The sequence below is a fragment of the Corticium candelabrum genome, chromosome 1 (assembly GCF_963422355.1).
Source record: "Corticium candelabrum chromosome 1, ooCorCand1.1, whole genome shotgun sequence".
In the NCBI taxonomy this organism is placed as follows: Eukaryota; Metazoa; Porifera; class Homoscleromorpha; order Homosclerophorida; family Plakinidae; genus Corticium; species Corticium candelabrum.
In genome coordinates, this window is record NC_085085.1 from 9824119 (window position 1) to 9961806 (window position 137688).

Genomic DNA, 137688 nt, shown 5'->3' on the forward strand with positions numbered 1-137688 from the left:
ACGTGTGAAAGTGTATATGCTACCATTGGCTTCTGACCAACCTCAACAACAGATGAGGTTCCCATAGGCCTACAAATGGGTACAGTGTTATCATACCTACTGTATACCATAGTACACAACCCCTACAAGAGTTATATCAATAGGTTCACTAACGTAAATTATCATAGACAATTACCATATTGACGAGTATAAAAGCACATGCACCTATATGTGAAATCGGGCTTTTTCAGGAATAAGACAAGTTGATAGAGATAGAACCACAAGTGCTTCCAGTAAAAAACTGAAATTCATCTGATTGAGTGTTGCATCTAGAATTATGTTCAGACTATTGAAGCCTACTACTCTAAGTAGCTTTTTGTCCAAAATACTGCCATAATCACTACGTGATCACGCCTACGTCCCCATCATCGCTGTCATTGTCATCAATATCATCATCATTGTCATCGTGGTTTTTGTTTCCGTTATCATCGACGCCACTGAAACTGTGCTCTTTTTCAGATATGGAAACCTTCTAGAAGCTGACGTAATCAAAGTGTGCGTAAACAAAAAGTGTCCTGTTGTTGACAGACTGCAATCGATGATGCCATGCCCTCAAAGAAGTTTGCTATAGCATCTTTGTCTATAGATTTCCAACAGCCATCTACCCACTCTGCTCCCTGGAGATAGCTGGCCAACACACCTCATAAACAAGCACATGCACTAGTACCCCGAGGTACAGGCACACTAGTTCATAACACTCACAGATAGGTGCAGGCGCTTTTCTCCACAGTAATACAGTATGTTATGTTGGCTTGATTACAGTAGTCTAATGTATTAAATATGTAATACAGTCGGATGTCAGTTATCTGAACACTTTGACCCAATCCTGTTCATAACTTTGAGTAATTTGGATAATGATGTTAACTCTCCTAGCATGAAAAACACTTGTGTCGCTGGGGCTCTGAGGTTGCCCATGCACACTCATCCAGTCCAAATACATGTATATTAAACAGCAATTGCACAAAAAACCTGACAGCACTTTATATGGTAACTAATACATGCCACGTCCTTCGTACAGGCAAGATACTGCAGCGTTCTGACATAAGACACAGTCACGTCACGTGCAATCTTTGTGTTGCGAGGTCCGGATGTGCTGAATGAATTCAAATCTTGCTCTTCGTGCTTTTTCAATAGAAATCGACACTCCCCATGTAGAAAATGTGTAGGTTGGATTCGGTGCAAATGCTATCAGAATTTGGAGAAAAACAAAGTGCTAGAAGAGTAGCTTCAATTGGCAAAAAATATTCGATTGCTTGAAGCTTTGCGAAGGACGACAATACGTAGTCTACACAGGACTGGTGTGGGCATGTGTTCGAATGAACTGGAATGTGTAGCATTTGCATCATCGAGAAATTTTACGCGGGGGCTCAACCCTGTGTAACATTTTTGAAATTTTTTTCTACAAACTTTCCCCTTCAAGTGCTGAGTGTGCGTGCCGATTTCGGTTACGAACGGACCGAACACGCACACACACACACACACACACACACACACACACACACACACCACACGCACACGTGCACACACACACACACACACACACACACACACAATTTAAGCTTTATAGAGTCCCTTATCTAGTTTCAGATACCGTCTAGATTCGGATGCGAGATCTTGGTCCAACGCAATTGTCTAAGTACAAAATAAGGCAACGTAGAGTCGTTAGGTCACTATTCTTGATCCATGACAATCAATGGATTTGGCTCGTTCTAGCAAGAATGAGACTCGACTAAACCTCTACCATGCCCTACCTCTAGACGCGGACAAATATCTCTTGTTTCAGATAGCCTCTTGTGTAGAGCTACCAAAGCACAGACACAAACCGAATCTATTTTGTTGCAGTAGCCTAATGTCTCATCTTCCAAACAATCATATGGACAGTGTCGTCGTGTTTCGTGCATAGTCGTGGTAGTCGTCAGAGTTAAGTGAAGTCACGACTTCTAGTTTCGGACGCCCAGAACACTCTAGATCGCCATTTTCCAAGCAAATTTAGACACTCTATAAAGACTTTAAGCATAGAATCTCGACGTCTAGTGCTATCTAGTGCTACAATCAACTCTTAAGACATGTTTCTACCTACTTCTAGCCAATTTCTCATTACTCTCTGTAGCGTAGAGATCATACGGTGCCGTTTCAACATCTAGGGAACAAATTTCCCTATGTAGCAGTATCTTACTGGCCTGCAACGCAATCTAAAGTAAAACGGTTCGACTTGAACAGTCAAAAGTCAAAATGAGTATTCCCCTCTGCTAATGGCTATCCAATTCCTTTGCTCATGAGATGGTCGAATTAATTCGTTCCACTCTTCATACAGCAGTTACCATAAAGCAAGTGTTCCCGGCCTCTCTTTTGCTTCAGTAACAAACAGAGGAAGCATGTGGCTGGTCTAGATTCATACCTAGTCTCGGATTTCCAAACCAATGTAGCACCAAGTATAAAATCGACCTAGACCAGCCGCATGTTAGCCCTGTTTGTTACTGATGCAAAAGAGAGGTCAGGAACGCTTGTTTATAGGAAATGCCCGTATGAAAAGTAGAACAAATTAATCCTACAATCTCATGAGAAAAGGAAATTTAATTATTATTAGATATCCAATAGCAGAGGGGAATACTCAACTTTTGACTGTGCACGTCGAACCTTTTCACTCTAGATTGCGTAGCAAGCCAGTAAGATCTTAAAGTTGCTTTTAGCATTATACGTCAGGATTCTGCTCAAAATCTTTACAGAGTGTCTAAATTTGCTCGGAAAATGATGATCTAGCGTGTTCCTGGCATCCAAAACTACAACGCGAGACCTTACTCAACTCTGATGACTACCAAGGTGGACACGAAATGCGGCAACGCTGCCCATACGACTGTTTGGAAGATGAGACATTAGGCTACTGCAACAAATAGATTCGGTTTGTGTCTGTGCTTTGGTAGCTCTACACGAGAGGCCATTAGAAACGTTCTCGCTAGAACAAGCCAAATCCATGTAATAGATCAAGAATAGTTACTGTACCTAACGTCTCTACGTTGCCCTATATTAAATACAATTGCATTGGACCAAGATCTCGCGTCCAAATCTAGACGGTATCCAAAACTAGATACAGGACTCTACATACTAGACAAGCTCCAATGCCCGGCTTCGCCCGGGGGACAACACATGCCAGGTGCTTTTCCTTTCCACTTCATAGCGCCGCAGTTGACACACACGTTTGTCATAGAGTTAATACAACACGGAAGTGGAGGAGAGACAGGTCGCCTTTATAGGTAGAGACTATAGCAGAAAGTATCTAAAAATGCTTTTGATGGTATCATAGGTGATGTTGGCCGTGAATGATTGCAGTGAATAAAAATGTCGCGTATACACTTGCCATCGTATAGCACTCCCGGATATTGCGCTGTCCGAAATGAAGTCACGTGCAGTTAGACGAATCCATCAGAGCAGAATTGGAAGTCACATGCAGTACTCACCCAGATAATCCGTTCCCCGTATCTAACGAAGTCACGACTCGTACCGACTCTCGTCATTACGACAGTCCCGCTGAACGTCGTCCCTTCAAAGACGTTGCTGGCGTTTCGGGGAACAGGTGCATCAAACACAACAGCTCCGTATCTAACGAAGTCACGACTCGTACCGATTCTCGTCATTTCGACAGTCCCGTTGAACGTCGTCTCTTCGAAGACATTGCTGGTGTTTCGGGGAACAGGTGCATCAAACACGGCAGCTCTTCGACGGTCGTAAACTGGCAAATGACTGTGGGCGTAGTTTTTCAAGACCCGGATATCAGCAAAAATATCTTCCCTTTTCCCGGTGTTGCCTGCAATAAACGACACACTCAGCCCGTACCGTCCACTGTCGGGAACGGGCAGTCTGAATTCGGCGGAGATTCAATTCGCCGTTCCGGAGATATTCGCACGCGAGTGCAATTGGCGGGAAATGTCGGCGTCGTGGAAGAGGTCAGGACGACGACCACGGTATCACTTTCGACATTAATAAATTCGGCATGCACGAGCCAAATTCGGCCGAGATCGGACTCGCCATCTTTGAGAAACGCTCCAACAGACGAACACACACACACACACACACACACACACACACACATATATATATATATATATATATATGTAGATAGATAGATAGACAGATAATGAAGTAGGTTACTATATATTATGTCACAAAATTTTAGCTTGTTGCTCACGCGCATAACGGTTTACAGCGTGTACATTTAGAGGGTATCCAAAGACTCCAGAGTTTCAAACTTTAGATAACTGACATCCACAACTTGACTATTATTGATAGTAATTAACAAAAATTCCCTAAACCAAGTCTTCCTCCTTTGCACGCATTCTTTATCTTAAACATTGATTCGTCTGTACTTAGCTAACTAAGAGCGTGTTTACACCGGGGCTAATCATGATTAGTGTAACGCCATTCTAATGCCGTAAAGAGTAGTATTACAACTGCATTAGTGGCATTAGTGGTTACACGTAACTCTGGCATGTGAGGTAGTATATAAGAAGAGCATGCCTCCGATGTTTCTGATATGGTGTTGTACGTTTAAACGTACAAACGCAGCAACAACATGGCGACGTATACAAAAGCACAGACAGATGTCTACTACTAAGTGCATGCCTGTACATGTGACAACTTGCTGCCCATCTCTGAAGGAGCTGCCAGAAAGAGCAAAATAAATGTTTCCTCTTCATAAGCTAAAGCAATGGATTCGTCAAAACAATTCACAAAAATTCTTGTAGGATATGACGGAAGAAAACTGTAAAGGCTAATTAGCAAGGGCCCACGTGACTCACTAATCATAGTTAGCTGTGTAAACGCGCTTGCATTAATGTTGGCCTAATCATAGTTAGCCTAATCATAGTTAGCCTAATCATAGTTAGCCTAATCATAGTTAGTCCAGATGTCGGTGTGAACACGCTCTAGTAGGCAAGGATGTATACAGTTGCAACCACACCCACGCATACCCAATAAAAATTAACACTTACAACAGCCAACAGCAAACGGCAACCAACACGAGCATTACGATAACAACTCTATAAATAAAGAAAATCAGTACACGATTCGTCACGGTGAACTTCGTATTTGATTGTCTTACTCCGTGTTGGGGTCCGTCTTGTACCATCTAAATTTGTTACACATATACACTAAAAGCGGACCGCCGATTCCAAAACAGAGCCAAAATATCGTCACAACAGCGACTGCAACGCTGGCAGACATGTCGTAATCTGATGCTGATCACGAGACCTATGAAGTTAGTTGAAATCAATATCTAGAATGGCGACGGTGGGAACGAGGTCAACGAGCGATGGAAATAATCAAACTGCTGGCAGGGCAGAAGACATGTTTGAAAGATACAGGTTTGCTATCAGTAGTTTGTGAATGTAGATATACAGATGGTTCATGTTGTTCGTTGACTGCAGACTGTCCGCTGATTGGCGTTTATTGCCGCTGATTGTCTACTTTCCTGTCGGTGTCGTTCTTTTGGTTCTCCGTTTGTTTCTTTCTATGCAGCTATTTATTATTGCCACTATTCTTCCTAAGTCGTCACGAATCAGAAGGTTTGTGTTTGTTAGCTATTTTGATGATGGACTGTAGCTATCATGAATAGTTCTGTAGTGTTTTTTGCTATATTGTAAATTTTTTGGTATAAAGACATCAATCATTAATTAGTGATTTTCCGTATCAACGACAACTATTGCATTACCAAAAGCGGACCCTCTGAATACTATTCCAATCCTGTCTCAAGTTTGTAGCAATTTTTGTTTTTGAATTGTTAAGGAAATAACATAATATACATATATGTATTTCACTAAAAGCATTGTACCGACAATAAGAATACCAATATCCAGTCAATGGACAGTGTTTCACCAGTATCGTTTCACTTGCAAATAGCCTGTTGGCAGCAGACATGATAAGTGATCTAGGCCAGAGCCAGAGAGGGAGAGAGAGAGGAGAGTTGCGACAACCCAGATTTATGGGTGCCATTTTGTGTCCAGCCGACAGTAGTAACATTTCTGTATAAATTGTACGAACATCGACAAAGCTTGAAGTTAATGGAACTTATTACTATAGGTATGAACAACACTTTCCCTAATTTTAAGGGACTTTACACGTACGTAGAGTAGTTTTTGACAGCAGGTCTGTATAATCCTGATGACGATAGATAGGGTTAGAGCGCACTTTGTATTGCTGCATGCCCAAACGCAACAGCAAGGCATTCTGCAAGTAGTGACTAAACGAAACAACTATATCTTGTATTTCCCGGATAGTGCAATGTACAACTGGACACAAAATGGCACTCATAATCTCACATGACCAAATGGTCATGTCACAACTCTCTCTATATAGCTCTGATCTAGGCTAGACCAGAAACAGACTACTTAGTAAGGCTGAATTGCAGTCAAAAAATTCATTTTCTTGTTTCATTTTCTGACTTTTGCTTTAAGTGTAAATTACATTGTAACATCACAAAGTGGTCTGTGACTAAGGGTTATTTCTGGGACCACAAATTGGCACAAATTCATAATGGCTTTTTCTACTGAAGAAATGATGTTGCCGATGGCATGCCTCAGGCTTTTGGCGTGGTCTACCAGTTGTCCACTGGCTAGTGTGTAATGGTACCATAAAAATTTCTTGTTCCATTTGCTGTGAAAACATTGAGAAGGTGTGGCTGTGTCTGATTACATGATGTTTGGACATACACTCTTGCTTTTTGTGACCGAGTGATGTGTTTGTTTAGCAGCCATTAAAACAAGAATAACGGAGTCCTTTCTTTGGTTATCCTTTTTCTTCATGGTGCTGGATACTGACAGTTTGTTGCTGAGTTTTCATTGTAGCAACTTGCAATATTACACTCAATTAACAGTTCTACTTGGTTAATTTTAGATTACAAATCCTCTTGAGGCTGGTGTAATGTGTTAACACTGATGGTATTGTAATTCAATGCTTTATGTACCTTTTGATGCAGACATCCTTACTAGCATAATTTCAAGAAGAGTGGGCAACGATCAAACATGTGACTTTATTGAAATGTGGCATCATTATTGCCAGTTGCCAAATTTTCTGGATAGAACACTGTTCATCATCACTCAGCTATTGAAGTTTATTCAACAGACTGTTAGCATTGGGTTTGCATATGGTTATTTGTCGTTCTTGAATCAGTTATCTCACTTCTATTCTAACTCTACAGTCAAATGTCCTTATACAGTACCATGCACATTACACTGCTGTAGCTAATTAATTAATGTTTTACCTGGGAACTATTTTTGAATGATATTGTACAGAAACATAAAATGATGTTAACTAGTGATGATTAAAAGTTGCAATGTGAAGCAGCTATTGCAGTGGTTACTACAAGAATGAAGGAGCACGAAAGTGCTAAACCCTCTAAACCCTTGGCTGCTTAGCTCAGTTGTTCTCTACACCAGGTAGACTGTAAATATTTGTTTATAATTAGAGCTTAGCTGAGTACATCCCAACACTTACAGAACTGGCACCATCCGCTCTTGTGACAATTTAGCACGTGCTCTATCTAATATACTAAAGACCTTGATATGCAGAAGAATTCTTAGCCTCTCCTATGGGCTCGGTTTCAACGACTGGCTGCGCTATTGGGAAAAATACGGGAGTCGTTGCGATTTTCGTAAGTCTAAAGTGGTAGTGAACACAGAGTAGACTGACAGGTGCAGTTACAGTGCATTGCTAAAAATAATACCAGTTGTGACAATCTAACCCTTGCAGGTGTTGTTTGTCGCTTGATCATTGGTCTACGCTCTGTATTACTGTACCTAGTGTCCACACCTTGGGTAGTTACTATTTTAAGTGTTGTTATACGTGTATTGGTTGGTGAGAATAGTCTGACACTAAGTAGAACTTTTTAGGTGGGTCATAATTGTACCTTTATCACAGAAAGTTGTACTCTACTCTTTTCGAAGATTTGAAGTTGTTATGCAATGCGTACATTTTTGTTTTAGTTTTTGTGTTACAAGTGCAGTCTAATAGGTAGTATTAGATGATGCATAAGTAATTCTGTAAACAAACATTACAGTGGCCATTATCTGTTCTGATGAGAACAGCACTTTTATGTGACTTCTAAGTCTTTCTCTTTCTTATGTGTTGATAGTTTACACATCTTAGAACTTTGATATTTTTTGCAAAGATGCGTACAGAATAATTTCTCAGACAAAAAACTCATATGCAATCAAAGTTGCTTTGCCATTTTTTTAGTTGGGAAATTCGGTGATTTCTTCTATTATTCTTTGTCTTACTAGGATAACATTTTGTACAAACGTTTAATTTTAATGTTTTTAGGCTAGCACTTCGGGGATCATCTTTTGTCTTGGGGTTGTTTGTTACCGTTGAAGGACAAGAGAAACGGAATGATAATTGCAATGTAAGTAGTGTTTGTATTATGGTTTGCTTGTTTCTGTGCTTGCACACTGTCACAAGTAACTGCGTCCTTAGCACGTGCTCAGCCGGTCTTGCTGTCAACTCAAGTTGATCTAGTTCAAGAATGACTTGCTAGTCATAAATGCCGGTCAATGACTGAAATGTAACACAATACAATTTCCCGGATGTATATACTACATCCTTTTCCCCCCTCCCCCGAGTATGTGACTGATATTAACATTTAAGAGGTATGCAGTACAACACAATAGCGTAGTCTACTAAAAATTCAGTCTGTCTGATGCCTTTCTTCTTCTACTGGAACGGCTGGAGTCACTCTTTTGTTGGCACCTAGATTTGATGCTGCAGTTGGTTCCACGTGTGTCTCTAAGTCTTTTGGTTCTGTGCTAATCTCCGGCAATGGTACTATCGTGTCCTGTTCTATTTGTTTGTCAACTTCGTCTTGTTGTTCTGGTAAGTCTGGTGCTTCGGATTCTCCCAGCAATACCGGTATGTTACCATTGCTCTTGAACAGGGTTTATCTGGTGGATGTATTGGTTCCACTAGTAGGTCTTCTGGTTCACCTCTTTCATGTTTTTCTGATTGTAAGGTTTTCCGAATCTGATCCCAATGTCGTTTGACTACCCTCCCATCATTCAGTTTGATGATAGGGGGTCTGTTTGGTCTGAACTACTCCAGCTACTCAAGGACGACCTCTGTTGTAATTGCGCACGTAGATTCTCCATTGTAAAGGAAATCATACTATTGCGGTTACCCTTATAGAAATGTTTCGGTTGCCATTGTTTTTTGTGTACCGTTTGCTCCAAGTTGGGGTGTAATAAATCTAAATGTGACCGTAATTTGCGACCCATTAATAATTCTGCAGGCAATATTCCTGTTGTGGAATGCATTGTTATCTGATAGCTGAACAACACTTGTGTCAAGCGATATATGTCAATGTTCCTTGTTTTACTAGGGACAGTCTTTTCTTCAATACTTGTATTGCTCTTTCCACCAGCCCATTACTTGACGGATGATACTGTGCTCTTTAATGTGGTCTATTCTATTTGATTATACAATATCGGTAAACTCTTGACTGGTCAATACTGACCCATTGTATGATACCAGTTTTTTCAGGAATTCCATGATTTGAGAGAAGTTTTCTTAACTTTTCCACCTTAGTTTTCGTCGTCTTTGATTCTACACGTTCTACTTCAATCCACTTCAAGTGTGTGTCAATGAGTACAAGAAACATTTTTCCTAGCAAGGATCCAGCATAGTCTACGTGCACCCTCATCCACGGCTGATGGGGCCAAGACCGGAGATGCAATGGGTTTTTTGGTGCATTCGATGTTTCTTGACAACTAGGACAACTTTGGACCTTGCGTTCGATGTCCCCATTCAGTGCAGTCTACCAGATTATTGTTCTGGTTAAGCCTTTCACCCGTACCACACCAGGATGACCAGGATGTAATTCTTCCAAAACTTGTTGTTGCCCTTGTGGTGGTACAATCACCCTGTACCCCCATAATACGCATCCCTCTCCTATAGATAATTCACTTGCTCTTCGCCAGTAAAGAGTCAAAACTTCGATTAGTGGTTTATTGGCCAACCATGATTGACATAATGTTATACCCTAGACAGTATAGGGTCTTGTTCTGTCCATCTTCTGACCTCTTTTGCCAATACTGGTGACGATTCCAGTTGCTGTAAAAGTTGAATTGTCTCTGGTTGTTCTCCCTCAGTTGTCAACGATAGTTGTAAGGGTAATCAACTGCAGGCATCTGCATTATCAATGTCCCAGCCTGGTTTGTATCGCAACTTATAACTGGGATCATGGCCCATCGATGGATTCTAGCTGATGATGCCATTGGCAGAAGAGTTGTATTCCCCCCCCCAACAATCCTACCAGTGGTGTATGGTCTGAGACTAGCGCAAACTCTACCAAACAGATATTGGTGAAATCTTTGTAGATCAGAAATTACTGCCAGTGCTTCTCTTTCCACCTGTGCGTAGTTCCTCTCTGCTTTCGTCAATGTTCTTGATGCAAATGCTACCGGATGTTTTTTTTCCATCCTTCCCTCTTTGAGCCAATACAGCACCTAAACCGTACGACGAAGCATCACAGGTTACGATGGATTCTTGCTGTTAGTTGAAATGTGCTAACACTTTGGCTGACACTAACAGTTGTTTTGATTGGCGATAAGCTCGTTCTTGTTCAGATGACCAGTTCCACTTTACTCCTTTTCATAACAATCTATATAGTGGAGCTAGAACTGTTGACAAATTGAATTTGCCGTAATAAGATAGCAACCCTAGGTACGCTTCTATTTCTGTCACATTTTGTGGTCTGGGTGCTTCCATTATTGCCTGAATTCGTCCCTTGTCCGGATGTAACCCTGTCTTGTCAATGACATGTCCCAAACACACTACTTCAGATTGCATGAACCAGCATTTATTTGTCTTTATTCAGCCTTAGTCCAGCCTTTCCAACCTCATCAACGCCTTACCTAAGTTAGACAAATACTCTTGTTTGTTTCTTCCTGTTATTAATAATATGTCATCTAAGTAGACCACTACTCCTGGAAGTGCTTGCAACAGAGTTTCCATCGTTCTTTGAAAGATACCGGGAGCCGATGAAACACCAAAAAGTAGTCTATTATACTGATATAATCCTTGGTAGGTATTGATGACTACATACTTACGTGATTCTTCATCAAGTACAAGCTGTTGATACACCCTGCAGCTGATCATCCACAGGCATGAGCAGGTCCGTACACAATCTATGAACAGCTCAACGTCGGGTACAGTCCAAATTAGTACTCATTGAGATTACAGAAGGAACACACATATCTCTACTCGGCTGTAATTGCTTGCAATCCAAATGATACTTTTGGTGTAACGTGTTCCATTTATCGGTTCAACGCTCAAATAGAACTTGATGTTATTGGGACACGTTGCATTGCACCGCTTTACATCTCCTTGCACCTCATTGTGTCAACCCATTGACAGTTCGACTTAGTACAATGCGACTAGATGCTATGCAACGTAACACTCAGGCATTCACATTTTGTAATTGTACCTTAGGCCTCAGCTTTAATACGGGACATTGCAATTTGCTATGCGTGTATTTATTCATACTGTTTTGTACTCGTGTGCATCATTAAAGGTAGTTTGTTTTTGTCTCAAAGGAACACAGTCACAATTATGCGCATGCATGTCAACACTGTCTGCTCATATGGACTGCTTTAACCTCTTTCTAGATTCTGCTCGTAGATAGAACAGAACACAGAATGCATTGCATTTCCAAAAGATGAAACAATGGTGTCAGGCAAATCTCCTGATGGAGAAATTGAAGAAGATCTAGCCGATCCAGTAGGCTCTGTTGGACTCCATATTTTGATTCATATGTGATTGACTTTTGTATTGCAATGGGTGTGGTAGGAGGATGTGAGACATAGTTGCAGTGGGAAGTACGCTAGGGTGAGAAACAAAGGAAGAGGCTGCAAGATGTACAGTGTGAGGCTGTGTTCTTGCAGATCTGGAATGTGCAAGAACTGCAGATGGGTGCATTAATTAATTCCCTAGGAGGTTGTCCAGCCCTTTTCCATGCGCTCCCATGTCTCTAAACAAAATTAATGCAAACCATGCTTCACTGAAAGACAGGTGCTTGATAAATGTTTGGTCTCGTACTAGTTGAAAATGTGTCAAGTAAGATCCATACATGCTCACTGATAAGATATATATATATATACATATATATATATACCTCTTTCATAGATTTAGTCTAGGCTGTAGATATTAAGTGTCTATGTAGCTGATTCAGAAAACTCTTTTGATTCAAACTTTATTTATTTGGGAGAAACTTGAATTCACTATAATTTGGCATGGCGAATTCAACATGAGCCCGCTTACACGAGTTCGAGGGCAACCGTGGCTGTGTCCCTTTAAAGTCACTGACTGTTTGTTCTATATTATTGTTTTTTGATGTTGAAGGTTGTAGTATGTAATCATGTGTCAGTAATGGATCACTGTGCTCTTGAAACAGTATTACCAGCATATCAGGTATTGCAGTGTTTGCGGTATTTTTCAAATATGTGAATACAATTAATTGTCTAGTTAGGCCACAAGAATTAATTGTTTTGTTTGACAGGAAATTGGCTCTGAAATCCGTGCGTGCACACATTTTATTTTATTTTATTTTTATTTTTGCAATGAATAATATGAATATAAATGTCAAACATATGAGCTACCAGTGAACAGAGTCAGAAGTTTGCACCGGCCTAGGAACCGGTGGAGATGGGGGATTAAGCCCCTCGCTCGGTTTAGGAATTGAAATTTTCTGTGCTAGTGACTTTTGTGAATCTGTTTACGGTCTGACATGCGAGGTAATTTTTGCTTACTCGTGATGATATCCACTGTACAGCTTTTACCCCCACCCCCACCCCGCTTGTGAACATCTTCCTACACCACTGTTTTTGCATTGACAGAAGAGCTGAACAGTGCATGCCTCCACAGCAACACATCGTTGGTCGTTTCTGCTAGTACCCAGATGCAGTTCGGATGGCCAGATAATTTATGTATATGCATACACGTGTACGAGACATTTTTCTAGTTCCACGAGACCTATTAGAGCAATGGTGATTTGCTAATCCCTTTCACTGCTTTACATAAGTAGATTTGGCAGAAACAATACGTCCTTTGACTACTGTAGTTACTACAAGCGCAAGCGCAGTCAGAAAAAAATGGGAAAAAAATAGATTTGCAGTTAAAAATTGGTGTGCGTGCCCCTGTCAAACTACTAATTTTCTTCTTGTGGCCTTATTGTAATATTTGTAATTGCTATTACTGCATGGTAATTAGCTCTCAATCAATCCAAAGGGCTCAAAGCTGTTTCTGAATTGATAATTTGCAACTTGAACCAGACCTCGTTTCTTTAGTGTAACATCACTGCAGCACAGTCTGTTAGTTATTTGACGATATTCAAAGGCAGATATGTCACGAGGAAGCAGTTATGCTGCAGTCATCTTAGTGGACAGTTTAAAGAAATGTTGATTGAACGATGTCTTTAACTGATGAAGTGGATACGTTGTACCTGCTAATGCACAGGTATGTTCTAGTTGAAGTATCAGATTTGAGGACACTGACAGTATCTTGATTCTTGTAGTGCCTCTGAGTTTACCTGTGTGTCTTGCTGGCATAAGTCAGTTTATTGAATGTGTAGTTGAAAATATTGTAGTATGTGCTGACATTGTGTTTCATAAAGTAAACCCTGTTTCATAGAACATTGGTGTTGTAGTTGGATAGGGAACAAGTCTCCCAGAAGTTTATTATAGAGATGAAATTTGGAGTCAAACAGTTAATGTATTTGTTAGGGCACAAGAAGAAATAGGTTTTTTGGCAGAAAGAAGCTCATCGGAAGTTAGTGCACACGTATGCACACACACAGACACGCTCATTTTATTTTGAGTTGATATCAACAGGATATGGCATTGCATAAATGCTGCTATGCCAAAAAACTGTCCAATGCTTGTAGTGGCATACTGACCTATGCAAAGCTGAGAATAGATTTTTTGCATTTTACATAAACCTGTAGGCTTCATAGCATGAACTTTGATCTGCTTACACACTGAACACAGTGTGAATTGAAGAGTACTCATTAAAATGCAATTTAACACTACTAAACAGGTCTTTGTAGCAATAGTGAGAACAAAAATGTATAAATTGACTCGCCATGATCACGTCATGACAACACTAACCACAATGCTTAACCATCGGTGCCTGTATGAGCACTTATGCACATGGACTGCTTTCCGTTTGAAAACTGACATCATCATTGTCTTTGTTCAACGTCTAGGCAAGTCAAGACAATATAGAAAGAAAATCAGTGCATTAGTAAGAGTCGGTCCATATGGATTCTCTCATACATCTAATTTTTCTGTGGTTCCTGTAGAATGACTGATGTGACATTTAGGCTGTTTGACACAGCTTTAGTCGTACATGCTCAGTATTTTATATTATATATGAGTATAGACATAAATTAATGCTGCTTTTGTGAACTGTGTTTAATAAAGAGGTCATATATGTCATGAACAAAGTTTCGGCAATTTCTTTTTACGTAGAATTAAATATTAATAGTACTATATAACTACTATGACTAGACTTAGCATTGTTTGTGGCATGTTCAGGCAACACAGCTCAGTCAACAGACCACAGTCAGCTGGTTTTGGTCAGGAAAGACGTTTGGTGTCTCAGACAGGCATGAAGATGTGCTAGATCGAGTAACAGAGTACTGTCAGACAGAAGGTGATTTAGGATTACATTAATTGCAATAAGAATTCTGAATAGCACACGTTGCAACAGTGTCTGCCTGTCATCAGACAGACAGACAGGCAGACAGCTTTTATCTGTTTCTCTTTTTGAACTCTTGGATTATATTACTTCACTTAGTATTCTACTTCTAGTGTTATGCCATGTGTTTACATATATCTGTATTTTTAGTGCTCTTGGTAGCGTTGGACAGACAGACAGACAGACAGACAGATAAACATAATCATTAGCATTATTGGCTTTACTTGTTGGTGACCAGTTTGTGGTCACTGAACATCATAGTCGTAGTGATGATTTATGAAACAATTGATTTTGACAGATGAACAGACAGGTGGACAATAGACAAACAGACAGACAAACTGACTTGTTTGGTATAGCAATAGGCTATTCGCTACAGATTGAACATGTATTTTGAGTAAGGCTGTAACCGAGCAAAATGTGTATGGCAAAGACTTGTGGAATTGTATCAGCTGCATTTTTAGGGTCAACGCCTCTTCTCTTCTTTCCTGAGTCAACTATTACCAATGGGAGGGTTGGCATTCTGAAGTTTTCTTGTCAAGCCTTCAAAATTGGTGTCCCTATTCAACCAGTCAGCTGTTGCTTGTTGTTTATCTCTAGTTTTTTACTCTTTCTCATGTCTTGTTGGCTGTTCTTTAGGTTTCTGTAATGATACACAAGCCATCGTTTCTTCCTATTGCTGTGGTATGCTGGCAGTACCAATACACCAACGTGTTGCACTCAAGTTTGTGTATTGTAGTCTACAGTTGATTCATCTCGTCTTGCTGATTTTCTCTGGGGTCTTTTCTCACCTGTCTCAGTTTATCATATCAAGTGAGGCATCTAGAATCACTAGCAGACTTAATAAATATATAAATTATGTATCAGTTGGTGTAAGAAGGATTTTAGTGACTTTCTGGTAAGAGCTAAGAAATATGTAGTTAAAATGAGTTGAAAGTTACGATTTTTTTGACAACGTGCAGATATTTGTCATACTGTAATCTCACAGTGGTGATATATTACATCACATCTTGTGATCATTTCGAATTCGTATTGAGGGAGTCAACGGGTTTCTAAGAGATGACTTTGTAGTGCCATTCTACTTTGAGCTATACAGTCATTGCTGTCTGTCTGTACATGTCAATGTATGACTTTATGACTGAGAAATTGAGAGGCTAAGAAAAGCTAGAGACTGGATTGTTACCTAGATTGAAATTTTACGTGAATAAGTAACTTTAGCTGTAACTGCATGAAACAATCAGTCAATTAAGTAACCAATGTTTTATGCCATGCTGATAGGTTTGTTGTCCTGTAGTGCTTTATGTATTTCCTTGGTGCTGTAAGTCGTATGAGTAATTCCTAAAGGGGAAGTCCAACAAAAATGAACTCCACCTACTGCAAACGAATCAATTTGTTTAGTACAACCGCTACAGATATATCGAGGATATCGAATGTGAATGCAAAGATATGAAGATCTTTCTTCTTGCCGTCAGTGTTCCTCTCTAAAGTAAAATGGTGTCGATAGAGCTGTATTTCTGTCAGACTCTCAAGCAGAATTCCTCATTACTACGGCTTACCTAGAGAATGCGCTTTTGCTTGAGGATTTGTGTATCCATTTTCTTTGTAATATCCAAAGATAAACATTCAGCGTGTACTACAGAGGACGATCATATTTTCACATCTGGTCTGCTCACTTTTTTTCCTGCTGATTGGTAGGAGGTTACAATCCCAGATGTGAAAATAGGATCTATCTCTGTAGCAAGAAGGCAGATCTTTATAATATCGCCACATTCACATTCGGCATTCTTGATATATCTGCAGTCTTCCCTAAATGCATTGATTCATTTGCAGTGAGCGGAGCATAATCAACCAGGAAGGGGAGAGCCAGCGTGTGTGTGTTACACATCACAGAAACATTGCTCGTTCTTGGTTGCGAAAGCGAAGATAATGGAGTAGCTTATACCAATCGATTTGTCTTTGTCAGATCTACTCATACAAGTTAAGTTTATTTCTGTTGAACTTCCGTCTTAACGGTCACATACTTGGATGACATGCATGTTGGATCTGTTTAAATAGCTTAGTTTCATTAGGTGAATTAAAGATGATCTTATACACCTTGTTTGACCAACAATTTGCAGGCAGTTTAGTATTGAGACACTGCAAAACATTTGCAACGATCAGAACATTTGAATTTCTTGTCATGGTTGTAGGAACATTGTGGATTGATATCAGTATTATGTTGAGTTACTATGCAAACTTGACAAATCCATGAACTCATTATAATGTCTATGATTCAAGCTATGTATAGAGAAGTACTGCACAGAACATCTGCACTTGCCAAATGCTACAACACTTTACTACCACTGAATTGCAAATAATTACAATTGGACATACTTGAATCTACTTCAAAACGTTTCATTGCTTGCCACCATAAACTCAATCTCTTTACCTACCTTATCTGATAAGGTAAGCCTTTGATTTGGATTAGCAAAATAGATAAAGGCAGCTGCTCCTAGACTTCGATACCAATGAGAGCTTGCCTTTGTTAGGAATGGCAGGTTGTGTTGTCTGACATCGTACATGGCTTCCAAAACGGCAGTACGCATATACAAGTCATATTTCAGTATTACCACAAGCTGGCCAGCTTTAGGAATCTGCTTGCAGGCAGTTTCCAGCTTATGTAGCAGGATTTTAGATGGGTAGTTTACAATGAGGTAGCTATTGTACTGCTCTTGTTGATCAATGACCATCAGCAGTACTTAGCAAACTCATAATGTTTGTACACCTGTGTACACACCTTGCCAACTCTCTTCAGTTTGATTTATTAGAATTAAATGCAATGTTAATGACATGCATATGTTTACAAAGTGGAAGATGTCAGTTATAATAATTATCATGATCTGTTGTACGATAGAATATTACCTGTTATTGAGCCAGTAAGTGGTGACATTCCTGAAAACTTTGCTGAGAAGACACAAATAGTTTGGTGATTATTTGTGTAACTAATACAAATTTGTATCAAGCCTGCTTTAATTTTACAGGTAATAGCAGACTCTGTCCAACTCAAGGCAACTCAATTTCAGCTACGGGACAAGTTGGACATTATATCCCAAGTGCACGGTATGACAATGACAGCTGAAAATAGTAGTAGGCAGTGTTTCAACCTTTTTGTAAAAAATTGCACCGTAGGCTTGTTAAGCACAAGAAGTGATTCAAGACTAGTAGGAATGGTCAAACAAGTGAAAGAAGTTCTACCCCATGTTCCAAATGATGTCATTCAGAGGGACCTCCGTATGTTTTCTTGTCATATTATTGCCCTCACAACATGGCGGTGTTTGCTATATAGAGAGAACTCGATGCGTTGATACAACCATTTCAAATATAGTTGAAGGAACCATTCAGTTTAGTCCTGAAGCTGTTCCTTCATCTGCCCAGTCTCGCCTTCCTTCTTCACCAGTAAAAGCTATTGCATCGGACAGAAAAAAGCTGGGGTCTTTACAACCAAAACCTGCACCTTATCGTCCGCTTTCACTAAAGGAGAGGAAGAAGGCTTTTATTGAAGATGCACGCCGGTAAGTAATTACAGTAATTGGTAGCTATACTCACGTTTACAGTGTTTTGAAAAGTGACTGAAGTTTGTACATTTGCTATTGGTAATGCAACCTGCAGTTGTGCACCAGCCAATGAATATTATTGGGGATCACAAGACACAATTTGGTCACAAAAAAATCAAGCATGATTAAATCCAGCTAAGCCTTGAACTCGTCGTGTGCATTTGCATTTTAAATGGCATTTTGAAATAATACAACGTTTTAACATGTAAGACATTGAATTATGCATTTTTATAATGACACAGTAGTTAGCTTAAACACCAAGACATAATTGTCGACATGTGCTTTGTTAGCCAACTGCACAAGCCTCATCTAAGGTGGAGTGGGTTTCAAAAGAGAGACGTTGGGTATGACTTGAAATGCATTGGAGAATGACTTGAATTGTTCTGTTTCGATTGACCAAATGCATTCAGATCACTGGTGTTCAGATAAGTGACATACTAATGTGAGTAACAGTACCAACCAAATGCATTCAGATCACTGGTGTTCAGATAAGTGACATACTAATGTGAGTACCAACAAACAGCTTGTGTCAGGGATACTTCTTGGGACAAGATGATCAGAGGGAAAAACAAAGTTAATTATAGAGATCCTTCTACTAGACAAGAAAGCTGATGCACTTTATGACAGTATAAACTAAATGGCAAATCTATTGACGATGCAGTCTGTGTAGCCACAGTTCATATGTTATAGCATAATATTTTTCCATACTGAATTTCTATCTCACCTTACTTAGCAAAGATTTATTTATTGATGTGATCTCATACTATGCTGTACTCTGCAGGCGTTATTTGGAGAAGCACGGAGCATCACAAGACAGATAGCATACAAATAATGTATGAATTTTACTTGTGAGTGACTAGTAGTACAGTATTCGTTGTGGCTCTATTCCATTATCATTTACTAGAATAAGAAAGACGTTATCAAACATCTGGTCTGTCTGATTTCTCCTGCTCTTCTTTGCTTTGTGACACTTCCTGGATGACTCCCCTCTTGCGTTTGAATTTCATCAGGACTTTCTTCAGCCGTTTAAGGAATGCATCAACCTCATCTTTGGTCATTCCAATGGCAGCTGCTGCTGTTAAGTAGGGTGATGGATAATGATTGGAGTGAGCTCCCCAGTTAATGAATGTGTATGACCCAATTGTCCGACGTGATCCTGAGGCAACAACCCTGCCACACAGATACAACTGCCCACATAACCATATTGCTTCTTCAACAGGACAACAACGACAACACAATAATTAATACTAATGGAACAATATCATTGTAGATACTTACCATGTAGGTGTGTACTTTATACCATGGTCACGTAATGTGCGACCAGTCACAAGCACGTTTAGATGGTCTATATTATGATGTAATGCACAGCAAGTGTGTAATAAGTTACTTCCAGTTAATATCACACTCTCACTTATTGTCACGTGACCAAGGTATAAATAACTTATCGTATGATTAGTATGCTATACGGCTTTATATCAGCACTCAGAGCGGCCTTATAGCCCTAAGCTTTGCCTTGGGTGATAATACTGCCCCTTTGTGCTTGTAAATGCCATATAGCATGCTAATCATACGATAACCTATACTTATAATGTACTAGTACTACTATTTTTTAGAAATGAAATGAAACAGTTACACAAATGGGGTATTCTTGTGATCATCATTAATCATGCAAGAGCTATGCAAGGCTAGTTTCTACCACGGACAGTCATATATTGACTTGGTGGACAGATTCTCATCCACCTGAGACTCTAAAACATCAGCACCACTTCCATATAATGTCCTGAGCTGTCATTAATTGAAGAGCTATTTGTTGTGTAGCAAGCAGACAAAAAACAAGAACTTAACATATTGACCTATTGTTACAAACTGGAATGAGCACATGCACTGCACCGGTCATTACTGTAGCCCTAACGCATGCGCGCCTCAGGTTAATGAATTGCTTTCATGTCTACAACCACATAACAGCAAGCTCCTTGCTATTACTGTTGTGGTGTTATATTGCCTGAATCCTCGACATATGGTGTAGTGCTCAAGTCTCCTCCTATCAGTATTGCCCATTGTTTGATGTCACATTACTGGTAAGAAGCTCAACACAAAATTGTGTGTAGCAGAGTCCACCTACCTTGCGCCTGACACAAATCTTGTGAATAGCATACTGCCAAGCTCTGTAGTTTCTGTGGGATCCACCTCATCGGTGTCACCTGCAAGAGCCTTTGACTTCGTGGCTTCTCCAACTATAGTTTCTAAACTCAGTGCTAAGAAAGCAAAGAGAGAACAAGTCAACAATGGACAGCACACAAAGATATCAAATTGTTGCACGAGGTTGCTAACAATGTATGTATTATGTATCTACGAAAGTTGCAGTTATGATGGAACAGTGGTGATAAGAATAACCAGGATGTCAATAGATTTGACATATTTACACAATTAATTCCTGATCCTTTGGACTATGAAGTAATACCTAGTAAGATTGCATACTGCAAATGGTGACAAAATTTGACATTTTGAATGCAGAGACATGGTGCAAGCTCTGTCCTATTTGTCATTGGTAGAAGCTGTTGTGCTGGTGCTATGGCCCCCTGTATTATGATACTGAAGATATCATTGGCCCAACCAACATTTTCTAATTTTTGGCTTTACGTGTTAAAAATTAGCTGCAAAGTCTAGGTGCAAAAATAGGTCAACTTAAGATACATCACCTGGACCTTGCAGCATTCCAAAATTCATGAGTACACATAACTTGTTTGCAAGCATTACTTACCCAATGATATCGGATTGTTTTTCGTTTTCAGTAATTTCTCACCATGACTTTCAGCTACAGATGAGAGACCAGCTGATAGATATTCATACACCTCCTACCAATACTATTACATTCAGTACGACTTCATTGAGAAACAATAATCATTTCTATATTGACCTTCCTTTGGCTCAATAGTTTCCTGTAGCCGCTTGCTCCAAGTGAAAGTAATGTAATGAAAACATCAATAGATGGTGTAGCCGATGCTCTCCCTTCATATTCCGACAGTCAGAACTGAAGATCTTGGACAGAACATAATAACAAACCTGGATATGTCTGACTGATGTCATCAATAAAATGCTTTTCAAAACCCACGACAATGGCACCTCCTACAGGTACTAGAAAGTTCTTGTCTGTACTTTGTACAAAGGCGTCCAAGCGGCCTGTGCGGTGAGCCTTAAAATAAGACAACAAAACAGACTGAATTGAGTGCGTGCATATGCAAATAGAAATCGGTCATGTGTCTCGACCTCTTGAATGAGATGCATACATTTTGACGATTGTACTCCATAGGCATTGTTGACAATATGTGGTATGTCATACTTCTTGCATAAAGCAGCTAGCTCAACAAGTCTATACAACCAAAAAAACATTTAATTGATACAATTTTGAAGACAAGTCTTCAACAGAAAGTTTGCACACAGTAGCTTTCAAGTACAACCTAGCTTGAGTATTAATATTAGAGCATGCAGGGGCCGGGTAATACACTGTAATCACAGGTGTCTCATAAGGTGTTCCCAATTTCACTGCATGATTTCACATTTATTAAACTAGTATTATCACTGGAGTGCCCAAATTTGCACAAAATGTGTTTTACTATCACGTAATAAAGTGTACATTAACGCTTGATGATACATAGTGGCTAAACTCATGTAGATATGCACAGCAAGTGGTGTCCTCCACATATCAAACTGAGCATTCTCATTCTCTAAATTAGTCGTATCATTCCAAGTTGTAGTGATAATTGCAATTAGCCATGTCCATTCAATACAACAAGGAAGCAGTCAGAAATTCTTATCAAATGGTGTTTGGCACGGAACATCAATAAAAATACTAAAATACTGCTGACACCAACATTTTAAATCATAATCGGTCGAAATAAACATGGAATAATATATGCATCACTCTCGCATGTGTACAGCCAGAGTGGTAAACAAACGTAGTTGGCACTGGCAACTACAAGACAGTAGTTTGTTTGTAGAACGAGTTGTTGTTTACAGGTCTTCAAAGCACACTTTCTATGGTATAGTCTAACTGAAGCACTCTCCAAAATGAATTTGATTCATTCCGTTTAGACGTGTCATAGTACTACTGCAGTGTTGATCCATTTTCTAAGACATACCCACATCCTATCATGTGCTCATGTTGTTGGTATGCTGTAGTCACTAGTTGAGGCCTGGTATTTAATTAGAAATGCTAAAAGCCCAGAGTCACCTTGCAGTTAAATCATGCTGACAGCAATACATGACCAGGCAGCAAAGCAAGAAAGCAGTAGTTTCCATGGATCTCTTTGTCTCCTCAAATTCTAAGCACAGGGTACAGCCACGTACTATGTAGAAAGGTATACACAATTAATTGATATTTATACACTTAGTAGCTGACACGTTTAAGTATACATAATATTAATTACCTACAATTAATTTCCCATTACATTTTCAAACTGCTCTCCACTTGGATATGATTCTCCAAATTGAAACTGCATGGCTCTCAAGTAAATATGTAAATACGAGCATCCTGCACAGTAGCAAAATTCTTACCCTACTCGCCATGAATCTAAGTGTTGTCGCATGCTTTTCCTGAACAGTGATTTGATAACTTGATTTAGCAATATGTTATACAGATACTTTTATTGATACCGTTACAGTGGTAGTAGCAGTAGTGGATCTTACATATATAGGTATGCAGGTATAGAATTGTACATACGTAATATGTACAATTTTTCAAATACATCATTTGCAGTAAATGCTATACCAACTACAACTGGTCTGGCATATACAAGGAGTTTAATTAAATGCTCACCTCATTGAATCAGTTACTACTAGTTAGGACAAAAAGATTGAAAGCTAGGTAATACAGTACCTGTCTGCTGCACGAGGTGCAAAACAACTTGTAGTTGAGTGAAGACATAGTATAGACTCAGAGCCTAATTCCTGTATTTTCTCTTCCACAGCAGCCACATCCGTCCGAAGTTCATCTCCTTCCAACACATTCTCCACAACTACTGGCTCAAATCCTGGTGTAATATGAGGACAACACAAATCACATAAAAAGCATAGTCAATACACAAATTATTTACAAATAACAAATTATAAAATTAAGAATATATTTCTCGTAATTCTAAATTAATAATTACTCTTACAGCTAAATAAAACAATTCATCTAATGAACAATCAATATGTAGAATCAATATGCGTTCTGTACTACCTGAATTATCTCTTGGGGTTAACTGTTTCAACCATGGCCAGAAAAGGCGAATTATTAGAGAGGGGAACTATTCAAGAGAGTGGGATAATTTGAGGTAGTAAGGTATCATCTGTGTTAGTACATTAGCATAAGCTCACCTGCTGTTATCATGCTCTTGAAGCACGACTTCTGATCAATACGAGGCCAAATGATATACTTAGCTTTAGGTCGTTTGATTCTGAGAGTCAGAAACGTAAGGACAAGACTCATGCCAGTAGCTACGGGTAGTAGCACACAAGCTGCAGCAGATCTCACACCTTCAAACAACTCAGTTACCTTTCATCATAATCTCACATGCATACATTGTATTTGTATCAATAGTTATAACCTGCTAGTTTGATTGTGTCAAGTACCAAGCAGTTTGTTAGACGCATAAGAAGTGATGAACCAGCTGCTTTTGGCTGTATCGCTGTTATGTCTCCAGAACGACCAACACCATGACCTAGCCTGTAAGCATAGAACTGTGTTCAGTTCCAAAAAATGACAAAAGTGAAACAATCAACCATCCATCCAAATCTATGCTGACAAGTACACCTACAAAACTAATGCTTACGTATAACGAGCATTTATCAATTTATCAATTACTGTGGTTTTTAAAAAATGTCAATTACTGTTTATGCCGTGTCTCTACAGGCACTGAAATGATGCCAGTTATATCAGCATTGATCATATTTTGATTCACTGAGCAGACATTCTTCCATCATGAAGAGTACAAGTACCTAAATGTTTAGAGTGACAAAGCATAACATGTGTGAGAGTGTGGTTGAAGGTTGATATACATTCATAAGCTAGCACACTGTCTGTTAGCGGTGGCAGATTTCAGTTGACATCTAAATCAATCCACCTACCATTGCATACCACTACAAATGCAGGTGAGCTACTAACAAGTCAGAACTGCCAAATTCCTGAGTTTTGTGCAATGCAGTGAGTGAAATTTGGCGTAAATAACACTAGAAATAAAAGCACTTACAAAATCAACTCTGTTTACCTAAAATGACGACGTGCAACAAAATCACTTGCAATTCTTGCTTCCCTCTCTCCTGCACCAATGTTGCCTGCAACATAAACCAGAAAATTGAACACAAAAACAATCAGAAAGTAAAAATGTACATTAAATAATATAATGTACATAAAAAGTTTGATGGCACTTAATCAGTGTTTCCACTGGAAATCTTTGATTAGTAGCCACTTGGCTAAAGAAGTTTGTTTGTTTGTAGCCAAGCAGTTTATTTCAAAGCCAAGAAAAATTGCCCAAACATCAAACAGATAATGATTAATCTAAAAAAACAACAATTACAATTGATTCAAGTTTAACCTGGTCTGACAGACAGGCAACATTGATCAATGGTCACATCAAGTGTACTGCTAATCTGACACAAGTTGTGCTCAAAGAAACGTGACTTTGGATACTGTGGTAAGACTAAGTCCACAAACCAGACTTCAAGCGTTCAGTGGCATCCTTCTTGGCTAGTTATACCAAAATTTAAAAGTTCTGTCAAAATCAAAGTCTGGAAGTCTTGGCTATTCTGTGCTCACCATAATTGAGGTCATCATTCCCGTCCTCTTTCTCATGGTTTCTGCCATCAGTCTGATTCTGTTTTACTTCCGCACAGTCATCTTCAGAACCTCAGTTCTAGTCGAGTGCACCTGCTATGTGCAGAACATAGATAGAGCATGTGCAATAGATTGGTCTTGTAGTGAAACTCCAATGCATTGTGCTAATTGCCATTCTTGGCGGACCGTTAACGACTATGCTTGCAAGATCCATAGAAAGGCATACACCGAACACTGCAACAGTTTAGCCAAATTGGCGAGTAGGCATTACCATTTATCGCCAGCGACATCTGTTTGTAGCATTTGGCTATTTGGCGGTGGGCCAGCGGAAACACTGACTTAATTCATGACATTGCATATTAATGATCAAAAATGTATCAGTGTTCTCCCAAGAATCTCCCAGCATAGTAACCCACTATTCCTTAGTGGTCATAGTCAGTAAGTGGTACATACATATGTGAAATGGAGAACAAGCCGTCATGATGCTCTGTGTGATGTCTTCTTTCACGCTCTTTCAGTACAATGCTAACTGTCAAAGAGAACAAAGCTGCTCAGTCGGCAACAACATGCATCCAGGAGATGTCTTTGTAGTATATACATTGGATGAACTTGAATTGTGTTATATTTCAGTCATTGACCAGCATTTAGGACTAGCCAGTCATTCTTGAAATAGATCGACTTGAGTTAACAGCAAGACCGGCTAAGCTCGTGCTAAAGACATAGTTACTTGTAACATCTGGCGACGAGGATAACGGCAGTATTTGGACAAATAGCGAAGTTTGACGAATCAAAGGAGGAACGGCCACTTTATGCAGAAAAGTTAGAACAATACTTCGCAGCGAATGGCGTAGACGACGCTGATAGACAAAGAGCTATTCTATTAAGTGTGATTGGAACTCACACGTATCAAATTTTACGATTTTTAGTGGCCTAAAGAGAAGTCGGTCAACGAAATACTACTGGTGTTGACAGAACACTTCGACCCAAGCCATCAGTAATAGTACAACAATTTGGATTGAACAGTCGATCGCGTCAGCAAGGTGAGTCAATCGCTAAATTCACTGCAGAACTGCAGCGACTCAGTAAACATTGCGGAATTCGGCGCGGTGCTTAGTGATATGCTACAAGACAGACTAGTCGTAGGAATAATAAATGACCGTATACAGTGACAACTGTCGACAGAAAAAGAGCTGACATTCAAGAGGGCGTATGAATTAGCGATTACACAAGAAACAGCTGAAAAGAATACCACAGAGCTAAAGCAGAAGGAAGTAATGAACGCCTGGCAACCCAGAAGGAGAGTCCGTACACCAGTTACACAAGTAGCCTGTACACCAGTTACAGAAGCAAGGAGTACCCAAAGCAAGTCACAGACGGACTGACAAGATATCCTGTTGTTGCTATCGCTGTGGTAAACAGGGACACAAACAGTTCAAGTGCTGGTTCAAGGATGTCAAATTTTTTTGGTTGCGGCAAAATTGGACATGCAAAGGCTGTCTGTCGCACAGTGAGAAAAACGGCTCAGAAAGAGGACAGTGCTAGAGGTACAAACAAAATCGGCTATGAGGAGGCACAGTCAGCTACAAATGAGGATGAGGAGGTTGAGTGGATTAGTGACAATATTCACGCTTTTCACAAAGGAAAAATCCTATGAAGACAACGCTGACTGTACAAGAACAGCCACTCAAGATGGAAATAGACACGGGAGCGAGTGCCAGTATTGTGCGCAAAACAACATGGAAGTCAGTCCGGAAGGAAGGTGAAGCACCATTGAAAGACACCAGGAAGACACTGATGACATATACTGGGAACCGGTACCTGTATGTGTAGACACTCTGGATGGATGCCTACTGTCTCTTCCACTTGTAGTAGTGGCAGGCCCTGGCCAGAGTTTATTAGGAAGAGACTGGACTAGACAAGTACAAATTGATTAAGGAAGAGTTCATCTTTTGGAGGCACACCCTCACCAAGGAAATGTGGAAGACTTATTGTTGTTACACAGTGAAGTGTTCAGTGGAATGTTAGGCAGATTGAAAAGTGTGAAAGTGAAATTACCAGTGAAAGAAACGACGAGTCCCAAGTTTTACCGACCAAGACAAGTACCGTATGCTTTGAGAGAGAAGATAGAACAAGAATTGTTCGACCTCACAAAAGCCAGAATTATTGAGCCAATACACTATTGGAGTGGGTGGCCCCATAGTTCCAGTATTGAAAAACAATGAAAAGGTTAGAATCTGTGGAGAATATCGGTTGACAGTGAATCAAGTGTCAAAATGCGATACTTATCTGATTCCACGCATTGAAGACTTGTTTGCTCAAATAGCTGGAGGACAGCAGTCTAAAACCCTGGATTTGGATAGAGCATATCAACAGCTTGCACTTGATAAGGAATCACGTAAGTATGCCATCATCAATACTCACCAGGGATTATATCAGCATAATAGACTACTGTTTGGTGTTCCCTCAGCTCCCGGTATCTTTCAAAGAACAATGCAAACTCTGTTGCAAGCAATTCCAGAAGTAGTGGTCTACTTAGATGACATATTAATAACAGGAAGAAACAAACAAGAGCATTTGTCTAGCTTAGGTAAGGTGTTGACGAAATTGAAAGAGGCTGGACTACGGCTGAATAAAGACAAATGCCGGTTCATGCAATCTGAAGTAGTGTATTTGGGACATGTCATTACCAAGACAGGGTTACATCCGGACAAGGGACGAATTCAGGCAATAATGGCAGCATCCAGACCACAAAATGTGACAGAATTAAAGCGTACCTAGGATTGCTATCTTATTACGGCAAATTCAAAAGTTCTAGCTCCACTACATAGATTGCTACAAAAAGGAGTAAAGTGGAACTGGTCATGTGAATAAGAACGAGCTTATCGCCAATCAAAACAACAGTTAGTGTCAGCCAAAGTGTTAGAACATTTCGATCCACAGCAAGAGTCCGTCGTACCCTGTGATACTTCATCGTACGGTTTAGGTGCTGTATTGGCTCAGAGAGGAAAGGACGAAAAAGAACATCCAGTAGCATTTGCATCGAGAACATTGACGAAAGCGGAGAGGAATTATGCACAGGTGGAAAGAGAAGCAATGGCAGTAATTTTTGGTCTACAAAGATTTCACCAATACCTGTTTGGTAGAGAGTTTGTGCCACTCTCAGACCATACACCACTGGTAGAATTGTTGGAGGGAAACACAATTGAGGAAGAACAAGCAGAAACAATTAATTTTACAGCAACTGGAATCGTCACCAGTATTGGCAAAAGATGTTAGAAGATGAACAGAACAAGACCCCATACTGTCTAAGGTATAATATTATGTTCATCATGGTTGGTCCAATAAACCACTAATTGAAGTGCTGACTCCTTACTGGCAAAGAGCAAGTAAATTATCTATAGAAGAGGGATGCTTATTATGAGAGTACATGGTGATTGTACCACCACAAGGGTAACAACGAGTTTTGGAGGAGTAATGTGGTACGGATGAAAGGCTTAGCCGGAACAATAGTCTGGTGGCCAGGACTGGATGGGGACATTGAATACAAGGTCCTAGGTTGTTCTAGTTGTCTAGAAACAAGGAATGCACCACCAACAGCTCCATTGCATCCCTGGTCTTGGCCCCATCAGCTGTGGATGAGGGTGCACGTGGACTACGCTGAATCCTTGCCAGAAAAAATGTTTCTTGTATTCATTGACTCACACTCGAAGTGGATTGAAGTAGAACCTGTAGAATCAGCAACGATGAAAACTACAGTAAAAAAGTTAAAATATTCTCAACTCATGGAATTCCTGAAAACTGGTATCAGACAATGGGTCAGTATTCACTAGTCAAGAGTTTACTGAATTCGTAAAATCAAATGGAAAAGACCACATTAAAACAGCACTGTATCATCCGTCAAGTAATGGGCTGGAGGAAAGAGCAGTACAGGTATTGATGAAAGGACTGTCTTTAGCAAAACAAGAAACATTGACATATTGCTTGACACAAGTGTTGTTCAGCTACCGGGTTACATCGCATTCCACAACAGGAATATCACCTGCAGAAATATTAATGGGTTGCAAATTACGATCACGTTTAGATTTGTTACACTCCAACTTGGAGCAAACGGTACACAACAAAACAATGGCAACAGATACATTTCTACAAGGTTAACCGGAATAGTATGATAAACTCTACAACGGGGTGAGAGTCTATGTGTACAATTACAACAGAGGTCGTCCTTGGGTAGCTGGTGTAGTTCAGTCTACAACAGGCCCCCTATCATACACTATCAAACTGAATGGATGGGAGGATAGTCAAATGACACTTGGATCAGATTCGGAAAACCTTACAATCAGAAAGACATGAAAGGGAGGAACCAGAAGACATACTAGTGGAACCAATACATCTACCGAGTAAACCATGTTCAAGAGCAATGGTATCGGTATCGCCGGGAGAACCCGAACAGTGGGATGTCGCACCAGACTTACCAGAACAACAACAACATGGAGTTGGCAAACAAATAGAACAGGACGCGATGGTACCATCGCTGGAGATTAGCACAGAACCAGAAGACTTAGAGACACACATGGAACCAACAAGAGCATCAAATCTAGGTGTCGACAAAAAAAGTGACTCTAGTCTGCCGTTCCAGCAGCAGAAGAAAGTCACCAGACAGACCAAATTTTTACTAGATTAGACTATTGTGTGGTACATCATACATCTTAATTGTTAATATCAGTCACACAGTTGAGGGGGAGAAGGATGTAGTATATACATCCGGGAATTTGTATAGTGTTACATATCAGTCATTGACCGGCATTTAGGACTAGCAAGTCGGTCTTGAAATAGAGCAACTTGAGTTAACAGCAAGACCGACTGAGAGTGTGCTAAGAACGCAGTTACTTGTGACAGTCTTCCAACCCTGATTTCAAACAAGGATCACCCACGTATTTTAATATCTCAGCTCAAAATTCTTTTCAACCACAGTACATCATCAAAGCTGCACACTATGCAGGTGCAGCAGAAGTAGGTCGGATTGAAAAAGACAGCCATCATGGTGATTTTGTGAAAGCTACTGGTGGCATATCCCACCCACTGGTCTTTGAGACTTTTGGATTGTGGGCCAGCCATGGTCACCAAGAACATTGCTAGAAGACTTGCCTTTCAAGAAAATATGTCAATGAGCAAGGCTACCACTAACTTGCACAAATAGCTATCTGTTACATTATGGCTATACAATGCCAAGATGATTTTACATACATTGGCATTGGACTGTAGAGAGAGTGCTCTATTAGCCTTCTAGCATGTTCTGTGAGTTTTGATTAATTAAAAAAGAAGAATATATATATATATATATATATATATATATATAGAATTTGGTCTCAGTAGCCATTGTACACAGAAGTGCTGTTGTATGGGTAGCAGTAAAGGCTGATTCACACTGAGCACATAATGTAATGTAACGTATTTTATCCACATAGAACCATCTACGTAACATAATGTAACATGCCCTCTAGATAGCATTCACATTGATCTTCTCATATACGTTCAGCATCCCATACATGACGTCACGCATGGAAAATTTCATCACATTTAAGCAGAGGAAACTTTGTTTCTTGCTGCTTCTTCTTATTTCTCGGAGACAAAGGAGAAAAGTACACGAAACAAAATGTGGATTAGATAAAGTTTCCAGTGCAGGCAGGCTCTAGGGAAATACCACGCCCTATTCAATGAAATAACATGACCAACCACATCGTACAAACACGGCTACTAACGTACAAGGTCAATAAGCCACTCATCGGTATCCATCTTACAGCAGTAAAATGCGCATACTCAGAAGAGACACCCACACACTGCTCCATGATTGGACAATTGCTTGCGTCAACCGGGAAAAGTTGAATCCATCTCAGCATCTTACATTATGTTTCGAAAATCAATACAGTACGTTATGACAACAAATTTGTCAGTGTGAATGATCTTGCATAACGTAAAGTCACCTTACGTTACATTACGTTACATTAAGCGCTCAGTGTGAATCAGCCTTAAGGTCCTCACGTAGTGAACCCTAATTACATGGGTGTTTCAGCTAAATTAATTTATTGATATCAAACATTATGACACTATGCATTGTTGCTCTCCTTCTTTCAAATCTTGGAAAATGCAGTCATTGTAGAAATGTCCATGTTGGAAATAGAAAAATGTGTAAGCAGAAAAACAGCGAAAAAAGCTTCAACCTCATAGTACAAGTAACAGTAATACAAGAATCACTGAACTGGCAGCATAAGAATGAGTTGCCTTTTGTATATATTCAGTAAATCCTTTAAATTACCCAAATGTTGTTTCATCAATCCACTATAATTGTGCCAACAAAGGCATCTTGAAATAACCACCATTTCCAATGTCATGACTATGCAGTATTATTCCAAATTTTACAAAAAAATACATATTTTTTCTTAACTTACGTTAATTAACTTGAGATACTAATGTGCCTCTCTCCTAATTTATTTCTATGTTATTGACAAATTCACCCTCTGTGAAAGTAAGCAAAGTATATGTCACCACAACTGGCCTCTCAATAACCAAGCTGCTAAACAAGTCTCAGAAAAACCCATGTTTCCATAAATTCTATATGGCAGTGGATGTCAATCTACAAACATTTAGCCAGTTCTGAACAGCATACACCACCAGGAAGACAATGACTTCCTTGTCAACAGTCTTCAGATCATGCCACCTACTAGTAGATCACAACTACTAGAAACTCACCACTAATGATATGTCTCAGAAACACAGCAGTAGGTCCGGTTGGTCCAGTTTCAACTGGACCACTTTCAATATTTGTTATCTTTCAACAACGAACCATTCCCAGCAACTTCCGGAATAAGGCATTGAATAAATGAGTTTATTTAATCACTCTGAGACAGCCTCACATGAAGTGCCTGCAGCCCCATAGATTAGAAGCAAAAGCATACAGCTCGTAGAACTGTTCATTCTGGTTTTAGAAAAGCAGATAGTAAGTGGAACCAGGTGGTGTTGCTTCTGTCACCTCCTTCCAATTTCTCATCGCCTTATAAGCTTTTTGTTTCCTAAGAGACCCTTCTGGAAGTCTAACCCTGTACTGCATCGTACACTGCACAGACCCAATGCATGGTTTTATACCTGGCCGAACTTTCACTACGACGTCAATGATGCTCAGGACGTTGCAATCTGTCTATATTACTATGTAACACAAGAAAAGCTAATCTTATGTGTCTGTCGGCACATGCGAGTCTGTGCGTGCTTGCCAATTTTCAACCAAACCACTTCCAAACTGTCGACTAATGCCCTGTGTCTACTCTAAGGCACAAAAAGAACAAAATATACATCATTCTTGTTGTCAGTACCAGAAATTAACCAGAACTCTATCGACTAAGACTAGTTATTGTTATTATTAATATTCTACCAATACTAATAATAATAATAACAATAATTTTAATTTTAAATTATTATATAGTTATTATCATTTAGACTATCCCAATTAGTTAGCATTTATTCTACCTTGAAAGTTATTGCTGTCCATCATTGCTAATTCATAAAGGAAGCCTTCAATTGCAGCATCATCCCAACCATCTGGGGGCAACTTGCGCTGTTAAGAGCAAACGATGCTATACAATTGCAACGTAGTCGGTCAATTGTTTGCAAAAAAAGACAAATTGACGTGTAGACCTACATCTAGCCATCTAGAAAGTAGTCTACCTGTTCAAGAAGTTGCTTCACTTGATTCTCTCGTGAATTTCTAGCATCTCGCGCCTGCTTGATGTAAGGAGAGGGCACAATAGACTCTGCCATAGAGAGATTTGATGAGTTCATATCTAGCTAGCAAGGTGTCTCCACGAGATGAATTGTGAATACGGGACATTTACACATTGAATTCACAAAGGGTCGTAGAGATTTTGATAATAGTGATTTTGATGATGTCTGAAGCTGTACACGACGTAGCTGATAACTCTGAAGAATTCTTCTCGGCCGAGTCGGACACAGAAGTATCTGGAGAGCGTGAAGATAGCCAGCAACATGAACCAATGACGAAAGGGTCTGACAATGGTCGTGAAGTTGATAGAATCCAGAGTGTCAACGGTAGCAAGTCTGAGCCAAGTCATGCTGGTGTTCCTAATGAGGATTCTGGTGCAAACGTTGTACAAGAAGACTCAGAAAAAGATCTTTCAGCTGAAGAAATTCAGGTATATATGGTCATGAATTCGAAGGCAGCGACTGCGTTTAAATTGAGTTTATTAGGCCTAGGCTTGGTTCAACGCTTAGAACACTAAAACAATGCTTAGATTTGTGACAGTAGTGACTGTATTTAAGACTTGGAGCATGCGTAGTACAAGGTATGCTAAAGCGCGGAACAGCAACTTTAGTAGCTGTGTTGAGTTGCTTTACTAGAGACTATAATACAACTGAAAGCATTACATGGTGTCAGGATGGAACGACTCAAGCCACCACCAGAAATGTCATTTTGCAACTGCAACCTTGCAGAAGCATGGCACAAGTGGGAACAGCAATTCCGTTTCTACTTCCAGGCGTCTGAGTTAGACAAAATGCCACGTGGATGGCCATACTTCTTCATGTGGCTGGGCGTGAAGCCCAAGAGATCTACCAGACGTTCGTATTCCCACCACAGGAAGCAGAGCAACCTGATTCTAGACAGGATGTCAACGCTGTACTCCAGCAATTCAAGACATATTGCAACCCCAGGCAAGACCGTATACGAGAGACACAGATTCTGGTCTAGAGACTAGTTAGAAGGTGAGGCAGTTGATCAATGGGTTACCGGGCTGAAAGCAAAGGCGGCATTGTGCGAATTCGGTGACCAACATGATCTTCTAATATGTGATAAGATTGTATTTGGCATCCACAACGAACGCGTGAAAGAGAGATTATTACGAGAATCAGACTTTACTTTGCAGAAAGCGTTGGATATATGCAGAGCAGCAGAAGCAGCAAAAGAGCAGGTGCAAGACTTCCACCCACCTCGACAGTGGCCCTCCTACGGAAAGAAGTGTTCAGCATGTCACAAGACAAACCATCTGGCCAAAGTCTGTCTTAAACGGCCAGGCAAATTAGGCAGGTCGAATTTCAGGTCGACGATGCAGATGAAGCAGGCAGTGATGAGAATGAAGAGCTACTGATGTCACCTATATTCATAGGACATATCCGGGACACGGCAGAATGGATGGAACGCCTTGATCTGGAGTGTACGCAGATTAATTTCAAGCTGGACACCGGGGCCTAGGCAAACATCTTGCCTTTTAAGGTGTACAGAGTTCTCAAGACAAAATTGCAGCCCACCAGCAAGATTCTTACAAGAATTGGTGGTGGTCAAATCACACCCAAAGGCACAACTCAGGTCAGTTGTTTAGTCAGCAGAAACAAGGCGAGCTGCAGGAAGAGGGTCACATTTTATGTTATCCGACGACAACCTAGCCATGCTTGGAAGAGCAGCGTGCGAGGACTTGGATCTCATCAGGTGTGTGGACAATGTGGTGCCTGTGGATATACAAACCAGGTCACACCAGGCAGCAACTCATCGAGCAGAACAAGGATATGTTTAAAGGAATAGGAGATTATGACAAAGAGTGACATCCAGCTTCAAGCAGACGCTAGTCCGGTGGTACAGCATCTGCGAGTCATACCATATGCAAAGAGAACCAAAGTGCAACAGATGTTGGAAAAACTGCAGCAACAAGGTATATACAATACGTCGAGGGACTGACCGACTGGCTTCACAATCTTGTGATAACAGAAAAGAAGAATGGGAACATGAGGATCTGTCTGGATCCAAGACCCCTCAATAAAGCCATCAAAAGGGAGAGACACCGAATACCACCAATGGCAGATGTCCAAGCCCGACTGGCTGGCAAAGCAGTATTCACAGTTGTCAACATGAAGGATGCCTTCTGGCACATCAAATTGCCTAGCGAGTCAGCCACGATGTGTGCATTCAGCACCCCATGGGGTAGAAAGTGCTTCACAAGGATGCCGTTTGGACTGGCTTCAGCCATTGAAGTGGTGCAGGAAAGGAACGATTCTTTTATTGTACATTTGGGGACATCCCAAATATTCACGTGATTGCGGATGACTTGATTGGCAGGCAAGACGGAAGAGGAACATGACAAAGCCCTCGCTCAGGTGTTACAACGAGCAAGAGAAAAGAATGTGCAATTCAGTCCCCAGAAGCTACAGTACAAGGTTCGCCAATGAGTCACATTCTTATTTAACAGGGACAGCGACCGGATCTGGAAAAGATTGAAGCAATTGCGGGGATGCCAAAGCCCCAAGACAACAAGCTGTACAGCGATTGCTACGCATGATTAAGTTCTTGGCCCCCTATATTCCAACGGAGTCCGATATGACAGCTCCACTCAGAGATTTGATAAAGGACGGAAGCATGTGGAAATGTGATACACAGCATGATGTGGCCATCAACGACATAAAGCAGGCACTCACTAGTGAACCAGTGCTAGCATTCTATGATCCTGAGCAACTGGTCATAGTGCAAGCGGACGCGTCACAGAGTGGCTTAGGGGCATGTCTTATGCAGCAAGGCAAGCCAGTAGCATACGCATCACGGGCACTCACAACCGCCAAAAGAGTTTACGCACAAATAGAGAAGGAAATGCTCATTGTTACCTACGGATGCAAGAAATTCCACCCCCATGTATATATGGAAAGACCACCAATATTGAGACCGACCACAAACCTTTGGAAGCTATAATGAAGAAGCCAATTGGTGCAGCACCACCAAGGCTCCAAAAATGATGCTACAGTTACAGAGAAATGACCTGGTGGTTCGTTATGTTCCAGGCAAGCTTATGTATGCAGCACATTCTGTCACGGGCGCACTGGCAACTAGTCACGACGCGGATCCAGAACTTACCAGTGACATGCAAGTCATGGTCCATGCTTTTGTCACTTCGCTGCCAGTAAGTGTGAAAAGAAAGCACAGTTACAACAGGCCATGGCAACAGATCAAGAGCTACAATGTCTCAATTGACAAATAGAAATGGGCTGGCCTCCAAAGATTGAGGATGTGCCAACCAAGATACGACCATACTGGACGTCTCGGACGAGCTTCATCAGGCAGCGGGCACATTGTTCAAAGGAATGATTATACCATCATACCAAAGGCGCTACAGTTACAATCAAACATGCTAAAGATTGTACATGAATCTCATCAATGGCTGGAAAGATGCAAAGAGCGAGCAAAAGCGGTCATGTATTGGCCAGGAATGACAGAAGACATCGACCGAGTGGTTAATCAGTGCAGGACCTGTCTGCGTTTCCGGAGAAGCAATACTAAGGAGCCTCTTTTGCCACATGCACTACCAACTAGTCCATGGGAAGAGCTAGGAGTGGATATCATGACTTTGAAAGCAATATAGATTATCTGATAGTAGCGGACTATTATTCCAAGTACATAGATGTTCAGCAACTGAGAGACAAGACATCATCGTCTGTCATTAACGCCATGAAGTACATGTTCGCTACTCAAGGTATTCCAGAAGAAATAATATCTGATAACATGCCGTTTGCAAGCAGAGAAATACAAGCCTTCGCCAATGAATGGGGATTCACTACAAGCCCGGGGTATCCGAAATCTAATGGCTTTGCAGAGAGGAACGTACAAACCATAAAGAACCTGCTCATGAAGACACTCGTGATGGAGGAGACCCGTACCTGGCACCCCTATACCGCAGCTGCAAGCGTCCCCAGCTGAGCTCCTCATGGTCCGAACCTTGAAGACAAAGTTGCCGGCAGCTCCAGGAGTGCTTCAGCCACAAATGCCTTGCAACGTATTGGAACAGCTGAACCAACAACAACGGCAGGAGAAGCATTATCATGACCAGGGAGCTCGACCAAGCAGATCTATGCCCAGGCGAAGTGGTCCGAGTGCAAAAGGGAAAAGAATGGGAACCCGCAGAAGTGATAAAGCAGCACGACACTCCGCGGTTGTACGTGATAAACACCATGGCAAAGTTCTGCGCAGAAATAGACGACATCTAAACCCATCACCAGAACCGCTCTCAGAACTTAGCGAGGGATTGGACTACAACTCAGACAACGTCGACAACGACGATACCAGTCTAGGAGATCCATCAGGCACCGTACAACAGGGACAGAAACTCCCAACCTCGCCAAAGGTGGCCAGATCGGGACGGGAGATAAGAAAACCGGCACGACTGAAGGACTATGTTATTTGTTGAAAGAGGAGAGATGTAACAGTAGTGACTGTATTAGTTTAAGGCTTGGAGCATGCGTAGTACAAGGTATGCTGAAGCGCAGAACAGCGAGTAACTTTAGTAGCTGTTTTGAGTTGCGTTACTAGAGACTATAATACAACTGAAAGCATTACAGGCTAAAGCATTGAATTTTTTAATTGAAACTGACAACCAAATATTGATTGAAGAACAAGGATGTGTAAAGTAGCTATAGTTCAATCAGCCACCTCCTGCAAATATCCAATCAGTTTATCAAGAATTCTTATCCACTTTGATTAATGCTAAATTGATATTTTATATTAGAGCTACATTGACTCTGCAGATGGTACTCTGACATACATTGAACTGGATCCAACAAGCAGTATTGGAAGAGCATGTCGACCAGATGAGGATCTTGGTGTTGTCATTGGTGGAGGTGGAGAGTTGGGACCTGTTGTGATAGGAGAAGGTGCCACTGATATGGACCGTCTTGACAGTCCAATTAATGAGTCCTGAGTTTGCTACTTTAATCATTTAATTTTTACGTTCCATCTACCGTATAATTCGATTTGATTACAGTTGGCACAGCTTCCTGATAGCAAACCAAAGGCTTTTTTCTTGCTAAAGCCACTCCAATATGATTCCTTGTTTTCCATAACATTAGCAAGTCTAAGTAAGTGTGCAGGCATGTGGTAGCCATTTGTGGAATGTGACTAAATCTATCACAACAAATTTGATCAATCAACCATGTAGGAGAGGAATAAGAAGAGGCCTTGGTATGAAGGGGAGAGATTCTATTAGTCTCTCAGACATGGACATACAGTGTGTACCATGCTAGAAGTGATTCTTGCATGAAAGGCACAAACAGCAATAAAAGTATTCTTAGATTATTGATAGTTTTGACTTAATGGAAGATGAGAGCATGTCCACACTGAGGATAGTATTCAGATGAGGTAAATGGTTGCTCAATGTACACACAACAAATGGACTAATTTTAAGCTCTTAATGCCTGCATCATAGGTCTGAAGATGATTTACCATGTCTCCAGAGACAGGGCCCTCCGTGTGCTACATGGAGTGTTTGGGCCAGTGCTGACAACCCACCTGGAGCTTGGCCAGAGCATCCAGGAGCACTGGCTATGGCGCAGCTCTGGGACTGGACACCAAGTCCCACACGTATCAGTCTGCTGCAAGATGTTATTCTGCCAACTAGAGGTCGTGTCCATGGCCAGTCCATGACCAGGTACTCATTTACACTCCTGAGTTGAGAGAAGCAATTGTGTGTGAGTTTCTTGCCCAATGAAATTATGCCGTAGCTCATCATCACTGTGACTTGAACTTACAACCCTGATGAGTCCCAGATGTATTCACTTACTAGGATGACTCTCTAACCAACTGAGCTAGAGCACCACACAAATGGATATGCCCTTCAGTAGTGAAGATAGCACCCCCTGCCTATTTGTGGGTAGGGCCTCCGGTGCTACTCAGAGTTTCATGCCACACTGTCCACCACCTTGTTCACCCCAGTCAAGGACCAGGTACTCATTAATAATCCTGAGGTGAGAGAGGCAATTGCATGTGAGTTCCTTGCCTAAGGGGATTACGCCTGTGCCTGTCCCGTACCTGAACTCATGACCCAAAGGTCCCCAATGTTTCCTTTCTCAAAATGTTCTCTCTAACCAATTGAGCTACAGACGCCACACACCCCCACACGCACACACACACACACACACACACACACACACACACTACTACTACTACTACTACTACTACTACTACTGAGAGAACTGGTGTATTTGAACAATCAAACGGCATCTGCTAAGACGCTACTACTACTACTACTTGAATAAACTACTACTACTACTACTACTAATAATAATAAAATCTCTACTACTTTTTTCAAAATACTACTACTGTATGTAAAAGCTTCCTCTGTAGCAACAAGTTTCTAGGTTGTAACAACTTTGAGATAAACAGTCTTCTATAATCTACTTTCTGCTGCTTCCAGCAGAATGTTGAAGTCCCTTGAGGTTCTGTGAAGCTTGGACCTGCATCCTCGCAAACACATCACGCAGGCCCGAAGGAGTGCAAATGACAGTCGACATCTCAGCCAGTTGATACTACTACTACTACTACTACTACTACTAAACAGGAATAAACAAGCCACAGGGCCAAGAAATGACAGGGGCAAAAATGGGAAGCAAGGAATCATAATGGAGTGGTGTAAAGCTGTGGTTGGCCTGTAATATGGGTAAATGTTGGTAGGAATGCTACATTGACAACAGTTGTCGTAAGGAACTATTTAGTAGTTGATTTCAATCCAAATGCAATGTTAATGTACCAAAATGTCATACTTAGCTAATATTGTTATGTTTATTTTTGTATCTTACTTGAATAATTTCTAAATGGCTGGCAAGACCTTAACATTGAACTTCCATAGAGAACACTTTGTACTGAGAGTGTGCATTTTTACGTGTGCTCTCTCTCTCTCTTTTGAAAGTTTAAAGCTAGCAAAATTCACGCGAGATGTTTTTTTAGTTGTATCTTATTGCTGGATTTAGTCATTGGTTTTGTAAATAGGATCGAAGAGAGCGTGCTGAAGAGATAAAATCACAAGGAAATCAAGCATTTAAATTGGAAGGTCTTACTATTTCAATTATTTCTATATAATCCAAAGCAATAAATGAACAAGCTGTGTTTTTGTGTAAACACAAGACTACGAGGGTGCAATGACTTTATACACAGAGGCGATACGGTTGTGTCCTCGCATATGTGAAAAGGAGCTTGCTGCTGTCTACTATGGAAACAGAGCCGCTTGTTATGTCAAACTGGTATGTGACTGATATACCTAAAGTTAGTTCATACTGCATCAGTGTATGTTTTTAGAATCAGAAGGAAGAAGCTGCTGAAGACTGTACAAAATGTTAGAGATCATACTGTATTATTATAGAGGTATTGCTAGAGCGAGTTGGTATGTGTTATAGCTCTTGATTTGCATCCATCGTATCTCAAAGTAAGAATACGAAGAGCTCAGGTATATGAAGAGTTGGAGAAACTAGAAGAGGCATTGAAAGGTCAGTCAATAGACATACAAATGTCCCATTTCTTAGTGCATGTCGTGTTTCCTGGATACTGCAGGTGAGGTTTTTAATGACATTCTGCCTTCTACAAAGTTGCTTGTCTTGCGGACATGATCTACTTCAGTTAGTCATGAAAGCTCTTTGTTCTTTGTTACAGATTATCAAACGATTCTTGAACAAGATCCGACATGTCATTCTGCTAGAGCAGCTTGCATGGTAACTTATTGGTTAACTTCATGGTGCTTGCGTTGTTGTGTATTGATTATTGGATCTACAGAGACTACCACAGCAAATAGAAGAACAGCGAGAAAAGATGAAAGCAGAGATGATAGGTTGATGCTTATGTCGATTATGCGGCTGTAGCTTCCTATAATCGCACTGTTACTTGTAGGTAAATTAAAGGAGCTGGGAAACACAGTATTGAAGCCTTTTGGATTGTCGACTGACAATTTTCAGTTTCAAAAAGACCCCAATACTGGAAGTTATAGCATGAACTTTAAAAAGTAAATAAATTGTTGTCAACGATTAAATTTAATTAGATATGCTTGAGAAATACAACAAGTTTACTGTATTACAGGTAGATGCAGCATACAGAACATAACTGTATCCATCCATCGTAATAAATTGTTTTACATATTTATCGAGGCAAAGGGCAATGTGATATTACTACCATTGTAGACAATATCATTGTCTGTGACACTAGTGTCCTCATACGTGGTGCACACACTTGCTTCAATGATAGCCTTCTCTTTTTCTATGCGCCGGTAGTTTGTGTTAAATTTTAGTATGAAGATAAATGTTGTGAAACATATCACTCCGACTTGTAACCAGACACCATTGGTGATGTCTGCTGGTGGTGCCTCATGGAAGTAAACAGTTTCGTTGTGAGGTGCAAATGTGGTGCACGTACCTGAGTAAGTGAAGTTCAAAGGAATGTCGTTCTTGTGTGTGAAGGGAGGAATTTGACCAATGAAGAAGAAAACGAGGCTCACTGTTTGCCTAAACGAATATAACTCAGATACTTGTGTTTATTATGCCAGCTGGCAACATACCTTGTTGTCCACAGAACTGCTGAATTTGTTGCCTCAGACAATGGAAATGATGTCTCAACTCCAAGTTCAAAGCTGACTGGCATCAGTATCATAGCAGATGATGTCAGTAATCCTAGGCTGAATGCAACTAGAATCTCAGAATTTCTGGTGGTTAACATCTGTAACAGTACAACATATTGATTATATTGTTATGTCAAGCCAAAGACAAATGGGGCAAAACTAACCAGGGGCATGGAATTTTCGTTCCTTTTTTACATTCTTATGATATAATCTATAGTTCCATGTTTTTTGTTATCATTTCAATATAAGAGATGTTTGATGCTTCTAGTAAAACTACTGATGAAGAGCTCTGGCTCTAGAGCTTTTTGTATGTATTGGAATCATTAACGATTTGGCAACAACAGTAACACGAATGTCATTTTTTCTTAATTAAAATTTATTGATTTTATTTTTGCATAAATTTTTATAGTTGTTTGATAGTAGATAATAAAATTGTATAGTTACCAATTCTAGCACTTAAGACAAATAATTGTATAATATATCATGTAACTACAAAAGTTTCAGCTCTTGTAGCATTTTTTATTCTAATAACTGTTGCCCATAGCCACTGTTAGAGACATAGTGTATTTGTTAGGAAGCCAATTGTATAAACTCTTTGTTAATGGCTAAAGAATTGCTGCCCTGCATGGTTTCATTTGGAACAGCTGATACGAGGAACAAGTAAATTACACCTTTTCTTGTTTTCTGTTTCTCTTTTTGCTTTCACTTCTTTTTGTGATTACTCTTTGTACAAGGGTATTTTTGCACTATTTGTACCATCTCTTCCTGATATCGTCATTTAGATCTATCTTTCCTGTGTAATTTAAGTACAGAGAAAGATTTGAGCTGGTGCAGACTTACGGTAGCAAAGGCGATTGCAAACAGAGAATGTCCTAGAAAGCAAGCTTTTGCCATAATATTGAATCTTCTAGTTTTGTCCACAAAAATGGTGCTGATTGCAGCACCTGGTATGCCTAGAAATGTAATGATTGCTCCACAGATGCCAGTGAATTTCTGCAAAGAAGAAAATGTAATTTATCAAACATTGCGAAAAGCCTACTACTCTATACATTGCTAATGCCTTCAGGACACATTACAACGTCTACTAATGTTTGCAGTGAGCTCGAAACACCAGAAGCTGCTGCCCACGTCAGGAGAAGATTCCAATATGATCCGATCTTGCACATCTAGTCGAAAGTTATTCAGTAGACTAGCCGGTTTATTAGGTTAACAAGTAATAGTACTGTAAGCATACCTCTTTTAGTTCTTCCGTATACTTCTCTTTGTTTTCGATTCTTGCACAAGGCGAAGGTGGTGACGGTGGCTTTGAGTTGATGAAGGCAAGCAGTAATGTTAGCAAGAAAGCTGCGACCATTGCGAGACCACTGTATAGCCATATCTACTCACGCACACAACCACCATGCAATTTTTATCCAGCAAATGCATTTTACTATACCCGCGCGTTGTATGCTATACACACTTTGCTTTACCTGGGCTGCTATTCCATCTTTCTCGGTCGCCAGCGACGGAGACACCAAATTCGCAACTGCGATTCCGAATGGATGAGCTGTGGAACTCACAAATATTTGAATATATATACCGTAATTTCCGATGCATGTGTATATATGTAGAGATTTTTGGAAACAGGCTAGATAATCGTCTGGATATTGATTCAACAAATTGTGACTGTTTTAGGTCATGCATGCAGATAGTAATTTTTGTTGCAGCTTTGGGTAGATAAACGTATCGAACTATTTACATTTTCCGAGTTTTTCATTTTGCCAGTTCACTGGGAGAGCTATAGAGTCTCCGTTTCTAGATAATTGTTGCAGTATCAGTTTTCTCAAGCCAAGGTTAGAGCTAATTAGATTAAATAACACTTTAATTGTTTAATGCCCATAAAAAAACACTCAATTACGCTAAAATTAAAGGACGGTGTTCACTAAAGCACCTGCCCTGTGACTCGCCAACCAATGCTCGCATGCACTCTATCCTAAAGGCTAAGACTTTCACTATGACTTGTACACGTATACGAAGCACATCATATACAATGTTATATAGTTGGTTTTTTCGCTTTTTCAAATTCGGAAATCACGGCACTTTATATTCGTCAATTAAGTTAATTAAGATAAAACGCCAGATATAACCTATAGAAGCTAGGTTTGCGGTTGCTCTTTCTTGGTCTCCGAACCATATTGATGCCAGTGCCGTCGGGCAGCATAGAAGGAACGGTACCGCCGCGGCAGCCATCAACTGTCCAGTAAACAAGACAGAATACGATGGCTGGCTTCCTAGAATACTCACAGCACGGACTAGTCCACCACCGCCAGACAAATAAGCACCGAGTAACATCTTATAATTGGAGACTTTTCGTTAGCGAATAGACAGAAAACTTGAATGTCAGAACACCTAGCTTACCACAAATCCTAATCCTTTTGTGTGAAGCAGCCACGCAGCGGCGAAACCACAAGGAATGGCGCAGATTGCATCAAGTAACAAAAGCACGTTGACTTTGAAGTACGTAACGTTGTAATACTCGGCCACCCGATAAGTAATGGTTGCAAACGACACCAACAGCTGTATATACGGTAACGTTGAAAAAACGGCATCCGAATAAATTTACTTTACTGTACAATATTTTGACAACATCGTGAATTACCATTGCGTTGGAAAAGACAACAAGACTTAGTGCTGCTAGCATTATCCATCTTCGCTTGTAGAGATTGAACACGAGAAAGCTGATAGTGCCCACTCCGGTATCCTCGTCTCGGCAAGGCGAACTGGTCTTAGTTGGACGAGTCGCGTTTTCCAATCCAGAAGTCGCTCTATTTACTAACACTTTTTGCTCCATGTCTCAATGTGCTGAAGATAGAATTAGTCTTATTACACGGAGGCGAAAAATGTAGATACCGCAGTGGACTGTACCACTCAGTAATTGAGAAATTACAGAAGTTGATAACAATGATCATGAAGTTCTAGAAAACGACATCTAATTAACTAAATGATTGACATCTAGAACATGCAGTATGAATTAAAGCAATATTCAACGAATTGCCCAACAATCGGTAATTAGGCTGCGATTATTACAACTTGTACTAGCCTAGCGTCGCTAGATTTTGTGATCTCTTCACCTACAGCAACGTCTGAAACTCTAGGCTGTACGTTCTCTAGAGTCATTGTTATTCGCTGCCTAAAGACGTTGAAGCCATTCTACCGTGTACAAGTAAAATAGTAAAAAAAGCTGTCAACAAATCTCATCGGTGATGCGTTTGGACGTCACATGCGTAGGACAGACAATTAAAGCAGCCTGCACAGTGCACACTAACCATTTTCAGGCCCGGATCCAGATGGGGGTTCAGGGAGTTAAAAAACCCTCTTTTCCAATAGGCGTGGTTCAATAATTTCATATAATTTCATTAGAAAGAGAAAATTAGTAATGCTATTAATAACTACTACAAGGTCAACCCCCTCTTTCAAAAATTCCTGGATCCGGGCCTGCATTTTCCTTTAGCAACAGTGGTGGGAATTGATAGTGAACGATCAGAAGCAACCATCTGGTAGACAAAATTCTCATCTTATGATGGTAACAGCTTAATTAATAAACTTGAATGGCAACAACAGTTACACAGGTGCGGTCTGCTGCAGTAGTCAATGACCATATTAAATTTAAGTCCTGAATCAAATTGTGAGTTTCTTGCCCAAGGAAATTATGCCCTAGCTCGCCATCACGATGATCTGAAGAACTGGTAGATTGAAGAAGTTGTATGTACATGTACAATTTTTATTCAAAATTTGAGAAATAAAATGCAGCGTTTATTCGAGGGTGGCGTTTAATCGAAGAAATACGGTATCTAACTAACTAGGTAAGATTAACTTAATTAATTAACTACGCATGTAGTCTCAAACCTTCTATCACACGCATGCGTAATGAACATTCATAGCTACTCAACTCAACTTGGCTCGTTTACTATGTGGAAGTTCGTCCTTTTGTTGGCTTTATCAGCGCCTGTTTTGGCGATAAACAACGGTCTGGGTCGTACGCCTCAAATGGGTTGGAATTCATGGAATCACTTTCATTGCGGGTGAGGGAATCGGTTTTTGTGGTCTATTGGAACATGCCGCTTCTACAGGTGTTACGACCTATCATTTATAGGATCAACGAGGAACTGATCATGCAAACCATTGACGCTGTTAATTCCTCTGGACTACGAGGTCAGCAAAATGTGTGGTTTGATTAGTTTTCTAAGGTCAGGTCACTAGACCAAAATCACTTGTTTGACATGGATTGTATGCTAAGAATCCGACAGCGCGTTGTAAAAAGTTTAGTTTTGCTTTAATGTTAACATCAACTTTTAATGTACAGAAATGGACGCACCCATTATACTTCATACCCAACCCATTCCTCAAAGCATACAAAAAACTTGGTATAGTTAAAACAGCAAAAAATATTACAATAAAATTCCAATCCATAAATTTAAAATTTTAAATTTTGACAAACATGCCCACCAGCTAAAACATAGGTGCCTGTGCTCCTGTCGAACTGATTTTATTCTTGTGGCCTAATGTTGACTGATGAGCTACAAAGCATTTCTCTTCTTGATTATGCATGGATGCTTAGACTAGACTAGACCCAGTCTCACTCCGCGAGGATTGGCAAACCGGGAAATGACAAGGGCGGAGTGAGACTGGGTCAAGTCTATGCTTAGACTCGTGACCAGCCTTGCCTCACTTTCGTTATTCCCAGATGTTCAATCCTCGCCACACTGAGGATTGAACATCCGGGAATGACAAAAGTGCGGCGAGCCTGGTCACAAGTCTAGTAGATGGTTGTTCTTCATTGGTTGTGGTGTTTGTGTGTAGATGCCGGTTATAAATATGTGAATTTGGATGACTGTTGGCAGGTGTCTCGGTTTCCTAACAAGACAATAAGTTATAAATTATGTGCTTTTGGAATTCTACATTTTTTACTTTTATCCCGTTTTTCTTTTGACAGTGCCGGATCCAAAAGCTTTTCCGCATGGTCTCACTCCTCTTATCGATCATGGTAAAGGGCATTATCAGTCAGTGCTAACATCTTATTTCATGATCCGTGTGTTGGTACATTATCAGCTCATTCACTGGGCCTTCTGTTTGGTGTCTACAGTGAAGCAGGCTATAAGACATGTGCAGGTCGTCCGTAAGTGCTCAAAAATCCATGCGACATCTGCAGTCACATTGAAAGGGTTGTCTGTACTAGCGGTTCACTCGGTTATGAAGTTGTTGATGCAAACACGTATGCCAGTTGGGTAAGTAATAGTTTTTGATAATATTATAATTTGTTTGTTCACTAAGATCGTGTGTTTAGAAAGTCGACTATTTGAAGGTAAATATTAAACTGTAGCAAAAATGTTGCTTTGTCCTGTTTCACTGTCACACATTTCGTCTCATAGTATGACAACTGTTACACTGACCATACGAAACCTGAAGTTCGTTACCCCGTTATGAGAGATGGTAATGTCACAAATGAAATGAGTTTGAGTATTTGGAATTTATTGCTGTCTGGCTAGCTCTCAACAAAACTGGAAGGCCTATCTTCTACTCCATGTGTGAATGGTAAGGTGCCTTTCTTGACTGACTAATGATCTACTACTGTATACATTTTGGAAATATTGTACATACAAGGACATGCTGGAGGTTGACATACATCAACATTTTATCAAAACGCAGTAGAAACGAAACTGTTGTTAGTCATTTCAAACATGTACAGTAGGATGTCACCGTTTCAGACACGTATGGGCTCATTCACATTTATACAGTTTTGGACTTGTACAGCATACCTTTTTGTATTGAAGCACTTAGAACTAATACATTTTTATCCAAGGGTATACACTGTATGCCTACCTAATGACATGCACTACATCGCCCTGCCCTTTAGCACACAAGGCCAGCCCTTTAGCACACAAGGCCAGACCAGTTATCATTTGCTTTTTGTACCCCTGACAGGTAATTGTGACACTTATCAGATCATTTACATGAATTAACAGACTAAATGTTTAGTACATCCAGTGACGTCACTAGACCTTCAAATTGTGGGAGGCCAACTGCTAGAGTCATAACACTTAGTAAGTTACATAAGACCACATCAATTGTCTAGAAGGCCACACTTATACCGCTAGTAACTTCAGAACCGAGCTGGACCAGATAACTATTCTGCAAGATTGTCATTACTTTACTCTACTCATTCGATAAAGACCTCGTTTTGATGTTGACTTTGGCCACCTAGATCACTTTCTACTATACCTGGCACGGTTCTGAAGTATCTATTCTGAACGTAGTATTACTATATATTAAGGTGGGTGCATGGACCACCAACGGCTTTACTGAACAATGCCACTGAATGTACTGTAGCTATAAATCTCTATTTTGTAAAAATTTGTTTCATGGTCTTATGTAATTTGTCTATATTAGGGGTGTTGATAATCCTGCAACATGGGCAGCTGCAGTAGGGAACAGTTGGCGAACGACAGGAGATATTGGTGATAGTTGGAATAGCATGATCGGGAAGGCTGACCAGAATGACAAGTGGTGGAGCTATGCCAAACCTGGTGGATGGAATGAGTTAGTCTCGATGTTCTACATAGTTACCAGTTCTATTTACCCATTTGTTTCTAGCCCCGACATGCTGGAAGTCGGTAATGGTGGTATGTCGAAAACCGAGTACATAACTCACTTTAGCCTGTGGTATGTGATTTTTGGAGTCACCAGATCTCATACAGCGTGAGAGTTTATGGTTGTGAAGGTGTCTGATGAAGTCACCACTTCTAGTCGGTTGTGATGTTCGAAACATGTCACAGGACACATTAACGATTTTGACTAACAAAGAAGCCATTGCCGTTAATCAAGGTAACAAAGACACCCTAACTCTCTGGTTGACATTAATAGCAATGCCAAGAAACAGACATAACTTGTGTTCATCTTGTAGATCCACTGGGAGTTCAAGGACACAAAGTCAATAGCTCAAACAATTTAGAGGTTTATGTGCCATCCGATATAATAAATAATAGTAATGATAACAATAACAGTGCCAACAGCAATTAACACATCAGACGACATGATCACCACACATTGATTAATGTGAATGTTAGGTGTGGGCTGGTCCACTTTCTAACAAGACTGTAGCCGCCATCCTCCTGAACAGAGGTACCACCAAAGAGAAGATAACTATGGATTTTAAGAGTGTCAATATCACATCATCTAAAGCTGCCATTCGCGATCTTTGGCAACACAAGGTGAAGCACAAAACGTCTTATTGCTTGTTGAAATACCTGTTTCATTTAATTTGCAACTAATTGCAGGATCTTGGCACTTTCACTGACTCCTTCATGACTGATGTAGATCCACATGGTGTTGTTTTTGTGACTGCCAAACCCCAGTAGCCTCTGTATAGATAGGGGTGTCTTGGATGTTGCTTGTTGCATACTACAGTATTGCTTGTCATTGTGATTTCAACCTATTGCAAGCCATGTGACTTCGTTATGTCAAATTGTTTTCATTTTCATGATTCCCTTGTGTTTCAATAAATGTGCTCTTTGAGGATAATCATTTCTGTACCATATACTTGAATATATGTACATTGCATACCGACTGAAAGTCAATCACATGTAAATTTGTGCACTGTTCTATCATACATACACATGTCATGTGTCTGTAGAAATGTTCACGACAAGTGGTGTAGTCGGATTAAATTGATAAATCAGGTAGTTGCACTGTACAAATTATACAGTGGAACACACCTTGCTATGTCACATTCAGAGAGTTTGCCAAAGAATGAGACACTAGAGCAAAACAAGTTTGAAGTCATCAAGTAGGTGTCAAAGTCATGAATGATTGTACTCTCTACAACAACAAGATATAATATCCCATCAAGGTGCATGGCTGTCTACTTAGATTAATTAACCTCCAATTAGCAAACTGACCAAATTCAACAACAGCATCTACTATACGTAGGGCCAATCTGTACACCTCATAATGGCCCAAGGGTCCAGCTAGTTTCCCCCTTCTGGGCGAAAGACAAACCATGTGAACATTAACGAGAAATAAGCAATCATAAGAATCCATTAGTCATTTGATGTCAAATTAATCCAACTGCTTCACAAAAAAAGAATGAATTTATCAAACCCTAAAAGAAGCACATCACCATATGCATAAAGTTTCTACTATAACACAAAGGGATATGCCAAATAAACTAGAAATTGATAAGTTCTCTAAATCAATACTTTAACCTCACTTATGAGTTTAAGCAGTCAGACCGAATGTGACGTTCATAAGCCAACAGGTACCTGCTCAAAGCAATAGGATGTGTGTATACGTGTACAAGACATGGCAGTCACGTGATTACTTTTCATATTGCTTCTTGGCAGAAGATGCAGCACTAGTGATCAGAGTGGTTCCACCCATATGGAGATAGACATCTCGCCACAGCTTTGATGCAGTTACCTGCAGACCACATTAACTATGTCAGACACATCGCAAAGAGTTCGCAAAAAAATTGACTTTAGAAGTCTACAGCTGAACAGTACATCAAACACAAACATCTAAAACTAAACTAATAATAGGCATTTCCAACAGTTATTGGTTGCCAAAGTCTAACCATAATTATATCCTGACCTCCAAATTGGTACAGCCAGTTGATCTTGATGTGCTACCATAATACAAAGTGACGCTGTACTGCTCTCATTCCTAATTCATAACATTGCCTAGCATTGGTTGAGTCTCTGCTGTGAACTGGAGAAAGATAAAACAGGTGCAGGTTTCCTTTACCCCGTACAGCTGCCCTCTATTATGGCTGATACAATGAGTGTGGAAAGCTTGCACAAAGATTACTCCTAAATTCTCTTTACAGTTAGAGAATGATCATGCAATAACAATAGACTTCACTCATGACGACCTCATACAATTACCTAATACAATCACACAGTTTGTAAATTGTCCTCTGGCAACACACATACTGCTCTATTCGTGTCATTCGTCACATATTCTCTCTTCGTAATCATCTTCACTTATTGTTCCTTTATGGAGGGGCACCATTTCCTAGTTTAGTGAGCATTGGTCAACAGAAAATTTATAGAAACATCCATAAAGACGGTAGCTCTGTACTACACAGTAATGACCATCAATCCTAAACTACCTTACAATGATTCAAGTGAGTAACACTGCGACAGTAATTCCTCCCACCTTGCCATGTACAGTGTCACTACACATGAAGGTAGAACTTAGACACCCACACTGTGTTCATTCATGTAAGTAAATGTAAAGCAATCAAATTTACGGTAAGAGAATCGGCATTTCTCAATCTGCTGTTGTAGTTAGTTGTGTTGCTTGTGTACAGAAACGTTAAAGTAAGTAAGACTTTTGGAAATGCCTATAAAGTCGATAAAAATATTAATATCATCAAATACAGTAACCTCATCATAGCCGCCAAGATGCTGGGTGCAGTTGAAAAATGCAAACAAATTCACTAAACACAGAACCACCAGCAAAACAATTCATCAATAGTCTATGTACAACTCTACTGCTATAAAACCTTGTTGAAATCCCATTCTTGGTGGAGGACCCATTGGAGTCTGTTGATCTGCCATAAACTGCTGCAGCGATTCCATGAATTCCCGTTCTGCTTCTTCTTCACTCCAAACAGATTTCTTTACAGGCTATAACAAAAATCAAACTAATATAAAAACTCAAACTTCTTTTGACGAACATTAGTACAACATAACTAACCCCTAGTTCTTCAGTGATATCAAGAGAATGACGACGTTTTCTCCTACCCGTTTGCTCTCGTACAAAGTTAGGAACTGCCAAACATAAAACACTGCTAATCAGATTACGAGAAATCAAAATATGACAACAGAGTTGACTTAAACATCACAGCTACTATAGATAAATAGAACAATATTGGCAAGAAAACTTCCTTCGTACTACTCCATATTCTTATAATCTTATGCTAACATAGAAATTTGAGATTTCAAAATAATAACCTGTAGCTACAATTTAGAAATAAGGTAGCCCTCCATACCAATGCACAGAGTTACTGCAACTCTCCTCCTACAAAGACAACAATAATCGAACAACTTTCTTGGAATTCACTGCCAACAACAGCCTTTCAAGCAACACAATCAAATGCTTACTAATGCTAACCAAAACCAAAACCAAAACCAAAAAAAAACTTAAAACAAACTAGCATAGTACTATATCATGCATGCATAGTGATTTCCAACCCTACCATATTTTCCTTCTAGACCCGAAATTCATCAAGATACTCATTAACACCCAATTATCTTAACAATGCTCATAACAAACATATCCCAATGCACCTGCTCTCTGCTAAGAAATCTATCAATGCTAATATACATCAATATCAATAATTTACCTGACATTGCCATGGTGACACCCAATTTTAAAAGGTTCGGATTCTTGAACAGTGCTCTACAAAATATTAACCGTGTGTTGTCATCTGTCACCTTCATTCCAGTCATAGACTCAATATCTGGATGACACCAAAGTCTCTCATACTCTGCTAGCCTAAGCTGTAGTGCTTTGTACCGACAATAATGAGAATAGCCGACCAGCACAACTGTAGGAAGAGTCGATGAAATGTTTGAGCAGAGAGCAAACAATTCAGTAATGTCTCGTTTTACTACCATACTAGTTCTTCTCACAACATGTCTTTGAGCCTTTACTTCTGCACTGAAAATCTTCTTCTGTTTTCTTCTTCTTCTTCTACGTTGTGGTCGCTGTCCATTCTCTGCACCTTTTGCCATAATCTCACTATCATCATCATCTTCCAGCTCACTGCCTTGAATGTGACCAAATGAGTTTACATTTTGCTCATCTTCAATTGCCATTTCTGCTTGTTCTCTCGACTGCCTTCTTTTCTTTTGTAATTTGAGCTTTCTAGCCCTTGCCAATATAGGAGCTGCTGGATTAAAGCTCCATCTGCGAGGTGCACCGTGAATCTTACCAGAAATTGAATGCGTCCTTCTAGCTGTATCTTCAGTGCCTGGTTGTACAATAGTCTCCTCCGTACTGATCATAGAAGTTGGTTCCGATCTTTCATCTGTATAAAGCATCTTTGCATGTGTGTGATCATTGCATCCTTGTTCTTCTTTGATAGAAATAGTAGATGTCAACAACATCGTAGTACCTGAATGCCTACGTTCTACACTGGGCAAACTGAGATTAACGGTAGTTACATCATTTAAAGAATTGTCAGTTGCTTTAGACACGACAACGTCTGATACTTCAACAGAACCTAGTTCAGACTTCTGTGGTAGTGAAAGAGACTGACAGTCTAAATTTTGTGCCACAGATGACAGTGGAGATTCTGTAACAGATCTTGTCGTGACTGCTTCCGTCGTTTCCTTGCTCCTCTTGTAGACATGCTTCCTTCCCTGCAGTGGCACTTTCTTTCTTCCTTTCTTGTGCAAAGGTGCTGACGTCTCATTCTCCACCATATGCTTGTTCCTTCTACCATTGGCAGAATTGTAACACCGTTGCTGTGCAATACCTACCACTGGTTTCTTATGACCGTCTTCAAGACTTCCCTTCGTCATTCCTGGTTGACCTTTCGCCACTCTAGGTTTTGGTGTTGAGTTTCTCCCAAGTTCGTTCACTGTTGGTGTCTTTCCCTTTCCCCTCGGCATATCATCAAGTTCACTAACAGCAAACCCCGAGGCAAAAAGAGGTGTTCTCTTTAGACTTGGCCTTCCTATGTCATTAAAACAATAACGTGACTTCCTGTTGTCACTGATTTTTGACTTCTCTTTCATTTCAGTCACAATTGTCAGAGTGTTTCTCATCTTTGCAGGTATTTCTTCCCACTCTCGTTTATATGTAGCCATAGTTCCACTTGGCCACAACGGAGCCATCTGAGCTCTGAGATGCCACTCAACCAGTTCCGAGCATCGTAAAACAACCGTTCTATTCCATAAAAGAACCTCATCCTGAACATAACATAAACATAATCAATCACCAATATATAATACTGATGCTAGATGATAGTGGACTAGCGTGATGAAAACTCGCAAATCATAACTGATTAGCTTTGACAACTATTGTGCTTACTACCGTACTCGCTTGATTATTACCCCACCCCAAATGGTTGGGCAGAGTCAAAGGTCAAGTATGCAGTGGGGTCTCTCTCAAAACTGACACATAAACTATTAATTGGTGGAAGCGATTGATGTTTAACTTTAACAGCATGTTGCTACACTATAGTAGAGCATCAAACAACTGTCACTACCTAAAATATAGAAAAAATAATTTTCTATACAGTATCTGAGTCATCAAAACCTCGACAGGCATGCGCAAGTTGAAAAATGTCAGCATTCCTACAGGTGCAAATCTAGTGAACAGTCACTTGGAAAGCATCAATTGGCACTGAGGTGTGAAAATCTCGAGCCTTGGCCAAAGTAGGGGCTGAAGCCTTACTTGAGCCTTAGGGTAATAATCAAGCGAGTGCAGTAGCAGCTCATCAGGTTGTTTAGTAACAATTGTATTGGTGTCTCTGCTGATGCATACAAATTTTATGTACAATTTAAGTAATATACAAGAGCACGACTACATGCAATTCGAATATACCTGATAACTAGCAAAAGCTACATTAGGTGTTGTTCAAGATCAGTGCAATGCTTGATTTCACTTTAACTTAACACAACAGGCAAAACATTTATTTCACCTAGAATTTATTATCAGAAAATCTCATTTGCATCAAAAAAAGAATACATAAAACTAAAGTTATTCTATGGTCATACAGTACATCTGTAGCTCTTCAGTACAAAGACTTGACCCATTAAATAATACACAGCACAAGAAATCAACCACTGTAGTTCTTTCTAGTAAGAAGTACTCAGTGTAAGACATAAGTCACTTGAAAATCACAAGTTAAGCCTGGTTTACAATATGACGCTGACAACGCTCGCGACAATGCTCGCAAGAAGACGCCGACTAGGTGTCAAACTGCTGACGCTGGAGCTGTACCATTTAGAATATCATTTGATGAGCGTCAGCAACAAACCACTATGCACATGCTCATCATGATCGTCTACCATGAATACAAAAGTCTGTGATTAGGTTTTCATTTCCTGAGTTTTCTCCCTCACCAAGTTGTCACGGAGACGCTTCCACATTTTTTGGCAGCCTGCTGCTGGAAGCCCGGTTTTCGATACATTTTTCCAAGCGTTTTTCTTGCGCCTCGTATCTCTAGTGACTTGATCTGCCTCAACTTGTGGCAAGCAGTTGTACCTACACGTATACGCTTTCGGTAGGCTAGTCTTCCATAGTTTAGTTCCGGCTATTTCACTCCCGGATTTGATCTCTGATTTGTCGACAAAAGGCACGTGCTTCCAATAGACACTAGAGCACTTCCGGTTTGTACGCTAGAGTTGAACTCGATTCAACTCTAGTGTCGGCGATGCTGACAACGCGACGTGTAAGTGGTTACAATATGACGCCTGCCTGAGCGTTGTCACTAGCGTCTTCGTCAGCATCCTTGCTGGCGTCGACAGTGTCATATTGTAATCCTAGCTTAAACTAACCAACAAGAAAATAGCTGGCTCATTGCAATATTTATCAGAATGATACAAAAATGTAAGGTTACAGAAAGTTATGCAAGGCCAACCACAACAATTTACAAACAAATTGTACAAGAACAAGAAGAGAGCAATGTTCCAAGGTTACAAAGATCACAAGCCAAACCAAGTAAAGTCATTCTTCTCATTACAAGCTTTCAATAGCCGTAAGTCGAGTGTTGTTCATGTACTTAATAAATTAAAGCAAGAAGTTCTAGTCTAATACCAGGATTCTCCCTAAAGCGTGGTAGCATGATGCAGCGCCACGCTGAGAAATCCCAGCCACGTGACCAAGCACAATCGCGCGTAAAGAAAAACGAGAAAAGAACTGCATTCTAATTGACTGCGAAAGTCGTTATTAGAAGGCTAGTCACTGAAGAACAAGTTCGTGGTCAACCACTTAACTCTTCCACTTTCGAAGTCAATTTAGGACGTCCAGACGTTTCGTTTACGTGATTAAGGTCTGGAATTTTGAGGCTATGCAGATGTGTGCATTAATGTGTGCGTGCGTAAACAAACATGGAGATGAACTGCGAACGAGGGTTCTCAGTGATGAAACGAGTGAAGACTCCACTGTGCAACCGCCTAAACACCAGAACTCTAGATTCACTGATGAGAATTCGTTTGGAAGGACCTGATATATCAAGTTTTGACTTTGAGCAAGCTGTTGATGATTGGGAAAAGGTTCAAAACCATAGAATTAATGTCTGTTGAAATCTTGCCTTGTTACGTGTAATGGCAGCCGAGCTTAACTACTAAGCAGTTTGAAGCCATCAACAATAATATTAACTAGCAAAAGTCTGGGTATCCGAGAGTCTGTCACAGAAAGGGGCATGTCTTACAACTACCGTCTGTCTCCGATTTTGAAATCCTGGAGAGAACCCTGTAATACCATAATAAAACATCTTCACCCATAACTCGTCTGTCACTGAAAGTTCAGTTCTATCACATGTAGATCAATAAAAACTAAAACATATGCCAGAAACGCACAATTTCAATTTGACACAGAACTGAATTTCAGCACTAATTGCTGCATAGTCAAAAGAAGTTGTAAAAATTTAATTAAAACACCAGTTATGTGGATTGTGGAGACTTGACCTGCTATAAACAGCCATGTGACCTCTTGACGTCACAGGAAATCAAGCAGCAGTGATATCAGCTTCAGCTCCATATAATATCATTATGGTAATCGTCACAAGGATGTACATCACATAAGAGCAAAACAAACTCCCAAGATAGTTTGAAAAAGCAGGAAATATCTGACTTCCAGATAATTTCAACTATGAGCCACCAGAAACAGGACATTGTAAAGTCATGTGACTGAGAGAATAGTACTCAAAAGGTATTGATTCACTTCCGGTCTGAGTAGCTGTGTGTGTGTGTGTGTGTGTGTGTGTGTGTGTGTGTGTGTGTGTGTGTGTGTGTGTCTGTGTGGCTGTCTTCTCAAAATGTGGCGCATTTCCAGTACTGTCAAATAGTCCAGTCATGAAACAGTATTTGCTTTTGGTAGTACGTAGCAAAATCAGATAATAAATAGACAGCCAAGTACACCCTGCCAACATTCACGACAGAGTTACCAGAGCAATGTTATTCATGTTCACAACTACTCAGTCTGGCAGAAATGAACAGTGGAAACTGACATGTCTGCAACAACTAACGAGAAATCAATCATTTTGCTAAAAACAACAATTATAACAGGAACCTAAATTTGCAAAACAAGGAGTGACATCCATGACCATTATGTGAGAAATGGTTACTTTGATGACTACAGATTAGTTTACCTTTGTTTTGCAATTGATCACGTAAAATAACTGTAATTCTTGCAATTTTAGGTGTAGATCATACAAGTAGCTCACTTGGAAGCGTAATGGTGTCTAATTTGAAATACTTCTCACAGAGTCAATCGTTCCCTCAGAGAATTCAGCAGTGAAAATGAGGGTGAAACACAGTTTCACTTACTAATAGAAAGAAGCACAGTCAAACCAGCTATCAGATAAAACACCTCAACTAACACAAGTCCAATATTCCTAATAGTCTTTGATGCTGCTTACGTCAACATTTCTCAACATCTGTTTAGAATAATCCTTAATGATCAACACACTACGGGACATCGCATAAAATCGCACTTATTTCAAAACATAACACTTTTCAATAGGCCTTGACATCTACCTCTCTTGTCTATTCGAAACTTTTCTCGCATAATTTTTATATCTGTCACAATATTTATATCTGTCACAATTGTTATATCTGTCACATAATCTGTGTCTCCACAGTCTTGATTGACACTCCACTGTCGTTGATTTCTATTATGATGATGATGAGCACACAGCACCAGAAGCAGAATTAGAGACAACCATTAGTTTTCCCAAGTAGTTTTTGGTCTTTGGAAATTACTGACAACACAGCTGCACAGAAATAACCTGTTCTTGAGTACCTCCCATGCCATTAGATCTCTATGTGTCATCCTCACGACGCTTGACTTCATGCAGACAAAGGGACATTGGCATGACACATCATGAACACATTTACAAACTCTTCATATTCATTCCTTGGAGAGTTGTACACAGGTTTCCATACGAAGCAAGCTTTCTAAAGAGGTACAGCTAACAAGACATGATCAACACACCCTGTCAGGCTGCACTGTTACCATAGAAACATTGAGCACTTAATTAACACCATTGCTTCGTCTGGCATGTTGCAAAAGCTCTGTTCTCTAAGAAAAGGTTCAGCATTTTGCTAAAGCTGCATCTGTAGCTGTGATTTTCTGAGAAGTTGAGAACGATTGTAGACTCGTATTCAAACAAATACACCACAAAGCAAACATTACGCGATTGTGTACCTTTTTGATTCAAAAGTCGTTCAGACCACCTACATCCCTTTAGAAATGTGTTATTTTTGAAAATACATGTGAACTTATGAGATGCTCCCATAACTAAATTTCTAATACTGTTGCAGCCACTCCTGTCCCAGGGATGTTGTCAGCCAAACAGTCTAGCATCCAGTGGTTGCTGTGTGCTGCTTCTTGTACACAGTTGACACGTACTGACAACTTTTCTAGTCCCATGAAAGGTGCAATCATTATCGATATCTTGCAAGTTAATCATCTCGAAGTAAACATCAGATCAAGATGTGATAAATGGCCAACTATGACAACAAATACTCCAACAATCAGTTGGTAACGGATAGCTTCCCTCGGTGTACTTATCTAAACTTATAGTAACTTGTGACTACAGCATAGCGTCAGGCGGAAAAAAATTTATATCAACTACGAAATTGAGCGGGTAGAGCACGACACATGTACAAAGCAATTTGACTGACGTAAACCTGGCGCCCAGTTTCTAACGTAAAGTCGCGACAACAAAGACATAACCAAAACACACAACGGTGTTGCACGACCGACCTGCCCGTGTTCCGGGTGTCGACCTTTCGGTGTGTCTTCGGGCCGAAAGAACAGTCGACCTCCAGCAAACATTCTAGCATTGGACAGCTTCTGCCACAGTGTGTGTATTTGTAATAAGCAGACGGCGGCGTCGCGCGATGATTTTATCCAACACAGGTCGCCGAGAGAATAGCTTCTCTCCTCACTGCCGTGCGTACACTTGAACGAACGGTAGAATCGTACAATAGAATCACCGCCCAACGGAGGGCCATACCACTGCGAAACAGAAAACGAGACCGTCACATATCGACACAATGAGAAAGAGACACAAGAAATCAAAAAATATACCAAGTATTAAAAATCGACAACACAGAAACAAATTATTATCGATCAATAAAGGGAGAAGGTAGACTTCTTACTTCAAAGTCGAGCTGACTCATGGGAGCTCTTGTGCCAAATAAAAAGCGCATGCGCAATTGTAGATTAGCATCATGGAGTCAAGTGATGGTAATCGATTTGCTTCGTACGCTCTGGTAACAGAACAACTGAAAGACTTAATCTCTCTGAACGAAGATTTGCCTACATGTACGGTGAGAAATGTTTCGTTTCGTTAGAGAACCTTTCAAGTTTGCAACAACAGTCACGTGCATGTAGACCGTCAAGATTCTTATTTCTACTGCAGCACAGAGTACATAATATTTGCACTTTGGACAGGAACCGTTGAAACGAAGGATAGAAGAACTTGAATATCAACTTATGGTATGACTAAAATAGGCAATCAATAGGCAAGAAACATGTCTGACACATTATGTGTGTATAAGTGGTACTGTACATACGCTTGCATGAACAGTAACAGAGGTATGATTACGCTTGCTTGTAAAGTGCAATCTCATGAGCTGTGTTAATTAATTAAATTGCTGACACCACACTATATGTACAGTGTATTACAGTATGTAGGCTGAGAGGTGACAGCTTTGATTAGTCGCTCTTTTGCTCTTTTAAAGCTGCAAGCATTCCTGCTTAGTTGTTTGTAGTTGTGTGTGTGTGTGTGTGTGTGTGTGTGTGTGTGTGTGTGTGTGTGTGTGTGTGTGTGTGTTGATTTAACTGTAGAGGTGCAATGCTTTTACTGTGTTAGTTACCTGTAACATCTGTACTAGTGAAGAAGCACTAAAGTGCTAAACCCTTGCTGCTAGCTTAGATTAGGGAACAGTTGCTGGACACCTACTGGCACCAGCTAGTTAACATGAAGAGCTGATAAGGGGCTGGGCTGGACATATTGACTGGCAGGTGGGATTCTGGACTCTTGGCACGCTAGTTAACACCAGTAATAACAACAACGAGGGCATGCCCTAGCTAGTCTACATTCCAATTGCTGGTCATATAAGGAACAGTTTACTATGGCGATACTGTAAGTCTAGCACACACATGCTAGGGTTACTGTATTCATTTCGTAGTTTAAAGTGTTTTGGGATCACATCTATTGTCAAAACCAATATACAGCTATATTTAATTAAGAATAGATAATAGCAGGATTTAATGGATATTGTAAGTGTTATGTATGCTTGATTTTAGTGGTACCGCATTAATTAATTCAGTAAGTTTTGGCTATCTATTACTCAGTGTTACTGTTTGTTGACTTGTGCTGGAAAGTAGGTTATACCATTGTAAAACACTAGGAATCACTGTATGATGTTGACTCTTTCTATAAGTAGGTGCTAATAGACATATGTATACCTGAGAGCAACGATTGTCATGTTAACATGTTTTAACTCTTTTCTTGTGTGTAGGAAGAACAGTCATCACATGGTGAAACAAGACGTCAGCTTGATGACCAGACACATAAACTGAACTTTGCTCTCGGGGAAATTGACATTTTAACAAGACGGCTAGAAGCAACTCACACAACATTTAAGAGCAGGCATGTGTACTGACATTGCAAGCAAAGACAATATGTGGATGATTGTTACAATGATTCAGGTTTAGTGAAGCAGAGGTAAGAGTAGCGAGTCAATTATTGGAGAAAAAGCAACTAACAGAAGAATGTGAAGGTAGGTGTCTTGTGTGTGTGTGTGTGTGTGTGTGTGTGTGTGTGTGTGTGTGTGTGTGTGTGTGTGTGTGTGCATGCATGTGTGCAAGTGTTTGCTGCATTGCTTCTTATGTATGTATGCAAATTATAGGCATTATCATTTAATTTTTGTGAATTTGTTAGTGTTTGGATTTAGTGCAACAGAAATATAGAATAGTGGTTGGTGTGTTTGTGCTTTGTTTGCTGACTGAACCTGCTTGACCAGCATCTTGTTATGTCTATTGCTTCTGATGTGTTATAACTGATTCTGTACAACCACACTCTATGTTTCTTGCCAACACAATTAATTAAAGACGCTAGGTATTTATATGGTTTATGCAGAAAGTGCATGTTGTTGTGTTAAGTTACGAAGCTACACATATTATCCACTGATCTGCACGTGCTCATGTCATGGATCATGCGACCATTTACGGTTTGGTTTATTCCAGCAAGCCAGTAATATTTTGTATTAGTAACAACACAACTTGTTTGTAACTAAGCCAAATTAGACATAAACTGAACAGTTGACAGGTTGAATTGAAAAATAGAACTATACACATGGTCCTCCTCATTTTGGTATTATTTAATTGTTCTGTGTTCAATTTCTTTTTAAGTTGACATACTGTAAATCAACAAATTTTTGTAAGCATCTAATTTTCATAAATTTCGTAAGCGATCACAGATTTACTACACATGCCTAGGCGCTTAGCAGATACTTATGTGTGGTGATGTGGTTGTGACTTTCCGTGTTGATGGTCTGCACAGAAAAGTGGCTATGTTCATCAACACTTATGAAAGTTTTTCGCGTACGAAATTTTGTTGATTTACAGTACTTGCTTTGTATATGGTTGCTACTCTAGCTTTATATTTATTTCAACAATACAATTGCTGCAACTACTGTAGTGTTCTGATTTAGAACTGCAAGGAAAATGCAGACAGCAAGAGATTGTGCTGTCTAAGAAGGACGATGAGATACAAGAATTAAAGCAGAGATTGATGAGACAGAAACAGTCACACAAACGACATACTGAGGAACTGCAAGTGCAAATGCAACAAGAGGCATACATGGGTCAGTTGATGGACAAGGATCATCCATCAAGCAAATCAGCAAGGAATAGGCACAATGAGGCAAGGTGACTGTATGTAAGCAACTATATACTGTTCTATATGAGCTAAGCAAGTTGCTTGGTTACTACATTGTGATAGTAGGTATATAGTCAGGAATATGGTGAACACAATGAGACATCAGTACAGAAATGTTATATATAATGTGATGCGGTATTGTCTTGTCTTTGAGGTAGCCTATTAGAGTTCATTAATAAAGTCTGTGATTACCACAGGTCCATTGAATGTGGTTGTTTGTTAACCATATTATTGTGTAATCAAAACATTAATGTGTCCATATTGTAGACTGTTTGCACACTTGCAACACCGCTGGTACTGTACATTTCTCACAGTGGGGGCTCACATACTGCCAGTGCAACTGTCTTTATAAATTTACTTTTCTTTATTGATGGAGACAAGGACAATATTCGTGTCTTCATTTTTTCACACCACAGCAACTCAAGCTCAAGCCTTATACTACCAGTACTGTATGTTCTCTAAAAGCAAGGCAATCGTACTTAGCTTGCATTGCACTGGGACAATTGTAGAACATTGGGTGTTTCTGTATATGTTCTTGGTGAGGCTATATATACCAAGTTTCATTTCACATTTCTATCACCATTTACCAATGTACCATTTAGTAGCAATATAATAAGTATTGACTGCGCAATACAACATGGCATCTGATACACCAATGAACTATGCCAACTTCAACAAGACAAGGATTGATGTACCACTTCCACTATCTGTCAATTATTGTTATCTATGTCATAGCAACTCATTTTGTTGTCACTGCTTCTTCATTGCTGCATCCTATGGAAGATCTGTCAATGCAACATACCCGCCGTGATCGCTGCACTTTCTCCGTACAAAATAAGCCAAGAGGCAAAACAAAATAATGAAGGTAAGCAAGCCAAATGCAGCCAATAGTTCAGCAAACAGCGCGGTTGACATCAAATGTGGCATTTCGCTGGGCAGCATGTTAGTAGCATTGATCATAAAACCAAGTGTCCAACCCAAGTGAGTGTCATCAATCTAAACACAGAAGCAGATCTCATCAATTCAAGTAGTGAATATGAAGATCTGATTATCTAGATTTACTTCATCTAAGAAGCTAACTGATCCTCCTCGACTGTTGATCTTCAAACCAGTAGTCAGATCATAATATATGTACTGTGCCAGAAAGCATGACATATTCCTCAAACTGTCATCAGAAAAGTCTTCTTTTTCAATCTAGATACAAAGAAATATATAAATATCTATGGCTGATTTTATATAATTCACAAACTAACTTCTTGCCAATCCATTTGACATATCCGATTTGCAGCAGCTTGAAAATTGCTCAAATCTGCTGTTCCACTAATGTTTAGGTAGCCAGCAGCATCAGCAAACCCCGAAAATGCCTACAAACAATGCATTAGTCACTTTGTGGTAGTAAATGCACCTCCTTTTGACCAGCAGGTAGGGGACCAACTGTTGCCATGTCGCCAAACTTGGCAAAAGACACAAGAATTTGGCAACAGAGTCATTGGTCTGCCATTAGATGTTTTCAAAATGGAATTCACCAGTTGTAGTCAAATATTTAACCGTCAATATTAATATTTTCATTTGATTAACTACTTGATTAATTATTTTATTACTTTGAGAGCAATTCACTAATAAAAATAAGAGCTTTGATAGTGAAAATGAATTAATTAACATAAGACACAACACGAACATTTAACTGCGTTATTTAACTAACATTTAACTAACACTTACCATTTAATTTAACAATTAAGGAGTAGATAATGAGTAACTTACATGGAACAAACCAACTGGAGTTGGCTGGTATGCACCTCCAATGCCACAAGGCTCATTAGGACAATGTGTAGTAGGGAAAAGGGCCTTGATAGCGGCTGCACATGACATAACATCACCAGACCCAGTGAACCTAAAACTATCAGGCAATTGATCTCTTTTGTCACTATTGGCTGTACAAGGTTCTTTAAACACGTCCGATGAATTTGCTTCACCAATGTATCCCTTTTGAGCACATGGATTTGTTATCGTAGTACTATAATTTGAAGCCTGCATTTTGAAGCAAAGTAATCAAAGTCTTTGGTTGGCAAGGCACCGTTTGCTATCACTAACCTTCACCAGTTGTGCCAAAAGCTGTCTATTTGCTTCATTTCGTCCGTAGCACAAATAACTGTGTGTATAGACAGTGTAATCTTGACCATACAAACGCAGGTTGATTCCACCTTTCAATGGAGGACTTTGTGGAACAAAAGTTATCTGTTCCGAGGCACCACCCAAATCAAGAGCACCAGACATTGGGTTGGAACTACCAAAGCCAGCAGCTCTCATTATCCTTGACATTGTCTTACAGAAAAAACAGACAATCAACACAACACAATCTTATGTCAAGCCTATTCTTACCGATGAAGGAAAGAAGTTGTCTAACAGATAATTGATGGTTATCCAGCCAGATACTCCCTCGACATCTCCACTGATAATACGGGCCTGCTCGGGCTTAAAGTCAAACGGATATGAAGCAATAAAATTTCGAACAGACTGCAGAATTTCCGTGGCTACTTTCGTATTTGATTCACTGTAGATATCAAAAATAAATAGACACACAATGATGACAAACATCATCTAATAAAACTGGTGATTTAATTCAACAATCATAATACAATTAATATATATTATTTACATTAAATATTGTCTTCAATCTTAGGACAAGTGGTTTTTGCAATAGATATATGTATATACAAAATTACAAATGAATTTCCTCCCCACAATAATGTGCATTTGAGTGCACACTGAAGGCTTTGTTTGTCATACAAAACTAAGACAGTGCTTGTAGCACAGAAGCCTTCTTTGTGATGCAATCAGATCAGATCAGATTAGCACTGTCTGTAGAATGTACACACAAAAACACAGCTGTCCAAGACCTTATAGAGCAACAAGCATTAAATTTGAATCTGCAAACGCTTTTCAAGCAGTACTAGCTACACAAATAAAAAAGAAATTTCTATCCTTGTTTACTACTGCAACTTTAGGCAAATGAATATACCTATTACATGCACTAGTAGCCTTCATGTTAATTTCATAATTCTTTGCACTGTCATGTACAACTGCTTTCAACGTCAGTCATCTCACCAATACTTATTGTTCATCTCCATCATTAGCACAACTATGCTTCTCTTTCCCTTGTAACTTCTACATGAATATAGGAAAGTATATGAGATCAACTGTCATCATAACTTAGTCTCACATAGCTAGACCCCTTTCCACCGCGTCATACTTCCAGGCCGCGAGACTATTCATAACTCTATAACCAGACCAGTGAGTAACCATTTTGTCACTGTGTTCTCTTTGAGCAATTAGATCCAGAAACATTTATCTCAAGCAAAGTATTAAATAATGATAGTGAACACGATACTCAATTACATCTGACATTTGAAACATTTTCAGGCACACTGAAAGCTTGCAATCTTCATTTAGAATTAACCTAGTTGCTTCCACTACTATGGTTCAAACTCTAGTTTGGAAACATAAAATACTAAATGTTACAAAGGAAAAGTGCTCAGTTGAACATTCCACAAGCTGATTAAAATTAACACAAATTTCAATACACAGAAAAACAGTTCTCACTTTAGCATTCTCATTCCAGCTGTAGCACCCAAAAATATAGGTGAATCTTTCTGCTTGTTATGTGGAATCAAGTCCATGGCATTATCCAAACAGTTTTTCAGTGAAGGGCCCGCTTCATTTGGATTATTAACATATTGTGATATTGCTCCACCTACAGTGCACACAGTAAATTATGGTGAACATCAACAAAAACTAGTCCAGTACTCCAAAAGTAGTAAAGAGTATACATACCATCACTGTGGCAAGTGTGTTTGTGCTGTTTAACAACCCCAGTGTCATTCTTTTTATCTCCAGGCCAACGATAAACCTTGAGACTCGTGTGACTCGAACCAGCATCAATCACAATTCCATACTGTATATATATATATATATATATATATATATATATAAACAAAGAAATTGAACATGCAGATCAGACTGTCACCAGGTAACACGTAACCTACCTGATAATGGTGACTGGAAGCGTTCCAGTATTCTTGCAAAAGAACAACAGCCACAACCCCACCAACAGAAGCCAACAATGCCAAAAAAGAGACACAGAGACAATACTTGCAACGATGTGTGATTGAATCTTTTCCTGTTTATCAATAGCACATGATACTTGATATTAATGTACATGGTACTTAATTAAATTGCACAAGATGTGTAAACCCTAACATTTAGCCATTACACTTGCTACTACTCTGTAAACCAATGCTGACATACTGTTTTCATACTGATTCAAAAATGTTATTCCGGTGTTGTTGTGTCATGCGGGAACTAGGTACGACAGTACAAGGAAAGGGTCTCGTACGAGGCTAAGCACAACAGTGTCACTGACATACTATAATGCTACAGTCATATTCCCAAGTCTGTCTAGAAGGCAAACCATCTAACTCATTCTCAAACAATTTTAGCTAATTACAAGAGTTAATGATGACAAACTTATTCCAAAGAATTGAAAAGTTGAATAAATTGACTACAAGCCACGACAAAAAGACACACTGTATGAAGTATAATACCAAGAACAATTTGGAAAACTTCTATCATAGCATCTATCTGGAGATACCCTGTTCAAGAGTTGTGCATGGCAGGCCCATGCAAATTTACACACACTATTAAATTGATGGGCTGACACAACAATTCTTACACAGTTTGTTTCTAACCTTTCCAAACTGTGATTCTTAATGTTTAGATCATTGATCAAGCAAATCTATCAGTGTTACATCTGCTTATGTACACCGCAAAACACTGGTGGAAACACAAATAAAATATCAATGATTATAAGCCTGGATGACACCACACATACTGGGGAACAGCTTCTAGTTAAACTTTACTTTCTGAAATATGGTAAGTCACACAATTCCTATGACTCTGCCTTACACCTCATTCCATTTCTCAAAGACACTTTGTAAAACTTCATTTGCTGCTAGAAATGACTGCACTGGTAGCCTAGAAAGTTTGTTTGTTGGTGTATATGTCAACAGTCATTTATTTAGTTTCTTTGTCCCGTGGATGGTACTGCACTATGACCTTGGGTAAGATAGAAAATATATATTGCAATATTATTATTATTAACTTAATTAATTAATTTAACACTCTTTAATTAATTCAATAACGACGTATTTGTTATTTTGCTTTCCCAAACATGTAATCATCAACTGGCAGAAGTTCTAGTCGTTTTACCCATTCCTTTTTGGTAATCTGCAAATTACAGTAACTCACGTGACTGCACTCTGAGAAACAAAGTCGTTCCATCCTTTATGTTTAGGTCTCCAAGCTCTTCATTCGGGTCAAGAGCGACTCCGGACTCGGAGAATAAGACAGGATGACCACCTCGAAACGGAGATTTTCTCTTTCCAACGGTCTCTGCGTATTTTTGCACGACAGTCTCCACCCTATCAGACGCCTTCACGTCGATGGTTACATTTCGGACATGCCCAGCAATTTCAGCATAGACGACGACTTTCATGTCTAATTCGTCAGAAAAGCAACACCTAGCAAGCAGGGAAGGTGTGCTGTGACGCTAAGCTAGTCCCCAGACTCTCTCGCGCTACGGTGCCTCGGAGACCCGAAGCTAGTGGCGCGACCTACCATCATATTAGGCTAGGAATGTCGAGCTCCGGTCTTCGTAAAGTTACTATCTGCATGTCTATAGTTAATTCATTACTGTATTAAACGTTATAGGTTGTAAGTCTATTGCAGAAGAATGCAGAAGAATCTGGATGATGTCTGAGATTTCATGACGTCAAACCTTGTGTACACCTTTCGGTTGCACAATGTAATGACTGCATGGTTGTAGATCTAGACCATGGTCACTTGGACCCTTTATATACACGTACACCTCACAAGTGAGGCTAAAACGTTAATTCACAGTGCCTAAGAGGATGGACGTGTCGATCCTTCAGAGTTTCTACACATCCAGTGTGAATACCGAAAACGGTTCAACACCTTATCTACTATAGTAATGGTTAGTCACAGGTGTATATGTATACCTTAAATAGTACACAATGAAACAAGCAAAAGCTGCTGAGAAGATAGCGGTGGATCAAACAGCTGCTATATTTTATCTGCTAATTTGCAGTGTCTCTAACAAGCTCTGTGACAACCCAACCCTCTAGCTACTACACATATTGAGAGAAAATGCAACTTAGGACTGAACGTAATTGCCAATGAATAGAAAACAAATATCATAACTTGGTTCTAGATCATAGCTGACTCACAAAGGTAACGACAACATGAGAATATATCGCATATCAACTAGATCAACATACAAGCCATTAACATCTTTGAAAGACACAAGATATACTACCAAGCTGTAAGCCAGTAAATGAGTAAACATGCACTACAGCAATTAAAATGCACTCCACCAAGGCAAAGCAATGTAGCCAATTGTATTGAGACAACAACATACAACAGTTGAATGAAAACAAAAATCCACAAGCTAAGGCGATCGCGTAAAAAGTGGAAATTGATTTAACGGTGCATCGATTGTCATGTTGCTGCCTCCATTGTAGCTTTTACCAGTAAAATAGTGAATCCACTTCACACCTGCAGGGAAGTAGACCGAACGACTTCTGGCCTTGTATTCGTAAACCGGTGCAACCAGGTAGTCGGGACCAAACATGAATTCATCGATTACTTCCCAACATTTCGAATCATCAGGAAAATCAAACCAAAGTGGGCGGTTCACGGGCATGCCCGTCTCATTAACAAGCTTCATTTGTTCCATGATATACGGACGCAGTCGATCACGAAGATGTATCACATCGAGTACGGCATTGAAACTTTCATTCCCTAACAACCACGGCTCCGTGTTTCTTGCCCCGTGCTGACGGAAAAGAGGACACATAGCCCCATACTGAAACCACCTCACAATGAGTTCTCTAAATTCAGCATCATCGGGATTTCCTCCACTGTAACCACCGATGTCTGTGGTCCACCAGGCAATCCCTGACAACTGTATATTTAATCCAGCAGTTATAGATCGACGTAGCGTATCGAAGTCAGAATGAGTGTCTCCGCTCCACACGGCGGCACTCCATCGCTGCATTCCAGCCCATGCCGAACGCGTGAGAATGAGAGCATCTCGCTCACCGGCTGACATCATCCCTTCATAAATCATCTCTGAATGGAAGTATGGAAACATCATGCCCATCTCTTCAAACGATCCCCTGTGAAAGGTTGCACCTGTAGGAGTGCCTCCCCCATTTTCTGGCTCGGCAGCGTCGAGCCAAAAGACCTTAATGCCATAGTCATAGTATCCTAGTTTGATACGACTCCATACATACTCCCTTGCTGTAGGCTGAGTAGGATCATAGAGGTAACAAAGAGCACGACAACTGCCATCAGGCCAAACCATAGGCTTGCTGGTTGATAAATTATTGACAGCATAGTCCTGAGAGGTAATAGTTTCAAAACTCGAGCTACCGTTTGCTGAGAAAGGCCACACGGACACCATGACACGAATGTCTAAGTCATAAAGTTCTTGCATCATGCCCTTCACATCGGGCCATGCACCAGGATCAAAAGACCAGTCTCCCATGTGAATCCAGTTAAAATAATCAATAACAATTATTGATATAGGAATGGACAGATTACGGAACATACGCGCTGCGGCAAGCAAATCGTCTTGCTTCGAATACCGATTTTTGCTATGCCAATACCCAGATGCATACCAAGGTAGCAATGGAGCATGGCCAACTGCATCGACGTAATTGCTCATTATATCGGCAGCCGCTTGACTGGATGATGACGAGGACTGAAATGTAGTCACAAAGTAATCAATCTGACGTGCAGAGTGTGCAGTCCAATTAGTATCGGTATCTTGAAAAGACACACTGCCATAATTTGGCATGTTCCATAAGAAGCCGTATTGTACCAAATGATTTTGAGCTCCAATGATGTATGGTAAGCATATCTCTCCTCCTCGACTTTTGCTGTACTCTAAGCATTCCTCCATGTCAAAGTTCTGACCTTTGTAGTTCAACATGTCCGTCTTTTGGTGCTCGCCAAACCCAAATATCATCTCGGAGTTTGTAGACACGAAGGACTCCATCGTCACACTTAAATCCTGGTATGTCCACTGTTGCCTCGTATCTCCGACATCACAGTCTGTTAGTACAACAAGTGAGCCGTCCGCAAACTTCTCATTCAGACCAACATCGACAGCCAGACACTTTGCAATACCAATCCCACTAGAGACCATGATTTGTCTGTTGCTGCTATATGACCACTTCTCACCGTCTCTGATGGCACCACATAGGCCCTTCACAACATGCCTTTCTCGAACGGTTGCACACAATTCACTTGAAGTAAGAAGATGCAATAGAGACTTATCCGGGCCTTCCCGAATTTCCATCTGACTGTGGACATTACAAGCGGTTATTCTTCCGACTCCAGATCTCAAGTCGAGGCAACAACGGCTGTACCCACAGTCCGTACGGTCCTTAGACGACAACACGAATCGTTTGACGTTCGTCTCATCGGGAAAGACGCGCTGTTTCTCTTGCAGGATGACGGCCTCGGATGACCCGCCCACGCGTGAAAATGTCAAGAGACCGTTGTCCGAGACCGAGGCTTTGATGTTGCCGTTTGTAATGTTGTTCCCTTCGCGGACGGCGGTTAGCTGTTTAGGAGGCGGAATGAGAGCGCCGGGGAGGTCGTCTCGAATCTGTGAACCGGGAGGAACGACGCGCACTCGCAGTGAGTCGCGGCCCCAGGGATCGATTCGCATTGTATCGTTGTTAGCAAGGACTACATCGAGATAGGTTGATGCTCTACAAACGTTGATAATAGCACTCAACAGTAAATACAAGCAAGAAAACCTAGGCATGAGGCAGGCCAGTGAGTCCAATTACATGGGCTGCGCGCGCGTACACGCGTGAGTATCTTTCGTCTAGCTATTACGTAGGGCTTCGCAAAATTAATCTCAGGAGTTGGACCATTAGCACAATCTAAATGCGGTACGGTTTTACATAGCTCAACACATGAAGACAAAGAGAGAGACAGTAGACACCCAGGGGCATATCGTGCACGTGACCTTTAGAAATAAGGGCCTAAACTTACGGGCTCGCTCACTTCTATGGACATGGCCATTTTAGTGGTATCGCTCTCGGTAACATAGTTTCTCTAGCTACGTCTGCAAGTGTCACCATACAATCGCTAGCTTGCATGCATCATTACACATAACTCGCTAGTAATTATTAGTTTGCAAGTCTGGCGCCCGTCATTAATATTAATTAATGTAAAATTAAACTTGGTCTTCCAAAATTATGCAAATGTATGACAATTTACGCAACTAATTTATTCTCAAGTTTATATTATGTTGCTCAATCGATCAGCCAAAGAAACGCCCTACTGCTCTAGGCGGATCAACTGCTAATTAGTTACTTAATTGACATATCGTCCATTTGAAACACCTCTAGGACTTCATGAAACCCGCCCCTGCAAGTTTCATAAACAGTTCCCGGATAGCCGTGCTAGTGTCCCTTGTATAACCAGCCTGTGCAACTATGATGCTACTGCGATTGTGGATTGTTCTTATACCACTGGCAATGAGAACAAGGACTAGCCTTCAAGCGAGCAATGGCGTAAAAGGAGATCAAGACAAGTACGTATACGCGAATGACGAAATCGATCAAACAGACTCCAGAGGAGATGATCATGACGAAGGAGGGTTCGCAAAGTAAGCCACTTACGGTCACTATACAAATGTGATGTGGCACTGACATTAGCCTGCATCGTCACTTTTTGCTAAATAATTAATATTGCTTGTGCAAAATTTGCATAATGTCATGTACAGTCAACTAGACACTCCACGCGTCTCTATGGACAACCACAGCAATCACTCTATGCCAATGAACATGGTAAGTATAACTATAATGTAAAGTTGTACTTTCAATTGCTTGTACGTGTTAGCTAGTAGAGAATTGCTGTACGTGTATGACGCAATGGCATGTTGCTCTCCACAGATGCAAATGTACTTTCATTTTCTGGGTAACGAACCCTTACTATTTAAGGGCTGGACATTGGACACCACAAGTGGTAACAAACCAAGCAAGATGTAGAGGGATATATGAATTTAATTATGACTCTGTGATTCCTATAGCTGTTGTTGGGGCGTGTTTCGCTTTCTTTGTAGTCGCCGCTCTGTACGAAGGGTTGAAGTTTCTACGTGATTGGCTAATGACAAGAACAAGAGAAGTATTGAAAGCAAAAGACGGAGATGATGCTAGCATGCCTCTACTTGGAAATTCTATCCAGATCAACGGGAAAAAATATAAAAGGTAATTTTAATTTTTTTATTTCTAGGCTATTAGTAAAGACAAATTTAAGGTAATAATTTAATACAATACCGTAAATAATTATTCTAATTATAGCGCCTCTAAATAATCATTATCAATCTAAATGGCTCTCCAATTAAATCCACAAGGCGCTTCACTGAGAGGGGTGCTTAGGTAATTAGAGTCATAGTAGAATGTAAGCTATACTACACAACACTCAACAAAAACCCAACTTATATTCTACTCAACAGACTGTCTGTGCTTTGCAAATTTTCAAATTTAAGATGTTCCTCAATGAAAATGTTACAAAATACAGGAGTGAGGCATCATTTAGGGAATCAATCAAGACCTATTGTTACTTTTTTGCAATGATTCTAATTAGTTGAGCGCCTCTAAAACTAGTTTTGTTTCCAAAAGGGCTCTAATTAGAGTCTAGCTACTAGTAGTAAATAATTGCAACTTTACACGGAGCTTCAGTAAGATGGGTGCTTCAATTAGAATAATTAGGGTACTAGGATTGGTGAATGAATAGTGTGTATTGGACTTTCTATTAATTGTTTTACAGCTGTTTTTCCGGTAAGAATGTCTTTTTGCATGTGCCTTATTTTACACCTACGGTAATTAGCTTCAAGTATCTTTAGAATCTGCATTTGCAATTGACGCATTAAAGTGGTCTGTCCTAATATATAATCCAAAACCAGTCAAGGAATTTGATTTCAAGTCTCTATAGCTGTAGTAGTTTATAGTTATCAGCCACTTTTCAGTTAATTAGTTACTGTAGCAAGACCTAGCATTCATAGCAACAGTCTGTTGCTATAAATTCTAGGTCTTGCTTATTGGGCAAAGTAGATTTGAAAATATATACATAGCCTATTTAAAAACGTACAGTCTATTTGTAAATGCACAAAATGACGTGATAAACATTTTATGAATTTTGAGTAAGTGCATGGTTAATTGATGATGGCTAATCTATTTGTTATAGAATGCCTTTGTGTGATCACTTTCTCCAGACGTTTTTGCATATGGTCCAGGTTGCAGCGGGATATATTATAATGCTGGCTGTGATGACTTACAATGCTGGTCTCTTGATTGCCATTGTTGTTGGCTCTGGAGTTCTGACTCTCTACGTGCCAGAAGATTCAGGATCGTCACCTTCCATAGCCAAAAGAAGCGACCACTGCAATTGACTGTAATTACGTTTACATTGGACAGTTTGGAAAAGCCAACCTTGATCAGGAAGTATTTGTTGTAGCGGACTAGTCTTTCAAGCTGCTTGTTAGAATCTGTAATTTGTATAGGTATTGCAGTGATTAGATGCACGTTTCTATTTTAGGTACTGGAACTTTCAGCTAACAGTCTAATTAGTTTAGGCTGTACACACTAGTCTAGTAAGTTTCTTGAGAGCTGTCTGCCTGTCTGTGTGTACACGGGTACATGTATCTCCGCTGCCCCGGGGTCCTATCTCCGCCACATTTGGACCGCGCACGCCGAACCCCTACGAGCCGACAGTGACGTGGCCGGATTTCTCCGGAGAGCACGGGTCTCCTCTCCAGAGGTCGACCCCGCGTAATTTCTGGACGACGCGAACGTTACATCTTTTGGTTCAAACGAACGCCCGTCCACATCGGTCCCTTGTGGACTGTACGCGTCGTCGTCCATCGCAACGCTTCAGAGCGATCAAAAATTTCTTGCCGTTTGAAGCCGAGCCGCTCTTCTAGATAGCGCTTGCACCGAATCCGAGATACGTGTTTCCGGCACCGAGCGCTTCACGGGGAAAGTGTCGATTTCTACTGATAACACGAGAAGAGCAATATTCAGCATGCGTATTAGATTAGTTAATTGACTAACAACTAATAATCTCATCTGGCTGTACAGAGAACGGGCTACTAAGTAATTCAACCAGTACATAAATATTTCACAATTTGTATACAGTATACTGTTGGCGTCTTTAGTGTTTATATCTTGCACTGGGATTCTGAGTTTATGCGAGTGTGTATACGACACACATGCATGTTTAATTTGAGTCAATGACAGTGAAACGACGCCTGACTTGGTAGACTTCAGCATAATGTCTTTGCAGCCAGGCTGTCGATGCATGGTCTCGAGAATTTTTCTATCATACATTGAGTCTTAATTTTAAGCCATATATTAGGAGTATCACAAACCATTACATTAATTGCCAGCATGTTAGCTATAACTGCTGCTGTATCCTTTAATTGTACGATTTTGCACATAATAAGGTTAACTGATTAATTCACAGTTTCAATAAAAATATATAGCTTCTAAGTTAAGTTCTAGGACAACTAAATAGTCGCCTAATTAAAACATTAATAAATAATTCAATTTATTGCCAAAACTAATTCATCAACATCCCTAGAAGTTTGAGTTTAATACGTACACAATATCTAACAACATTTATTCTATTCGTTTTAGTATTACAATACTCACCATTAATTAATTAACAGTGTTTCATGCCTTCACAGGTGCCAGTACTGTACGTGTGCAGCAGCCGGTCTGTAACATAAGCTAGCAGCCGATCGGCGAGGGTCTACAACTCTTGTCAGTAGTATTTGCAGGTTGCAATTTTTTAGAGTTGACGGTCATCATTGCTGCATGAGATAGACTCTAAACTCATACGTAGCTTTGTAAAGTAATTAACAAACAGAGAATCAAAACGGAGCGATTTCTCTCTCTCTCTTTGCTCTAGAGCTGCGCGCGAGCGTGCCGGCAGGCGCGAGATTGAGGTCTGGCTACACGCGCCATCTTCTCAGCGTTTATAGCCCGTATATCCTAAGACGACCCCATGTTTCTGTGGGTTCTTTCTTGGTTTGCGTGTGCAATTCAGTTAGGATTCGGTATTTTATGTGTAGGTATGTAAACTTGTCTTAGTCTAATCTTTAACCAAATTGATTTCTGTTTTAACTGAACAGCTGCTGGCCTCTACTACTTGGCCGAGTTGGTGGAAGAATACACCGTAATAGCAAGGAAAATTATTACACTCATTGTTTGGGTATGAATATTAGTCAGAATATTGCGTGCCTTTGTGACGGAGAATTACTGTAATAATGGTTTCTCTTATTAATTAATTGAGGTGTTTTCGTTTGGTAATGTACCTACTCAATTCATAAATGTAAACGAATGAACTACTAATCTTGTACTTTGATTTCATGTGGGGGGTGTAAAGGTTTTTAATTAATAATTACTCTACAGCTGTATGTTCTGTATGTTTCTTCGAATACAACATATTATTGCAGATTTAGATATCAAAGCAAGATAAACCATACCATAGAGTTAGATAACGTCAACTTTCTACTGTGTACTGTGATGGAATAGACATGGATTCTTCAATCGTTGTTTACACATAGCATACCAACCTCATGCCCATGTATATGTCGTTCCAGCTGTTCTAGTATTCTATACGTATACAGCATATTATACAAGCTACCATGCTGTTTTAGTGAATACAGTCAATTAATTAAGAGCTCCTCTCAAATAGAACCCACTCTTGAATAGACGCCGCACAAGCCACTTTCAAATAGTGGCCACCACTAGTATTTGTGCCAGACTCTGTGTCCATGTCCTTTTGTACACGTGCTACACACTGTACATGGTACCGTATTTTCGCACATTTAGCTGCATGCTGAGTCAGGTTAACCAGAAAGTGGCTTGTTTGAGTCTGGTAACTGTACCAGCTCACTGGTATAAGGTAGAGGAGCTTTGATATAATGGTGAGGACGTAATTTCACGTCCACTATAGGTCGCTTAACTTAATTGATTAATTAAAGTGGCGGACATGATGTTGTGCTTGCTGAGAATCTGGCTTCTACTCACGACCCAAGAGACAGTGAGAACATGACAGAGAATGTAGAGCAATGTTCACAGCGTGGCAGAGAGTCCTATCCATTGAGAAAGACTTTGAGCACTATCATAGTATGTAAGTATGACGAGTCGGGCGTAAACAAGGCCAGAGTTGCTAGCGAATGTGGACAAAGACGATGAAGAGGACAAAGATGATGAAGAGGACAAAGACGACAAAGAGGAAAAGTCTTATGGAGGAAAATGAAACATTACTATAAGTAATTACAAGTGACAAGAGTATGTTGTTTGTAGTTTATGTATACAGTATCATTGGCCAATAGGAAGCTGCAGCATACATGAGTCCAGTCTTGGGTAGGATTTTGTCGTATTACCTCACTTTCTATGGCATGTTGGTACCCTTGGGTACACTTTCTCCCTGGTAGACCCTAGCCTAAACTGGCAAGCAGGTAAATGTGCGGAAACACAGTACATGTGGTATGTACAATTACTTGTCCCAGGATGATTGTTCTGATGAAGCTGAGAGATAGTGGGGGTTGTGATTCGACTTTATTCTTGAGCTGCTCTACATGACTAAACTTCTCTCCCTATATTATATATTAATGTATCGTTTTGGCATGTTTGAATGAAGGCACTTATTTGTGCACTTCCATCAGAGTCATAAAGCACTGTGAGGTGAATAACAAACACTGAGCATTATTTTAGAACTTGAAAATGTGGATATTGTGCACATGATTGCGTATCAGCATGTCTTAATTAATTAAATAGAAGCCCAAATTTCCTGAAAGTTCATATAAGCCACAGCATTTTGACAAGACTTTACAGTATTGTCATTGCTGTCAATTGCTAGTTGCAAACCACCATGCTTGGAGAGAGTGAATAAGATTGTTGTATAGCCGAGAGATGTTACATATACTTGCATTAATGACGAGACATGGTTTGATTGGTGGCTACGGATGACCAAGTACTTAGTTGACTGGCGAGATGAAGACAGTACTTTTGCAATTCACATAATTTTGTTAAATTAGTCAATAACCAATGAAAGAATGGCTGCAATAATAGAAACAAAATAATACTGTGGTAGAGTATAACCGTATTTATATCATGAACAACATATTTGCTATACATTCTGATTGTTCTCAAGGTGGTGGCAGTAGTTCATGTATGTATATGGCTGTGGGAAGATATTCCTGCATTTGTGATCGGAACTGGCTTCCTCGCTAATGCTACTTGTGCATTGCTGTTGAAGAACTTTCCGTTTGTCTCTCTGAGTTCAACACGTTTTCTGTCTGCTATAGGTAAGCTGCAAGCTTAGAAGAACCACCCCTCCTTCAACAAAACTATTACTCTAATTGATTAACATGCTTTACATACCTATAACCATCACTCTTATATTACCGGTATTGATACTATATTTCAAACTTAAATATCAACTCTTTAGTAATGCAAATTAGAATTTTATATGGGATTTTCATTGCAATGGGTGATCACAGTTTTGCCTATATTGTATGGTTAGTGTGAATGCATGTCTAGTGCATTTTACATCTTTACCTCTTGATAATAGAAGTTCACATACATATGAATTTTATTCAAGGAAATTCAATAGACAAAATACTCTATATCATTGGCTCCACCTAATCTCAAAACAAAATTAATTACAAATTCATTGTTTTGACCAATGTCAGTGTGAACTAGGCTTGGTTAAAATATTTCCAGGTTTTGATACTTTGAAGTATTTACAAATGACAATGGAAGTTTAGCATCTTCAGTTGTGAATGGGAGAGAAAAATGTTATAGTAAAGCCTGGTTCACAACATAGCCGCTGACGCTCAACATAGCCGCTGACGCTCAACAACGCAGGAGGCATCCTTTGGTCTTGACCCTTGAAGCTGATGCTGGAATAGGATTCATTTCTATTCCAGCGTCAGCATCAATGTCAGCATCAATACTGTGAACCAGGCTTAAGACTGAAATGGTTTTGTTGTGACAATGAATGGTCGAGCCTCTAAGCCCATGCGTTAAATGTTTTCAATGCCACCTCCTTTAACAAGTTCATGTCCTGTAACAAAATAAACAACACTGGTCATATAGGCAGTGGCAGGTGTAAGGCTAGGCTGATGACAAGACTTTGGGTAGTGCAAGACTTAGGGTAGTGCAAGCTTGTATGTACGCTTGCCTTAATGACGTGTGCTTTAATCTTCGAATATGAAGAATTGCTTATTGAGCCTTCTGTTGCAGTCATGTTATCCGTTAACCACTATGTGGCATTTCAGTTCTTCACAACTGTGTATTACCCATTTTCAGAGGTTGGAATACGGTATTGGTTCTGATATTTGGCTACTATTCTTCATTGTCTAATCTTTCTCTAGATATTGGCTTACTTCACAGTTTGTCTGTGGCTGGTACCATTCACGTATTTTGTCTCACTCTCAGCCAATGAAAATGTTCTGCCAACAACAACACCAATAGTTACTGTTCATAGTAAGTATGCTATATGTTGCAGACCCACCTCCTTGTAAATGCACCCGCTCCATTATCGTCCACAATTAAAGGGACACAGTCCAGATTATGCACATGTTTGAAGAATCTGGACTGTGTAGGCAATCTTTCATTTTACAAGACTTGCTGTATATTGATTTCTCTAGCCATATCGTCCTGTAAGTCACTTTATTTTCGTTCTTGCGAGGTCAGCCAGACCCTTGCCTTAAGCCACTGTGCCTCTTTGCAGCAGTACAACTTCTTTTTGAAAACATTGTCATTACCCCTTGCAGTCCTGCTCCCAGTCGCATGCAATCGTGGAATACGATATTTCCACCATTTCTGTCCTGAATGACTTACTTTCCAAACGGAATTTTCACACGTTTCCACGTGTAGTATCTGTAGAATAGGCTATCTCTTGCTGTTTTCTCAGCCCAACCCAAACTCGCAATATTTTACGGGGGGGGGGGGGGGGATTCTGTGTGGTAAGAATGTAGAGTTTGTAGTATGGTATCACATCGTTCCAATGTTGTCGTGCTAACTTTCTCTGATTTCCAGATTTTGATTGTTGTATACAGTTTTTCAAACCGTATCCAAACCACCAGCACGCAAAACATCTGGTTTGTGTGTGCGTCCCTTTAGTTAAAGACATCCCAACTGAAAGATTGCCATCCAATACATGCAAATAGAAATAACCGACTGATCCCTATACTGAAGTCATTTAGATGATGGAGATGCTGTTGCTGATGCTTTGTCATCCAAGAGAAGTCGTCGTTACGGCATCCTCTCTGTTTTCAACTACATATTTCATAAAGCAACCAAGGTGATGCCAACTCGAACAAAAACAAAGTAGAAATTGGATACTGTGATAAATACTGTACCTTCAAAGACCAATTGGTAGAAACGAGAAATGGGCTATACATTGTCTATATGTTCAATAGTCATGCAATATAACTTGTAATGATGCAACAATTTACGTTCAATATTGTTACAATCCAAACCTGTCTACATAATATAAACCTTTTCTGCATCTCTTAGTTTGTACTGCTCTTTCGTTCGGGGACATGTGATTCTCCCATTGTTGCTTTCTGCCATAGCCACCAGTGCCTGAAAACAAAACCACGAACCATAGAGACAAGTATAACACACACATCTAACACCTGACCCACACGCAAACATGTACATGTGCAGACAGACAGACAGAGAGACAGACAGACACACAGACACACACACAGACACACACACACACACACACACACACACACACACACACACGATTTCAGGTAGGAGAAATAAGACATGATGCTATGATTATATTTCCACACTATGGCAACCCATGCACTCGTGAATGGTCCTTACATTATGACCATAAACATATCCATTCGGTAGAACCATTGGTGGATTGTGCTCATTCATCCGACTACCACTGGCACAGCAAACTAAGCGTGATTGAGTACAGTGTGCAAATGGCAGAGGAGTAGCAAGACAGTTTAATGGTTGTGTGCATACAGGACAATCAATGTTCTGCTGGGCCTTCTGGTAACATTGCCTACAAAAAAACACACACACAGTATAGTAGGTTACTCTTGAGTACACAAGTAACACATACGGTGTTTTCAGAGCAGAGAGGCCAGCTTGCAATGTGACTGACATTATTGACTGGCCATTCAGTTGATGAAGAGCAAAATTGTCTTGGCGAAACTGTGTGACCAGGTCATCCCATCGTTTGGGGTCAAACAATTTCTGCAAGTCACAAAATAAGCAAACAATGAATGCAGTCACTATGAAAACTGACTTTGTATCGTAGACATTCAGTTTGAGGAGAGAACGCTAGTAAGCACATCGCTGACTGAACTTCACCAAGAAGATGAGGTTCGGCTGAACTCAAATGTTTCTGTGCATACCTACAGGTATCATACACATCATAATTATCAACACAATACATGAGAATGAAACAATACAGCATGAGCACACAATATTGAACTGTGATATATAATCAGCAACAGCATAGTTCTAACTAGAGCCGGCTGTAAGGTCTACACAAACAAAGAACACCTACTTACCAGGGTTACGGACATATAGACTGGAACCTTTCCTATGCTCAATCTCTACGTAACATGACGTTTCAGCCCATTTTCGTACGATGACGTATACGCCTAGACTCGTACCCAGTACTCTCCTCATGCGCGCTCCACGTGTTTTAGCACAAAAAGCCTAGCATACACCTAAGTAAATGCACATGTGACATCCATCTCTAATCCAGGAATGACCAACAAATAAGATGAGTGAGAGTAGAACGCTCCTGGCGAGAGTCATTGTAACGTAGTCAAGAAATTGCCTGAAGCGTTTTCGAAATGGACGTCCCCACGCGATTGGCTTATCATTCGTCACACTGCAGACGGCATTCGTATGTTCTTTTCTGTCTGCTTGACACAACAGCCAAGGTCAAGTGGTGGAGGAAGTGGCGTGAGTGCTTGGTGGACCGCAGGATGTAGGAGGGTGAAGTTGCACTCCGTGAAAGGTCATGAGGCATCTGCAGCTCATTGAGAAGCTTGAGACTGCATTGAAGTTAAGACAAATGGACACAACGAGTGGATTTTGGTGCTGCTGTCACGAAACACAACCTTCTGTTGAATGACAGGTGCGATTACGTTGTGGTTTGTGTGTTGAAAGACTTAGATTGGATTGCCAAGGAGGATATTCCACTAAGTGGCATTCGTTAAAGGAATTTTTGGTGCAAGTTGGAGTGGACCTGTCCTCACTACATTTTGCAAAAAAATGCAACCTACACCAGTGACCACACAAATGCTGCAAGCGCTTGCTAGCGTTATACATGATGAAACCACTGACTTGTTGCAGCAGCGTACATTTGTGGGACTGTCAGCAGATGAGACAACTGATGTAGCAAATATCACTCAGCTCTATCTTCATCTGCAGTTTATCTTACAGGGTAGGATGGTAAGTCGTTTCGGTGCAATTCAGGCTGTTCCCAACAAAACCGCTGAAACTCTCTCAAATGTTATCTCACAGAAGTGCATGTAGTGTGGTATCAACATGCGAAGAGTACATTTTGGCACAAATGGGACAGCGAATTTTTCTGGCAGACATACTGGTGTGGCTACTAGACTGAAAGCTGTTAACCCACATATGGTCCATGTGCACTGTGTGGCCCACAGGGAAGAATTAGCTGCTGCTGATGCCTGTCAAACGATAGCCTATTTAATGGATGTTCTTCAGCCAACCCTAGGTGGAGGAGTCTTTAAGTTCTTTGATAATTCTCCAAAACGAGAATCTTCATTACACCAAATTCAAGCATTGCTAGAGATAAAGGAAACAAAGTTAAACGAGCCTAAGTTTGTCAAGTGGTTATCACAAGATGATGCTGTGAGATGTGATGATGCTATAAGAAGCCTTCCTGCAGTCATCACAGCACTGAAGAGGTGCCACAAAATGTAAAGATCCAGCTGCGAAGGCCTATGCTAATCGTGTCAAAACATTCGGATTTGTTGCTACTGGCTGATGTATTGTCCCATCTCTCTCACTTGTCATGGAAATTTCAAGAGTCAAATCTTGACTACAGCCAGTTAAAGCCTGCCTTGGATACAACAGTTCTCTGCATTCAGCAGATGTTCACCCATTTTGGCACCCAAGAGAGAAAGCTGTGTGATTATCTGGAAAGTGAAGATTCAGCATTCTGATGTTCAGAAGAAAGGTTCAACCAAAACATTCGTTTTGCTATATCTCCAAGCTCTAATAGATAAATTGCAAATGACTTTAGAATACTCAATCCTTCCCGAATTCAGGACAACCAATCAGATGATCTTGCAAACTTTGGCACAGAGAAGCTTGGAATTCTGCTGGAGGCACTAGGTGAAAAGGTAATTGACAAAGAAATTGTTCCTGCACTTGTGGCAGTAGATGATATTATGACAAAATGGATTCGGCTGAAAGCCCTTGTTTGCTCTATTCCATCATTGATGGCTTGTAAATCTGTCTCTGCTCTTGCCATTGCCCTTCACAAGAACTATGCTCCTGATTTTCCAAATGTACTTACAATGATTAACTGGGGTCTGGCCATCATTTTGAGTACTGCAGACGGTGGACGTGACTTTAGCAGATTAGGACTAATGAAATCAGCTCGTCGCAATTGTCTGCCGAATTCCACAATTAACTGCTTGATGGAGATTTCTATTGATAGCCCTCCTCTCCAGGAATTCCCATTTCAAAAATACTGAAATGGCACACAATGTCCACCTACGGTGCTTGCCTTCAGCAGCAAAACGTCTGAATCAGAGACAAGAGACTACATCAGCTGCAACAGTGTCTTTGGAACCTGCTGCCGTGACAACACTGTCACAGACCTGTACAAGTGAATCTGACAAAGAAAGAAATAATTGCGCAGACTCAATGCTATCGAGACAGTGCACTGTCTCAAGGCAATTCTATGGAAGTTAGTAATGTCCCTAACTTGGTCTAAAAGAGCTGTTCAAATCAGTAAATGTCTTCAGAAGACATCCAAGAATTAGATAAGTGGCACTGAGTCCAAATGAAACGGTCCAGGTGAAGAACAGAAGTGACATAGTATTTGTGATGTCATAGTTTATCTGTGACATCATAACTAATTAGCATAGCAGACTGGTAAAATTCCTAGTTAGAACACTGAACAGTACATAAAAGCCTGCAAATTACTAGTATCATACTGGCCATAGCTGCAATGCCAAAATTACATGAACAAACAGTTATAATCATAGACATGCAGACAGTCGTTGGTCTACAGATGTTGCTGACAGTTGCGAGTGTTTTTCTTGTGAAACGATACACGTTGCGTTGAGTAAATTGCTGATCTGTGTCACTACTGCCTAATTCACTATCTACGTCAAGGTGTTTTGAAATTTCTCGTGTCATAGTATGCATTGGCAAGAACAGAAGTAACCTCTGTTCTCCACTTCCGTGTTGTATTGGCTTTATGACAAATGTGTGTGTCAACTGCGGCACTATGAAGTGGAAAGGAGAAGCACCTGGCATGTGTTGTCCCCCGGGCGAAGCCGGGCGTTGGAGCTTGTATAGATATAACTATCACTGCCAGTGTCTTGTACTACACATTCACATGGCTACAAAATGTGGCTGTTCTAATTACAAGACCTTGTGTAGGACAGTTCCTCACATGATGAATCAAACTTGCCTTCCTCCACTAAGGAATTATCAGAAAGAAGCATTGGCTTCCTCGGCACAGCCTGACAATCTTGCTGAATTATTCACCTTACAACTAGACTCATACCCAGTGCTTCTCCTCACACGTGCTCCACATGTTCTAGCATGAGCTTTTTGTTCCACTAGCCAGGAGAAGGACTGGTAACATATTATGTCATGTGACCATTTATTTCATTAGTTTTAAGTTAATAAATTGGAAACTGATACTGTAAATTGTTGCCACCTGCATTGATAATATGGTGTCCAGTAATTAGTCTCACAAGAGTACTATGCTAAATGTCCCAAACCAACACATGTTGTTATGCTTTCTAGGGACTATTCAGAGATTAGAGTTACAAAGTAGATCGTTTTCCTTGCGACGATCCAAAAACTCGCTTCATGAACATTGTAGCTTCACTATTTTGCAGTAGCAAATGCACCTTATACATGCTCCTGTCGTCTATTGGCTACCATTCACTTCCTACTGAGCAGCTAGAGACATCTCTGTCAATTCTGGCTGAAGAAGACGTCATTCTGAGGATGTCCACAGCAGAGGATGTCACAGAACACTAATGAGCTTGCACCTTGAGTGGCAATAACAATTGCTAATAACCTCTAATTGTGTAGGTAATTGCTCATTCTAATAGAATCCTAGGGGTGCCTTTGTAACAACATTTTTGTCTCGCATTACAGTTTTGACCAATCAGCACACTGAAAACCTACCACGCTAGTTCTTCACGCGGGAGGAGAAGACTGGGTACAATTCTACATTACAACCACTAACCACACTTTAGTTGAATGGGTGCTGTAATTAGAACACAATTCCATTGATGTAAACACCGATAGTGCATATGCATCATGGACACTGTGTTTGCACTGACCAAACCCACCAAATCAATCTGCAGGTTCCACACCACAATCAAATCACAAATTTCAATTAACTTACTTTACTGCATCTACTCGCTTTCCGTCTCTAACCAATTCAATGAAGTCTTGTACACGAACATTAAATTCTAACGTACTCTGTAGAACAGAACAATAAAGCCTTCGGAAACGAAAAATAATAAACACTGTTCCACCTTTAGTTTTCTTAGCTTTGACTTGTTTTCATAACACCATGATAAACATGGTGCAGTGTCTTTGTTAGACAAACAGTCTTCAACTCGACGAGACACCATAAACACCTCAATGTCAACAAGTTGCTGATATAAAACAGAAACCAACAATTGCTATGAGTGGCACTTCAAGTCAGACATCATATAGAATAGTACTATAAAAACATTGAACTGATAGCATGGAAATAATCCTAACATCAGTATGTCAGAAATTGGCAACAAGTACACAATGTACACCACTGCTGACTAACCTACATGTATGGTGATGTTATCTTAATACATCACCATACAATATTACATGATACAGAAGGTATCATGAGCACTACATGTGCCATCAGTGTATACAAACTCAAGTTGTGCCTGTGTGGGAGTGTCCGTAGACAGATACGACACAATTTTAAGAGGCTGGATAAAGAAGGCAAGAGCGAACCAATACCTCAGCAGATCCCCAAACACAGCTTGTCAATACTCGTAACAAAAACTGTACCAGTGTCTCAATGGACACTATGTAGGTACATACCACAAAATTGAAACACACCATAGCAATGTTCACTTGTCACAAAAGTTAAATGTTGACGTTTGGTTGTGTAGGTGTAGTGAGTAAATGTCAGTTAATCGGTTAATTTAGATTTATGAACAGGGCCGGGTTCTGTTCGGATAAGTGACACCCTACTGCACTAATATGCATTAATAACAGACTGGACTATAACATTTGAGAGTTGGACATGGGTTTGGTCCCACCCCTATCAACACATCTATTACCACATCACACATTCGTCCAGCCCCCATGAAGTGTCATGTTGCATTGATCTCTGCATTTCATGCCACACATTCACTAAATAAATTTTAAGGATAACTGCAATGCCAAAACCAAAAATCCTTTTATATTGAAAATCGACAGTTCTAGTTGCATACACGACAGGAAAAATAGTTTCAGATTTTTAAGTTAAAGTCTTCGCTTGTGAAATAGCAGATCAAAGTTCCTTCCGGTTCTTCAAGTTCCGATAATAGGCGTGGTGTACTGTGCACATCACAGAGGGGAGACCCATGTACATGTGTATAGTCAGCAGACAGTAAAAATGACTACATCTTCAGATCCAAGGCAATGCTACTACAATGGAGATGACGACAGCGACAGTTATTCTTCTGAAGAGCCCTCCGGAGGTTTCAAGTGATGATACTCTTCCATCATAACAAGAATTGCAGGATGAGGAAGATTTGCTGGGAGCCATTAGAACAAACTGATTCAAGCTCAGCGACAGTGGCTCTGAAGCTGAGAGATCCCCCCCCCCCCACTGAAGCCGACAAGAAAGAGAACAGGCCACCTGATAGCCTGTCACCACCGTAAGTAGAAGTAGAAGTAGCAAATGTAACCAATGCACATCAGGGTACGTAAACAACCATCACAAATGTAGCTGCGGTCATTGTGAGATGATGAATACGTACTCGTGTGGAGTGCGTGTGTTGTCAAAACGTATTTGAGGTTGTCTAAAAATACTGATGTGATAATACTGTCGAATAGTAACGAGAATATAATGGCGTATGTGTACCGAGTCTAGTTTTTCATGTAAAACTAGCTAATGCTGTGAGAAAGAAACAAATGAGTTGACGCTCGTGTGTTCAATTCACGTTGACGAAAGTTGACACAAGTTTAAGACTTCACTGTAGGGATAGTACTGTAATGCATACGATGGCAGAAAGGGTCTGGCTATGCGAGACTAAGAGTGTCTGACCTCTCCTAGCCATTTGCAGTAGTGTAACTTCAGGACGAGATTCTTCGTTACTCTCATTTCTCCAATTTCTCCAATTTCTCATATGCGGTTATTTCTTTTGCTGAGGTTCTAGAGTGCTTTCATCTTGAAGTGTGGATGCAGCTCCATGGAAAACGGTGACCTCAATTTCGCTCTTCTACAACCCAGACCAAAGTCCTTGAATAGACCTCGCTATACAAAGCAATCAGACTCAAAGTGGCTACTACAGACTCCTGTCCACTTAGTAGGACGCATCGTACTCAGTAGTAGTCAACCGGACAACTACAACCGTCTCTTGTCCTCCTTATTCGTGATTCCCACTCTTTTCTTAGCTTGGGATCTTCGAAAATCAAAACACACTTGCGTCTGATTTGCACGAGTCAATGCATCCTGCAGCTATGCAATATTGAACTATTCTTTCTCCACAGATTCCTTTGTTTACAGTACACGCTAGCGTGGAGTCTCCTCTCTGTGACATGCACACTACACCACGCCCTTAACCGGAACTTGAAGAACCGGAAGCAACTTCGACCTGCTGTTTCACAGCATCCACAGTGTAAGACCGCTGTCAGGTTGCCAAACCTGTACGTGCACTGTAGTATAGTAACAGACATTACTAATACAGCCTCGAAATATCAACCAACTTGGGCGTCGACATCAATTAGCAGAAATGCCATCCCACAAATTCTTGCTGCAAAATGTTGCCTGCAAAAATACAGGTGCGCCTACGAATAAATAGGATGTTGAATATGTCATGGCTATCTCACAACACAGCGTCTCCAAGCTTCGTGTAGACGGTGTTATTCTTCTTCCTTATGCCCAATTTACTTGTTGCGGAACGGTTTCGGAATCTCTGAGACCATAGTTTTGTGATAAAGCATCCCGTTCACGACGTTCTGGTGGTTGCTTCTGTGCTTCTGGACCTCATGAGGCTAAAGCCAAACCTGGATGTGTGCAAAATAAATAATAGCTAAACTTCTAGTAGCTTCTCTTCGTGGAAGATCATAAGGTGTTGAGCAATGGAGAAATCCAGCAGTTCGACTCAGAAATGAGAGATCCCGAACCTGTAGCAAGTACGTACATGCGTCAATTGTAGCAAGCATGGTGCAAGTGATTTGTGTTATAAAGATTAGATAAGCAGTACAGTACTTAATTAATGCTCCTGAAACAACAATAAAGAACCTAGCTTGCAAAGACTGATTTGTGTATGGAAATTCTGACGAGTAATGGGCATGGTTCCAACAAGACCAGGTGTGCATGTTGCCATCAGTGACATTCGCCTACAAATTTTCAGCAAAAAAAGTGTGGCAACCTTGAATTAATTACACAAACTTTTACAAGACATTTAAGCATGTAGCCTGAAAACATAAATGAAAACACTCTCACGTTGGAGTTGGGTACAACAACAACCAACTGCCTTACAACTGCATGCGCCAAGAGTTTGGCAATTGGGTATATTTTTCCATAAACGAACTGAACGGACATTGTCCACATTTAGTCAGACACAGCCCGATGTCCAACTGTTATATTCTGCTCTGAATAAGATATGTTAGCAGTTCGAGTTCACCAGATACCATTAGCTTACAATAACACAATCACACAAAAAATAGCAAAAAAACAATTGGTCAAAACAATCAGTCGACTCACTTCAATGTTGGCATCTTTTGCCAGTTGTACTGCTGTGTCATAGAATCCTGATCGAAGGCAGTGGTCAACTAACATTCGGTCCATCCTCTTGCGCTTCCATGCTTGGACAGCTGGCATCGCCAATCGTCCCTCTGTAGCATACTCACTCAAGTGCTCCAATCGTTTTCTACACGTGTCAACCAATTGCAACTCTTGTTCCAGACCATCATCAGCCTGATCAGCGCAAAGCATCAGTAATCAAATACTCCTAACTAATTACAATACAATGACTCTCACACAGGTAACCAACCATACATCTGTAGAATTACTTTCATAGCAATTATGTTACTAGACGTATGAATACTAGACACGGGTTTAGTCCTCAACCAATGAACAACGTCGAAGTCCCATACTGACTATGTGGTTTGCCTCATTGCATACGATTACAGCAGTGTCGTGGGGCAACATCCGGCAGTGACGGTAGTCATAGTTTTGAGGGCCTGCGAATCGTTCTATTACAATCTCCCTTGTTTTCTCCGTAGTGGATGCAAGACTAGCACATATTCCTAAGGCCTCATTGAATGAAAACTTGGAGCAAGGTGTTGCTTTTGATGGATTCTGCCGCCTGACATTATAATGTGTCACTGTCTCACTTGACATATATACAGGCAAGACTGGTCTACTACACATAGATAGTATGAGGGAACCGGTAGAATAGATGCCTATTAGATCTTGCGTAGCTAGCCCCAGTCACCCTTTTCAACATACGGACAGTGGGGAATTCATACGACATTTATAATTCTCTGCAGGAGTGCTACCAGTATGTCTGATTGCTTGTACGTTTCTTGCTGGACTCACTGCAAACAATTAGATGTAAGCAGGCGCGTGCTCTAGTTTATAAATGTAGACCGATGTTGGTCACTACGTGCAAATAATGACAAGTAGGTAACAGGTTGAAGCCCTACATATGATCAGCAATGGTTATTCCTTTCTCCTGTGGACAATAGAAGAGCTAGCATTTGCAACCACAAAGAAACAGAAATAATTCCGACAGACAATGTAAGTATTGTATGAGTACTTCCGTTGTACAAGATGACACGTTTCATTCTCTAGATAATATCTAGATGCAGCACCATACTAGAAAGTTCGTACTGTACAAAGAGCAAAGTTTGCTATTGATAAGAGTGGCATTAGTGCACATTCGCAATTGCCCCGCCCTCTCTGCATTAGGGTCTACACCCTCCATTACAACTCACCTATTGAAAGATGTCATGGCAGTTCAGCTGTTAATACAGTGTTCCAGCAAGGTTTAATAGCATAGTATAATGCCCTGGCCCCTTCTGGAGCACACCCTGCAGTGCCCAATAAGAGCAACCCCTATTTTTAAAAATACTAAAACTTGCTGAAAGAAAAATACAACACCTACTATCTTCCGGCAGGAACCTTACGGTCCAGCCAGTCACAGAAGCAGAGAATGGGGCACGAGTTGTTCAGACGATTCCCCATATGTAGCACGAAGAGTTACTCTGTCCTCATTTGGAAGTAAATAGTTGAGGTTTAACCATACCAAGTGCTCCTAACGCAGCCAAAATGTGACAAAACACGATCTATGAAAAAAGGTCTCTTTTTGAGACTCCACGGTTATATTGAGACAGTTGATACTTGTGTGATAAGTTTGGGGTCCCAGTTTCCTTTAATCAACAAATCACAACTTGCCACCATATGTCTCACAATCGCTACCTTGAAAAGTGTACAGGTATTGGTCTTCCTTGCTAACCAGCAATCAGATACTCTGATGGCACATACGGGTACTAAACACACGTACAGGTAATTTCGATGCTTTATTTCTTCGTTACAGTACATTTCTGCAAAGGGTTGTGTCGTGAAGTGAAAGCTTTCATCTGAGAGTTGGTTGATTTGGTTAAAGTTCTTCTTACAGGAGCACTTTACCCATTGACGCACGTGCAGTAGACGTTAACGTACGTTAAGGCCTTGGGCTGCGAACCGAATGCTTGCTGAGCTGTGCGGCGCATTGTTTTGGTCTTGCTTTTCGAGCCAACTACGAGAACACACAAGAGACGGGTCTAGACGCTTCAGGCGACTCTAACAGTAAAAGAGAACAAGTTACAGTTCATAAGCGACTCAGTCGTTGGTACATTGTAGACTCCACATGATTGTCTTGAGTGACTTGCAATCGCTCAGTCTTTTGCACTTTCCTCCGTGTTTCTTTTTCTACGAATGGAGGCCATACTACAGTCCAAAAGGGCTTGCGTGATGCAACAAACACACAGAAACGTGTGACACTGAACATAATCACGTGACACAAAGTGCCTTTATTCTAAAGCCAAACCATTGCCGTATCTGTGCTTTTTGCCGTCGATTGGAGATGAGTCAGTGATGCGAAAGCACCTTTTACTTTCGCCTAAGCAAATATCAAAGTTTACACGAAGCGGTAAAACAAAACCTACACATAATGCATGTTATTTGAAGAAAACGTCTCGTATGTTGTTTTTGCGTTATCATAATGCTCAGCTATCAAGTTTGCTCTGCGATAGCACCAAACTTCCCAACTTGAAAAAAGACCAAAAACTATTAGCTAATGCATGTGCGTCAATCGGTGAAGACCTCCTTTAATTAATTAACAAGTATGAACTACAGTACATCAAACACACAGTGACACAGCTACACTTCTTGATGGCAATTCACAAAAGACAAACAAAATTTAGTATTATGTTACCGATATAACATACTACATGTATGCATGCAAGCACGTATGTGAACATATTTCGTCTCAAATCTAACAAAGACGTCACCAAAAAAGTAAGTCTCACGTAATTGATATATGCGTGCAACACAACTTACAACTAATCAGCCGAGTTACTCAATGTCGAAGCAGGACTTTAACCAAAAGTCACAATTGATGAAAGTAATGGATATCTTTTCATACATTTGCTGTTCAAACTGTCTCCTAAACTTTACACAGCAAAAAGGAATTCCTTCAAGATCAGTTCTGATGAAGTGTTTATGCTACAACCATATACTGATGATATAGACTGACTTAATTCTCCCAAAGTACTTTAAGAAGTCATGCATGTGGGTCCACGTGCAAATTTAAACAGTGGTAGCTATGCCACTGTCATTGTACACATGCACAGATCTGCCTGCTCTACACCATCGACAAAAAGCAAACCGACAGGTGTCTAAGCACATGGCAATAAATGTTGAACAAAGCGATGACAATATGCCATCGAGAAAGAGAAGGCATAGTGATTTAGAAAAGTTGTCTAAACAACACCAACAACAAATTTCAACATTTGCTACTTTGTCACAATAGATCTTTCAATTTGATACCCTATAACTTGAAAGTTAAACACACCCTCCACAGAACAAGCAACATGGAGCACATTTAAATGATTACAGACGCTAACCAGCCTGACACAAATGGCAGTGTATAGTTAGTTGATGGGCAAGATAATGTTCTCTGATTCAGAGTCTGAATCTAGCGACAAACATGCCGAATACTTGAAAGGTATACCAAAATGACAGGAAGGCAATATTCTTTTGTTGTAGCTGCAAACAAGTTGCTCTTCTTGGTAACCTATTGTTATACCGATTCAAATCCTGGCTAACAAGCGTTCAGTTTGATTTCCCTTATCATCGCAGTTTCATAAATAGAGATACACATGGACAACAAACTACTAATGTAGACCGCGACAAAATATCAATTAAAATTACCCACCTTTCTTTTCAGAGTCTGTAAGCGTTGAACGACGTTATCCAACATGTCGTCGGCTTCTTTTACCATGATCTTGTCATTGCAATCCCTAATCTTCACAGAAAAATCATTGGCGACGGTCGTCAAATACGAGCTCTCGCGATCCACAGCCTTCTGGGTCGCCCGAAATCTTTTGTTGAGAAGCTCGTAAGGCACCTGACACCAAAACGATAATACTATGTGATGTCAAATACAGAATGTTAATTAGTAAGTGCCGAAGACCTCAAATATCGAATAAACCCCGATGTGGGAATCCACATAACAAATTTACGAAAAAGTAGCTAATACACTAAGATATGACACATAGTTGCGAAGAAAAGCACGTAAAGCGTTACCTTCAGTGTAGAATGTTCCAACGCTTTGATGTCCGCCATGTTGTACGCATGAGTATCCCGTATAAGTCTCTTCCTACACACTCGCTCTTCATTGGTTAATTCTAAATCCTACAACCAATCAGCAAACGGACTTCGATCAACCGCCAAATTTAAGTATAGAGCCCCAGTTACAATTTGTTTCGTGTAGTAGCGGTTTATGTTGAGATGTCTGCGGTGTTGTGCGACCTCATTTTGATCAAGAGGACAGGCCAAGATGGCACTCACTATCCAGTGTATCTCGACACCAAAGAATGCGTATTCGGAAGGTGACCACTACCTAGCTAGCTCGCTCACAACCAAATCTAATGCCGTTGTCTCCACCTTTCTTGTGCAGAGATCATGATTGCGATGTGCGCATACAGATAAGCAACGTATCGCGTCGCCACGCGACACTCTACGCCGGAGAAGGCAAACAGGTGATAAACTACAACGGACTGCGTTTCTTTTTCTCTTGCCGTTGAATGTCGTGTCTGTTGCTCTAGCCGTGGATTGAAAACCTTAGTTCAAACAAGACTCTTGTCAACGACGTCGCTGTTGAAAAGGCGTGTCGTTTGTATGATGGCGACATCATCAAAATTTCGGATCGCTGTTTTCGGTGTGAGTTGCCAAACGGTGAGCAGCCGGTAGCTAAGCAGGTGAGTGAGAAAAGAAAGTCGTGAGCTTAGTGAACAAGCACTCATTTTTACGTTTCTATTTATGTTCAGCCATCGCCTCCGTTGGTTGAGACACAGAACGTGAGTGTTGTCACATCTGAGAAAATTGAAGCGTCAGAGAGAGTGGGAAAAGAAAGGCTGTCAAAGTCTCCTAAACTGCCCACAAATGAGAATCGGAATGGTGCTTTGAAGGCTGATTCAAAACGGGCTGCACCTGTTCCTGAATCTGGCAGTTTTCCAGGATCCATTAGTCCTCGACCAATCAGAGCACGCAAACGCATCTCAAACCAGTCCTCAGTTATGACTCCACGTCTCCTGAAAGGAAAGTCTACATGTACATGTGACCAGAAGTATGTATTGTCACCAGTAGAAGAGGAAACACAATCAAGTCATGAAACACAATCTTTTGAAATTGATGTTGATGCTTGTCAAGGATCGTCTACTGCTACTCCTGGCCACAGACGAAGTGTTCATTTTGGTCCAATGTTGTCACCTGAAGAATTCGACAACCGATTGCCTCCCAATACTCCTGTGAAGGTTGGCAGAACACCTACAGGAATACGTCGATCATTACCTGGGATTGTGGATAAGCTTTGGAATTGTCAACTAAAGAGATGTTCTTTGACTGTCATGCCATCAAACAAGGAGAACACAAGTGTGAAGGATGGTACTCAACACAGTTTTACCTTGCCTGAAGGCAGTGGCAAGGAAGGAGAGTTGAGGCAAAGTATAGCTACATGTAGCTCCTTCTCTAAAGAAACAGAAGCAAAGAAAGGTTGTCATATGAATACAGATTTCATGAAAACCGTGTCTGGTGAAGATGTTGTGCATGAAGTGAATAGTGATGCTGGAACTGGGATGTCACCAATGGGCCAGGAATCAGAATCAGGAGTTCAACTGAGACAACTGAGAAAGAAGATGGCTACACCACTTCGAAAACAAATTCAATCAGGCACTCAACTAACACAACTGAGGAAGAAGATGGCTACACCACTTCGACAACAAATTCAATCAGGCACTGAACTGAGACAACTGAGAAAGAAGATGGCGACACCACTTCGAAAACATATTCAATCAGGCACTCAACTCACACAACTGAGGAAGAAGATGGCTACACCACTTCGAAAACAAATTCAATCAGGCACTCAACTAACACAACTGAGGAAAAAGATGGCTACACCACTTCGACAACAAATTCAATCAGGCACTGAACTGAGACAACTGAGAAAGAAGATGGCTACACCACTTCGAAAACAAATTCAATCAGGCACTCAACTAACACAACTGAGGAAGAAGATGGCTACACCACTTCGACAACAAATTCAATCAGGCACTGAACTGAGACAACTGAGAAAGAGGATGGCTACACCACTTCGACAACAAATTAGATCAGGCACTGAACTGAGAAAACTGAGAAAGAAGATGGCTACACCACTTCGACAACAAATTCAATCAGGCACCGAACTGAGACAACTGAGAAAGAGGATGGCTACACCACTTCGACAACAAATTAGATCAGGCACTGAACTGAGAAAACTGAGAAAGAAGATGGCTACACCACTTCGACAGCAAATTCAATCAGGGACTCAACTGAGACAACTGAGAAAGAAGATGGCTACACCACTTCGACAACAAATTCAATCAGGCACTGAACTGAGACAACTGAGAAAGAAGATGGCTACACCACTTCGACAACAAATTCAATCAGGCACTGAACTGAGACAACTGAGAAAGAAGATGGCTACACCACTTCGAAAACAAATTCAATCAGGCACTCAACTCACACAACTGAGGAAAAAGATGGCTACACCACTTCGACAACAAATTCAATCAGGCACCGAACTGAGACAACTGAGAAAGAGGATGTCTACACCACTTCGACAACAAATTAGATCAGGCACTGAACTGAGAAAACTGAGAAAGAAGATGGCTACACCACTTCGACAGCAAATTCAATCAGGGACTCAACTGAGACAACCGAGAAAGAAGATGGCTACACCACTTCGACAACAAATTCAATCAGGGACTCAACTGAGACAACTGAGAAAGAAGATGGCTACACCACTTCGACAACAGATTCAATCAGGGACTCAACTGAGACAACTGAGAATGAAGATGGCTACACCACTTCGACAACAAATTCAATCAGGCACTGAACTGAGACAACTGAGAAAGAAGATGGCTACACCATTACAAAAGCAGATTCAGCAAGAAACAGACCTAAGAGTCACAAGGAAGCTCATGGCAACTCCATTGAGACATGCTATTGAGAATGGCATTCAACTGAAGCAGCTGAGAATAAAAAGGATTACTCCTTCGAGAATTGCACAAACAAAGCTTGCTACTCCCATAAGGAAACAGCTTCAAAAGGGTGTGGTATTACGACGAGCAGTAGCAAAGACCACTGCTCCCATCCAGAAAGTGAAGATGATGGATTCTCTTCCCATTGTTGACACAATTGCTGGAACAGAAATTGTTAAAACAGAGGCAAGGCAATTGCAAGCAAAGAAGAAAGCTGCTATAGAAAATCGTGTCAAGTTGACAGCATGTAGGAGAATGAAATCGACAAAACAGTGTGTGGTGCAGCAAGTTTTTCATTTTTCTGCCAAACCTGCATCTGCAAGCAGCAATACGTGTGAACTTGTGTCCCCTTCTCCTAAACGTTCTCGCACAGTGCAGCCTAAGGAAGTCATGTCGACCCCGAAATTGGATGGTCTTAAGCGTTTAATGAAAACACCCAAAGCCAGATTGTCTGTATGTTCAATGACAAGAGACTCTGTCTTAGTTCCAGAAGATTTGTATGAGAAAAACCTCTTTGCTACACCTCATTTGACTCGTAAGTCTTCTACTGGTTCTACATTGAAAACTCAAAACATGCTCAGTGGGTCTCAAAGAAAGCGTCTACGTGGAGACAAGTCCTCTTCTTCAGGGCATTTTGGCATCAATCAAACGGTCAGTCCATCTCAGTATGTGTTGAAATTGGCTCAACAGTCTTCTAATCTCGTTGGCATCGCCAATGTCATAAAGAGTCCAGTCAGCCAAGTCTCTACTTATTCTAACTTTGAAGCAATGCCTCAGGTTAATACAGAGCAAATGAAGAACAAAAGTTCTCCTGAACCAGAGCAATATTACAACACTCATCTCTTTGATATGAAACGAGTGGATGAAGAGGAAACTGACATGACAGGTTTTACTGATCTCTTCAAATCACCATCTCCTGTTTCTTCCATTGTTGCTATTACATCAACCACGAGGTCCAACAGAAGTCGAAAGAGGACAGCATGCTACAAGGTGACGAATACCTTGCCAGTCAAGCGATCTCGTAACGCAGTTGTAAGAGAGGCCACTAATGAACATCAAATGATTATTCGCACAAGGAGCAAGACTGTAAAGTCAAAACCAATTGCAATTGATTTGACTGACGATACCGTGGAGGCTTCTACTTTGCAAGTGTCAAAGACTATCAAAGAACAGAAAATGACAACAAGAAGTGGTTTGGCATTTGGAAGTATCGATCAAACTGATGAGTTAGCATATTCTGGAAAACCGTTGAAGAAAACACAAATACAAAAACCCGTTCAACAAGCTGATGACTCGCCTGACCAAGACAGAGCAAGAATAACTCGCTCTAGAAGCCAGTTGAAGAACAAAGTTCAAGTAAAACAGACGGCTCTGATTCCCCAACAAGCTGATGACTTACGTATCCATGATGACAAAGCTACAGTAACACGCTCCGGAAGACGAATGAAGAAGATTGATTTAGAACGAGTTGCTGCAGCTCCAGAACAAGTTGATGAATCACGCAGTCAAGAGGAAGCTATGGCAACTCGCTCTGGAAGACAACTGAGGAAGAAACAGGTAGACAAAGTAGGTCCACCACTCGAACAAGCGACTGGACCAGATACTCAATCCGGAGTTAGAGTAAGTCACTGTGGAAGGAGAGTGAGGCAGAAAGCTGTGAAATTTGACGTAGATATCACAAGCAACACAGCACCTGTGCTCAAAACTGTTACGATGACTCGAAGCAGGACAAGATCTCAAGCAGCTATTCGGTTGAACTAGACTAATGTACTTTGCCTGTTTTCTTGTAATTGAATGTCACAGTATTTTAATATTTCCTCGACACTTATACCTTATTCTATACTTGTCTTGTACTTTTAATCATCATTAATGAGTTTAATTAAGTGTTGCATTATTTACATTGCTAACTGTCATGTTATTTTGTTAAGCGTGGATTTGTTGAAATGAAGCTACTATTTGAATACCGTTACTACTGTAGTATATATTTGACGAGCTTCACATGCCAAGGTCGTGATAGAACACACACACACACTAAAACTAAAACTAAACGTTTGGAGTTGCCAGATACTGGTCACGCCCCAGCTAACAGCTGGGTTCTACTCAGGAGAACTCTGGGCCTGCGGGCCAGGTACTCACAGGGGCAATTGTGCGTGAATTTCTTGCCCAAAAAAAATTATGCCATAGCTGGCCATCGCTATGACTTGAACTTGCAACCCTGCAAGGTCTCGGATGTACACACTCTGAGATGACTCTAGATCTCTAACCACACCCACACGCACGCTCGGGCGCGCGCACACACACACACACACACACACACACACTACACACACACACACACACACACGCACGCACGCACGCACACAACAAGTTCTGATAGGAAAACCTGGCTGTTGAGATTACAAGTAAACGTCAATCAAGGGCGTAACTAGCATTAAAATATTACCGAGGCAAGTTTGTATAAATTTGTTAATTAACGTCTAGGTTTCTCAGTCACGTGAGTGGCAAGTGCTTCAGGTGCCGCGAACGTGCGCTAGCTAAGTGCGAGAACGGTGGTGAAAGAGGACTTCTTCTGTTCGGTAACCGCGTGCAGAATTCCCGGTCTTTTCTGTTATCTACTAACTGATACGTCTAGCAAAATTTTGCTACGCCACACCCATTTTATTTACCGAGGCCAGAGCCATATATATAGAGAGTTGCGACAACCCGTATCAAGGGCGCCATTTTGTTTCCATGCGCGCTACGTAAAAAATCTGTCTAAAATCATACTAGGCTACTGCTGTTTCTACATTAAAGTGAGTTTTACGTTGCTACTTGTTGCAACTATTGGACTATGATTTACTTCTTCAGAAGCTCGATTTGTGTCGTTTCCTGATCATCGTGGTTTCGGGTGAGAGCGCTACCGAAATACAGAGATTCCAAATGAACCGTTTGCAAGATTTCAGTTGTTTCTGTCAATGTTTGCACTGCAGGAGAGACGTTGTATTGTTCAAACAACCGATCTGAACAGTTCTGACGCTCTTCAAGGAAAACCTCGCGCTTTGGCCTCGGAATTCCAACATTTATAGCCGTGTTGTTCTGTACGCGTTTCTTTCTGCAATGAATGGTATAAATAAAACGATGGCTCATCATCAGAAGCTCAAGTTACAAAAGGTATAAATGCGATGCTTAATCACATGTTACACAAGCACACATGTATACTCATGCACACATTTGTTGACTGGCTAGAGTTGTGTTTCCATACAAGGGCATTCATTTTCATTTCAATTTTTTAACTAATTTTCTCATTGTCATGCTCTTGCTTCCTAGTTCACCTTGACTCTGATTCTTTTCTTTCTCTAACTCCTGTTTTCTTTTACGTTTCATCTGCTTGCATAGAATGTGTAAGCGAACAGTCAAGTACTTTGATAGTAGCTTCTGCTTGATATTATGACAATTGAGGAACAAATCATGTACTGTTATTTCTTCAGCCTTGTCCAACAATATTCTTTTCACATTTTTTGATGTCATCAACACTGATTCATCGAAGTTCCTTAGCATGACTTCTACTTTGAGCATCATAGAGAATGCTTTCTCTGATACCTGAGTAAGGCATCCTTGCTTATACTCTTTTAGAATAGTGAACGTTGCTGAGTCTTGATCACTTAGATCACAGCTGGTCACTTCCACAAAACAACCTGTGCAGATTTCTTCATTTTTCTTTATGCTGTGTAGACAGTATCCTACAAGGTAATATAAGCTGTTCAACTCGGCCTTCTGAATGTCATCTATGCAATTTGCTTCTGATATTTCCACTTCAAAATCTTTCAGATCCAGTTCAGTACTTGGTAGCTTCAATGGCTGGTCAAGAAAGTCAATTGCTATGTCTCTATCATCTTCTTGGTAGTTTCCTTGATATGCATGAGGTTGTTTCAGGAACTGTGCAATGCAAATGACTTTTAATGCGTATTTAAATGCCAGTGGTGAAGGAATAGGATTTTTTAGCCTGACTAAACTAAAAAGATTTTCAAGGCAATCTTGAGTAAGACGACTTGTCAAAAGGAACTTGTATCCCATTGAAAGCAACTCCTCTTGGATACCAAGAACACTGTTTGTAGACATTATAATCCCTGCTTGCACGGGTTTCCAGTCATTTTTATCTCCAATTTTCATGCTCTGTACTAAGTTGATAATAGACGTAAGAAATATTAGAGCTTCTTCATATTTATCACAATTCAATCTGCTTTAGTGCAACTGCAGGGTACCTGCTTGTCATGAAATCAAACCACCGGTTAAACACATCCAGAAACCAAGCAGTAGAAAGATATTCATTTCCTCGGCCTTCTTCTTTCACAAGGTATTGAAGTCCAGAGCTCACCGACTTACTAAACAGATGCAGTGCATGTGATACTTTCGTTTTCTCAAAATGTGATGGAGAAATAGTGGCGTTAGTTAGCTTTGGTGCTAATTTTAAATCATGATGGTTCTCAAACTCTACTAGATCTTTTGCAGGTGTAATGGACACAAAACTACAGTTCAAGTTGTTTGCTTTAACAACATCATCAGGTAGAGTGATGACTTTGCCACTAACCAAAGCTGCCTTAAGATTCTTATTAGGTGAGGAACATCAGCGAGAAAATATAACCATTTGGTTGGACTTTGAGGATGTACTACTTTGCTAACAGTATTGCAGTGTCTTCCAGTCATGAGGCCAAAGCTTTTCCACAGTGCTCGGTTTGCAGATCCCATGTCACTAGTCACAGCTATGACATTTAAGCCTATCTTTGCAGCACATTCAATAATTCCAGCACAATTGGTTTCATTACAGTTCCGTCAGTGGAGTTTCCTGTGAAATGGTATGCTACTGTCTGTTTCCACCGTGATGACAGTCCTCCCAACATAAACACAAGAGCATGAGTGGCACTACCACAATGACCAGGCAAAGTCACATTCCCAAGCAATTGTCCACTACTTGCATCATACTCAATACTAGGTGTAATGGACATTTCATCTAATGTGAGACAGCAGACTCTTTCCTCTTCACACAAATTATTTACCTTCACTGCTAAAAGTAAGTTATATCCTGTGGCTCCACATGCAAATCGAAGTTGTAAGGCTTTTTTCACTGTGGCAGATGACCACCGAATTCCTTGCATTCCTCGGGACAATGCTAGCAGCTGATCTTCAGCAAACAGTTTTTTAATCTTTGATTCCTGACTTGCCATTTGCTTAGCAAGTGCATTATTTCTTCTTGTAATTTTGTGCAGTTTGGCTCTTGAAACTTGTAATTTGGCTTTCAATTTTACGACTTCTCTAGCTGTTGTAGAGGAATCAATTGAAAGGGTATTAGATTCATCCACATCTATATCTAGATCTGCCACACTGGTTTCATATGCTACAGAGTCATGTTGAGTTGCTTCATCATCGTTGGAATTATGTTCAGCTGTACATTAATCAATTGAGATAGATTAGTTAACTTGCATTAATTGTACTTGGTTCTTCATAGTAGTAATTTAATAAACAATTGAAAAATGAAAACAATCCCAAGATTGAAGAAACTTCTACTAAACTTTGAAATTATGTCTACATGTGTGCCTGTTGTCATTACTGAGTGTGTAATTTGCAGTTTTCTTTGTGGTTTTATAAATATAGTACAGTTGATTGAGATGTTATTAATTAAGTGAAGAACAATTCATGCACTGACATAAACGTGTGAACTGTTGCATAGTGACTTACATTTTGAAAATGGTTCTGGTGAAACACCACTGATTGAGTACATGTGGTCTCTCAAGACCAGATTCACTTGCTTGGAAATGTCCACTGGATGTCTTGCTAATGGCGATTTTCTAATACGTTGACGTCGTTCCTTGTGAGGAAATATGGTTGGAACAGCGTTCCACTTAAGTTTTCTTTTTCCATCAGCCCTTCTGCACTCAAATTGTGATTCATCAAAGTGTGCCTTCAAAATGATGAAAATTCCATGTACTTCTGCAGGAGACTATCATCATTATTTAAAAAATGTGCACAAGTGGACCAACTTAGCATGTAGCTGCCAGACATAAGCCATCTAGGCAGTCTACAAATAATATCTATATTAATTAGTTCAAGATCTGAGTCTACTAGAACCAAATCCGCTTTGGCTGACATCACAACGCGTATCTACTGTACCGTAGTGCGTGAGAAACACGATAAACGCTACGGTATTTATGTACCTCGCACAGGAGCGCATATGGCGATGCTATTCAGTTCTTGCGACTTACTCTAGCCTCCCAAACTTTTCTTCTGGCACGATCCTTAGGGAACCGAAACATTTTGAATCCATTTTCTGATCTATTACTACAGTTCCAAGCGCAGCAGTTAACCATAGTCTCGCTAGTGGGTCGAAACGCGCCTAATGCCGGATACTGTCTACACACGACTGGAAACAAAATGGCGCCCATGCGATCACGTGATCACAAATTCCATAACGCCCATGTCGCAACTCTCTCTATATATGGCTCTGACCGAGGCAACTGCCTCGGCTGCCTCATGCCTAGTTACGCCACTGTCAATTATTATATACAATTACTAGGGCAACTTTGGAACAGTAGCTGCAGTGAGATATGCATCCATGTGCCTAGATATCTGAGCCATATCTACATATTACTACAGGTAATTACATATACTATATCGCTAATTGCTAGATACAGTTATTTTACGGCTATTAAAATCATTTTTATTTAAACTTGAAGAAGTCAAAGTTTAGCAACATTCTTAACAAAACTTTTAGAAATAGTTAAAATTTAAATAACAAAAGTTTTCATTATAGTATAATTAGATGCGACTGTCTCTGTCTCTTTGCCTGAGTGCTTGCTTGCTAGCCTGTCTACCCGCTCTAGTCAATCATTTGGATCGCATTGTTTCTCCTCGCTCTTTTCTTAATTAATTCTTTCATTATATCTTTCATACTAAGCAGCTGTCTGCTACCTTCTGTTCAATTGTGGTGTGTTTTGGAAACTGTGCGGTTTCGCTTTAGTTTTTGTTGCAGTTCATTAGCAGAGACAGATGCATTCAACAAGGTTGCAGGTGGTCGTCAATTTTGGAGCCAAATGTGGGTGTTGCTGTCCAAAGCCCTTGGACATCCAGAAGCTTGCTGCGTACTAGCTCTCGTCACAACTGGCATACTATATGCACGTGCTGTTATTGTACCCTCAGCCATCATCTTCTGCGTAGCCTTGTAGGACCCAGCGTCAAGAGTCTGACATGGCATTGAGACTGGACTCCAGCACAGGAACATATTGAATTTTTAGTTCACTGGAACCAAATCCGTGTCTGGAGCCAAGTTTGGCTCCGTTGCCCCAGTAATAACACCCCTGTTATTCAATTGAACTTGATTCATGAAGCACTTTCTTTTAATTAAACATGTCTAGAGAGCAACAAGTGGAGACACAGCCTAAGTTGTCAACAAACAGACTAATGGAGCATGATGTAGCTAGCAGAGATAGATACATTCAGTGCTTCACACATTGAAATAGCTGAACTTGTAACTTGCTTATGAAGCACTTTCTTTTAATTATTGAAAAATCATGTATTCTAGTGTGTAGAGATGTTGTATCCTAATAAAATAACCTGCCTGCCTGCCTGCCTGCCTGCCTGCCTGCCTGCCTGCCTGCCTGCCTGCCTGCCTGCCTGCCTGCCTGCCTGCCTGCCTGCCTGCCTGCCTGCCTGCCTGCCTGCCTGCCTGCCTGCCTGCCTGCCTGCCTGCCTACCTGCCTGCCTGCCTGCCTGCCTGCCTGCCTAATTGCCCGTCCGTTTGTTTGTCTGTCTGTTCGATTCTGTATATGCTCACAAGTTTTAGCTCTTGGACATCTTAGCTTCGATCCTGACCAAACTCCGTACTCAAGATCGTAGGTGCAATCGCTTGACCTTTCTCCGCGTCTTTACAATTTTACCCTACTAAGATAGGTATGCATGCATGTATGTATGTATGACACTATGTATGTATGTATGTGGCTCAATTGGTTAGAGTGTGCATTTGAAGATTGGCAACATCCGGGACCTTCGGGCAGAGTTCGAGTGCGGGAGGGCCACATACAGAAGTTCCCTTGGGCAAGGAACTAACATACAATTGCCTCTCTCTCAGTTCTGTCCAAGCAGCAAAGTGTTGTTGAAGTGACTTGGCGACAAATAGTAGCTGCTAGATTTAGATTGTAGAGTAGCAAAGTACCTAGTTTCTGCAGTAACCTGGGCCCTAAGGGTCCTTGTAACAAAAAAATGTATGTATCTATGTATGAACTCACATCCTATTGCCTCTCTCTATCTATGGAGTGTCATTTCGGTCAAAACAATACAGCAAGTGCATAGTGACTGATTGTTGTAGCTAGAGTTACGTTGTAGTAAGTGTATAGTGACCTAGTGACTGTTGGTTCTACATAGTAGCAAGTGTATAGTGACTGTTAACCTGGGCCATAGCAGCTCTTGTAACCAAAACTGTATGTATGTATGAACCGTATGTATGTTTAACATTATGTATGTTAAACATAATATTAAAGCGGTGGACATAAAATACCATATCATGTATGTATGTATATAATACAGTCAGAGAAGTGCGCAAATAAGGCCCATCAATTTTATCCTTCCGTTAGATCGATAAGCGTGCACATGAGCGGATGTGGTCTACTAACATAAATTTCACACCATTACGTCATCATAGCTGTCAACAAAAGAACTAGTCAAGAACGACGTCTGAAATTCATCTGTTGCATCCTTGTTCACACAATACGTCTAGCACGTCTTGCAGCATGTCTTTATAGCTCTGTTGTTTGTACTAGCTATAGACTGTGTCAGCTGTGCTTGGTGTCAATGTGTCAATGTGTCATGACTCGATGCGTCATGTCTAGACGTAGATCTAGGCTTTCAACAGAACTGTTAATTAATTAGCATCATCGTGTAAAATGTCATGATGACGTCACAAAATCCGTGTAAACTCGAACCCTCCCACTAACCCAGCATATATTATAAGGGCCTGCTTCGGGCATTTCGACAATCTTACTGTTACGTCTCTTGTCATAGACGTGATGGATAATGAATGTTTAAGCTAATAATGGCGGTGGGGAGAGGTTTAGTTTTGACTGAGATAATTTTTGTAGCGTTTAACTGAATGCGTACGTCAGAGTGCCAGCTATTAATTAATTATATATTAATTAATTACTACAAGCATGCAAGCACGCTTTCAGTATTTAGTTCACTGACCCTAGTCCATGCAAGTCTTGAAGTCAATGTAGGACAACACCATGATTGGTTTTTGTCAGTGACAGTTGCCACAGATTTATTACCTTGAGTATGTATGTATGTATGTACGGTCGGAAAGAGAACTGGCTGGCATCACAGGTTCGCCAAATGTCGCCTGCGACGTGTTTAATTAATTAATTAACTTAGGATCCCGAGCCCTCGAGCTCTACATACAAGCTTGATGTAGTAACCGTTTTATTGCTATAGTTAATTCCATCAACGTTAGTTCTCATTTATATATCCCAATACATGCTTATGTAATAAATATCGAGTACATTATTGTTGACCACACTGTAGATTTAATACCCTCACTTTGACAACTAAATCTTTATTTATCCTAGAACGATATTACCTTTTTGTGTGTTATTTACCATCATCACGTGAGCTACAGGAGATATTGTACTACTATGGTCTAGAGCCAGCCACGTAGACAGTTTAGAATGCATTGACATAATATTGTGCCGACGTTATTGTTCTCTCAACTTCATAGGACCGTCTGGACGTCTACGTTGCCCGGTTACATGGATCCATGCAGTCTGAACTAGACTGCTGTAACAAGTTTTGGTGTACCAATCACTCCGGTTCGTCTAAAAGCTCCTACAGCGAGCTGATATGGCTTTACTGCAATGATAGAATTGAGCACGCAGTCAAAAATTATTTTTATGTGAACGGGATGTCGACCTCGCCCACGAGAACTTGGGCGGCAACTGAACTGTGTTGCAGGTGGTGGTTGTGGCACTTGCCAATCACCGTTTATTTGGTCCTCTTCACACGTCTAGCTTCCTCCAGTGCAGCTCACATGCAACAATAGCTCTCTACAGCTCGTCGGTGCCCCATGACGTTGCCCTGTGGTCTGTTTAGCTTGCCGCTGCTCTGTCTTGTTGCAGCGGCGTCTATGGCAGAGGGATGGACGTCGCCGTGTAACGTAACTGTCAATATCTCGCGTTGTCCAGCGAGATCAGATTTCCAACGAGTCTTCATTACCGATGCCTTTCTCTTGGGAGCCGTATGCAACGATCGTTCTGAGGGTTTTTACTATCAAAGAATGACGGGGAGTAGCAAGTGGATTATCTACATGGAGGGTGGAGTCGGGTGCGGCAATCTACAAAAGTGCAATAGGAGATATCAAGAACGGCCAGAACTGATGTCCTCTGCTAACTACTCTGCCGACATCACGGGACGAGATATATTTGATCCAGACCCAATGATCAATCCTGATTTTTGTGACTACAATATGATTCTCTTGCCGTACTGTACAAGTGATCTATGGGTTGGAAATTCTCCTTGGAACTCTTCGCTAGACGAGAAGTTTGAGTTCAACTCTTCCGCCACTTACAATCAGTTTGTGTTTCGCGGCACGACCATCTTTAGAACGGCTGTGAAAGAGTTGTTGGAGCAAGGCCTTCACACAGCAGAACATGTAAGCAATTCTGTGCACATTGTTGAACTCAGCAGTTACGCCCACGCGTTGGGAGGGGCGAGATGTAACTTCCCAATTCCTGTCTACCCCTAGAAACTAATCATATACCCTGTACTGTGTCTGGAAGAGATCACTTGACACTGTTAGGTGTTCCCTGATGAACAATTAACATTGTTAATTAATTAACTGATTTTAGTGGATTGTGCAAGGGCAGGGCTGGATCCAGAAGGGGTTTAGGGGGTTGAACCCCCTCTTTTCCAATAGGCTTGGTTCAATAATTTCATATAATTTCATTAGAAAAGAGAAAATTAGTAATTGGCGAGCGAAGCGAGCCTCTCTCTTGTCATGTCAATTGAGCTCGAGATATATTTTATTTATATATTTATACTAAATTTATAGAAATAATTGTTTCAGACTGATACGTAAAGTCAAAACGGCGCACATTTCTTTCATGACGTCTTTCTATGATGCTCACTCACGTTTCAGCTGACCAATAAATGATTGATTCAAGAAAGGTGAGAAGGCGAAGTAGCGAAATTCGAGCTCTTGATTAGCTGAAAACCTGCTAAGACGCATGATGGACTGTTGCATGGTATCACGCAGGACGCGCGGTTTACAAAATATGCGAATTACACCACGATTGACGGGATAAAACCGTTGTTGTAGGCTTCCTAGATATGTAGATTTAGTTCGCTCACAACAGTTTAGTTAGACCTCCGCGGAAACGTGGGACACCAAGATTAGTGCAAAGAAAAATATGGTACAACACAAGCTAAAAATTCACGCTAAAGTCAAGATTAATTACAAATTATTGCGTCTATACAGCTGATGAATGATGATATTTGAGCAGCTGCCCAACCGCAGACTATGTAAGTTATTTAGTTGCACAACAGCCGTAAGCAATGGATAATTGAAAGAAAAATACTATAGAAGAGCAACTGAAAGTCTGTTTCCTGAGTTCCATCGTTTGTTTGACAAAAACTATTGCTACGTAGCGCAACCATTGTTACGCGAATAGGTAAAGACAGAACACCATTGCTCGCCAAACACAATGCTAACCGAGCATTTACTAGTGCTATAAATAACTGCTAACGGTGAACCCCCACTTTCAAAAATTCCTGGATCTGGCGCTGAAGGGTGTTGGTCACACTTTAGTTTGAAGGAGCTGAGGTGTTGAAGAGACTGATTCTAATTTGATTATTAATGAATAGCTGATTAGTCTTTTATGATACTCCTCAGATCTCTACTAGCAGACTGGTTGGTTATGACAATGTCTCAAATGAAAGGCAAGCATGAGCAGTAGCTACTGTACGTACGTGTAGCTACTAGATTCAAGATCATAACGTTTCCTAATACTAGCTACTGAGAAACAGATGTTTGTTTGCTGTAACCTATACCTTTTTTCTTGGCAAAAATAACAGTGTGTACAAAGAAATAACTTTTACTCTATGTTTAGTCTCTCGTAGCCCACCCTTCCCCCATTTTACTTCTGGACAGCCGAAGAAGGGTCTAATAGAACAGTTCTTTGTTGTTGCTGCTTTGCCATATAAGCAAACAGTGACTGTAATTGCTTGTTTATATATATAGAGAGAGTCAGGTGGCCTTGGCTAATTACAAGGGCGTGACCGGGCCAAAATGGGAGGTTAAATTGATATTAATGATAAATTTTGATATCAATTTAAGGTAACGTCTAATCTAATTAATTTGTGTGTTTGTGTTAGAAACTGATTTAGAACTTTAGGCTCGCTTGCTTGCAGACCATTCAGTCTGGGAATTTTCTCTTTGGGAAATACTTGAAATTGCATTTATTTCCATTTTTGCGTTACGGTACCGGTGTTATTATTTCTCTCGTATACTCACACATTGACAGACGCATGCATGCACGGACAGACTCACTAGCCGATAAACGGATTGGCACACAACCTAGCTATAGGTCGCAATGTTCTTAATTAATACCCTTTGCCACCCTGCTATGCTTACTGTATTGCTTACTTTCTAGGTGGTTTTGGCTGGGAGCAGTGCGGGTGGCATCGGAGCCATGAATCAAGCTCGTTGGCTAAACTCACAGCTTTCCAACAGTACAACATTTTCAGTTCTCTTGGACTCGTCGTGGTTTATAAATTTTGGAGGCAGCCTGAGCGAGGAATTTGACTTCCAGTACATTCAGGAAAACATGAATTTCAATAGTCATCCTCCGTGTAGAGGTCTTGCTGCAGGTGGCATTCCATGCTGTTTATCGGCTTCCTGCATGCTCGAGTCTGACAATTATTTTCCTGGAGTTCCCGTGTTTGTCATTTCCAGTCAGTACGATTTGTTTGTCCTCTCTCGCTCGCTTCGTAAGTTTGAGAACGACACAGACGAAGTCAGGCTCCTCGAATCGTTTAGAACCATCACGGAATACGGAGGAGCAATGAAAATACGCTTCCAGGACGCGGGAAGCAGATCAAAGAACGTGAGCTATTTTGTTCCGTCTTGTCTGCAACATGTTTACCTGGCGACGTCGAGTCTTCGTGACGTCGGAGGCTTTCTACGTACATATGAAAACGGGACATCGAATGACATTGAATTTGGTTCTGATACGAGAGACTTCAGGTGCATTAATTGAGATGTAGAAATTGTTTGACGTCTTTTTGCACAAGCGCGCGCACACACACACACACACACACACACACACACACACACACACACACACACACACACACACACACGTACAGACACAGAGTAATGACTTTGACCGTGTTTGTAACTTTCTCTACGTAGGTCTGCCATTGAGCCTGGAACGTGGATGAAGACGTATATCAAGAACGAAAACACGTCGCACGAGGTCACTGTTCGATGTGCAATCCACGAGTGGAACCGGAAGGTTCTCACGCATGGCATCGCCGGATTTCAGGCTGTCCGCTACTTCGATGCCTGCTTTGGCGCAAGGTGCAATCTTCAATGCCCGGAGCGAGTCTTGCTGGGAATTTTGAACGAATTGTGGCCCAAAGTGGCTCGATACTCTGTTGTGGCATTGGTTTTTGCTGTGGCGATATTCTGCATTTGTTTTAAGGCATTTATTATGTGCAAGAAGCGTGCGCTTCTGACAAGATTCCAAACTTATATAAACTTGAGAGAAGTAAACGTGGACAACAAGAGATCCTCGGTAAGTCACAGCCTTATACGCTATGGGCCAAATATCGATCTAGTGCGATGTGAGGTCTTTATGTTGTGCAAGTAGAGAGATCATTAAAATCAATTCTAGAGGTTAATTGGATTCGCTAAGACATTGTATGCTTGCTGTTTGTAGGTGATGGTTAGCTTGGAAGCTGAAGCTATTGGGATTGCGTGTTTGAACGTTCGCTACAGTGTGCGTTTGTCTCGAGAGGCTATTGTACGAGAAAGGAATTTGCAGAAGCTTAGATTGGCTGCGGAGGAAGAGACGCAAGCCGTTATGAACCTTTCTCTTGAAGTTCAGAAATGTGAGTATAGTAGTGTATAGCGCGGGCACAGTTACAGTACAGTAAGTAGAACTGGTAACAGAGTCTGTGAATAACAGTTGGTTGTACATGACGCTGACTGGTTGAAAGGGTTCTAGTCGTTTCATGCACAGTTCTTGGTTTCTGATGATTTAATACGTTGCTGAATCTAGACCTTTGATTTTAGGGGAATCCCCGACAGGACAAGGTGCAGTACGCGACTTGTTGTTTGGATCTTCTTGGACCAGAGTGGGCGTGCCTAGGGCCGACAGTCATGACCTTGAGAAAATGAACGGTATTGAAATGCGTGCCAAACGTCATGCCTATGTATGCAGTGACTTTTGACAGGATCTAACGGATACCACGACGAAACGTCATCAGATGGCTTTTTATCTAACGGTGATAAGGAAATCATTCACGTGAGACATGCCTATATGATTACAATATATGAAGTTTGTAAATCTTTAATGCTATCTGGACCGGTTGATTTGTATTATACAGCTTATAGTCTAAGCTTTGAAATACAAAGCAACCGCGGTCCAGCGCAAATTATACAGATTGACTTAGCTAGCTCAGTAATTGACCCATGCATTTGAAGATAGAGAAACAACTTTTAGTACTTCCGTCGTTAGCTACGTCGGTAACCGCACATTTAGCTGCAGGGCTCTTATTAGAACATTTGGTACTATGTGCCTTTGTCCTGTGTGGTTAGGGAATAGGGTAGAAACCATGGAATTCCCTGGAGGATTGCAGTCAAAGGAAACATCACTGATAGCTACAGTTCTTGAAATTCTGCAGCATGTGTAACTGATGCATGAGGTCAGTTCCTACTGAAAGTTTTTCTGTGAAGGAAACAAGCAAATCAGAATCAGAAATATGGCCATCAGTGATGTCTGCAACCCTCCAGGGAATTCCATGGCTTCTACCCTATTCCCTAACCACACTGTACAAAGGCACACATATAGTACCAAATATTCTAATAAGAACCCTGTCGTTAAATACGTGGGAAAATACAGTATTTGTTAGTGTGGTGATTGTTATCTAATGGAAGAGCACAGATGCATTAGTAGGGTTGCTTGATATTACGTGGGGCCGTGGTCTCCTAATTTTAGTATGTTTGGCTTTCTAGACAAAGTCTTTGACCTGTGAGTTGGTCTTCAGTCATTTTGGAGGCTCGCCCTCACGTCTAACTAAACACGTTAGTTAATTAATTAAGCGATTTCAGTTTTAGAAAAAATCGATATTTGAACGAACTAGTTGAAAACATAGTAGGTATTTTTTCTCAATTTTAGACACGATATGTCTGTTTACGTGTATGTCCAAAATTGCTATTTTTCGTAGAGCTGTTGAAATTTGCGAAATGGTAGAGTACACGTATTAGAGTTATCGCCTCAGAGTCGGTCAACATGAATTCATGCGTGTGTGGACGGCAGAGAAAGTAAAGTTAAGAATGTGGTCAGAGCAATGGGAATTCCGTACTGTGCTCCGTATGATAGTTTGATAGTTGAACTTGAATCTTCCACTGTGTACATGCTACACACATATTTACGTGTATGTATGTCGCCGTCCATTGGACATTTAGGAAGCCGCGAATTGCTTCTGATTTACTTTCTCTTTGCACAATGTGCATTCGATATAAATTAGACAGTTATACTGGAGCAAAGTTGTTTTACTACATGTGTGTTGTGTGTGTGTGTGTGTGTGTGTGTGTGTGTGTGTGTGTGTGTGTGTGTGTGTGTGTGTGTGTGTGTGTGTGTGAAAGAGAGAGCGACAGCACTAAAGAGCAATGACTTGTTTTTCAAGGCCAAATAACTTCAAAAAGGGCAATTTCAGAACTTAGGATTTGCCAGCAAAACACTCACGCGATAACTGTCCGCCCTTAAGGATGTGACTAGTCATGCTGCTCGCTTGTGTTTGTAGGATCCCGAAGTGACCATCTGTTTTATCTGAATTTGTAGCGAAAACAGTCGGAAGTTATTGAAGGCAGTAGTGAAAAAGTGATATTGAAGGGAATATCAACGTATTTTAATCCCGGCGAGATGGTGGCCGTGATGGGACCGTCCGGAAGTGGAAAGACTACATTTCTTGATTTGCTGACAGGTCGACGAAGAGAAGGCAAACAACAGGTACACTGAGACAGACAGACAGACAGAGACAGACAGACAGACAGACAGACACACACACACACACACACACACACGCACGCACACGCACGCACCTACAGACAGACAGACACACACACACACACACACGCACACGCACCTACACACACACACACACACACACACACACACACACACACACACACACACGCACGCACACACACACACACACACACACACGCACGCACACACATTTATATGCACATCTTTCTCTTTCGTGTGCGTTTGGCATAGGGTCTTCGTAGCTCGTCTTGTTCAATCTCATCTTACAGGGTCGAATATTCATCAATGGACTGCCGTTTCACTTGCTGCGCGAATGGTACGTGAAGCACACGGGATATGTATTGCAGCTGGCTGTACCATATTACGAGGAGTTGACCGTGAGACAGAATCTACTTCTGGCCGCGTTTATGAGGCTCCCTCGCTCGTTGTCGTACGACGAACGCTTTCAGAGGGTCGAGGGCGTCATGGAGCAGGTAAATTAAGGAACGTGTCGCTTGCACTATTTGGTGTTTCGTTTGTGTCTAGCTCGTTTGTGTTTGTATATAGACGGGATTGACGAGTGTGAGGGAGACGGTGGTAGGAGGGTCTACAGGACCCGGTCTCAGTGGTGGGCAGGTAGTTTACTTCGGTCTTAAATTTGACGTTCTGTTACATTTAACTTCGTTCTAGAAACGGCGACTAGTTGTTGCTATTCAGTTGCTTAGCATGCCGAAGGTCATATTTCTCGACGAGCCAACGTCGGGTTTGGACGCAACGTCGTCGATGGAGCTGCTGCAGCATCTTAAGTGTGTGTCCGCCAGTGGACGGTTGGTCGTGTTGACCATCCATCAGCCGCGACTGGAAATATTCAATATGTTTGATCGCATCTTGCTTTTGTGTCAAGGAGAGGTAGGTCCATGGCGTTTGGCATTGACATACGTGATGATTTTCAATTAGCTTGGATATTTGATATATTGACGTTGAACTTCGTCCTTTATCGTCAGCGAGTTGATTGATTGCTAGTAGTTATACAGTTCGTGTTAATTTTTTACTCTTGGTAAACTAGAAAATGTAGATGTTTGTAATACTATAGGGTTACAGTTAGAGTTGGGCCGGGTTAGGGTTAGAGTAAGAGTTGGGGTTGCTGTTAGGGTTAGAGTTGTTAGGGTTAGAGTTGTTAGGGTTAGAGTTGTTAGGGCTAGAGTTAGAGTTGGGGTTACTTAGGGTTAGTATTATGGTTAGAGTTGGGGTTAGGGTTAGGGTTAGAGTTAGAGTTGTGTTGGTGTTATGGTTAGAGTTAGAGTTGGTGTTAGGGTTAGGTTTAATGTCGGAGTTACAAAGTAGGCTAGGGTTTCTAGGGTTCAGGATCGTGTTAGGGTTAGTGTTGGGGTTACTAGAAAATGTGGGCGTTTGTGATACTAGATGGGAGGGATTGTCTGCATCCAGGATTCCTCATGGGCACTTAACTTGTTAGCAGGTGGTCAACCTGTACACGTAAGAAGTGGCATATTTGATTCAATAAAAAATCCAGCTGTATTTCATGTTCATAATTTCATACATGCATTATTACGGTACTCGACTGACCTAGAACCATTTATTTGTGTACAACGATTCAATACGTATAGATGCTAATCGATACTTTTTTAAGGTCTTTGTCATAGCACACATGTATCTAACGACTTAGGTTATACCAATCGAGCACATTTAACTTGTTCATATACCTGCTAGAAATTTTGTCATTTTTATTGATTGCTTTAGACAGTACAACGTCTAAAACTAGACGAGGCGAGTCTCTTTGTTCTTCAACTGCGATCTATAGTTTATTAATTAATCTATCGATACCGCGTACGGTAATGTTAGCTGTAGCAACTAATTATGAGATGGACGCTGTCTTTTTTGCAGGTGGCATACTACGGATCTCCTATAGATGCGCCGAAGCTTTTCCTCCAAGCTTATCAGGTGGCCAAATTGCAAGGCCAAGCACCGATTCTTGACCACACAAAAAATCCGGCCGATATCATCATGGATATGCTCGGCAACGAGGCGCACAGACAGGCGATCATGAACTACTACAAGATGACATTCGAACTAAAAGCCGTCAAGCAAGCCATTCGAGTCGCAAAGCGAGACGCCAGTTCCGAAAAAAAAAAAAGCATCGACAAAGAGTACGTGCTGCGCTGTCGTCGATTTTCCTTTCTGCATGTCGCTGATCTTGCGCGTGCGTTTTGTTGCAGCAATAGGAAAGCCAATAGCGGTTGGCTAAATCGTATTCTTGTTTTGGAAACGAGAGCATCATTACGAATAACAACGCTACAGAGTTTATACCTTCCTGGGATATTCTTACTTTTCGCTGTGGTTGCAGGTATAAATGCGTGTGATCACTGTATGTCTCCATGTTTAGCGCGTCATTTAGCAGCTTTTTGTCAGGTCTGGCTTACCTTCAAGCAGACGCTATGGTGCTCATAATGGCCGCTTTCTCGATCTACAGTTTTAGTAGCGCAATATTTATGTTTCCTCCTATTCATTATCACTTGGACAAGGCTATCCAGGTGAGCTCTTCGGTCCGTCCATGCAATGAAATCTCTTGATTGATTGTGACGCATGATCAGGGCCGGCGGAGCACTCCAGATGTTGCATGGGTCGGCCAGGTCTTGCGTGGCTAAGCCGCGCCCACAATGAAAGTAAAAATAGCTAATTTATTTAATCTTTAGAACCAATATTTTTGGAAGCTCTCGTCTAAAGTCCGTTGGCGGAAGTCCCATTTTTGAAAGTTTGGTACGCCATTGGACCACCCGGCCCACCCTGCTCCGCCGGCCCTGCGACGGCGTTCTGGTAAAGTCACGCGTGTTTCGCGCACACTTCAATTTTACTTCTTTTTTGTCCTTCTCAGTGTTTGATTGAAGCTTGGTTCACAATATGTGCCGTTCGGCTGAGCGGCAACAAGCGGCACGCCACTCGTCAGAAATAAACGGCAACGGAGATCTAGAATTGTGAACAAATTGCCGTGCGGTAAAACAGTACTCTTCTAATGCCAGCGGCACGCCGCAGGAGATAGAAAACTTCATCTCTGCGGCAAACCGCTCGCTGCTGCTAACGTTTTACCAATCGTAGACTGGCATGAAATCAGGTGGTCACGCTTATCCGGGATATCCTTTACTTGTCGCAACAGGTACAGCGTGATAGCTTGAAAATGGTACTCTGTAAGTAAAGTGGCTCTACATGTTCACGGACAAATTGTTTCTGCTCCTTATACCTTTTTAAAGGGCGTACCTACCGTCTGTTGCACATTTTTCGGCGGTAATTATTATGCTTCGGCGGCCAGACAAAGGACACCAGAGACCGCAGCCAAAATGTAATTTGTGAACAGAGACCACGGCGCGGTTGCACGTTCGCTCTGTAACGCGGTAATCACCGGTTTTCCACACCGCGTCTTAGAGGTGAGCGGAGCATATTGTGAACCCAGCTTAAAGATCTGTTTGTTTGCCAATGCAGATATACCGTCTGGAACGAGACGATGGAGTCATTCGTTCTATCGAATTGCTTCTGCAGACGTTCATTCGCTATGTCGCCCTTGCAGCCATTCCTCTAGTGGTTTGCTCCATAGTTCTCTGCATTATGGTCAGTCGCATGCACTTCTAGTCGTCGTCAACCGATCGATCAGGCGAGATGTTTTCTCTTTCAGGTCTTGCCTTCGCAGTTTTGGACCGTCGATCGGGTCTTCTTCGTGGCGCTCTTCACGCTCGCTTTGAACCAGACGTGGACGTCGATAGCCATCTTTCTCGTTTGCGCCTTTCCAAAACACGGCCATAAAATCTCTCCGCTCGTCTCGTGCTCCGCGGGCTTCGCAGGTGGATTTCTCATTCCGCCGTCGAGAATGAAGCCTTAGTAAGATTGCGGGGACATCAAATTGCGTGCGTACGTTGCATTTGTTGTGGTTGTTGTTTGTGTTTGTTAGTTTTAAGTGGTTACTTTATATCAACCCTAATTATTACGGTTATGCTGGCATGCTGAGGGAACTACTGCCGACTCTTCAGACGGGATGCGATTTCGATTCGACTATCGAGTGTTATCCTGACACTGGAGAGTACTGGATCGAGGACTTCGGCTTGCACGACGTCCAACCTCATCTCTTTCTTGCGGTGAGACGCTCGTATCGACCATGCAGTCCTGCATGCTTGTGCCCGCGTGCATTTGCCTGCATTTGTGTGTACCGTTGTGCGTTTGTGCATGCGGTCTTTTGCTCTGTTCTTGTTTTCTTAACCGACATGATGCGTTTCGCTTTTAGATTCTGTTGGCTATGGCGTTGGCTGCGTTTCTCTTTGCTTGGCTCGCCATCGAGGTGCACTACTCGAATTTTGGTCTGAAAAGTCTGCGGTCGTTTTGCTGTGGAAAGGCGAAAGCAAGGCGGTATGTATACGCGGTACCGTACAAGCATCGTTGCCATTGCCTGCACGCTGTTGTAGCAGACTGATTAGGATATACAGTATACTGTACTTAGCGTAGCAAACTCGTTCACGAACGTACGTGCATGACGCCGAGGGAACGTAAAGCGCAAGTAGAGGGGTTTCGACGCACCCTGTAAACCCTTCGAGATCTACATCCACATTTGGGTATATTTGGTAATGAATTAATTGTAAAAAGAATATAGGGTAGGTAAGCGAAATAATCATCGAGCGGAACATTTTGGTTATCGAAAGTTGACTAAAGAATGTATCTAGCGTTTCAGTTCTTGCCTACTCTAGATATAACTAGAAATTCATAGAAATTTGTACATTTTCATTTTTGACGCTTGCGACGGCAATTAATTTCAACTCATCTATTAGTCTTACATGCTTAGGACATACGATTATTGCTTGCGTATGTTGTCGTTCAGAGAAATTGGTGGTTATTCAAGTACAGCATCACATGAGGACGACGACGACGACGACGACGACGACGACGACGACGACGACGACGACGACGACGATGCATTTGAAAGCGAATCAGTAAAGGTTTTTGGTGTGCCTCCTTTGTCGCCTGCTCTTGCTTTTGACGACGAAGGTACCAACGCTGACGACGATGTAAAAGGCAACTCTAGGAAGGGCAGCATTGCATTCTCTATGAGTTCAATCCGTAGGGTATTGTAGGCATTTTCGGCAAATTTCATAAATTCTATTTTAATTTAATTCTATGCTATTAGAAGTCGAAGAGAAATGTAGCGCATTCTACTAGCAGCTATGTGCTCGAAGAAAATTCTCATAGCGTCTTTTCTCCTGAAGACATTCGTCGGGGTAACGATCGTAAAGTGTCCACTGTTTCTGCACTGGAAAATGTGAGGCTCACTGTAGCCAGAGAGTCGATGATTCGCAGGCGGCGGATGAACTCTTCCATAAGGGACTTCAAGATTTTGCAGAAATCACTCCAGGATAACGAAGAGGACTTGAGTGCAATGAATCATAGCGTGCCATTGAAACGTATTTACCGGAGTGTTAAAAGGAAGAAATCACTGTGTGCACAAGCATCAGCCAAATCTGCATTTCTGTCTGTCAAAGAAGTAGAAGATGAAGGAACACCTGTCTAAGTATCTAAACAGCTCTCTTTGAAACGTTATAATCGCTGACGAGGTAACTGAGACTGCGAAACGACATTTTCTTATCTTTGCTAGTAGAATCGGCGATCGTAGAGTAATGATGGTATTTGGATAGAAATGGTGAAGTTTGCTTTACTTTCCGCCGACTTTTGTTTATGTGGATTTACTACAAGAGTTAATATTACAATTGTTGAGTTTGAATATATAAAAACCGTATGAGTACACACCGTACATGTATATAGTAAGATGGAAAATCGTATACGACTTATCCATCTGAACATTAGAGGACGAAACCGAACGGGAAGAATAATTATATGACCATTTTACTGACATGCAAGCTAGAAAGGCAGCGCTATACTCCAAACTCGCGTATACAGTGAGTAGGCAGCCTAGACGACGGAACGATGGAGGCCGTAGGGCACGTGCCTCCACAAAATTGTTGATGCATATCTGTGCCCCACATACCTGCCTATGTCTAGAGAACTAAATTTTACTCCTAATTAAAACTTAGATTGATAGCGCGCGTTAGAGTCTGATTAGACGGAAATAAGTGTCTTTTTAATTAATTAATACTTGATCTTTGGACGTCTCAAGCTAAGAAGTCAAGGATACAAGATAGGTATGGATATATTTAACGTCTAGAGCCTGAAGGTGGCGGGCCCCATAGTTGGCGGGCTCATGATCAGCGCTAGTGTGTGCCATCTAGAAAAATAAATCAACAAATAAATATTATCACCTTGTAATCACCAACAGCATAACGGATGATAACGCCGCTGCGACCAATCTCCGATTGAAATGGATATGCTTCCCAACAAACTATATATATATATATATATATATATATATATATATATATATATATATATATATACATATATATATATACTTATATAAATAAATACATATATATATTTTTAAAATTTCTTTTACAATGTTTCATAATTGAATAAAGATATAGTCCCACCACCTAAAGGTGAGCGCAAAATACAACTCTAAACATACATGTATGAGTCCCATTTATCAGAAACAGAGCTAACAGCTAATAACGCTAAAATCATTTTTGAATTATATTTCCAAAAACAGACAGATAAACGTTCGTGTAAGTAGGTTGAAGCCTTGCTAATAGTAAATCCACTGGTGATGGTAGTCTTCCTAGCGATGTCTGTGAGTACTTCGAGGCTGGATGAAGACCATATATATCCCATCGAGTTCCTTTGGCAATTTTCTATAATGGTCTGTTCCACTCTAGAAAGAGTGAATTTACAACTACTACTAACTTCAGCAACAGCATGCAGTTAGTATAGCTACTAAAAACCTTAGCATCTCCTAGCAGTGCTGAGTGAAACTCATTACTGCAGTCTAGTTGGATCTGGGATGTTACACTTAATTGGGAAACGAAACCACAACAGGTGATTTCCGTACGCGGAGTTGGTATAGTCTTGTAGAGTATCTACCAGCTACCTTGAAATGTAAATAATCACAATTAATTAAGATTAGGCCATTCGGTCAAATTAAACTCAGTAGAGGTTACAGAAACATTGACGTTTACTCGAACTTTTAGTGGTTGCCATAGCGACTATGCTATCTACTTTGATCGCACTATTGAAACACTCGTAACCAGTTTTGCTACGCAAGATTACATGTCGGTATTGCAAAGCTACCCTAAAAATATTTATAAAATATTTAAAAATGCAAAATTCTAGTATTGACGCGATAAAAGCAATTTCTAAACCGAGAACCGATCTGAATTGCTTGCAGTGTACGTTTAGAGTGCATGACAGAATGCATTGGCGTACGCAGGCATGTTTCCAGGTTGCCCGGAAACCCCCTAGAGGTGGGCGTTACCGCTAACGGTACACAGATGTCTGGGAATTCGAGGCTTTGTTGTAGCACTTGTCTAACGCGCTGTCTTCTCACTGCTACACGTGCCGGTCAGGAATGAAGCGTCAGTTGACATTGTCGCAGTTTGTAACAGGGCCTACAGCTGCTGAAGATGGAGCCCTCGGAGCGGAGGCTCGAATTGACAGTCAGCCGAAGCGGACAAAGATGAGAGTAAATATCAAATATCAATTAAACCATTAATATCAATATTAATCTAGATATTGATATAAAAACAGTTATTAAGATTAATAATATTGATATTAATATAAACAGATCAATAGTATTGATATTAATATGGAAACCCCCCAGAGAAATCCTGGGTACGCGCCTGGAATGATATGGTGTCGTCTGTTCTGTGGTCAGGGTAAGTTCTCCCCACACCTCTGTTTAGATTGATGTTGTTGGAACATAGTGCTGATTAATTAATTGTCGTGTAGACCGCATGCATGTGACTACTTGCGAGAGACTGAGTACAGTATATCCGCGATGCTTACGCATCTATATACGAACGGAGAATACAGAACAATCAGAGTACCCTCCTATGCACGTACAAAACATTTACACAGTTTAGGTACATCAAGAAACGTGCAGGTGCAAATACAAATATCGTTCTAAATTAATTGCCACAGCCTTAATGGCAGTGTTCGCTCAGTTTGGAGACCGTTGTTGGATGAGCAGTGAAGATGTAACGGGCAACAACAAAGTAGCCAATTCCGCCTCCCATCACAACGCCAAGCAGCAGCCAAACGTTGTACGTCATGACAGCCAACATGAGAAGATAGCTAATCAGAACTTGTACCATGTGCAGAACGGTCTGCAACATGTGGTCCCCTAACGGAAGACTGCACAGAACAAACGGCGATTATAATTAATCTTTCTCACTTCAATAATAGTATAACAGGCGCGGATCTATAGGGTGGCCTACCGGGCCCAACTCCCAGCAAGCTAGCAAGCCCTACAGCCTTCCGTGACCAAGAGAGGCCTAGTGTACACTCGGCTGGGCTCGAACGGTTTACCAGTGTCACCGATAATCATTTATGCGAGGCTGTTTATAATCACGTGCAAAACAATTAATCTCGCAAACAAACGAGTTTTAATGCTCTTCACGTATTTACATGGATCGCCTTCTCAGATGTCAGAAATGGGTGTGGCTAGGCTAGACGGTCTGACCCCTACTGGAAAATCCTGAATCCGCGCCTGAATACCATGAAATTGGTCGATCTAGTAAAATACCGAATAAATTGCTTTCGATCACTGGCCGCGTTTTCTTGTGCCTGCTGCTCGTTGCGCGGCGGATTTTTGTGTCCTTCGAGAGCATCTTGTTCGACTCTTCTCAGCGTCATTGCCATGAGCACTTCCCGTAGCATCTTCAAAGCCTCGTAGAGTGCTGCTATCACAGCTAGTCCGATAGTGGCTCCCGCAATGACTATACACAGCATTACACGACATGATATTTGATTACACAGATCCGTGTCATTGCATGTCTAGATAGGCATAGGCACCGTGAGGGCATGTCACGTGACAACTGGTCGTAACGACGACTGGGCTGGGGCTAGGGTTAGGGTTATAAGGTTAAGGTTAGGGTTAGGGATAGGGTCAGGGTTAGAGATAAGGATAGGGTTAGGGTTAGAGCCAGGGTCAGGGTCTGGATCAGAGTCACGGTCAGGGTCAGGGTCAGGGTCAGAGTCAGGGTCAGGGTCAGGTTAGTTAGCGTCCGGGACCACTTACGGCAATACCGGACCAACCATGGCAACAACATGCAACTTGTCTGGGAGACCAGTTATGTCAGAAACAAGTGATCGCCGGACCAGTTAGGACGGGGGACCAACTATAGCGTGACAGACCAAAGAGGCCACGGCCTTCGTCCCTCATCGGCATTAATATAGTAATTAATCTCAAATGCAATAACGTTGCACACGATCTTTGGTCTCCAAACTTCGAGAAGTTTCGCATACTTGCAAAATGACTACTACAGTATCTTCCTACCTCCGGCAGAATCGAGGTTCCACCCTTCAAACAGCAAAGGCGTGTCTCCCACGAGATGAAAGTACATCATCATCTAAAATGTAAACGCACCACGTTATCGATTAGACTAGCAGCGTCGGCTAATAGATTGTGTGCAGAAAAGACCGAGTGTCCCGTGTTGTGACTTCGATGCAACGTGGTGTCACCGTGAATGCTGTGCTGGTGGGTGTCGCTCTTGTTGTGGGCGCTGCTATTGTCTATCGCTGAGGGTTGCAGGCGGGGGCTGTGATGGTCGTGATTCGAATGTAAGTCGTGGTTCATGAACTCTTCGGTCGGTTTAGCCGTTGCAGGAGCGGATGACTGCTGGCCATGGCTGTGACTATGCCTGTGAAGATGGTGATCGTGATCAGACGCCGAAGACGTCGCTTGCACTAGACCGCCACAAAGAGCAACGAAAACACAGAACCGCGATTGAAGGGAAAAATGCAACACGGTCATTTTGTTGTCTCAAGCGGATCTAACTCGTTATTGACGCAATCACGTGGACTATGAACGCCGGGCTAATGAGAGCAATTACAAAGGCGTAGGCAGAACTACTGTACGGCCAGTCCACTTTGGCCTGATGCTGAATGGCATCAACTTTTGGGTTAAAGTATGCAGATGATTAAATACGTAATTTATATGCGACAAATATTATTGCGCGCTTTGTACATGTCTGCGTATGGTTTTGGTTGTGTGCCTTGTTCGTACACTGCACTTGCTTTCATTACACCTCCCAACTATCAGCAGACCGAAGGGTTACACCACGCCTATATAGCTACACTAGCACACGATAGGCCAAACTATTTGCTGTCTACGCCCCTGAATTAGTTATTCGTCCGCATTGATTAGTGTGGTGGCCTACTACTCGTATAGTAAAGAGCATGCCTTCATAAAACAATAACTATTGACGTGATCGTAACGATATGGGTAAGTAACAAAAGAGTAATTAATTTATATACCCATTCGCTCATTACTACTTTTCATTAGAAGCCCAATACAGGGGCCACACATTGAATTGATTTTGCAGTATTTTATAATGAGTTCTTCATTAAGTTCTGAATAGTGTTAAACTATTCAAATTTTAATATTATATAAACTTTCCTTGTATTGACAAATGCATATTTATATTATCATTTGCATTGAAAACCTTTCTGCAGATAGATGGAGATAACAGTAATAGTCTAAACAACCTGACTAATTAATGTAAAAATTAAAAATTCGTTATATAAACTAATAAATGATAAAATTTGTTTTCTGCCATTGGAAAGACTTGCATCCATACTCACTACGTCTACAATTTTCTCTCAATCAATGTACAAAAATTGTAGTTGTAAATGACTTGCAATAAATATATTTAAACATGCTTACTCAATCTCAGTGGGAGCAAATGCATGCAGCTTAGCAGACGTCACGTGATCCACCCGCTCCTACGTGATCCACCCGCTCCTACGTGATCCACCCGCTCCTACGTCATGCAACTACCAGACGGGTAACTCCAGTTCACGGATCAACGACAGCTACGATTTACTTATGGTGTACGTAGCAGCTTACTACGAAAGCAAAGTGAACTGCAGGTAGCGACCGAAACGCAACGAAACATAGATACTACGAGTATGCGTTAGCTATTCTAGTCTAGTAGTTAGAGATGTTTCTTACTAGTTGTTGCCGGAGCAGCTAACTGTTTCGGCTAAGAGCATGTAGTATTTGTTGGTCGTTCTGGATAACTAATCTAGGGGACTGACCCAGCTCTATTGTAGGCGTGGCTAACGAATCATGTCGACCATTAATGCATTGCTTAGTTGGAGCCTACAACCCTTTTTGCCTTTTCAGATTTCTCTTTCGGCATGGCAGCTACGACGAAGGTCAAATACTCCGTGGAGGGCATGACGTGTCATTCATGCACGAAATCAATCCATAGTGCAGTCTCCGAGCTGCCCGGGGTCCAACAGGTCGACGTCTTTTTGGAAGGTGCATGTGCAACTGTTGTCTACGACGCCGATCTAACTAATCCTAATGCGATCAAGGAGACGATCGAAGATTGTGGCTTCGACGTCGAGACGGTAGTGATCGAAAGCCTCGGCCGGAGCGATCAACACGAAAGGTCCCCTTGCAGAAAGCAACAAGATGTGACGTTCGACGTCGAGGGCATGGTGTGCCACTCGTGCGAAAAGAGCATCGAAGGAGCTCTCCAAGAGTTGAACGGCGTTCTCGATTGCAGAGCGTCTCTCGAGAGAAATCAGTCGTGGATACGGTACGACACTAGCCGAGTGTCAGAAGATCAACTGAAAACTACCATAGAAGACTGTGGATTCGACGCCAACGTATCGGGCAAGTTGTGTTACAGTTCTCTGCACAATGAGCAATCGCGAATGATATGTTGCCTAGAACAGGAAATCCGTGGACACCTGCCGGAGTTAAGGTGTTGTCACGAGTAGATGAGGTCTCCGGAACACAATCAGAAAGCAGTTTACTTGTGCAAGATCGCTTGGGACGACGTAGAATATTCTCCAGTTCGTACGGTTCTTGTGCGAAGAAGATTGAACCCAAGCGGAGAGCTCAGACTTATAATCAAAGCTGTGCAGGTCGTATCACAACAGGTGGGCGCAAACGGACTGTCACAGTTAATCTGACGGATTTGAAGTCTGACAACAGGTCGAAGTTGCTCGAAAAAGAACTGAGAAGCAGAGAAGGTATACAGTGTTATACGTTCTCGCTCTAGATTGCGTCTTTTTTTGTTCCTAAAGTTTATTGTAAATACGCCCCTTGCTGTGATCTCTCTAGGCATAATGGCAGTCCGGGTCGACAGAACGTTGGGAAAGGCAGACGTCACTTATGATCCTCGGTTTATCGCATCCTCCACGGTAGTGAACGGTATTCACGAAATATCTCCATCGCCCGATCACTCGAACAGAGTCGAGACTCTTCAGCTTGTGGTATGTACGCGTTTCCTGTCTACTCCTACTTAGCGTTCGCTATCGTTTACATTTTTGGTGTTCCGGCTCTATAGGCCATTTGAAAAACCAGACGCTGTGCCTGTCCGAAATTTTGTAACGCCCTGCTCGAATTCTCTTTTGCGTTTTGTCCAAATTATTCTCAAACTATAGTATTCTCCCTCTAGAATACGGTTTGATAGGAAGTAGGCAGACAGAGCACGTGTGCTTATGGCAATTAAAGACACAAGGGACTACTTCATTTGCATTAATGGCAATAGTTCTATTTGATATTTTGGGTTAATAGTTTGCACAAAGCATCTATCTGTTAGTCTCATGGTGATAATTTCTGGTTATCCGAGACAATCTAATAGGCTAAAATGGCATGTTCTAACCATAACTAGATTATCAAAAGACAGCAATAGTATAGCAGTCTGGTCTTTGGAAGAATATGCAGGAAAGTACACTAGTATACATACACAATAGCAATTAACGGCAATATGAAAAAAATAAGTGTAACAGATTTCATGACTAGGGACAGGTGGACTGATTTCTATTCATTGGAGGCATATTGTTAATGAAACTCTGGCTGGAACAGCGATTGTCTAGTGAAGACCGGTCTATTAAATATAGTCTAACTCTTGCCGTGCACGGGAACCTCTATTGTTGTATAGAAATTCTTTCTTATATCGTCTCTGTTAAAAGGTTACTGGGATGTCGTGTGGTTCTTGTGTCAACCTAATTGAGCGGACGTTGAAGAAGAAAGCTGGAGTCAAGAGTGCTTCTGTGGCTCTCTCCACGGGCATTGCTCGCATCGAGTACGACTCCTTCGTCATTGGCCCTCGAGACATCATCTCAGCAATTCACGTAGGACAGTTTGCAATAAAACAAACCCACGTCTCTTTTGACATTGATACGATTGATAGTCGCTGGGTGAATTTACTGCCACTCTGCCTGAAGCGGAGAAAGGACAAGGTAACCGACTTGGTTATTCAAAGCAAATCAAAAAGTGAACTAATGTTTACCTCGTGGTTGCTTGCTCTAATAACAATTGCGTAAATTGTCTGTCTGTTTTCTAGATGGTTGATAACGTTCTTAATCTGTCTTGTTTTTGCTATTCCAACCCTCGCGGTCGACTTCGCTCTCGATAAAGGGTGCGATCAGAGGATAATAACGGACGGATTGTCTGTACACAATCTCGTTTTGTTCATCTTTAGTACTATTGTAATGGTACGCAAACCGGGTGGTCGATAAGATGTTTGCTTGCCTAGATATTTTGGTGTGGTATAGGTGGCTGCTGGACGACATTTCTTCGTTTCTGCGTTCAAGGCCGTGTCTCACTGTAACGCCAACATGGACGTGCTGATTTCCCTCGCTACGTCCATCGCCTATTTGTATTCTGTAAGTCGCACTTGTAACAATTTGAGAATTTCTAATAAAGGAAGATTTCAAAATAGTTGGTTGTGTTGGTGGTTGCCATGGCAACTCAAAAACCGTTAAGCCCGGTCACGTTTTTTGATACTCCCCCGTTGCTGTTTGCATTTATTGCTCTTGGAAGACTGCTGGAATACACAGCCAAAGTAAGAATTCAGATTATGTACACCTTCTGTTAAGCGTCTCATGCTGTATTTCTGAGCAGAGAAGAACGTCTGATGCTTTGTCCAAGCTCATGGAACTTCAACCTAAAGAAGCAATTCTTGTTGAGCTTGGGGAAGAAAACACAATCATCAAGTAAGACCAGTTGAAACTGCTTACTGGATTAATACTGACGTGCTTGTGCTACCTAAATACGTGGTATGCATTCCATAAATTGGCGTCGCTAGGCATGGACCTGGTGAGCCATGGCCTCCCCAACATTATTAGTACGTGTGCCTTTTTGAATGATAGACAATTAAGGTCTTGTAAAAGTTACACCCTAGCAGCTGGCCTCCCCAATTTTGGAAGCCCAGCGACGCCATAGCTTGGGCGATAATCGTAGGAAGTTTTAGAGCTTTGGAGGACGATTATAATTGTGCTTTATTGCATTTGGCAGTAATGCAGTGAGGCAAGAAAATTACAGGGAGACATGACTCCTTTGACCATCACGATTCCTCTAAGCACACCCATTTCATACCTAATCTTTTCTCGCACTTTCTTGCCTTTTCAACCTCTGCTATGTTTTCCTTTGTGTAGAGAGGAGAATTGTAATATCGATCTTATCCATCGTCACGACGTCGTGAAGGTCATTCCGGGGGCAAGGGTGCCCGTCGACGGAGTTGTACTGGACGGGCAATCGGTCGTTGACGAATCTATGATCACCGGAGAATCAGTACCCGTCATGAAGACGGCCGGAGAGCCAGTTACAGCTGGAACTATTAATCAAAACGGTAGACTGTTGGTTAAAGCTACGCAGGTTGGAGGAGACACCATGCTGTCTCAGATAGTCAAGCTTGTGGAAGAAGCTCAAAATTCGAAGGTGCAGTGACCGTGTTTCTTTACGCGTGCTTTGTCTTAGCGGTGAAACATGATGTAAACACTGTTAAATAGCCTCAGATACAGCAGTTTGCTGATAAAGTGGCCGGCTACTTTGTTCCCGCAATTCTTGTTCTGTCTGCAATAACATTTACGGTATGGAGCGTTTTGGGACACGAGTACCCCAGTCTAGCACATCTGGTGGTGAGTATATTGTTTAATTAATTAATGTATAAAGCATTCATTAGTGCAACTGTACATGTATTCAATTGTCTGAAATAAGTAACCTGATTGTACACATGTACTCTGCTGATGGTACAGTACGCAGACCGCTTGAACGTAGTAAGCATGTTGAGCATATATAATACTGTAGATACGGGTACAGTAGTAGGCAAAGCATTCAACATACATAAAAGGCGGTGTGTGTGTGGTGTGTGTGTGTGTGTGTGTGTGTGTGTGTGTGTGTGTGTGTGTGTGTGTGTGTGTGTGTGTGTGTGTGTGTGTGTGTGTGTGTGTGTGCGCGCGCGTACTTTCGCGCTTGCAACCCTAAGACTGCTAAAATTCCCAGCTCGATCATCATGAAACTTTGCACACAGAACCACGGTTTAATTGTTTGTTGACTGCATGGCTTTTATAGGGTCCTATACCGCTATATAGACGTACGCAATTTCGGCTCCCTCCATCTGCCTACTGCTAAAGACAACTGTTTTCCGGCCTCATCATGCAAATACGGTGTCAGCAAAGACAATCTGACATATGCATGGTTGTATTAACATAGACAAAACTAAAATGCATATGATTTTATAGGACGTTGGCTTAATTAACAAATACCTTCATGGAACGAGAACGTGATATTTACAGATAACATTTTCTTTGCGGGCAAAGGACAGGCTGCTAAGCTAGAAAATAGGGTGTCGGTTGCATGGCTTTTCTAAGTCCACGTTCGGATTATGGCCACAGCCTTAGTGACGTGTGTGCACGTTGGCTATTTCCATCAAAGGACTGGAATGACTGTCATAATTAAGATGACATGCATGCATGTCATAAAAACACAAACGCATGCATGGTTATAAAAATGTAGGAAAACGATGCGTTCTAATAAGGGAATTAAGTTGGCTTTATACTTCAAATTATTGAATAGTGTGTAGAAAGTTTGTAAATAGAGGTCATGGTATAGTCTGTAGTATGCAGACACATGCACTGCTCCTTATATATACATACATACATATATATATATATATATATATATATATATATATATATATATATATATATTACCTGTTCTCTACCCATCCGCATACACGCATAAGAATTCTGATTTGCTTATGCATGTTATAAAAATAAGAATAAAAAAGGTTTGTTAAAAAGCTCATTTTTCTTGTTGCCTAATATCTAATGTATTTAGGAAAGCAATTGCACCTACAAAGGAGAAGAGATAACTCTAAATGCATTTGGTAATGCCGTGGAATTTCTGGATGTTGCTTTCTTTACCGCGGTCGCGGTTCTTTGCATCGCCTGTCCCTGCGCTCTCGGATTGGCTACGCCCACCGCGGTTATGGTGGGGACAGGAGTGGGAGCACAGAACGGTATTCTTATTAAGGGTGGCGAGCCTCTGGAAACGACGCACAAAGTTTCTACTGTTATCTTTGACAAGACGGGAACTCTAACCGAGGGTAAACCCAAAGTAACAGTGATGCAAACGTTTGTTGGTGTTGAAGTTTGTACTCCGGAGTTTGCGTTGGCCGCAGCAGCTTCCGCAGAAAAGGACAGCGAACATCCCCTGGCTTCGGCGGTGGTGGAGTACGGGAAAGATGTATGCGGAGAAAGAATTGTTTTTCAAATTGGGTATTAAATTTAGAATGTGCAATTGTGTTTGGAACTAGATGCTGGGAGACGAAAGGTTGGGTCAGCTTTCTTCGTTTGAAGCCGTCGCTGGAAAAGGTGTGAAGTGCAAAGTGTCCGGCTTGGAAAAGGTTCCTGCAGTCAGCAGGCAATCATCATCAAATTCGACAACAAGAGCTATTGCAGGTATAGACAAAACTGCCTAAAAGCATTGCCTTCTCTCTGTCTTAATTATTCTAGTAGTTCTCTGCATACGTGTGTTTACGTTTGTAGTTGAGGGATTGCATGACGTTCTGGTTGGTTCGAGAAAGCTGATGCTGGATAGCAACATAGCTGTTCCTGTAAACGTTGAAACGGAACTGATGGAGTTGGAGCGAGACGCTCAAACAGCCGTGATTCTTGCCATCGATGGTGAGCGAAAATCGCGGTTTCGCTTGACGGTCGCGTTGTTTAATCTCTTTTAATTCTAAGGTCTTGTTATTGGAATTTTGGCCATTGCTGATACCTTGAAACAGGAATCCGCCAAAGCTGTCGACGTTTTAGGAAAAATGGGGTTGAAGACGGTGCTCCTAACCGGAGACAACGAATTGACCGCCAAAGCTATTGCTCGTCAGGTTCTTTCGAATTCTGCTTTCATATATCATGTGCCAAGGGACTCTAGACATGTGGTACCGTTAGGTTGGTATACTTACCGTACGGGCTAACGTACTTCCAGCCGAGAAAGCTGAGGCGGTGAAAGAGCTACAAGAAAACGGCGAGATGGTTGCCATGGTCGGAGACGGTATTAACGACTCTATTGCGCTTGCGCAGGCGAATGTTGGCATTGCTATTGGAACGGGGACGGACGTCGCTCTGGAAGCAGCAGACGTCGTGCTAGTCAAGGTATGGCTGTACGTGGCATACTGATAGTTACCAAGCGCTTACAGCAGCTAGAAAATTAAAGATTAGACACACGTGAACGGAGCGTCGACATGACAGACGCCTGATCCAGAGTAGATAGATAGACATTTGCACTATAGTCTTTAGTCAAGTGCAAATACTGACGAGTAAACGCACAGCTTAAGGCATAAACTAGACAAACAGATAGTAATTAAACCAGTTTCTTTGTCATTATTATAATTAATTTGAGAAGGACTGCTCCAAATGGGAGCTCTTAATTGCAATGATACAATATGAGCCCTAGATATCGCTTGAGCTCATGTAGAGAAAACGAACGAGTAGACTCAGTACCAGACGAGCCACGTGTGCATATTATGGTTACATATTGAGCTGTAGTGTCTTTCTTGTTTGTTGGAGTAGGACAATCTGATGGATGTTGTAACGGCCATCGACCTTTCCCGATCCACCGTTCGTCGAATCCGTTTGAACTTTGCCTGGGCAGTTGTCTATAACATGATCGGTATACCGCTAGCGGCGGGAGCTCTCATAACGGTCGGACTCAGACTTGCTCCCTGGATGGCGGCCGCTGCGATGGCAATGTCATCGGTAACTGTCGTCACTTCGTCTCTTCTTCTCAAGTGGTACGCACACTAGTCATAAGTATACATGGCAAATATAAAGTAGAGCGCCACATATATCCGGACAGTTTGGACGGGAGGGTGTCTGGTTGTAGGAGACTTGTTTAGATAAGCGGTATCACCGTCACTATCATTGTCTCCGTTCAGCTCTGTATTTATGCAAATTTTTGGTCTATTTCATGGCTCTGGTTTTGTGCATTTGATTTTGCACCACTGATTTGGTGGTCAATTGATGACCACGTGACGGACAATAAGGTGGCGCTCTACTGTAATAACTATATAACTACAAATGTACATTAATAATTAATTAAGTGTATTTATACACACTTGTTGTTTAGTTATCGAAAGCCTAGGTCAGCGGAGCCTTCGTCAGAGTTCCAAAGAGATGACGCAAATTCGGGAATGAAGTCTACGCAATCAAGAAAGGGTCCTAGAGAATACGAGCTGCTGCTGTCCTCGGAAATGGCGTAAGTTGACTGTTGTTTGTCTCGAAGAAGAAGAAGAAGAAGAAGAAGAAGAAGAAGAAGAAGAAGAAAAAGAAGAAGAAGACAAAGAAAAGGGGGACGTCAAACATTTATGCAGTAATAAGCGGTTTAGCCAAAATTGTGTTGTGTACTTCGAGATTTTGTGCTAGAACTAAGCTCTCATGTAAGAATTTTCTCTGATATATATAACTCATTTCAAGGTATCTACTATACATGTTTTCCTGGTGGAGTCAGAGGGTCCAACCATGCATTTACACCATGCATGCATCCGTTTGTTCTAAGCCAGTTCCTCCACGCGAGACTTGCAACAAGTTGTATCACGTGACAACGTCACCGTAAAGCCCCCTTGCTATGCTCTGCGTGAAAGAGCCGCACGCAAAAAAGCGAAGGATGGCATAGAGGGCAGAGTTGTCGTTTCCATGGTGGTGAGGCAAATTGTGACTCTATGTCTAAACTTTTGTGGCCCCAGACAAAAGATAAAGGTAACTAATTATTGACAACAAGGTTTTCAGAGCTTATCTGTTTTGTTACAAAATATCATGTGCTACTACAAATATCTTTCATGTGCGGGCACGGCCTCTTACGGTCTGCTCTCCACGCGCGCGTTAAGAGGGCCTGTGAAAGAGGCTACAGTACTACTAGACCTGCATTATTATCAAAATACACTAAGTAACCAGAAAGCATTGGCTATTTACACCACATCATATTATCGGAATTTAAAACACTTTTAGAGTAGTCTTATTTCAGAAATTTCAGTGATCCACCTTGTGTAAACCTTCACCTGACACAGTTCCTCATTGCACTTGTACCAGTAATGTAAGCTGAAGACGACAAAGCATCCATGACAGTGATGTCTACCATTGAATACCAAGATCTACCATCTGTATCCAAACAATCTAATATCTTTGATCACAAATTTCTGAAGTAACGACATTTGCAGTGGTGTAGGAAGGGGATATTCTCAAGCAGGAGAAGGGGGCTGTACTGTAAATGTCATCGATCATGAGTTAGCCAAAACTACCTTGCTCGTCAGACAGTAAACGTATTTGCAAAAGTCACTGGCACAGAAAATTTTCAATTCCTACTCTGAGCGAGGAGTTAAGCCCCTACTCTGAGCGAGGAGTTAAGCCCCCCCCCCCCAACACCCGCTTCCTACGCCCTTGACTTGAGTTCTATCAAATCATTTTGTTCAAGTTAAGAAGTCGAGAATTTGTAATTTGGACCACTTGCAATAACAATTTTAGTTGACTAAACTAAATTTTCATTTCAATACACCAAAATTGGCTGGAAAGATTTTAGATTGCAATGTCTTATAAATCAACTTTCTCGCTTTACAACGTCATCATCAAGTGAGAATTTACAGTCATAGTTCAAAGCCAAACAAACTATATTTCTACCTAATTAACCCAATAAAATTACTTGCACAATTAAAAAGAATTGTGTGACCCAAACACATATCTATATCATAATATAGGAATTTCTTTTTTGCAACAGGTATTTCAAGAAGAGAAATGGTTCAATCAGAGCTAACACATTCCTGAAACCGTTAGTCCTGAGCCACTTGATCATAACTTAATACATACATTCAAAGAAGTCTTATCAAATTAGCCAGCATCTGCAACAGCATGTAGTGATCCCAGCCATCAGCTGTCTAAACTGGCATGCAGTAGATGGTTGACAAACGAAGTGCTTGAGAGTCTGGCCGACCTCTTCAACCAGTCTTCACAAGACTGCCTTTGCCTTGTCCTGTCAGAGTTTCACAAATCCAGGTTGAGAGAATCCATAATGTCAGCTCTTCATGGAAGAACACTATTCCACCAATTTTCCTCGTTGTGAATGTACGAATTGAAGCAGTCACACAAACTGCAAACCTATGAGTGGGAATTACTGGACTGTACTTGCTACTAATGTGACCGCAAAAACTTCCTAATATGTGGATTCTTTGGGCTACCCTATTCCTACTAATTTATTGGTGGAAACAAAGGAAGCATTTGCCCACCTTAGCAGTGCTCAAGATCAACCAATCGAGACTTTTCAACACATAGCACCCATGCACAGATCACTGTTTGATTCCAATGGAAAGCATGTATTCTAATTTTCCAGTACAGACATGTTCTTCACTGTGTGGTGTTATTGTCTTCATACTTGCAGCTGTAGCAGAATTTTGTCTAAGTGATAGGCAGTATATATGACATAGCGATCTACCAGAAGAGGGTTCAACCTTCATGGGCTGCATCTTTATACCATCATCATACAATCACAGAGCTCATGCACAGTACTACATATTCTGGCTCAGAAAAAATCTTCTAAGACACTACTAAACTAGCCTCTTTTACAGGCCCTCGTAACGCGTACGTGGAGAGTAGACAGGGGGAGGTTCCCTATGTGAAAGACACAACACAGTCCACTAACACCATATCTCATGAATGTCCTGATGCTTCTCCACGCAATACTATAAAAGCTATTGATAACATCCAACCGAATAGTGAAGAAGAAAGCAAGCAATCTCAAGTTAAAAACCAACTATACTGTGTTATATAGAAGCAAGACCTTCAAAATGGTTTGTCTGAAAGCTTGTCTAGAGCTGGTGGTTTGCATGCTGCTGTAGAAACATTTTGCTCTAATATAAATATTGGAAAATACGAGGCAAAAATCCTATCCTCACACCCAGCAGTGACTCTCGTCTGCTTTGCACCTGTTTGGAGCCAATTAAAGACTAGCAAAACATAGGGAAAATATCCGATTGCAGCCAACAGCTATTAGCAGAAGACAACCAATGAGGAGATCAGGTTCTATTTTGGAAACTGCAGGCTGGCCTACACTGTCTAGACGCAGCTCAGGAAATTCTATCTCAGCTAGTAGACATATAATGCCAAAGCAACTACACAGACCAAAGAGAGGACACAGCCTTCCAAAAAGTATTAATTAAACAAAATACACAAAATGCTGTCTGATACTATAGTTCATAGTTGTTGAACTGTGACTTTGCTGCCTTCCACTGTTAGTTTTATGAAGGCTATGTTACCTTTCATGTTGTTAAGCACATTGTCTAACTCTAAGAATAGTGTCAATTGTGAGAATAAACGTGTTAGCATGCAGGTCACAAACACACTAACGTACATGCTAGCAACAATGTCAAAGCCAATGTGTAAACTCGAGTTGGAATAAAAGTAATAAAAGTGAATACTCAATCTATATTTGAATTCAGTGGCAGTAAACTGTCTGTAGCTGATGCTGGTTCTAGCATGAACTGAGAGTCAGTAATGCACAGAGACACAAACAGATAGACAGAAACACACACACACACACACACACACACACACACACACACACACACACACACACACACAAGCATACATGCACGCACGTGCGCACACACACACACACACACACACACACATGGATCGCACGCACACAAGAACACATGCACACACACACACACACACACACACACACACACACACACACACACACACACACACACACTGTATGTATGCATGTATGCTTGCATGCATGTAGGTATATAAGTGTGTATGCATGTCTGTATGTATGTATGTATTTATGTATGTATTGTGAGGCCTGTGCGTCACCACACTTATGGAGGCTCTGACCACATCGTGATATATTCTGCTTTTGGCGTTCATTTTTCATCGCCTTTTCCTGGATAGTGTTCCTAACACTCTATTATCTCGTTTGGAGACGTGGGAAATCCTCAAAGCAATCTACCTACCTTCTCTTTCAATGGCAGGCATGGCAGCTCAACTTAGGTGCCCGTTAACCGTTCGTCTCGTCGCTGATGTTGACATACCTACGTCTCTCACATCGCTTGTGGACGACCAAGAAGTAAATGCGTGACTCAGACATCTCACCAGATTTGGCAGATCATTCTAGCTACAGAAATTATAAAAGATATGGTGGTTGCCAACGGTCTTCAGATTCAAGATCAATGGTATCAGTGCACATCGACTGAGAAGATTCCACACAGGAATCCTGCCGCATACGTAGCAGTGAAAGTACCATACGAAATGCCTGATGACGTAATAAAAAAGGACTCTTAGTCCATATGAGCAAGTTACAAAGTTCATCAACGCTGCTATGCTTTTGCACCTACTATAGAGACTGATGTAAGAGTATTTACAGTGGTAAACCCACATAGAAACTTCCAATCAGCATACCAGATCGGACGATACTTTTTGAGGTTCTACACACGTTACGCCTAACTACTGAGATGTTACAGATGCAATTCAGAGGATCATCAGATTAGAAATTGTTCTCACCCCTCTTCATATTGTTGTTTTCACCATTGTGGGGAATCTTCTCACATGTATAAAAACTGTCCAAATAAAGCCAGCCTGTCAGAAAGCCACACAAGAGATCTACAAACAGATCTCGATCAACAACAGCAAGATGCTAGTACTAAAGAAGATGAGATTCCAGTTCAATTGGTTTATGATAGATCAACACCTGTCACTCAGAATGATTCACAAAAACCTTTAAATAGTGAAAATGACGTCATTCCAAGTCAAGCAAAACCATTGATCAATGAGGAAGAATATGAAACAGACATGTCAGCGACGAGTGACATAGACCACAGAAAGAGAAAGAGAGATAAATTAAGCCCAATGCCCTTGTGAAAAAAAGAAACAAAAAAAAAGAATTAACAGAGGGAAGGAAACTACTCCACCTCAGTCACCCGCAGTTTGATGCAGGCCAATTAAGTATTGTGTTGTGTTGAATCTCTTTTTGATTTGTGTTTCCAATTTTCTTGATCACAAAAAATAATTATGGCTCTTCAAATTGTTACTCTCAATGTGCAAGGACTGCGTAATCCGTTCAAACGTTTACGTGTTGCAGAGTGGATGAGGAAAATCGCGTTGATGTGCTTTGTCTGCAGGAAACTTGTGTTACTGCTGAATGTCAGACTGGAGTTGTGACTTTCCAAATTGCACTGTTTATCATGCATATGGAAGTAATTACAGATGTGGAGTTTCTATTATAATCTGCGGTCTACCAAGCATGCAGAGCAATCAAGTCTACAGTGACCCAGAAGGAAGGTATCTAAGTGTCTATATCAGCTATGGCTCATTAAGTGTGAACATCATCACAGTTTATGCACCAGTAACACCAACTAAAAGGAAAGACTTCTTCACCAAGAATCAGTCACAAGTCCAAGTGTCACAAAACATGATAATCAGTGGCAATTTTTACAGTGTCTTAGATCAGCAATGGACAGAATGTCTCAAGCTCACATTGGCCTTTGGCCGACGGATTCTATCAACTTGCAGAACCATCTTAACTCTTTCAATCTTCTAGACTTATATCAAATTCACAATAAAGACACCCCAGGTTATACCTGGACTATTATCAATCTCAAAGTGCTGCCCGTTTAGACATGTTCTTTGTGTCTAAAATTCTGTCACCTTTAGTTACAGACATCCGTACTCGCCTTGTTTCTTTTGCAGACCATTCTGAGGTCTTCCTTCAACTACGAAGTCAAAATGGAACTCCACGTGGACAAACATATTGAAAATTTAACAACTTTCTGTCAGACGATTCCTTTTGCAGACGCATATAGGCAATCTGGTTGCATTGGCCACATCAGAAACACGGGTTTCAATCACTCCTTCAATGGTGGGATGCAGGCAAAGGAAGAATCCATTCCATCTACCGGCAGTATGGGAGAACAGTACACAATCAGTAAGAACGGTTTTCAAGAAGGCTAGAACTATCTCTACAACAGACTCAACCACAAATTCAAAGAGGCGATTTAAATGCAGTGCTATGAGCAAATTTCCTTCGAAAACAACTACATGAACAAATGTATGAGAGAATCAAAGGCAACAAATTCGTTGCAGAGCAAAATGGCTAGACAGTGGTAAGACCTCACAAAGTATTTTGCTGCGTTTGAAACATCAAAGGCATGAGAGGGTATATAGCGGAATTGACAGATGGTTCTGGTTCTGTCTGAAGTAAAGAGGGATTGCTACATGCAACACACAACTTTTACTCAAACCTGTACAGAAATGTAAGAGTCAAAGACGATGCTTGTCATAGAATACTTGTGTCAACAGAGAGAGTTTTGTCAAGCACAGACAGAAATAGCTATGAAGGCAAGCTCACTTTAGAAGAACGTACAGAAGCCTTAAAACAATTAAAAGTGCAAAAGGCTCCGGGCATAGATGGTCTATCAACAGAGCTCTATCGAGCATTCTGGAGTATTATGGGTTCAGACTTTGTAGACATGGTTGACACGGTCTATGAGTTGGGAATCTTATCCTTGTCACAGCAAACAGAAGTTATTCGTATGTTGTACAAGAAAGGAGACAGAAATGATTTAAACAATTGGAGACCTATCAGCTTATTGAATGCTGATTGCAAGATAATAACAAAGACGTTAGCCAATCAACTAAATCAGTCATGGAAACTGTTATCCAGCCATGTCAGACGTGCACAAGTTGTATCATTGGATCAAAAGAAAGCTTTTGACCACGTGGACTTATTTAGGTAGAGTATTGTCTGCTCTTGGTTTTGGCAATTCTTCCTGTCGATGGATATCCACATTATACAATCAGATTGGAAGTCATGTCATTGCTAATGGGTGGCTGACATCACGTGTCAATATACAGCAAGGAGTGCGTCAGGGATGTCCCCTATCTCTGATGCTCTATGTGTTGTGTGCAGACCCTCTGGCTGCGGCAATTCGACATAAAATGATATTATACGAGAAAGGATCAAGGTGAAAAGCTATGCGGATAATCTCACCTGCTTTGTAGCGTCTGAATCTAGTTTTGCGGCACTAGACGAAGAATTGCAAACATATCAAGCTTCAAGTGGAGCCATCTTAAATAGACAAAAATCTATAGAATTGTGGTTGGGACAATGGTCAAATAGACAGGACACTCCATTACAGATCCAGTGTGGAAATCAACAAATCCATATTTTGGGATTAAGATTCTGTCCTTCCTATTACGACACCGTAACTTTCAATTGGAATGCAATGCTACAGACAATACGAAATTCTCTTGCAAAATGGAAGAAACGTGATTTATCCTACTCTAGTAGAGCAAAAGTAGTGTCTATGTACGCCATGACAAAACTATACTATGTGGGTCACACCCTATCAATGTCCCTGACCACCACGCATCAGTTTGAGGACTTACTATGGGGGTTTCTTTGGAGGGGCTCTTTGCCTCTTGTGAGACGAGAAGTATGTATAGCGCCCTCACGTTGCAGGGGAGTGAGAATGCCTCACTTGCAGAACCAAGTAGCAGTAATCCATTTCAAAACCATCAATAGGCTCTTTGATGATCATAACCTTGCAGCATGGAAACAATTGGCAATGAAAGAATTATACCACTTTAGTGGTCAATACCACATGAAACTAGCCATCTTTGCGGTCATCAACTGGAAACCACGCAATGTAATATGACACAACTCTCACCATATCACAGAAACCTCTTCCGTCTTTGGTGACAATATGATGGTGCACGAGATTGGAAACCGCCACAAACATATGAGGAAGCATGTTCGAAGA

At 41.0% G+C, this 137688-nt stretch overlaps 18 protein-coding genes and 1 long non-coding RNA gene across 31 annotated transcripts; 11 read left to right on the forward strand and 8 right to left on the reverse strand.

Annotated features, from left to right (window-relative positions):
- Positions 1-5298: 5298 nt before the first annotated feature.
- LOC134178230 (lipid droplet-regulating VLDL assembly factor AUP1-like) lies at positions 5299-19294 on the forward strand. The gene is made up of 13 exons (XM_062645066.1): positions 5299-5396; positions 5460-5597; positions 8350-8431; positions 12421-12489; positions 14613-14730; positions 15237-15343; positions 15412-15456; positions 15512-15585; positions 17666-17732; positions 17793-17871; positions 17941-18042; positions 18098-18323; positions 19147-19294. Exons 1-13 carry the CDS (start codon positions 5314-5316, stop codon positions 19184-19186), a joined length of 1230 nt encoding a protein of 409 aa, XP_062501050.1. The 5' UTR covers positions 5299-5313; the 3' UTR covers positions 19187-19294.
- On the reverse strand, positions 19286-33029 carry LOC134178205 (O-phosphoseryl-tRNA(Sec) selenium transferase-like). Of its 4 annotated transcripts, none has more exons than XM_062645047.1 (12): positions 32896-33029; positions 32698-32804; positions 24614-24680; positions 23954-24072; positions 23724-23882; positions 23242-23395; positions 21633-21735; positions 21429-21558; positions 21283-21374; positions 21127-21220; positions 20488-20620; positions 19286-19535 (listed from the first exon to the last, which is right to left on the reverse strand). In XM_062645047.1, the coding sequence occupies exons 2-12, from the start codon at positions 32720-32722 to the stop codon at positions 19286-19288; spliced, it is 1326 nt and encodes a 441-aa protein (XP_062501031.1). In that variant the 5' UTR covers positions 32723-32804; positions 32896-33029. The 4 variants fall into 4 exon arrangements, with proteins under 4 accessions (XP_062501031.1, XP_062501013.1, XP_062501022.1 ...); XM_062645029.1 differs by having other exon boundaries at positions 32698-32785; positions 32896-33028; XM_062645038.1 differs by lacking the exon at positions 20488-20620 and having other exon boundaries at positions 19286-19575; positions 32698-32785; positions 32896-33028.
- A 59-nt stretch (positions 33030-33088) lies between these two features.
- LOC134186448 (tetratricopeptide repeat protein 1-like) lies at positions 33089-41465 on the forward strand. 2 transcript variants are annotated; one of them, XR_009970964.1, is made up of 10 exons: positions 33089-33380; positions 39980-40040; positions 40115-40230; positions 40286-40322; positions 40384-40473; positions 40637-40695; positions 40757-40811; positions 40871-40982; positions 41057-41368; positions 41434-41465. XR_009970964.1 is itself a non-coding variant. In XM_062654425.1 (9 exons), exons 1-9 carry the CDS (start codon positions 33111-33113, stop codon positions 41058-41060), a joined length of 804 nt encoding a protein of 267 aa, XP_062510409.1. In that variant the 5' UTR covers positions 33089-33110; the 3' UTR covers positions 41061-41459. The 2 variants fall into 2 exon arrangements, 1 of the variants encoding a protein (XP_062510409.1); XM_062654425.1 differs by having other exon boundaries at positions 41057-41459.
- Positions 36323-37607, forward strand: LOC134193977 (uncharacterized). Its single transcript, XM_062662857.1, has one exon. It carries the CDS (start codon positions 36927-36929, stop codon positions 37404-37406), a length of 480 nt encoding a protein of 159 aa, XP_062518841.1. The 5' UTR covers positions 36323-36926; the 3' UTR covers positions 37407-37607.
- Positions 41109-43922, reverse strand: LOC134197609 (solute carrier family 49 member A3-like). The gene is made up of 7 exons (XM_062666985.1): positions 43718-43922; positions 43061-43137; positions 42826-42969; positions 42641-42757; positions 42432-42584; positions 41532-41689; positions 41109-41478 (listed from the first exon to the last, which is right to left on the reverse strand). Exons 1-7 carry the CDS (start codon positions 43920-43922, stop codon positions 41109-41111), a joined length of 1224 nt encoding a protein of 407 aa, XP_062522969.1.
- Positions 43923-45502: 1580 nt separating this feature from the next.
- On the forward strand, positions 45503-49148 carry LOC134184274 (uncharacterized). The gene is made up of 15 exons (XM_062651923.1): positions 45503-45652; positions 45724-45782; positions 46431-46499; positions 46564-46614; positions 46680-46746; positions 46807-46855; positions 46915-46932; positions 47000-47060; positions 47117-47162; positions 48018-48167; positions 48222-48290; positions 48349-48452; positions 48532-48581; positions 48695-48838; positions 48905-49148. Exons 1-15 carry the CDS (start codon positions 45540-45542, stop codon positions 48983-48985), a joined length of 1131 nt encoding a protein of 376 aa, XP_062507907.1. The 5' UTR covers positions 45503-45539; the 3' UTR covers positions 48986-49148.
- Positions 49149-49646: 498 nt separating this feature from the next.
- Positions 49647-59010, reverse strand: LOC134194514 (uncharacterized). The gene is made up of 8 exons (XM_062663455.1): positions 58973-59010; positions 58575-58829; positions 51976-53548; positions 51327-51400; positions 51133-51256; positions 51014-51066; positions 49948-50045; positions 49647-49888 (listed from the first exon to the last, which is right to left on the reverse strand). Exons 1-8 carry the CDS (start codon positions 58991-58993, stop codon positions 49837-49839), a joined length of 2250 nt encoding a protein of 749 aa, XP_062519439.1. The 5' UTR covers positions 58994-59010; the 3' UTR covers positions 49647-49836.
- Positions 59011-59044: 34 nt separating this feature from the next.
- Positions 59045-61942, forward strand: LOC134197705 (spermatogenesis-associated protein 24-like). The gene is made up of 5 exons (XM_062667090.1): positions 59045-59143; positions 59268-59312; positions 60341-60471; positions 60531-60601; positions 61535-61942. Exons 1-5 carry the CDS (start codon positions 59045-59047, stop codon positions 61753-61755), a joined length of 567 nt encoding a protein of 188 aa, XP_062523074.1. The 3' UTR covers positions 61756-61942.
- Positions 61943-62319: 377 nt separating this feature from the next.
- On the reverse strand, positions 62320-67383 carry LOC134186954 (ectonucleoside triphosphate diphosphohydrolase 2-like). The gene is made up of 10 exons (XM_062655061.1): positions 67066-67383; positions 65805-65938; positions 65593-65713; positions 65362-65512; positions 64141-64312; positions 63853-64083; positions 63523-63789; positions 63015-63125; positions 62824-62955; positions 62320-62757 (listed from the first exon to the last, which is right to left on the reverse strand). The coding sequence occupies exons 1-10, from the start codon at positions 67310-67312 to the stop codon at positions 62536-62538; spliced, it is 1788 nt and encodes a 595-aa protein (XP_062511045.1). The 5' UTR covers positions 67313-67383; the 3' UTR covers positions 62320-62535.
- A 619-nt stretch (positions 67384-68002) lies between these two features.
- LOC134181463 (uncharacterized) lies at positions 68003-70683 on the reverse strand. The gene has a single exon (XM_062648739.1). The coding sequence runs from the start codon at positions 70673-70675 to the stop codon at positions 68285-68287; it is 2391 nt and encodes a 796-aa protein (XP_062504723.1). The 5' UTR covers positions 70676-70683; the 3' UTR covers positions 68003-68284.
- A 639-nt stretch (positions 70684-71322) lies between these two features.
- Positions 71323-74798, forward strand: LOC134190135 (protein SLC31A2-like). 4 transcript variants are annotated; one of them, XM_062658577.1, is made up of 5 exons: positions 71323-71527; positions 71645-71708; positions 71814-71886; positions 71951-72128; positions 74609-74798. In XM_062658577.1, the coding sequence occupies exons 1-5, from the start codon at positions 71355-71357 to the stop codon at positions 74643-74645; spliced, it is 525 nt and encodes a 174-aa protein (XP_062514561.1). In that variant the 5' UTR covers positions 71323-71354; the 3' UTR covers positions 74646-74798. The 4 variants fall into 4 exon arrangements, with proteins under 4 accessions (XP_062514561.1, XP_062514549.1, XP_062514555.1 ...); XM_062658565.1 differs by lacking the exon at positions 74609-74798 and adding an exon at positions 73108-73535; XM_062658571.1 differs by lacking the exon at positions 74609-74798 and adding an exon at positions 73136-73535.
- An 89-nt stretch (positions 74799-74887) lies between these two features.
- On the forward strand, positions 74888-79293 carry LOC134187635 (protein TEX261-like). Of its 2 annotated transcripts, none has more exons than XM_062655790.1 (6): positions 74888-74995; positions 75056-75135; positions 77086-77239; positions 78180-78247; positions 78311-78422; positions 79145-79293. In XM_062655790.1, the coding sequence occupies exons 1-6, from the start codon at positions 74929-74931 to the stop codon at positions 79270-79272; spliced, it is 609 nt and encodes a 202-aa protein (XP_062511774.1). In that variant the 5' UTR covers positions 74888-74928; the 3' UTR covers positions 79273-79293. The 2 variants fall into 2 exon arrangements, with proteins under 2 accessions (XP_062511774.1, XP_062511781.1); XM_062655797.1 differs by having other exon boundaries at positions 74902-74995; positions 79137-79273.
- Positions 79281-92269, reverse strand: LOC134187626 (E3 ubiquitin-protein transferase MAEA-like). The gene is made up of 9 exons (XM_062655781.1): positions 92212-92269; positions 91841-92032; positions 88123-88335; positions 84689-84811; positions 84556-84632; positions 80215-80323; positions 80029-80162; positions 79779-79968; positions 79281-79526 (listed from the first exon to the last, which is right to left on the reverse strand). The coding sequence occupies exons 1-9, from the start codon at positions 92248-92250 to the stop codon at positions 79425-79427; spliced, it is 1179 nt and encodes a 392-aa protein (XP_062511765.1). The 5' UTR covers positions 92251-92269; the 3' UTR covers positions 79281-79424.
- A 114-nt stretch (positions 92270-92383) lies between these two features.
- LOC134185652 (proliferation marker protein Ki-67-like) lies at positions 92384-97173 on the forward strand. 2 transcript variants are annotated; one of them, XM_062653503.1, is made up of 5 exons: positions 92384-92516; positions 92585-92666; positions 92733-92885; positions 92955-93678; positions 93739-97173. In XM_062653503.1, the coding sequence occupies exons 1-5, from the start codon at positions 92416-92418 to the stop codon at positions 96963-96965; spliced, it is 4287 nt and encodes a 1428-aa protein (XP_062509487.1). In that variant the 5' UTR covers positions 92384-92415; the 3' UTR covers positions 96966-97173. The 2 variants fall into 2 exon arrangements, with proteins under 2 accessions (XP_062509487.1, XP_062509478.1); XM_062653494.1 differs by having other exon boundaries at positions 92955-97173.
- Positions 97174-97856: 683 nt separating this feature from the next.
- LOC134183776 (uncharacterized) lies at positions 97857-100573 on the forward strand. 4 transcript variants are annotated; one of them, XR_009970568.1, is made up of 6 exons: positions 97857-98091; positions 98174-98354; positions 99430-99537; positions 99693-99746; positions 99798-100251; positions 100315-100573. It is a non-coding gene; the product is annotated as an uncharacterized LOC134183776 (long non-coding RNA). The 4 variants fall into 4 exon arrangements; XR_009970578.1 differs by lacking the exon at positions 99430-99537 and having other exon boundaries at positions 99798-99914; positions 99971-100251; XR_009970570.1 differs by lacking the exon at positions 99430-99537 and having other exon boundaries at positions 97881-97996; positions 98052-98091.
- On the reverse strand, positions 98382-99419 carry LOC134183767 (uncharacterized). Its single transcript, XM_062651357.1, has one exon. It carries the CDS (start codon positions 99351-99353, stop codon positions 98460-98462), a length of 894 nt encoding a protein of 297 aa, XP_062507341.1. The 5' UTR covers positions 99354-99419; the 3' UTR covers positions 98382-98459.
- A 4475-nt stretch (positions 100574-105048) lies between the features above and the next one.
- Positions 105049-117648, forward strand: LOC134181433 (uncharacterized). Its single transcript, XM_062648713.1, has 19 exons — positions 105049-105870; positions 107870-108462; positions 108631-109015; positions 109160-109331; positions 109516-109623; positions 109677-109747; positions 111287-111454; positions 111763-111966; positions 112040-112108; positions 112163-112381; positions 113375-113637; positions 113707-113834; positions 113900-114021; positions 114965-115090; positions 115155-115357; positions 115428-115611; positions 115758-115879; positions 116346-116589; positions 116652-117648. The coding sequence occupies exons 1-19, from the start codon at positions 105286-105288 to the stop codon at positions 117030-117032; spliced, it is 4347 nt and encodes a 1448-aa protein (XP_062504697.1). The 5' UTR covers positions 105049-105285; the 3' UTR covers positions 117033-117648.
- Positions 117649-119308: 1660 nt separating this feature from the next.
- LOC134181453 (protein SLC31A2-like) lies at positions 119309-121528 on the reverse strand. Its single transcript, XM_062648729.1, has 4 exons — positions 121053-121528; positions 120909-120981; positions 120156-120348; positions 119309-119764 (listed from the first exon to the last, which is right to left on the reverse strand). The coding sequence occupies exons 1-4, from the start codon at positions 121383-121385 to the stop codon at positions 119554-119556; spliced, it is 810 nt and encodes a 269-aa protein (XP_062504713.1). The 5' UTR covers positions 121386-121528; the 3' UTR covers positions 119309-119553.
- Positions 121529-122387: 859 nt separating this feature from the next.
- On the forward strand, positions 122388-130360 carry LOC134181442 (copper-transporting ATPase 2-like). The gene is made up of 19 exons (XM_062648722.1): positions 122388-122503; positions 122760-123257; positions 123320-123619; positions 123711-123862; positions 124565-124726; positions 124786-124868; positions 124939-125089; positions 125150-125260; positions 125317-125439; positions 125499-125590; positions 126032-126314; positions 126386-126514; positions 127716-128123; positions 128194-128338; positions 128426-128563; positions 128624-128766; positions 128831-129034; positions 129452-129672; positions 130008-130360. The coding sequence occupies exons 2-19, from the start codon at positions 122774-122776 to the stop codon at positions 130138-130140; spliced, it is 3462 nt and encodes a 1153-aa protein (XP_062504706.1). The 5' UTR covers positions 122388-122503; positions 122760-122773; the 3' UTR covers positions 130141-130360.
- The last annotated feature ends 7328 nt before the right edge of the window (positions 130361-137688 follow it).

What these genes read in the sequence shown, in the direction of transcription:
- LOC134187626 (XM_062655781.1), bottom strand. Translation starts at nt 92,250, where the DNA reads ATGGCGGACATCAAAGCGTTGGAACATTCTACACTGAAG. An exon ending in TACAGACTCTGAAAAGAAAG is followed by an intron (nt 88,336 to 91,840) that starts GTGGGTAATTTT and finishes TGCGCTGATCAG; the next exon opens with GCTGATGATGGTCTGGAACA. An exon ending in GATATGTTTATGGTCATAAT is followed by an intron (nt 79,527 to 79,778) that starts GTAAGGACCATT and finishes TTTTGTTTTCAG; the next exon opens with GCACTGGTGGCTATGGCAGA.
- LOC134181442 (XM_062648722.1), top strand. Translation starts at nt 122,774, where the DNA reads ATGGCAGCTACGACGAAGGTCAAATACTCCGTGGAGGGCATGACGTGT. An exon ending in ACATCATCTCAGCAATTCAC is followed by an intron (nt 124,727 to 124,785) that starts GTAGGACAGTTT and finishes TACGATTGATAG; the next exon opens with TCGCTGGGTGAATTTACTGC. An exon ending in CCAGTCTAGCACATCTGGTG is followed by an intron (nt 126,515 to 127,715) that starts GTGAGTATATTG and finishes TAATGTATTTAG; the next exon opens with GAAAGCAATTGCACCTACAA.
- LOC134185652 (XM_062653494.1), top strand. Translation starts at nt 92,416, where the DNA reads ATGTCTGCGGTGTTGTGCGACCTCATTTTGATCAAGAGGACAGGCCAA. An exon ending in ACGCCGGAGAAGGCAAACAG is followed by an intron (nt 92,667 to 92,732) that starts GTGATAAACTAC and finishes CTGTTGCTCTAG; the next exon opens with CCGTGGATTGAAAACCTTAG. An exon ending in AGCAGCCGGTAGCTAAGCAG is followed by an intron (nt 92,886 to 92,954) that starts GTGAGTGAGAAA and finishes ATTTATGTTCAG; the next exon opens with CCATCGCCTCCGTTGGTTGA.
- LOC134184274 (XM_062651923.1), top strand. Translation starts at nt 45,540, where the DNA reads ATGTGGAAGTTCGTCCTTTTGTTGGCTTTATCAGCGCCTGTTTTGGCG. An exon ending in TTACCCCGTTATGAGAGATG is followed by an intron (nt 47,061 to 47,116) that starts GTAATGTCACAA and finishes CTGTCTGGCTAG; the next exon opens with CTCTCAACAAAACTGGAAGG. An exon ending in TTCTACTCCATGTGTGAATG is followed by an intron (nt 47,163 to 48,017) that starts GTAAGGTGCCTT and finishes TGTCTATATTAG; the next exon opens with GGGTGTTGATAATCCTGCAA.
- LOC134194514 (XM_062663455.1), bottom strand. Translation starts at nt 58,993, where the DNA reads ATGAGTCAGCTCGACTTTGAA. An exon ending in TGAGTCAGCTCGACTTTGAA is followed by an intron (nt 58,830 to 58,972) that starts GTAAGAAGTCTA and finishes TCTGTTTCGCAG; the next exon opens with TGGTATGGCCCTCCGTTGGG. An exon ending in GACACCCGGAACACGGGCAG is followed by an intron (nt 53,549 to 58,574) that starts GTCGGTCGTGCA and finishes TGTTATGTTCAG; the next exon opens with GATGAGGTTCTTTTATGGAA.
- LOC134181433 (XM_062648713.1), top strand. Translation starts at nt 105,286, where the DNA reads ATGACGTTGCCCTGTGGTCTGTTTAGCTTGCCGCTGCTCTGTCTTGTT. An exon ending in CCGGTCTCAGTGGTGGGCAG is followed by an intron (nt 112,109 to 112,162) that starts GTAGTTTACTTC and finishes ACTTCGTTCTAG; the next exon opens with AAACGGCGACTAGTTGTTGC. An exon ending in CCGTCGAGAATGAAGCCTTA is followed by an intron (nt 115,358 to 115,427) that starts GTAAGATTGCGG and finishes TGTGTTTGTTAG; the next exon opens with TTTTAAGTGGTTACTTTATA.
- LOC134187635 (XM_062655790.1), top strand. Translation starts at nt 74,929, where the DNA reads ATGTTTCTGTGGGTTCTTTCTTGGTTTGCGTGTGCAATTCAGTTAGGA. An exon ending in ATTCGGTATTTTATGTGTAG is followed by an intron (nt 74,996 to 75,055) that starts GTATGTAAACTT and finishes TTAACTGAACAG; the next exon opens with CTGCTGGCCTCTACTACTTG. An exon ending in TTATTACACTCATTGTTTGG is followed by an intron (nt 75,136 to 77,085) that starts GTATGAATATTA and finishes ATTGTTCTCAAG; the next exon opens with GTGGTGGCAGTAGTTCATGT.
- LOC134193977 (XM_062662857.1), top strand. Translation starts at nt 36,927, where the DNA reads ATGGTCCGAACCTTGAAGACAAAGTTGCCGGCAGCTCCAGGAGTGCTT.
- LOC134183767 (XM_062651357.1), bottom strand. Translation starts at nt 99,353, where the DNA reads ATGAAAATTGGAGATAAAAATGACTGGAAACCCGTGCAAGCAGGGATT.
- LOC134181453 (XM_062648729.1), bottom strand. Translation starts at nt 121,385, where the DNA reads ATGACCGTGTTGCATTTTTCCCTTCAATCGCGGTTCTGTGTTTTCGTT. An exon ending in GTCACAACACGGGACACTCG is followed by an intron (nt 120,982 to 121,052) that starts GTCTTTTCTGCA and finishes TTTACATTTTAG; the next exon opens with ATGATGATGTACTTTCATCT. An exon ending in GAACCTCGATTCTGCCGGAG is followed by an intron (nt 120,349 to 120,908) that starts GTAGGAAGATAC and finishes TGCTGTGTATAG; the next exon opens with TCATTGCGGGAGCCACTATC.
- LOC134181463 (XM_062648739.1), bottom strand. Translation starts at nt 70,675, where the DNA reads ATGCCTAGGTTTTCTTGCTTGTATTTACTGTTGAGTGCTATTATCAAC.
- LOC134190135 (XM_062658565.1), top strand. Translation starts at nt 71,355, where the DNA reads ATGATGCTACTGCGATTGTGGATTGTTCTTATACCACTGGCAATGAGA. An exon ending in ACTCTATGCCAATGAACATG is followed by an intron (nt 71,709 to 71,813) that starts GTAAGTATAACT and finishes TGCTCTCCACAG; the next exon opens with ATGCAAATGTACTTTCATTT. An exon ending in AACGGGAAAAAATATAAAAG is followed by an intron (nt 72,129 to 73,107) that starts GTAATTTTAATT and finishes TATTTGTTATAG; the next exon opens with AATGCCTTTGTGTGATCACT.
- LOC134178205 (XM_062645029.1), bottom strand. Translation starts at nt 33,009, where the DNA reads ATGAACTCATCAAATCTCTCTATGGCAGAGTCTATTGTGCCCTCTCCT. An exon ending in GGACAGCAATAACTTTCAAG is followed by an intron (nt 24,681 to 32,697) that starts GTAGAATAAATG and finishes TTTATGTTGCAG; the next exon opens with GCAACATTGGTGCAGGAGAG. An exon ending in AGATTTGTGTCAGGCGCAAG is followed by an intron (nt 19,536 to 20,487) that starts GTAGGTGGACTC and finishes TCTGTGTGGCAG; the next exon opens with GGTTGTTGCCTCAGGATCAC.
- LOC134178230 (XM_062645066.1), top strand. Translation starts at nt 5,314, where the DNA reads ATGGCGACGGTGGGAACGAGGTCAACGAGCGATGGAAATAATCAAACT. An exon ending in TGTCATTCAGAGGGACCTCC is followed by an intron (nt 18,043 to 18,097) that starts GTATGTTTTCTT and finishes TTTGCTATATAG; the next exon opens with AGAGAACTCGATGCGTTGAT. An exon ending in TTTATTGAAGATGCACGCCG is followed by an intron (nt 18,324 to 19,146) that starts GTAAGTAATTAC and finishes TGTACTCTGCAG; the next exon opens with GCGTTATTTGGAGAAGCACG.
- LOC134186448 (XM_062654425.1), top strand. Translation starts at nt 33,111, where the DNA reads ATGATGTCTGAAGCTGTACACGACGTAGCTGATAACTCTGAAGAATTC. An exon ending in TGCTGAAGACTGTACAAAAT is followed by an intron (nt 40,323 to 40,383) that starts GTTAGAGATCAT and finishes TATGTGTTATAG; the next exon opens with CTCTTGATTTGCATCCATCG. An exon ending in ACTAGAAGAGGCATTGAAAG is followed by an intron (nt 40,474 to 40,636) that starts GTCAGTCAATAG and finishes TCTTTGTTACAG; the next exon opens with ATTATCAAACGATTCTTGAA.
- LOC134186954 (XM_062655061.1), bottom strand. Translation starts at nt 67,312, where the DNA reads ATGAAAGTCGTCGTCTATGCTGAAATTGCTGGGCATGTCCGAAATGTA. An exon ending in ACACACTTGCCACAGTGATG is followed by an intron (nt 65,513 to 65,592) that starts GTATGTATACTC and finishes TGTGCACTGTAG; the next exon opens with GTGGAGCAATATCACAATAT. An exon ending in GTCAAATGGATTGGCAAGAA is followed by an intron (nt 62,956 to 63,014) that starts GTTAGTTTGTGA and finishes CTTTGTATCTAG; the next exon opens with ATTGAAAAAGAAGACTTTTC.
- LOC134197705 (XM_062667090.1), top strand. Translation starts at nt 59,045, where the DNA reads ATGGAGTCAAGTGATGGTAATCGATTTGCTTCGTACGCTCTGGTAACA. An exon ending in CACACAACATTTAAGAGCAG is followed by an intron (nt 60,472 to 60,530) that starts GCATGTGTACTG and finishes ACAATGATTCAG; the next exon opens with GTTTAGTGAAGCAGAGGTAA. An exon ending in ACTAACAGAAGAATGTGAAG is followed by an intron (nt 60,602 to 61,534) that starts GTAGGTGTCTTG and finishes GTTCTGATTTAG; the next exon opens with AACTGCAAGGAAAATGCAGA.
- LOC134197609 (XM_062666985.1), bottom strand. Translation starts at nt 43,922, where the DNA reads ATGTTACTCGGTGCTTATTTGTCTGGCGGTGGTGGACTAGTCCGTGCT. An exon ending in AAGATGGAATAGCAGCCCAG is followed by an intron (nt 42,970 to 43,060) that starts GTAAAGCAAAGT and finishes GTGCGTGAGTAG; the next exon opens with ATATGGCTATACAGTGGTCT. An exon ending in GTCCTGAAGGCATTAGCAAT is followed by an intron (nt 42,585 to 42,640) that starts GTATAGAGTAGT and finishes TCTTCTTTGCAG; the next exon opens with AAATTCACTGGCATCTGTGG.